The sequence below is a fragment of the Capricornis sumatraensis genome, chromosome 1, assembly GCF_032405125.1.
Source record: "Capricornis sumatraensis isolate serow.1 chromosome 1, serow.2, whole genome shotgun sequence".
Classification (NCBI taxonomy): domain Eukaryota; kingdom Metazoa; phylum Chordata; class Mammalia; order Artiodactyla; family Bovidae; genus Capricornis; species Capricornis sumatraensis.
Genome location: NC_091069.1, coordinates 21,584,406 through 21,728,584, shown reverse-complemented (window position 1 = coordinate 21,728,584; position 144,179 = coordinate 21,584,406).

Below are 144,179 nucleotides of genomic sequence, written 5' to 3'. Positions count from 1 at the left end.
GGTGGAGAGACCAGGAACTCACTATTCTGTAGTATCTTTTCTGTTTCCAGATTTTTTTTCTTTCTGGATTCTCTTCCTCTCCCACCCCTCCCCCCAAATTATGTTGCATCTGGGTGTCTAAATTCCTGCTCACAGCTGTGCCAATGTCTTCTCCACTCTTCCCATCTGCCTGTTTGTTTTTCTTGGTTTTAGTTTGCAGTCTGCTATTTTGTATAAGCAAAATTATCCTTTCATGTCTTACCCATTTCGGCGGTTTCTTCTGGTTATTGTAAACTACGGCATCTGTGGTGCTTGTCTCCTAATTATATATCCAGCCTCCTAATAGGAAGGGCAGCCAGGCATATGGAACACCGATACAGAGCTTTCTACATTCTGACCTCCTTGTAGGGCTCCTCACAGAAGCTCCAAAGCTTTAGTGGGGGTTTCGTTGAGCTCAACTTGCTAAAATAATATACAAACGTCTGCTGTACTGAGACGATTATCACACAGATTTAGACAAAACTCTTAGGCACGTTTTTCCCACTACTCTAAAAGTATGACTCTGTAAGTAAAGATACAGCTCCAGTTTTCTGATTCTAGTGATCATTCAAATTATTGCTTATTTTTAGACTACTTGGGACAGTTGTATTAAGTGAGAACAGAGATGACAGGAATGAGACTCAAGAGACTTGAATTTAAGACCCAATGTGAATATTAACTTGCTGGATGTTGTGGAGCCCTCAAACTCTCTTGATCATAATTTCCAAATCATTTAAATTAGCAGCTGGACTAAATGCTCCATGAGATAAATAAGCAGGATCGATTCAATCAAGTGTTCATTGTACAATAATGCATTAGGAGCTCGGGAAACTAAGATGAACTGAATATAGTCCTTGATCCAAGAGGAGCTCAAAGTCTAATAATGGAAAAATAAAACATGTATTCAGATGGTGTGGGTATAGTAAATATTATCATAAAAGCATGAATCCTTCTCTGCATTGTTTGTAAGTAATATGATTGATTCTGGAGGCCATATTCTATAAAGGACAAAATAGCAACTATTTTAGGCTTTGCCATCCATGCAGTTTCCATTGCATCTACCCCACTCTGCCTTTTACTCTGAAAGTAGCTGTAGATATGTGAATAAAGAGCAAGGCTAAGTTCTAATAAAACTTTATTTCTAAAAGCAGGTGGTGGTCTGAACTTGCCCCACAAGCTGCAACTTGTTCCCCACCAATCTAGTCACAAACCAATCTCATTGAAATTAATCTTCAGTGGCTTCCCCACTCTCTTATGAGAAAGATAAAACCTATAACACAGCCTCAAGTTCCTAGAAGAACTAGTCCCTGCTTTCCGCCCACACCAAGACCATTGTGAGTTTCTCTCCCCCTCATTCTCCATACCTGGAGTAGGAAATGGCAACCCACTCCAATATTCTTGCCTGGAGAATTCCATGGACAGAGGAGCCTGGCGGGCTACAATCCATGGGGTAACAAACAATTGGACGCAGCTGAATGCAACAATGTTCTGCATGTTCCAACACCATGGAGCGCTCACAGAATCTCCTTTCAACATGTCATACTCCTTCCTGTTTGTGCCGTTACAACTTGCTTGCCTTTGTGCTCCACATACCTTACCTTTTTCTCCACACCTCCATCCCTTCATCTTGTTAATGTCCATCATTCTTCATAGAGCAACTTATACATCACCTCCTCCTAGAAAACTTCCTGCTGCTGCTAAGTTGCTTCAGTGGTGTCCGACTCTGTGCGACCCCATAGACGGCAGCCCACCAGGCTCCCCCATCCCTGGGATTCTCCAGCCAAGAACACTGGAGTGGGTTGCCATTTCCTTCTCCAGAAACCTTCCTAGATTCCCCAAACTAGTTCCACTCTCTATGAAGCTATACACTCCCTGCTCCTTATATGTCTCTTTCATAATCTCTATGGCAATTGTAACTTCTTATTTAATTTTTGTCATCAAATGTTTAATTCTTTAAAATGTCCCTCCCTATAAAGTGTCAGTCCCATAAGAAGAGCACCTATACACATCTTGCTTTTTTTTTTGCAGCTGTATTTGAGCAACTACAGCAGAGCCTAGAACAGAATACACCACCAAGAACTGTTGTAAAATAGATGGATGAATGAAATAATGCCATAGAGGGGACATGAAGTTATTAACTATTGCAGCCTGGGAGCAAGGATGACAGGTGGCTGGGAATGTTTCATAGAGTGGGTGACAATCTGAGATGGTATTTGAAAGCACATAGAGGACAAAAAAGGATTGTGTCAGCTATTCCAATATAAAAAGTAATGATTTTGCTCATTTATGCTACTCTTTCAGCAAATCTCCAAATGTTTGATATTCCATCCTTCTTCTTAGTTACTTTTAACATTAAGTAGCATATATAAATATGTCTTTCTTATTCTACCAGTGTTGGTCAATACCTGATAGCTCTTACCAGAACATAAATTAAGGATGCTAGTGTCTTTACAGAGTTGTATATTCCACTGTGAATTCCTGCTTTATGTCAGCTGTAGTACTTTTACACAATCAATCACAGTATTATGTATATATTGTCAAATGTGCATATGTGCTTGCTCAGTCGCTTCAGTCATGTCTGACTCTTTGTGACTCCATGGACCATAGCCTGCCAGGCTCCTCTGCCCATGGGATTCTCCAGGCAAGAATACTGGGGTGGGTTGTCATGCCCTCCTCCAGGGGATCTTCCTGACTCAAGGATCAAACTCGTGTCTCCTGCATTGCAAGTAATTCTTTACCACTGAGCCACTGGGGAAACCCTACATTGTCAGACAGGCACAACCAAATCTTCTCTTCTTTGTCTAAAGGTTAATTTTACTTATGTACATTTACATAATTATATCTATTTATCTTTAAGCTATGAACAGTGTTGGTAGCTAAACCTAGGTGAATCTGATGCTAAAATTGATGGAATTCTCAAAGAAGAACATTCTTACTTAGTGATGATTACATGTTTTACTCTTTCCTTAATTTACCTCACTTATCAGCATGCCACAACATGGTTCATTTCATGTCCATTTCATGTCTTTCTTGTTTATTCCCTATCTTCCCTCCCCGATATGCACATACCCAGGATTCCTACTTTCCTGTTTTTTCTTTCTGTGTTTATGTCCCTTTATGATACAATCATATGTCTAGTGTAATGCAGATTCAAACATATCTTCTACCCCTCAGTCTCCATGTTTCTTTCTTCCCCCTAAGAACCTCCATCTCTCTCTCTCCCTCCCTGATCTGTTCTTCCAACCCTTTATCTTTTTTTCCAGCTTAGTTTGCTGTATTCAGACTGCACAATATCACGTCAGCACTTCCCTTCATGCTTGTTGGGGTGGATTCTGTTTCCTTTCCTGATTGCCTTCCTCAGTGCACTGAAATAAACCTTCAGGTACATCCCTGAAAAGAAGTTCATGAGATGTGAATGTCTGGCTACTCTGAAGTCTGAAAGTATCTTTACATCTTATGCCCAATAGATAATCAGGCACAAGGTATCATTTATGATGGCCTCCCCGGTGGCATCAAATCATTTATGAAGCCTTCTGCAGCAAGTGACAAACCTTATCCACAGCAGCTTAAGCAATAAAAATCCTTAATTATCTCAAATAACAGGAAATCTGGAGGTAGGTGGTACCAGGCTTGGTGCAGTGGCTAAACAATGTTATCAATGACCCAAGCTCTTTCCATTATATCACTTGGCCATCCGTAGTATGTTAGCTTATTACCTCATGGTCACAAGCTCCAAGCATAATATTCTCAAACAACTGAGTCTGACGCAGGAAGATGAACCACTGGAGCAAAGAGACCTTCCTGAATAGTTTTATCTTTTTATCAGGAAAGCAGTTTTTTTTAGAAGCAGTGTTGGTTAGAATCATATTATAATCCCACACTTGGAATAATCAATAGCAAAGAGGAACGATTTTAACCACAATTGATTGAGACTAATAATTCATCCTCCAATGGGTATGGGAGAGACTTCCTCCCTTGTATATTCCTGCTCAACAAATACCTTCACCAACTGCAGCTGTATCTACAGATAGGAAGAAATAACTAGTTATTGAGTAGGAAACCACAAGCTTTCACCAAAGCAAACTGTAGTGTTCTTTGTTGAAAATATTTTCCCTCAGAACTGTGAACACATTACTCCATCTTTGCAACCCCATTGTCTGTTCATGGGATTCTCCAGTTAAGAATACCAGAGTGGGTCGCCATTCCCTTCTCCAGGGGATCTTCCAGACCCAGGGATCGAACCCATGTCTCTTAGGTCTCCTGCACTGGCAGACGGGTTCTTTACCACTAGCACCACCTGGGAAGTCCATGTTACAGTTGCAGCAGGAAAATAATACACCTAGGTGAAACTGTTTTTCTTTTAAAGAAAAGTATTCAGAACGTGGATTGAACTTGGGTCTCCCTCACTGCAGGCAGATTCTTTACCATCTGAGCTACCAGAGAAGCCCCCACATCATGCTCTAGCATCTCGTGTTACTAAGGAGAAATTGCATCCCTTTTCTTTTTTATGCCCATGATGTTTCCAGAATCTTCTCTGTATTCTGGTGTTTGAAATTTCACAAGGGTATATCTGGCTATGACTTTTGGTCTTTCTTTTTATTTTTAACATGAGCCTTTTGTCTTTGAAATAGTATATTCAAAATGTGATGTATTCAAGGCTAGTTGCCAAGTCAAAACTCAAACCTCTCTCTAGTGAGTGTTGAAATTCTTGCTCATTTGACTCCCTTGGTCCTCTCTCCACGATTCATTGTCAGGTTTGTTGCAACCTGGACCCTGCTACTCTCCCTCCAAAATACTCTTCAAAATTTGAATTGAATATGTGTTAAGTTGCTGATTAATTTATGCTAATGAGGCCAAGGCCAGCTTATTGCTCTTTGCCAAGCGTTTCTCTTGTTTTAACTACACTCTAACTTTTCCTCCAACTCTCATTTGTGTGCCAGGTGAACCCACTGGTCATGAGAGATTCAATAATATTCTCTAATTACAAGTATGTTTCATTGATGGACAACCCCTGTGCCTTAGCTCATACGTTATTATTATTTTTAATCTTAGTGTTGCCAGTATAATAATTATCTGTCTTTACTTTTAAATATGTCAGTGAAAAGCATCTGTACAAGGCAAGACTGTCTCTACAATCCACCATTGCTGTTTCATCACCAAGTCTCTTGGTGCTATTTTTGTCACTAAGTTTCAGGGTTATTTGTTACATAGCAAAGGAAATTGAGATATTAACTGAAAGGCTGAAGAAAATATTTTAAAAGACGTTTTCCTGCACATAATAACCACTGTTACCTTAAAAAAGGAACATAAACAATAGACTTAGTTGCCTTTTCTTTTGTTTCCTTATGGCACCTTATTCTTCAGGATAATAGCTGCACGGTCCTCCTTATTTACAGTTGGGTTCTCCCTGAGCAAATTCTGTGTTGATCCACTTCCATGGCGGTCCAGGATTTAAGGTCCCATGCTTCCAATGCAGGCATCTCAGGTTCGATCACTGTTCAGGGCACTAACATCCCAGATGCCAAGCTGTATGACCAAAAAAAATAAATAAATAAATGAAAATCTATGGTGCATTAAAATTACCCTTCCCAACACCTAGCAAAACCCTGACACACAAGGACCACCTCACAAATGTTCAATGACTTTAGTAGATGTACATAATTTGAATCCAACATTCAATTGCCAGTGAATGCAGGCTCAGTGTCTCTTGCTCTTTTATTGGAAACATCCAGTGTGGGCCACAAAAAGAGAATTGTAGTAAACGGCCTCCCCCATTGCCCATGTCTTACAAGTCACACAACACTGAGTCAAGGTCTCAGGATGCTTTGGCAATCAATACCCATGTGTCTTTCTTTAACAACCAGAAATTATGGGGCCTGGACAGGATGCAAAGTGTTCTCAGGCAGCCTGGGAAACAACTAAGAGAACACCAGGCAAATGAAAATGATCTGTGTCATCCTTCCTCCCTTGGTCTTTGGGAAGCAATGTCAGCTTTGATAAATGTCAAAAATACAAGGTGCACAGATATCGAGTGGAGGACTTTCTCACTTGCTTATTACCATCACTGAGGATAGCCCACCAAAGCTGCTTTGTTCTGGGGGTCTTGAGCCTTCAAGAGCTCATAAGTCCCAGCGTGTCCTCAGGACAAGAGAGGCAAGACCCAGTTCCAGATGGAGATAGGAAACCCAACTGCACTGGCTCCAGACACAAGGTATGTGGCCAAGACTCCAGGCAGGAAGAAGAGGTTGATCTAAAAGACCTCCTGAGTTCTCCGTCCTGATCTGAACCTACATGGAAACATAGAAGTGCTTATTTTGTGCCAGAACATTGATAAATAGGGGAAAAAAAAAATTCAACTTGTGACACTCGGAAATGTACCTGCTAGAGCCGGGGTGAAGCACACGTATGGGCCATTTTCTTTCATTGTAAGGAAGCACAGAGGAGCTAGCTCCAATGTTAAAGACAGGGAGTGGTTAGAACTAGTTATATTACATTTGCTTAAGATATGAATCTTAAAGGATGGGTGGGAAATAAGGAGGTTTTAAAAGGGAAGGTCTTTTGACTATAAAGAGACTGACACACCGCCTGATGTGGAGGCAGCCTCAGGCCACAACCCACCTTCAAACAGTGTAAGCAGGCTCAGCTGATGGGTTATGGTGAGCCCAGGGGGACTGGAAGGAAAACAGGAGGAAGTGGCAGAGGTTGAGGACCTTGTGTCCTCAGGGGCAGTGGGTGGGTATATGGGCAGTTCTTAGGGATTATTTTAGTTCAGTTCAGTTGCTCAGTTGAGTCCGACTTTTGTGACCCCCATAGACTGCAGCACGCCAGGCTTTCCTGTCCATCACCAACTCCCTGAGCTTACTCAAACTCATGCCCATCTAGTTGGTGATGCCATCTAACCATCTTATCCTCTGTCATCCCCTTCTCCTCCTGCCTTCAATCTTTCCCAGCATCAGGGTCTTTTCCAGTGAGTCAGTTCTTCTCATCAGGTGGCCAAAGGATTGGAGCTTCAGCTTCAGCATCAGTCCGGAAATCAGCATTCAGGAGTGATTTCCTTTAGTATGGACTGATTGGATCTCCTTGTAGTCCAAGGAACTCCCAAGAGTCTTCTCCAACACCACAGTTCAAAAGCATCAATTCTTTGGTGCTCAGCTTTCTTCATGGTCCACCTGTCACATCCATACATGACTGCTGGAAAAACCATAGCTTTGATTATTTAGACCAGAAATTTTCAAATTTTGATGGGTAATAAATTACCTACGAATCTTTCAAATGCAGAATGTGATTCAGAGGGCCTAAGGTAGGGTCTGAAAATCCACAGGTTTTACAAGTTCCCAGGTTCTGGATCCTAGTCCAAGCATACCAGCAACAGCCAGCATCACCAGGCACTGGTGTCCAAAGCCCAAGCTTGGACTCCACCCCAGAACTGCTGAGTCAGAATCTGCATTTTTACAAGACCCTAGACTGTTGTCTTTATTTGAGAGGCACTGGCCAGAGTGTGAATCCAGCTTCACTTGGGAATCATCTAAAGAATTGTTTAAATAACACAGCTGGGCTACCCCAATTAGGTTTCTGAATTAACTGGTCTGAGGGGGACCCAGGCATAGGTGTTTATAAAATCTCCAGTGGTAGTTCTAACGAATATCCACACTGAGAACCACTGAATTCAGTTACAAAGAAAAAGCTCAGTGGGGAAGATGAATTGGTCAAAGTCATACAGCATCAGGACGAGAGGTGAGGCTGCAAACTGCTACTAAGGACCCCTTAAAATTCGTATGTCCCATCACACCACCCCTTTAGTATCTGAGTTCATGTCCAAGCAGTGACTATGGCTCCAAAAACTTCCTCAGGTGAATGGTAAGTAAATTGGATTTAGTCACCTGTCAGTGAAAACCAACCAAAAGTTTGTCTAACCTTCAGATCAGTTAAAAGAATCTCTTCTTTAGTAGGCATTACATTTAAAGATTCATTAAAGAAAATGGACTTCCTGCAATGTGTGAGATGCTGCAGGAGAACTTGGACCACAGAAACAGGGACGGTAAGGAATGTGAAACACCATTTATGTTAAGTGAGCCGCATGCCCGTGTGCATAAGTTTAAGGCACATTTGGAGGAAGTTAGAGGGACGGAGGATAAAATACGAAGGTGAAGGAATCCATTCCCCAATTTTCTTTTTGCAAAACAGCACACACACACACTTCACCTACAGAATAGCCTCTCACTTAAATCCTGAAAAGTTAAAAAGTATTATAATAATCTAAAGAAGGAAGGGGAACATTTATTTTTAAACCTCACGGTTTAAAAGTATTTTTAAGCTTTCATAAACTGTGAGGGGAAAAAAATCCATTTTATTAATTTCTTTTCAAATAAAAATCTTAAGAACCTTATACATTTTATGAAGACTGTGTTTTATGATTTCTTTTATTAATAAGTACTTAATGCTGTAATTGTTTCTTTGCGTAACAGAACGATTATATAAAATGAATATATTTAAGATAACTACATACTCATTTCTTTCCTTTTTTTTTTCCTATGAAGTGCATTTTCTTTAGAAGCCAAATTTGTACTTTTGGAAAAGGCAGCCGAATAGCCAAAGTTGTAATTTTATGAAACCACAAAAGGCTCTTCTAAAGGGATCTGACTTGAATACACACTGCAAGGAAATTAATAGTCTCAGTTCAAACACCCTCTTTAATCCATCTCCTTCTGCCTCTTACAACGAAGGGAAGAATGCAGTTGTCAAGCTGACTTAGGAGAAGGATGTGTGTTGAGCAACACGCGGTTGGCACGAGGCCACACAAGTTCTTTCTGGGGTGTCTCAGCAGCCTTGGGGGAGCTGCCAGGGCAGGGATGTGTTGTGTGTCATTATCAATTTGCACTCTGATTTCCTAACAGTTCAAGAGGCCTTTTGACAAAAGCCTCCATTTAGATCTAATAATAACTCTGGATTTTTGCTAAATGTCTCGCAACCTGGGAACAGGCCCAATTGCTAAACATACTTTCAGGGCATGAGTTTCTTTGACTGAGCCCAGAGGGGACAGCCAAGCAGACTAGAAAATGTGTATTAGAAAAATTTTCTCACTTTTATGAGTTACTTTCAAAAGAATGATTTCCATTCATTTATAAAGTCCACCTGAAAATGGCTGTAGTTGTGGGGCATAATGTCACTGTCCAGCCCAAGCCTGGGATAATGGCAGCTAAAATTCCATTGCCCCCAGTGTCCTCTGCATCATATAACTATAAAATCTAATGGATTAACTGACCTACTTCCTTCTACTTAGTCACACAACATCTAGTCCATTTCCAGTAAGTTTCCATGTTTGCTTACGTCTTGCTATCTCTTTTGGGGGCTTATTTCGTATCTGGCTAGCTCTTTGCATTAGAACACTCTCCAGTAATTCATATTAATATTTCTCCATGGAAATACACGGAAATATCTTGGCTCCCTCGTACTCAAAAAATTAATGAATTCATTAGTGCTTTGTAACTACCCCCTCTCTCCTGACAAAGTTTCCGTTTTTTCAAGGCAACTATCCAGTGTCCATCTGGGGATTTCTCATGTAGCATTAGAGTCTGGCAGGTTCTTGGGAGCAGGATAAGGAGGCAAGTCAACAAAAAAGGGGGACAGTGTGTTGGCTGGGGAAATGAGGGGGTTCAGCTCCAAGGTCAATCAGTAGCTTGGTTAGAATGGTCTTGGATACCTTGCCTTGTCTCAGGAACTTTCTTTAACGCCCACATTATTAGCTCTGTATCCTAACCTCTGACCCAGTGTGTCACTTCTGCAGATGTTTTCATCTGCACCTGTTGTCTCTTCCACGCTCACTATTCACATGTACAATCTGAGACATAAAGAAACCCAAGGAGGCAGCAGATTAAACTGAAGCTCTCAAAAAACAAACAAAAATGTCAAGCTCCTATGCTGCTACTGTCACTCATTCTCGAAAAGGGTACTAATCGAAGTTGCTGTTCACTTGCTAAGCTGTGTCCAACTCTTTGGGACCCCATGGACTGCAGCATGCGAGGCTTCCCTGTCCTTCACTATTTCCTGAAACTTGCTCAAGTTCATGTCCATTGATGCTATCAAACCATCTCATCCTCTGCTAATGGATGGAAGGAAGACATCCTTGCTAATGGAAGACAAGGTTGAAATAAATTGATTACAATTTACGTTATGGTCTCTTTGGAAATGTAATAGTTCCCAAATTATTTAATTGGTCACTTGTGCTTGATATAAGATTGTCGGTGTGGTATCAGTCTATTTGCAGAATCAGAAGTTTTGAGCCTGGGTTTACATTACATCTCATTGGCCTACCCACCTAACTAGAATACCTTTAAAACCCGTTCCAAGAATTGTTTATCCAAGCTCTCTCTGGACATTTCCAGAAATATAGCACTCCTTACCATGATTCCTTTTCAGCTAACTGCATTAGCAATGAGTCCAGAGTTGTTAGAGTGCTTTTTCACATCTAGTAGACCTGTCGTTCCAGGAATGGCCTCCCTTTGGGGCCAGTTCTATCTTCTGGAGGATAGGAAAGAAAAAATGACCCATATCCTCTCTATGTGACTGCTTCTAGGGAAAACGTGGTATGAAATTGTCGTGTCAATATTTTTCTAGAAAAGCACTTTTGAAATACCATGTAAATTCTAGGAATAGAGTAGTAACATAGAAAAGAAGTTTTCAGCAATTTATCACATCTGCTTCTATTATTAAGCATAAAAGACAAGATATTTCTTGGGGAGAAAGAGATGTTTCAGTATTTAGAAAATATCCAGTTTCTGTCTAGAGAGAGCTTGGAAATCATAAAACATACTTTTAATCACTCATAATTTAGACTGAAATCTTCCCTGTTGAGGATTAATCCTAAGAATGTAATCCAAAATATGGAAAAATCTTTGTATACATAAGTAATCAGCTCAATGGTGCTTTTAATAAGTAAAAGTTGGAAACATGGTAAATGGCCAATTTTGTGGATATAATGAGACAGCCTATGGGTTGTTATAATAATTGAAGTCTATGAAGCTATTTAAAAATACTTTTATTAAACAAACTGTAATAACACATGAAATGACATAGGAGGAAAGCAAATACAGTTAAACTGGTACATTTGAAAAGAAACATGAAGAATAAAATTTTAAATGCCATTAATAGTATTAGGTAGGTTTGAATAATCAAAAAATGGATAATTTACCTCTATTTTCAATGTTTTTTAATCCATGTTTCATATAAATGAGTCTGAAAAAGCTGAATCTTAAAAAATGAAACTAAAAGAATGGAGAATGCCTGAGCTTACTTCCTCCCAGGTTAAAACTAAAGCATTCTATGAAGGTTATTTTGCTTTCCTTTTCAATTTCTCTAGTGTCTTCAATCTATTTTTTAAAACCATATATTCACTTAAAGTGTTAGTTGCTCAGTAGTGTCTGACTTTTTTTGATCCCATGACCTGTAGCCCTCCAGGCTCCTCAGTCCATGGAACTCTCCAGGCAAGAATACTGGAGCAGGTAGTCATTCCCTCCTCCAGGAGATCTTCCTAACACAGACACTGAACCCAGGTCTTCTGCATTGCAGGCAGATTCTTTACCATCTGAGGCCCACTTAGGCCCAACCTTATTACACAGTTACATTAAACCAGGCAACAGTGGAATCTTACAAAAGACATGGGCCCCATTCCATCAAGCACTATTCGTTTAGTGATTGTCTGTGTTGACAGTTTTAATTCTAACTTAATTATCTGTTTGACAATTCTCATTAAAAGTCACTGACTGAATAAGGAAAGGGTGTCCTAAATTCTGAACAATTATCCCTGGGTACAATTTTCCCAATCAAAGTGATGTGCGGTTTTGTACTACAAAAATCCTGAGTGTCCCTGTGGCCTCAATGTCAATGCCATACCATTTCTGAAGCTAACAAGTTCATGCTTTGGCAGATGCAAATAAAATAGTATAGACCCATATTTATTTTGATTTAAAAAAACATAAAATTTTATTTGATCAAAAAATATTAAAATCATTTTTAAAATATTAAAAATATTAGGATTAAAAAATATTTTTTTCTAATTCAGCATTGTCTTTTATAAATTAAAGTCAGCTAAAATCTAATTCCTCTGAGAGACTGTAATCTGTTAGCCAAGATATACTATAGAAGTCATTTCTCTTTTACCAGTAGTTGGAAGCAGAACTGGGGAAAAAAAAAAAAAAAGAAACAGCATTTTTACAAGGGGCTATGTTTAATTTGTCAAAAGTCATAAAAAAAGGTCTGTAAAATATTATCAAACTTGTAAGTTTGTCACATATTGCAACTGTAAATTGTCTAGAATAATTAAATGTAAGCTGTTCTTAATCCCTTAGGCAAAAAAAAAAAAAAAAAAAGAAGAAGAAGAAGAAATCCCTTAGGCTGTTAGGAAAAAGCTTCCATCTCCAATAAAATCCTAGAGTCAAATGAGAGATGAGATGGGAGGAAATGACCTCTTTGATGTGGAAAGAAACTGCAGTAAGCTGTATTAGGTATGTCATCCGTTCATTTGTTCTCTTACTAAATAATGTATTCATTTATCCATTAATTGAATAATTATGCCATGATTTACCCCTCAATCATTTCCTCATTTCCTCAATCATTATTCAATCATTTACCAATTCATTAACTTGATCACTCATTCATTCCCTTGGCTTCTTCATCGAATAATGTGTTCTTTATATATGCATTCATTTTTTATAACCAACATGGACCAAGACATCATGTTGCTAGGTGCTAGCAATGAGGAAATGAGAAAGACAATGTCCTTACCATTGGGGAGTCCATGATAAAAGGGATGGACACTTGGTTTTGACACGTTCTTTTCTGGGCCTGGGGGAGGAAAGCACTAGGGGTGCAGAGAGAAAGAAGTCATTGCCTGCATAAGGAGGAGATGTGACAGTGTGACTCGAACTGGGTCTGCAACAGGAGCTCATCCCGTGGAGGACAGGGCAGAGAGAGGCACATGATGGAAATCAGAGGAAAGGGTTTGCAAGTAGGGAAACCAGTGGTGTGCAGAAGCACGCCAAGTTTAGAGGATTGTGACTAGCTTAAAGTTCCTGGAGGAACAGGATGAAATTGAGAAGACCCTTCAGTTCAGTTCAGTTCAGCGGCTCAGTCATGTCCAACTCTTTGCAACCCCATGGACTGCAGCACACTAGGCTTCCCTGTCCATCAGCGACTCCCAGAGTTTACTCAAACTCATGTCTATTGAGTCGGTGATGCCATCCAACCATCTCACCCTCTGTCATCCTCTTCTCCCCCACCTTCAATCTTTCCCAGCATCAGAGTCTTTTCCAATGAGTCAGTTCTTTGCATCTGGTGGCCAGAGTATTGGAGTTCCAGCTTCAGCATCAGTCCTTCAAATGAATATTCAGTACTAATTTCCTTTAGGATGGACTGGTTGGATCTCCTTGCAGTCCAAGAGTCTTTCCAACACCACAGTTCAAAAGCATCAATTCTTCGGCACTCAGCTTTCTTTGTAGTCCAACTCTCACATCCATATATGACTACTGGAAAAACCAAAGCTTTGACTAGACAGACCTTTGTTGGCAAAGTAATGTCTCTGCTTTTTAATATGCTGTCTAGGTTGGTCATAGCTTTTCTCCCAAGGAAAAAAAGACCCTACAGGGGGTAAATAGGTTAGGGTCTGATTGCAAACAGCCTTTCAAACCACCATTTAGAATTATAAAGGTGTTCATTATATTTGCACAGCAATGATGACTGTGTGCTAGAATTTATCATGGTTCATCCTTATGGATAACTGGATATGATATTCATAGTTTTAACAAAATTGAAACTTACTTAGTTACTTTTCCTTCTGTGTTCTTAACAAACTTGTCAAACTCTTGATAGTCATAGCTCTGTTAGAGCTTTTTCTTTAAACTTTTCCATCTCCCTTTTTGGAACATGGGGCTCTTGAAGACCATTCAGTTCAATTGTTCAGTCATGTCCAACTCTTTTCCACCCCATGGACTGCAGCATGCCAAGTTTTCCTGTCCTTTACCAACACTCGGAGCTTGCTCAAATTCATGTCCATCGAGTTGGTGATGCCATCCAACCATCTCATCCTCTGTCATCCTCTTCTCCTCCTGCCTTCAATCTTTCCCAGCATCAGGTTCTTTTCCAATGAGTCAGTTTCTTCACATCAGGTGGCCAAAGTATTGGACCTTCAGCTTCAGCATCAGTCCTTCCAATGAATATTCAGTACTGATTTCCTTTAGGATGGACTGATTGGATCTCCTTGCAGTCCAAGAGTCTTTCCAACACCACAGTTCAAAAGCATCAATTCTTTGGCACTCAGCTTTCTTTATAGTCCAACTCACACCCATACATGACTACTTGAAAAACCATAGCTTTGACTAGATGGACCTTCATTGGCAAAGTAATACCTCTGCTTTTTAATATGCTGTCTAGGTTGGTCATCTCTTTTCTTGTAAGGAGGAAGCATCCTTTAATTTCATGGCTGCAATCACCATCTGCAGTGATTTTGGAGCCCAAGAAAATAGCCTATCACTGTTTTCACTGTTTCCCCATCTATTTACCATGAAGTGATGGGACCAGATACCATGATCTTTGTTTTCTGAATGTTGAGTTTCAAGCCAACTTTTTCACTCTCCTCTTTCATTTTCATCAAGAAGCTCTTTAGTTCCTCTTCAGTTTCTGCCATAAGGGTGGTATCATCTGCATATCTGAGGTGATTGATATTCCTCCTGGCAATCTTGGTTTCAGCTTGTGCTTCATTCAGCCCAGGATTTCACATGATGTACTCTGCATATAAGTTAAATAAGCAGGGTGACAATATACAGCCTTGATGTACTCCTTTTCCTCTTTGGAACCAGTCTGTTGTTCCATGTCCAGTTCTAACTGTTGCTTCCTGATCTGCATACAGATTTCACAAGAGGCAGGTCAGGTGGTCTGGTATTCCCATCTCGTGAAGAATTTTCCGCAGTTCATTGTGATCCACACAGTCAAAGGCTTTGGCATAGTAAATGAAGCAAAAGTAGATGATTTCTGGAACTCTCTTGCTTTTTCTATGATCTGACAGATGTTGGCAGTTTGATCTCTTGCTCCTCTGCCTTTTCTAAAACCAGCTTGAGCATCTGGAAGTTCTCGGTTCACATACTGTTGAAGCCTAGCTTGGAGAATATTTTGCTAGCATGTTAGATGAGTGCAATTGTGCAGTAGTTTGAACATTCTTTGGCATTGCCTTTCTTTGAGATTGGAATGAAAAATGACATTTTCCAGTCCTGTGGCCACTGCTGAGTTTTCCAGATTTGCTGGCATATTGAATGCAGTACTTTCACAGCATTATCTTTTACGATGTGAAATAGCTCAACTGGAATTCCATCACCTCCACTAGCTTTGTTCATAGTGATACTTCCTAAGGTCCACTTGACTTTACATTCCAGGATGTCTGGCTGTAGGTCAGTGATCACACCAACATGGTTATCTGGGTCATTAAGATCTTTTTGGTATTCTTCTGTGTATTCTTGCCACCTCTTCTTAATATCTTTTGCTTCTGTTAGGTCCATACCATTTCTATCCTTTCTTGTTCCCATCTTTTCATGAAATGTTCCCTGGGTATCTCTAATTTTCCTGAAGAGATCTCTCATTTCTTGAGAGATGTCATAGTCTTTTCCATTCTATTGTTTTCCTCTATTTCTTTGTATTGATCACTTAGAAAGTCTTTCTTATCTCTCCTTGCTATACTTTGGAACTCTGAATTCATATGGATATATCTTTCCTTTTTTCCCTTGCCTTTCACATCTATTCTTTTTTCAGCTATTTGTAAGGCCTCCTCAACAACCATTTTGCCTTTCTGCATTTCTTTTTCTTGGGAATGGTTTTGATCACTGCCTCCTGTACAATGTCATGAGCCTATGTCCATAATTCTTTAGGCACTCTGTCTATCAGATCTAATCCCTTGAATCTATTTGTCTTTTCCAGTGTATAATCATAAGGAATTTGATTTAGATCATACCCGGATGGCCTGGTGGTTTTTCCTACTTTCTTCCAATTTAAGTCTGAATTTTTTTCCATAAGGAGTTTATGATCTGAGCCACAGTCAGTTCCTGGTCTTGTTTTTGCTGACTGTATAGAGCTACACCATCTTTGACTGCAAAGAATATAATCAATCTGATTTTGGTATTGACCATCTGGTGATGTCCATGTGCAGAGTCATCTCTTGTGTTATTGGAAGAGGGTGTTTGCTATGGCCAGTACATTCTCTTGGGAAAACTCTGTCAGCCTTTACCATGCTTCATTTTGTACTCCAAGGCCAAACATGCCTGTTACTCCAGGTATTTCTTGACTTCCTACTTTTTCATTGCAGTCCCCAGTGATTAAAATGACATCTTTCTTTGGTGCTAGTTCTAGAAGGTCTTGTAGGTCTTCATAGAACTGTTCAGCTTCAGCTTCTTTGGCATTAGCGCTTGGGGCATAGACCTGGATTACTCTGATACTGAATGATTTTCCTTGGAAACAAACAGAGATCATTTTGTCATTTTTGAGATTGCACCCAAGTACTGCATTTCAGACCTTTTTGTTGACCATGAGGGCTATTCCACTTCTTCTAAGGGATTCTTGCCCACAGTAGTAGATATAATGGTCATCTGAATTAAATTTGCCCATTCTGGTCCATCTGAGTTTACTTATTCCTAAAATGTTGATGTTCACTCTTGCCATCTCCTATTTGACCACTTCCAATTTACCTTGATTCATGGACCTAACATTCCAGGTTCCTATGCAATATTGTTCTTTACAGCACTGGACTTTACTTCCATCACCTGTCATATCCACAACTGGGTGTTGTTTTGGCTTTGGCTCCATCTCTTCATTCTTTCTGGGGCTATTTCTCCATTCTTCTCCAGTAGCATATTGGGCACCTACCGACCTGGGGAGTTCATCATTCAGTGTTATATCTTTTTGCATTTTCATACTGTTCATGAGGTTCTCAAGGCAAGAATACTAAAGTGGTTTGCCATTCCCTTCTCCAGCAGACCACGTTTTGTCAGAAGTCTTCACCATGACCCATCTGTCTTGGGTGGCCCTACATGGCATGGCTCATAGTTTCATTGAGTTAGACAAGGCTGTGATCCATGTGATCAGTTTGGTTAGTTTTCTGTGACAGTGGTTTTAATTCTGTCTGCCCTCTGATTGAGAAGGATAGGAAGCTTCTGAAATCTCTCTGATGGGAGCTTCCCTCCGATGGCTGTAGGGGATCTGAGTCTTGTTTTGATCAGTGGGGCCATACTCAGTAAATCTTTAAATCAATTTTCTGTTGATGAACTGAGCTATGTTCCCTCTATGTTGTTTGGTGTGAGTCCAAACTATGGTAGGGGTAATGGTGGTAATGGCAACCTCCTTCAAAAGAACTTATGCCAGCACTATTGAATTCAGTTCCCCTGACTCTATGATAGGCAGGTGTTGACCCACACCTCCACCAGAGACTCCTGAACACTCACAGGCAAGTCTAGCTCAGTCTCTATGGGGTCACTGCTCCTTTCTCCTGGGTCCTGGTGCACACAGGTTTTTTTATGACTTCCAAGAGTCTGTTTCCCCAGCCTGTCCTTTTTGGGGCTTCTCCTTTGCCCTTGGATGTGGGGTATCTCTTTTAGGTGGCATCCAACACTCTCCTGTCAATGGTTGTTCAGCAGCAAGTTGGAATTTTGGAGTTCTTGCAGGAGAAGATGAGTGCATGTCCTTCTACTCCATCAGGAACCAGATTATTTGTTCCTGTACCCAAAGACCCATATAGGCAAAGCTATGGTTTTTACAAGTCATGTATGGATGTGAGAGTTGGACCATAAACAAGGCTGAGCACTGAATAACTGATGCTTTCAAACTGCAGTGCTATAATAGACTTCTGAAAGTCCCTTGGACAGCAAGGAGATCAAACCAGTCAATGTCAAAGGAGATCAAGCCTAAATACTCATTGGAAGGACTGATGCTGAAGCTGAAGCTCCAATACTTTGGCCACATGATGCAAAGATCTGTCTCATTGGGAAAGACACTAGTGCTGGGAAAGACTGAGGGCAGGAGGAGAAGGGGGCAACAGAGGATGATGCTGATGTTCACTCTTGCCATCTCCTACTTGACCACTTCCAATTTACCTTGATTCATGGACTTAACATCCCAGGTTCCTATACAATATTGTTCTTTACAGCAATATTGGATGGTTGGATGGATGGATGGTTGGATGATGTCAGTGATTCAATGGACATGAATTTGAGCAAACTCCAGGAGATGGGGAAGGACAGGGAAGCCTGGAGTGCTGCAGTTCATGGGATTGCAAATAATTGGACACAGCTTAGCGACTTCAATGCCTAGCATTATGCTTTACACATGGGAGATCGATGCCATAACTTTTGAGGAATGGAAGAATTGTGAGTGAATAAATAATAGAAGAAAGAAAGGGATGGAGGGAAGGAGGAGGAAGGAAGTTACATGATGAAACTGGTAAATAACAGGGTAGAGGTGAGAAACAAGGTTTCCATCAGCAGCCCGGTTCTCATTCCCACACCCCACATGGTTTGTCGTACACATCGCACCAGTAAGAGCTTTATCATACCATGGTAGTAAGATGTCCATGTTACTCACAATATCAATTAAAATATGCATTGGATAACATAGATATAGACTTTCTTATGGTAGAGACTGGCTTTTTCTTGTTTTGTCTTGTTAATAGCTGACATTTAGTAAGTCCTAATTCATTAATACTGGCTGGATGAATGAATTCAGGACCTTGTATTCATTGAAAAGGCGGGATAATTAAGAAAAAGATTGGATGCTGCTTGTAAAAATGAAATATATATATGAACATAAAGAATTTATGAAAATAAGAGCACATGAGAATAACTACCTTTCAAACTATGGAGTGTTCAAATGCCCTCTTCATGTCTTATTTTTGTCAGTGAGGATTTTAATAACTCAGAATATATAGACACCAATCAATGTTTAGCTATTCAAGTATATAGTTAAATTTATACTTGAGTTGTGTGTACACAAGAAGTAGATCAGTCGTGTCCGACTCTTTGCAACCCTGTGGACTGTAGCCCACCAGGCTCCTCTCTCCGTGAGATTCTCCAGGCAAGAATCCTGGAGTGGATTGCCAAACCTTCCTCCAGGGGATCTTCTAACCCAGGGATTGAACCCACATCTCATGTCTCCTGCATTGGAAGCCGGGTTCTTTACCACTACCACCACCTGGGAAGCTCATGCTTGAGTTATGCTTTTATATGAAAAAAAATAACAAAAGCCATTAAAGAAAACTTTCAATAAATAAAACTTATAAACCCCAGCTGTGACCCATTTCTTTTTCCCAAATTTCTGCCTTTTCCTTCTTTGACTTATAATCAAAATGGAGATGTGTTTTTCTGCAGTCCATACTTAGCACTCTACGTTTGTAAAACAATTTTTAGGGTTTCATATAATCACCTTGTAACCTCAAATTGAAGAATAAATGTGCTCACTCTTCCCTATTTCAAATTTTGCCAATTGGCAAATATCATCAGAAGAAAAAAGTGGAAAACCATGTTTTCAGGAGGTCAAGTAAAAGAAACTAGACTCAAACTAATGCTCAATGTGATAAATATCTTCCTATTTTTCTTTGAATATTCTTTTAATATAGAGTTTTATATCTAAATACAGCAAGTAAAGCTTAATATGCATTTTTATTGTTCTCTCTGTCGTACTCCCCTGCTTTCCAACACAGTTGAGCAAATTTGCAGTGACCCAGCAATATAAGTTCTATGTTCTGCTACAATTTCCCTAGCATCCAGGTTATTATACTTTATTATTGTTAGTTTAGGGGGAAAATGTTTCCCCAATATTGTTGTTATTTGTGCTATGATTACAAAAGAGTTCAAGAAATACAATTATATCACATTAATGATGGTCTGTAATTCTGGCTTTTCACTGAATCAAAGGGTACTGCCCTCACTTAGCCCTATTTCTATGACAGTGATATAATTCTTTGCCAAAAAAATAGTGTCTTAAGCCCAGAAAATTTTCAGTTTTTCTTTTTTTATTTTATGTCTATTCCCACAATCTCAAAATAGGCATGCTCTTTGCTTTTCCATAAAAGACTTCATGTTATCCTAAATGTAGTTAATATTTCTAACATAATTTGTTTAATACTAGTCTACTTTTAACTTTAAAATATGCTTAGTCAAATGATACCTGTCTAGCCTAGACTTTGCCAAAGACTATTCAGTAAACCTGTTTTTCTAGAAGTTGTTAACATTTATTATGCATTGAAAACTGTCCCAAAATTGAGGAAGTGAAGGGTTATGCAAAGTAAGTTTTTAATGAGAATATTCTCACTTTATACAATGCACATTTCTGAGAGAGGATTATAGTTTATGAAAATCTAAAACAGGAGCATAGAAGGTATTGAGCATCCATGCATGAAGGCAGAGGCTTCAGTCATGAGCAGAGATTCTGAATCTAAATTCACTGAGCAAAGGAGACTCCAACAAAATGTTTTCCCTTGTGGCTGGTTTACAGTCCTTTGGCAAATGAATCCTTGTTCTGTGGTGGTTTTTTTTCTTTTTTTTTCCTATTTTAAAAATTATTTTCCTACAAGCCATATGCATCTGATGATTAATTATATGGTGTGATAGTTTAGTCGCTAAGTTGTATCCTACTCTTGTGACCCCATGGACTGGAGCCCGCCAGGCTCCTCTGTCCATGGGATTTCTCAGGCAAGAATACTGGAGTGGGTTGCCAGTTCCTTCTCCAGGGGATATCTCCAACCTTAGGAATCAAAACCACATCTCCTGCATCACAGGCAGGCTCCTGCCTTGCAGGTGAATTCTTTACCGACTGAGCTAGGAGGGAAGCCTAATTATGTGGTACCTTCAGATATTGTGTGCTCTAGTGGAAAAGGCTAATTTCAAAAGTGATTTCTTACAGAGCCCTGTTTGAGCTCCCTGAGTCACACAGCAATTTCCTGCCGGTTATCTGTTTTACCTATGGTAGTGTATGTCTCCACGCTACTCTTTCTATCTGCTTTCCTATGTGGCACTTGTTTTTCTCCTTCTGACTTCACTGTGTATAATAGGCTCTAGGTTCATCCACTGTGGCAGAAACCAACACAATATTGTAAAGCAATTATCTTTCAATTAAAAATAGAACTTTTAAAAAGTGATGTATTGTGATAATCCTCAGTGTCTTTTGGTGATTCCCACTGAATGGTGTATGGGTGAGATCAGAAAATTCCTTGGCCCTAACAAAACCAGCAAATTAGGGGGTGTGAAGCGAAAAAGCTTCATTATATGGGAGTTGAGAAACAGTCTGTAAAGTGCTTGCAAATTCAGTAGTCAAAAGAAACACAATCAGCAGATGTTTTTCAGTGTTCATTCTCATTGTATTTCCAGTACATTCCTTTTAAGAAGTGAAGATTGTTTGAATCCTCAGGCAGCAGGTGAGACAATATTGCTAGATTTTATGTCCCTGTTACCAAGACAGGATTTTTATATAATCTCTTAATTAGTAAAGATCGTTTTCCTCTGGAGGGGTCCTAAACACTTCTTAATGTTGAATTTCAACAATAATTTCCATTTGTTCAGTTCTTCCCGTGCAACAAACATGTTAGGCACAACATACATAGTCCCCATGTTGTTGTTGCTGGTCAGTCACTAAGTGGTGCCTGACTCTTTGAGACCTCAGGGACTGCTGCATGCCACGCTTCCCTGTCTTTCACTGTCTCTGAGAGTTTTCTCAAACTCATGTCCATTGAATTGGTGATGCCTTCCAATCTTCTCATCCTCTGTCATCTCTTTCACCTCCTGCCTTCAATCTTTCCCAGCATCTTTTCCCAGAGTCTTTTCCAATAAGCCCAGTTCTTCACATCAGGTGGCCAATCAGTACTTCCAATGACTCTTCAGGGTTGACTTCCTTTAGGATTTACAGTTTGATCTTCTTCCTGTCCAAGGCACTCTCTGGGGTCTTCTCCAGCACCACAATTTGAAAGCATCAATTTTTCAGCAGTCAGCCTTTTTTATAGTCCCCATGACAACTTCGAAAAATGAATTTGATTATTATCCCCTTTTTATTTATGTGGAGACTGAACATAGGAGAATTTTAATAGTTCAACCAAGAGAACACAGCTAGTGGTCAGCAGAATATACTGTGAGTCTCTCAAGCCCTTTTTCTTAGGCTGAATTCTTTTGGCCCAGGAGGGCCATGTGGGTGCCACTCTACTCATTAAAGAGGCTCCACTGGCCTGCCACTATGCAGAACCCTTCCTTTTCTCTTATTTTAGGACCAAAAAACACTTTGACATTTAAAATTCAAAAACAAAAATGCCTAGAAGGCAAACAGCCTTTTTGCAATCCTTTCTCCCAAGGGAAATTCATTCAACATGGGAAAGTAAGACTAAAATGTTGAAGGGGGGTTGAATGCCCAGGCAGATTAAGGAGATAGTCAGGAAACACGTGGTGATGCTTAGAGGACAGCAGGAATGAATTCCCTAAAGTTAGAGAAGAAAGTGCTCAAGTCTCTTTTTCCCTCTGAAGTTCTCCATCTGTAAAACCCAAGGGTTCCTCTGAATGCCCTCTATTCATCAGAACCTTCCATGTGCAAAGATCCCACTCAAATAAAATGTGAATGATAGAATATAGATAGACTGATGGATGAGAGGATGGATGAATAGATGATACGTAGATAGGTACTTAGAAATATAGGTACATACTTAAAGGGATGGATGGATAAATAGATACCCAGAAAGTACATAGATACATAGATATAAAGATGGATGCCACACAATTGCCACACGACTCAGCAGCTGAGCTCTTGTTCATCCATCCCAGAGAAATAAAAGTTTATGCACACACACACACACACACACACGCACGCACACAAAACCAAAGATGGATGGATAGATGGGTGGGAATGCTAGATGACAGGTAGATAGATAGAGCAGTTAGAACAGAGACAATACACAGATAAACAGATCTGTCTAACAATTCCATGGAAAATTAGGGTTGAAATTTGCTTCAGAGTCAACTGCATCCAGAAATTCAGTCTTCCTGTTGATTCTCTTACTTTCTCTCCTTTTTTCCCTCTCCAATATCTTCCATGGAATGACCCTATTTGATCGATAATAAGTCATTTTCCCTTTTCTTGAATGAGGCCTACTAATTCAAGGAATGTAGCTGTAAGTAGCAATGTGACTAGCCCACCATGTTTTCTTTCGCTTCTAGATTACAAGCTATTCTTCATTTTTATCTCCTTGCTTCTTACCTTCCTGGAGTGTGATATGTAGAAATTTCTATAAAATGTGTATTATTAGAATGTGATTGATTAAAGGAAGATTAACAGATCCCAGGTGAGCAGTTAGAAACTGAACTGAAAAATTGGATTAGGTGTCTCTTGATAAATTGGTAGTACAACTGATGCCACACTTTGTAGCATTTCCCCCCTCTAGATTGTGCCATTAAGGTAGGCAGAATAAGGATCCCCCCACATACCCATATCCTCAGTCCTGGAGCTTTTGAAGAGGATGCATCACATGACAAAAGGAATTTCTCAAATGGAATTAAGGTTACAGACTTTTAAACAGGGGAGTTTTCCTGCATTATCCACATGGGCCCAATCTAACCACACGGGCCCTTTAAGTGGAAGAGGGAAGCAGAAACATCAGCCAGAGAGGGGCCACACCAAGAGAAGGGATGGGAGATGTGAAGGGTGAGAGAGACCCGTGTTGACCTTAGTTCTGGCTTTGAAGATAGAGGAAGGAGGGCATGAGCCAAGGCCTGTGACTCTAGAAGTTGGGAGCCAGGAACCCCAAAGGACTGAAATCTGCCAGCAACATAGATAATCCAGAAAACAGCATCTCTTCTAGCACTTCCAGGAAGGACTGTGGCTTTGCAAACACCTTGATTTTAGGACCTGAGCACTTCTAATCTGCAAAATGGTAAGATAACAAATTTGTATTGTTTTAAGCTACTAAATTTGGATACATACATGCGTGCATGCTAAGTCATTTCAGTCGTGTCTGACTCTTTGCGACCACATGGACTGTAGCCCGCCAGGCTCCTCTGTCCATGGGATTCTCCAGGCAAGAATACCAGAGTGGGTTGCCATTTCCTTCTCCAAGGGATCTTCTCAACCCAGGGATCGAACGCATGTCTCTTACATTTCCTGCATTTGCAGGCAGGTTCTTTACCACTGGCACCACCTGGGAAGCCCGTGTTACAGCTGCAGCAGGAAAATAATATACCTAGGGGAAATTGTTTTTCTTTTAAAGGAAAGTATTCATAAAGTGGATTTCTTAACTAATTTGTTCATCCCCAAAAAGCAGAATCTTAAAGGTCTTGGCTGGTTAGAGTCTCATTGGCCTAGATACCCCTTTTAAGAATAATTATCCTTTTTCTCAGTTAAAATTTTATAAAAAGATCAAAAGTGTCTGTTAAGAATAGAGTTCATGTTCTGTACAAAATGGACTTTGGAGGTAAAATCCTGTAGACAGAGGAGCCTGGTGGACTTTAGTCCAAAGGGTCACAAAGAGTTGGACACAACTGAGATTACCTGTTCACACAGACTCCGAAACAGCAACGGTGGGTACAGGTGCTACCCATAAGCCACATGGCCAAGAGAAGGCCTTGGCCTGACCACACAGCTCTTTGGTCTGAATGCATCTTTCCTAAATTTCCTGTAATATTCAAGCCCCTTGCTTTTACTTCTACAGTATTCTGCTTTTCCCTCTGAGTTTTTACTAACCTCAAATGCTGCTAGTATTTGTCTATAATTCTGCTAAAGATAAAAATTCTACCAAATAAGTAATTTCTGTAGAGACTCTTCTTGCTCAAATTGTCCCTGCAAATTGTCTTGCTTGTTAGCATGGAAGACAGCAATGTAACGCTGTAGCTCTGACACTAACCTGAGTGTCACCTGTACACATTCTCTCTGACAGATGCATTTTTTTTCTAACTGCATTTTCTTAGTGTGCTCAGGCAATGCAGAGTTTAGAAATTTGTTAGAAGATTCCCACCTCCAATAATATGGCAGATAATGCAAAAATAAATAAAAAAGGAAAGAGTAAGGATCACTGTCTTCTCTAAATCTTAGGGGAGGAAAGAAAGCAGAAGGATAAAATATATCCTTGACTCCTTGAATTAATAAGGACTTGAAAACTAGAAGTTAGAGCAGGTGAACTCATGATGCAAATAACGTTGGTGGATTAACTAAACCCAGAAACATAGAATCTTGAGTGTCAACACTTGCACAAAACCTGGAGATGAGACCTTAGTCAACTCCAAATAAGCCAGGAGTTGGAAAGGAAACTCCTACTGGTCCCCCCAGATATTGCACCATAAGTGAAAGATGAAGCAGAAAACAAATCTCCCCTCTGCCCTATATGCTAACAGAAAAGCTTATCTGTCTCTACAAGCACTTCTAGTGAGTTTGGACTCTAAATTTATACCACCTGAGTCACCAGGCAGCAATAAATATGAAAGGCTGTGGAGGCACTTCAACAACACAGGCCACATAGGATTTGCCACAGGACATAGGAGTGGGGAAAGAGGCTCTTAATTCAAGTTCAAAATCAAAAATTATGAAGCACATGAGGAAACCATCTGTCCTAACCAGAATGAAGTAGATGCACCAAAAGGATCATTAAAACCTAAAGACATTAGTTAATAAAACAAGAATCTGAAAGACAAATGATTAAAGCCAAAATGAAGAAATCAAAATCAACACAGTAAGAAAAGGAAAGGGGAAAAAAAGATACTTGAAAACAAAAAACAGATTGGGCAGAGAGAAGACTAGAACTTCTGGAAATGAAAAGTATTATTCTCAAAATTAAAAATTCATGGGGCAGATGAAACAGATTAGACTCATCTGAATAAAGAATTAGTGCAATGAGAAATCTATTTGATTAACTTTTCCAGAATGAGCAAGGGATGATAGGACATGGTAAACATAAATTGTCTTTGGGATTTCCATGGTGGTCCAGCGGTTAAGACTCTGCGGTTCCAATACAGTGGGTGCCAGTTTGATCCCTGGTCAGGGAAATAAGACCCCACATGCCTCACTGTGCGGCCAAAAAAAAGTTATGGAGGATGGAATGATAAGATCCAATGTTCATCTACTACAAGAGGCAATGGAGAGAATGGTGGGGAGGCAATATTTGAAGACCTAGAGGCTGAGGATATTTCTAAAGCAATGAAATAACATGCAGTCTCAGATTATTCAGTAGACACTGAGTTAAGCACACACATACAGACATATACACACTTAGACATCAGACATAAAGAACAGACTTTTGGACTCTGTGGGAGAAGGTGAGGGTGGGATGATGTGAGAGAGTAGCATTGAATCATGTATGTTATCATCTGTGAAATAGATCACCAGTCCAGGTTTGATGCATGAGACAGGATGCTCAGGGCTGGTGCACTGGGATGACCCTGAGGGATGGGATGGGGAGGGAGGTAGGAGGGAGAGTCAGGACGGGGAACATATGTATACCCATGGCTGATTCATGTGAATGTATGACAAAAAACCACCACAATATTGTAAAGTAATCAGCCTCCAATTAAAATAAATTTTAAAAAAGAGATAGACTCTGGGATTCCCTGATAGCTCAGTTGGTAAAGAACCCACCTGCAATGCAGGAGACCTAGGTTCGATCCCTGGGTTGGAAGATCCCCTGGAGAAGGGATAGGCTTCCCACTCCAGTAATTCTGGCCTAGAGAATTCCATGGACTGTATAGTCCATGGGTTTGCAAAGAGTTGGGCATGACTGAGCGATTTTCACTTTCACTTCACTTTCATTTCTCCACCAAAAAGGCAGGATTCCATGCACAAATACGCACAAAGAGCTTGGAACTACACCAGCACATAGTAAAAAGTACATAACATCATTCTTATTCTTGCAGCTATAAAGACATGCTGCCATTAGTATTATTTACTTTGCTTCTCTGTATCTTAATGTATTTCATAACAGGTATTATCAGTGAAGAAAGTGGTGACAGGGTGGTTAAAAATTATATGGTGTGAGATTCTTTGTGCATTTTTAAGCACAGAGGCCAAGAGCCATGTTATGTGGTAGAAGTCAGGCACACCAAGTGTGAGCACAGTGGTTACCTGTGGGGACCAGGAGGGGAGGAGAGGAGAAATGGAATGGTCAGGATTAAGCCACAGTTCTCAGGTTTGGGCAACTAAAAACAAATTCTGAAGCAAACATGGCAACATGTTAACTTGTGTTTAATTTCAGCCGTGGTTACCTCCAGCCATGGCTATTGAGGGGGGCGCCTTCAAGGGGCCAAACCCAGGCACCATGTGCCAAACCCTGTCCCCTGCAGCAGCGTTGCCTCTGACTGAAAGAAAGCAAGTCTTTTTCCACTTCACACAAAGACATGTGTTCATGGTGGCCCTGTGGGTAAATGGGTGCCTGTTATATTATTTTCTGTACTTTTCTATGTTTGAAATATGTCATCATTTTAAAAAGGGACCATGACTTTCTTCATAGAGCTTCAGGTGAAAATGGAATTTCCTGTTGCTCAAAATTGTCACTATTCCTGTGTAACTTTATCCTATCACCTAACAGGCCTGTTTTTGGTTTTCAGTCAACATAATACAGGCCAAGCTGGGTCTCCACTTCCCTATCTGAGGAATGATTTAAAAATTGTAAGATGGTTACCCCAGAAATCAGTGGCAGGAAACAGTTTTCAATTTCCAAAATAGCATAGTTTCCAATTGTCTAAATGAAGCATTGGAAGGACTAGAAATCACCTTTTATGTCCTGCCTTTAACACATGAAGGAGGCTTGCTCACTACAGCTGGGTATGATGTATTCACGGAGAATTTGGAAGCAATAAAAAAAAAGTGTGAAATAATACTGAGGAGATCATTTATCTAGTTGGCAGAAATATAATTTTTACAGTTCTTTCAGCTATGTTAATTCTAAAAAAAAAAAAAAAGAAAAAGACCACAAAGATTATCTCAAACTGTTGGATAATCCTTGACTAGGTCACTTGTTTCAAAAGAGAAAGAAAGAAAAATGGCTTTATGCACTTCATTTTTTAAAAGTGGAATAGTAATAACTAATTTTGCTCCAAACCTACTGACTAATGTGTCAAAACCCATATACCAAGCATCCTTGTGTGCTATTTAATAGTGAAAACAAACAAACAAATATACTGCTTAACTCTCTGAGAAGAAATAATTATTTTCCTATTAATAATCAGATAGTTAAGTAAATAGATAAACACATACAGATGGAATTCGATTTGCTTATCTTTTCTTTCTTCAAAAACTGTAGATATTGGAAACAATATTTGATTAAGGATTTGTATCTAGGGTATAAAAAGAACTCTCAAAATTTAACAGTGAAAAATAAAATCCAATTAAAAAATGAGCAAAAGACTTAAACGTTCCACTAGAGAGGATATATGGATAGTGCATAGCACATAAAAAGATGTTCGATATCACTCATCATTATAAATATGCAAGTTAAAAATGCAGTAAGACATCACTACATCCTTATTAAAACAGTTACAATATCAAATGCTTGTGAGGATGCAGAGAAACTGGATACGTTGCTCTGTGTGTGTGTGCTTAGACATTGCTGGCAGAAGGTTAAATGATACAGCTGCTCTAGAAATCAGTTTGGCAGTTCCTTAAAGAACTAAATATATCTTTACTACATGACCCTGCAGTTGCACTTCTGGGCATTTATCCTAGAAAAATAAAAATTATTTCTACCTAAAAACCTGTGCATGAATATTCATAGTCGTTTATTTGTAATTGCCAAAAAAAAAAAAAAGCCCTGAAAATATTGCAAATGTTCTTCAAGGGGTAAATGGTTAAACACATTGTGATACCTTCATACCATGGGACACTAGTCAGCAATGAAAAGGGATAACTTGTGTGATGGTTTATTTTATGTGTCACTTGACTGGGCCAAAGGACACCCAGATAGCTGACAAAACATGATTTCAGAGTGTAGCTGTAAGAGTGCCTCTGGGGGAGATATGTGGACTTGGGGACTGGGAAAGTGGATCACTCTTACCAATGGGACTGGCCATCATGGATACAGCAATGAGGTACTCAGAGGACAAGTATGTTCTCTGCTTGTGCTGGGCCGTCCATCTTCTCCTGACCCTAGACATCTGTACTCCTGGTTCTCTGGCCCTTGGCTCAGACTGGTGCCAATACTGCTGACTCACTTGATTCTCAAGCCTTCAAGTTCGAACTGGAACTATACCACTGGCTTTCCAGTGCATCCAGCTTACAGTGGGCAGATGGTGGGACTTCTCAGCCTCCACAGTCATGTGAGCCAATTCCTCATCATAAACATCTTTCTATATCTTCTATATGTGTAAATCCTCTTGATTCTGTTTCTCTGGAGCACTCCAAGTAATATATCTCGCAGTCTTAGCCACTGGACCACCAGGGAATTCCCTACATCCTGATACAGGCAACAGTTTTGAAGGATCTCAAGAACATTGTGCTGAATGAAAAAAAAAAATTTCAATATCAACGGCTCTTCATTGATTATTCCATTTATAGAACATTCTTAAATGACAAAAGTACAACAAGAGTTAACAGATGATTGGTTGTCAGAAGTTAGAGATTGGTGGAAAGGATGGTTGGGTGTGAACATAAAGCGATAGGAAGACGAATATTTTTGTGCTGATAGAGGAATCTACATGTGTGGTAAAGTGGCTCAGAAAACACACATGCAAATCAGTTCATTTTAAACTGGTGAAATCTAAATAAGGTTGATGGCTTTGTATCCATGTCAACCTCCTGACTTTCTGACTTTGATAACGTTCTACAGTTACACGAGTTGCTGCCACTAGGAGGAACCAGGTAAAACATATATAAATGGCCATTCTATCACTTTTCCAACTCCCTGTAACTCTGATCACTTCAAAATGAAAAGTAAAAAATGAAGTCAAAAGGATGAGGGGAAGGAGCGAGGGGGAAACAAAGATAGTCCATGCTTTGTTTTGTTTCTGGCTTTAGGAGTTAGGTCCTTGGTTCTTGCTCAGTAGTTTTCATACAAAGTATTTGGGAGGATGGACAACCAAATAGTCAGTTAGTGGAAATATACATGATATATACACATGGTTGGGGCTTCCGTGGTAGCTCAGCTGGTAAAGAATCTGCCTGCAATTTCTGGGTTGGGAAGATACTCTGGAAAAGGAAGAGGCTACCCACTCCATGTCCTTGGGCTTCTCTGGTGGCTCAGGCAGTAAAGAATCTGCCTGCTATGTGGGAGACCTGGGTTCAATCCCTGGGTTGGGAAGAGCCCCTGGAGAAGGGCATGGCAACCCACTCCAGTATTCTTGCCTGGAGAGTCCCCATGGACAGAGGAGCCTGGCCAGCTACAGTCCATGGGGTCGCAAAGAGTGGAACATGACTGAGCAACTAAGCACAGCACAACATGCACAAGGTTACATGGCTAGGCTTTTTTCTCAGAGGGACCAGTAAATTCTCTGGTGGTAGAGGGGAATGAGAGGAGTGATGCATGAGGGTAGTTTATAGTCGCATGTGTTTTTTGGAAATGTCTCTCTGAACATTCAGGCCATCATTTCTTTCTAGCCTACTCCCTCTGCTAGCTGAAAATTGTGATATATACTTCATAGGTATATGGAAAATGTTGACTTTAACCTTACGTTGATTTTCAGTTGGGGAAAGAATTGGATATTTTCTCTACAATCAGAGGCGCATCAAAACATGGGATCCCCTTCAGGTTCACCGACCTAATGACTCCACAGCACATGGAACTGTTGTTAGGGGAAAAGCGCTAAGTTTTAAGTTAGTGTGTGCCTAACATTTCAGCAGAAGAATAAGATTGTTGCTTGGGTCTTTTTTATTATTATTATTTTTTTTTATTTTACTTTACAATACTATATTGGTTTTGCCATACATTGACATGAATCCACCACGGGTGTACATGAGTTCCCAATCCTTAACCCCCCTCCCACCTCTCTCCCCATATCATCTCTCTGGGTCATCCCAGTGCACCAGCCCCAAGCATCCTGTATCCTGTATCAAACCTAGACTGGCGATTCGTTTCTTACATGATAGTATACATGTTTCAATGCCATTCTCCCAAATCATCACACCCTCTCCCTCTCCCGCAGAGTCCAAAAGTCTGTTCTATACATCTGTGTCTTTTTGCTGTCTCGCATACAGGGTTATCATTACCATCTTTCTAAATTCCATATATATGTTTTAATATACTGTATTGGTGTTTTTCTTTCTGGCTTACTTCACTCTGTATAATCGGCTCCAGTTTCATCCACCTCATTAGAACTGATTCAAATGTATTCTTTTTAATGGCTGAGTAATACTCCATTGTGTATATGTACCACAGCTTTCTTATCCATTCATCTGCTGATGGACATCTAGGTTGCTTCCATGTCCTGGGTCTTATTATTGCTAGCAGGATAATACTCAGTGATGAAGAGAATGAATATCCCGCCCACCCCTGCTCAGAAAAATACCTAGTAGTATTCAAGTCTTTTAAGATAATAGGGTCAGGTAGTTATTTCGAAAGGGAGTTCATGCTCTCTAATCTCCATTATCTGCTCATAAGTGGTGAGATAAAAAGAAAAAGAAGGGTAAGAGGCAAGTGCATGATAAACGATCCGTGTTGTGTTTCATAGCGTTCTTTTTTTCATTTTTGAATTACTGCTCCAAACTGCTTAAGATAAACTCTCTATGGAATCCAGTGGGTTTCTATAGAAGTATGTTTCCACATCTAAACCAGAAAAATGGAGCCTACTAACTTTTGAACTATCTGGGCTGCTTATGCTTATTTTTAACCTGACCAAAAAAATACAATTAGGAATTCACTCCTTCTTAGTTTAGAGAAGCATCATTTAGCCCCAGATAATTTGTGTTTTTATTCTAAGCTTATTATATGCTTGCTCTGTGACCTTGGATAAGTTGATTTGTGTCTTAACTTCAGTCCCTTCACTTGCAAAATATAATTAATGTTCATACTTACTGCATAAATGTTAGGAGTATTAAAGTAAGCTAATGTATGCAAAGTCTTGAGCACTGTATCAGGGTCATAGGATAAACCTCAAGCTCAGTAAATGATAGCTAGCATATTCTTATTAGTGTTTCATCTGAAAGAGAAAAAGCACTAAGCACAAGTCTGTGGATTCAATTTCACTCTGACATTGTTACAGTATATAATTTCAAAGATTATTCATATGCACCAAGTCAATTCAGTAGCATCCGACTCTTTGTGACTCTATGGACTGTAGCCCGCCAGGCTCCTCTGTCCATGGGATTCTCCAGGAAAGAATACTGGAGTTGCCATGCCCTCCTGCAGGGGATCTTCCCAACCCAGAGATCAAATACCTGTCTCTTCTATCTACTGCATTGGCAGGCAGGTTCTTTACCACTAGTGTCACTTGGGAAGCCCACCGCAAACGTAAAACTTCAGAAATGTATTTTATCAAAGTTCAAGAGGCAAAGAGTCTGACATCAGAGTCTCAGCAGAGCTGGACTCCCTCCAGAGGATCCAGGGAAGTTTCCATTCCTTGCCCTGTCCGGGTTCTGGTGAATGTCAGCCTTCCTTGCCTTAGGGCTGGCACTAGTTAGGCTTTTCCAGAGAACCAGAATCATTAGGATGGAGATTGCTATACCTAAATCTGTATCATCTATGTATATCTCAGTGTAGCTATCTATTTATATCTATACAGAGAGAGAGAGAGAAGGAAATTTATTTTATGTATTAATAATTGGCTCATGTGATTATGAAGACTAACAACTCCAACATCTGCAGAAATAGACAGGCCAGCAGGCTGGAGACTCAGGGAAGAGTTACAGTTGAGTCTGAAGGCTACCATCTGCTGGCAGGATTCCCTCTTGCCTGGGGGGTTGGGAGGTCAATTTTTTGTTCTAGTTAGAATTCAAGTGATTGGATGAGAGCTACCCACATTATGGAGGGCAATCTGCTTTACTTAAAGTCCACCAGTTTAAATGTTAATCTCATTCAAAATGCCCTCAGTAAATACCCAAAATGATGTTTGATCAAATATCTGGGTCCTGTGGTCCAGCTGAATTGACACACACAGTTAACCACCATCTGGCCCCATTTCTCCAAATCTCTGCCTCTGTGGTCACATCACCTCCTCCTCTTCCCTGCATCTTTTCTTCCATATTTCCATCCTATAAAAAAATACATGTGATTGAATTCAGAGCACCCCCCCCCCCCGGTTAATCCACAATAAGCTCCTTTTTGTAAGACTCTTAATTATATCTGGAAAGATTCTGTTTCCAAATCAGGTAACATGTACACCCTTTTACCTTAGAAAGATAATATTCCGTGTACAGAGATTAGGTTGCCAATATATCATTTTGGGAGCCACCATTCAACCCACTATATTCCCCCAACCAAAATTAATATCTCATTCTTATAAAGTTTCACACCACTTTCCATGCCTTTAATGTCCATTGGTAACTATTTTTAGTTACATCACTTCACACTCATTCAAAAACAAATATTAATAACCCTGCTCCATGGCAGGCACTATGCCCACTGCTGGGGTTAGGAAAAAAGACTAAAGATGGTCCTGGCTCCCAACAAGCTCACTAAGGGAAATGTATGTGTGAAGAAATAATCCCAAGTCCCACACGAAGTGTGTAATACTCAGACTATGCCAGCTATTCCTCTTTGCTTTCAAATCACCTTGCATTTATCCCTATGACATCACTTAAACATCAGTTGAAATCAGCTGTTTATATGCCCAGGTATTATGGGGCTTCCTTGGTGTCTCAGACAATAAAGAATCTGCCTGCAATGCAGGAGACCCAGGTTTGATCCCTGGGTCCAGAAGATCCCCTGGAGAAGGGAATGGCGACCCACTCCAGTATTCTTGCCTGGAGAATTCCATGGAGAGAGAAGCGTGGTGGGCGACAGTCCATAGGGATCTCAAAGACTCAGACACAACTGAGTGATGAGCACTATACATTTCACCAGACCAGACTCTAAGGTCCTTTTATGTCTTTTTTAATGTCATATGTATGCCTGCTGCTAAGTCGCTTCAGTTGTGTCTGATTCTGTGCGACCCCATACATGGCAACCTAATACAGTGTAAATCTTGAGTGGGGTGTATTGAATTAATGAAATAATCTAAGAAAATTGTTAAACTACTACTAAGTGCCAGGTACTTTCTAGATGCAGTAAGGAGAGCAGTATACAGTCGTTCAAGAATTCCTAACCTGATGAATATCCATTAAACCCTAGTGGATGGATGAACACATGCATGAGTTAATTAACAACTAAAATGTTCTTTGGAAAGGCAGAAAAAAAGCAGCTCTTGATGGAGGACATTAAATAAGTGCTGAGTCTTGGATTCTTGAAAGGAGTTAAGAGGTGAGGTGAGAAGAGAGAGAACAGCAGATGTGCAGAGCTGCAAAATTGTATTTGATTGATCTGTCAGAGACTTCAAGATTTTCAAGGAAAGAGGATTTTTTTTCCATACTTCTATCACTCTTTTGTTGAACTCAGTGTCTTGAACAGAGAACATTCTCAAGTCTCAGCAACTGTTCAGACTATCATGCTATTTCTTCAAGGAGCCACTAACCCCATGTGGCTATTTATTGCAGCCATGAAATTAAAAGACACTTACTCCTTGGAAGAAAAGTTATGACCAACCTAGATAGTATATTCAAAAGCAGAGACATTACTTTGCTGACTAAGGTCCATCTAGTCAAGGCTATGGTTTTTCCTGTGGTCATGTATGGATGTGAGAGTTGGACTGTGAAGAAGGCTGAGCACCAAAGAATTGATGCTTTTGAACTGTGGTGTTGGAGAAGACTCTTGAGAGTCCCTTGGACTGCAAGGAGATCCAACCAGTCCATTCTGAAGGAGATAAGCCCTGGGATTTCTTTGGAAGGGATGATGCTAAAGCTGAAACTCCAGTACTTTGGCCACCTCATGTGAAGAGTTGACTCACTGGAAAAGACTCTGATGCTGGGAGGGATTGGAGGCAGGAGGAGAAGGGGATGACTGAGGATGAGATGGCTGGATGGCATCACGGACGCGATGGACGTGAGTCTGAGTGAACTCCGGGAGATGGTGATGAACAGGGAGGCCTGGCGTGCTGCATTTCATGGGGTTGCAAATAGTCGGACATGACTGAGCAACTGAACTGAACCGAACTGAATTGAAAATTAAACATTAAACTTTCACTTTCATTAGCTGCATTTCCATTGTTCAAGAGCTACACGTGGCTAGGAGCTACTGTACCAAAGAATTCAGGTATTAAATAGAGCCATTCCTGCAGAAAGATCTACTTGGAACTTCTCATCTAGAATGAAGGCTGCTGCTACTGCTGCTTCTAAGTCACTTCAGTCGTGTCCAACTCTATGCAACCCTATAGATGGCAGCCCACCATGCTCCTCCATCCCTGGGATTCTCCAGGCAAGGACACTGGAGTGGATTGCCATTTCCCTCTCCAATGCATGCATGCATGCTAAGCCACTTCAGTTATGTCTAACTCTATGAGACCCAATGGACAGCCCACCAGGCTCCTCTGTCCACAGGATTCTTTAGGCAAGAATACTGGAGTGGGTTGCCATTTCCTTCTCCACTAGAATGAAGGAATGAACTGATAACCTCGTCTCAAAATGTTAAACCAGCCCATGAATCCAACTTCCTCAAGACCCAGAGAGGCAAAACATCTGTCAAATTTCCATGCTGCGATGGTCCGAAACATGTGGATATTTCATGACGCAGAGTTTGTCCTTTGCATCTTATTTATACTGAGTCATACTACACCTGGCTTTCGCTCCAGTGATTTCCAAGGGGACACATTTTTACCGTGAAGTATTCTCTTGTGCCAAAGTTTACCAAGGTCTTTTTGTCGTCACTGGGCAGTGAGTGTGGGAAGTTTAAAAGACAGATCCGAATACTTGAGTCAAAGCCCATCCGGTTATCAGATCAATGGGGAAAGTTTATCAGATAAAGAAATGGGTTCAGCCCTGTCATTGGCTGCAAATCAACACCCAGGAGTTGCAGTTAAAGTCATCGGAGATGGACTCCAGGAAAGTGAGGAACCGGCAGTGAATTACAGTGGAAAGCCTTGAGCTCACTTTCTGTTTTTCCTCTATTGATGCTGCAGCCTGAGGTTGATTTCCTTTTTACACTAAGACTGTCTCCTCATCTACTTAGGAATAATGACACCAACATCATGAATTGCTTTTGCATATTAAATATTGACTATTGCCTTAGTCCATTTAGGCTGCAATGACAATTACCCTAGACTTGGCAGCTTATAAACAACAGAAATGTACTGCTTACAGTTGTGGAGGCTGGAAGTCCAAGATCAAGGTGCCAGCATGGTTGCTTTCTGGTGAGGGTGGACTTTCTGGTTCACAGTTGGCACCTTCTGGCTATGGCTTCACATGGTAGAAGATGCTAGGGATCTCTCTGGCACTTATTTCTTAAGATACTCCTTCCACTCATGTGGGCTTCACCCTCACCATTGGCACCTCCCAAAGCCCCAGCTTCTAATACCATCATATTTGGGGGTTAGGATTGAACATATGAGTTTTGGAGGGACAGAAGACTAAAAAGAATGGTAGCTTTATAACAATTATAATGTTATTTTTATACTGTCATTAGGAGGAGGGGAAGGAAGAGGAGGAAGGAAAATTATCAGAAAAGCAGATATAGATACAGCGATAATAAAAGCAAATACTTATAGAGAGGTCATTATGTACCAAGCATTGGTCTAAATGATAGGCAAGCATTGATCTAAACATCTATTTAATGTTTACAATAAGCTCATGAGAATGGGATTAATATGACTTCTGATTTATACATTTATTTATTGGAAGAACTGACCCTGAAGCTGAAGCTACAATTCTTTGGCCACCTGATGTGAAGAGCCGACTCATTGGAAAAGACCCTGATGCTGGGAAAGACTGAGGGCAGGAGGAGAAGGGGATGACAGAGGATGAGATGGTTGGATGGCATCATCAACTCGATGGACATGAGTTTGAGCAAGCTCCAGGAGCTGGTGATGGACAGGGAAGCCTGGCGTGCTCCATTCCATGGGGTCTCAAGGAGTTGGATACAACTGAGCAACTGAACTGAACTGATACATGTAAAAACTGAGGCACAGAGTAACTTATCTAAGATCATCACTAGTAGGTGAATCTGTGACTTGATGAGTCATGCAGCCGTGTCTGACTCTTTGTGACCCCATGGACTGTAGCCCACTAGGCTCCTCTGTCCATGGGATTTTTCCAGGCAAGAACACTGAGTGGATTGCCATTTCCTACTCCAGGGAATCTTTCTGACCCAGGGTTCAAACTCATTTCTCCTGCACTGTCAGGCAGATTCTTTACTACTAGCGCCACCAAGTCAAACCCAGACACTCAGTTCCCTGAAAGTATGCTGTTATTGCAAGTGAGAGAAGCCCTGCCTCTGTCCCACACAGAGCACTTCCACCATCTCTCCACCCAACAAAAACCTATGAATGACTCTTTGTTGAACCAATAGCCTGGAACTTAGAATGAAGCTTTGGAAGGTGGTTGTTGTTGTTTAGTCACTAAGTCGTGCCTGACTCTGTGACCCTGTGGACTGCAGCCCGCCATGCTCCTCTGTCCATGGCATTTCCCAGGCAAGAATACTGGAGTGGGTTGCCATTTCCTTCTGGGGATCTTCCTGATACAGGGATCGAACCTGCGTCTCCTGCACTGGCAGGTGGATTCATTACTGCTGAGCCACCTGGGAAGACTCCAGCCAAATGTGGTGGTTCAGGGCACTAGGCTTCCCGGGTTGTGTCTGGATCTTCCTCAGATGCTGGTCTGTGCCTTCTCTTTAGACAGGTCAGTGCAGCTCTGACGCTGTTGAGCTGAAATGCAAATAGCCACAGTTTTGGCATCTTTCCACCCTCCTGAGCTGGTTCCTGTTTTCAAAGCTTCACTGGTTGTTGAAACACAAACATCCTACCTAATAATTTTAGCTTTGCAAAAAGCACCTCCGGTGGAAAAGTGTCCGTATCCAGTTTGCATTTGTCCATTTATGTAATAAATATTTATGGCAGGTGACATGAGCTAAGAACCGTGCACAGAAAAACATTACAGAAGGAAATTCAGAGCCAGGGGAAGACACAGACATGCAAACAGAAAATCAAACCTTTAAAATGCTGGTCCTTTAAATTCAGTGAGCCAAGTCTGTATAGGGAATAGAAGAGACCTGAAGCAGTGAGGACCCCTTTCTAGTTGAAAGGCCAAAAAATATTTCATTGGCTTCCCAACTTTTCTGATAGTGTCCAGCCACTTTTCTGGGATTCCTGCATAAGGTAGCATTGAGGAGAGTTTTCCCCTGGCTTTCTGAGTTGTAAGAACTTGTTCTCATGCCTCTGTTTTGAGAAACATCAAGGAACATTTGCATTGGTTAAGGTCTGGCTGTTTGCCTTATTTGGCTTAACTGAAATTTTGAAGCAAATACGGAGGGACGGGTTATTTTTTTCCAGCTCCTTAATTAAACAGCTGGAAAGCTCCATGAGATTTATTCATCTTTGTATCTTTGCAAATGACTTTCTCTGAAAGGGCCACTCTGTTGAAGTCACCACTTTTCTTTAAATAATATTTCTACTGTGTACTCTGGTTGTTTATTTTTATAGTTCTGTGTATTTGACCTAAAGCTTTTAACCTTGTGTGTGTGCCCCGAAATGACTTTATTGCAAAAGGTCTTGGCTTATAAATCTAAATAATAAATAATATTCAGTTAAAACAGGAGGAAAAGAAACATCAGAACTGCCTATTCCCTCTAGAAATATAATGGCAAAAATATAACAAACAGTATGAGGGGCTCATGTAAGTGAGCAGCCACAGAGTGCAATTAAGGAGACACTGAAACCCTTGAATCAAATGAAGAGAAATAACACCCATGTAGGATGCAAGACATGCCAGGATATGGTTGGTGCTTTAGGATATAAAGCTTAGCAGAGCAAGCACTGTAAAAGAGGGAAAACTAATGCTCAAATGTGAAGGGTTCCTTATCAGTAGGTAACAGGGTCAGGGTTAGAGCTCCATTATCTTCATTATCTGACTAAAGTAAATTTTTCTTGTTCTATTATGCCTCATAGCTCCATTATTAAAAGTCATTTTTACCCCGAGTCTGGTCAAAAGATATGTCTCTAAGGAATTTGGATTAAGGAACACAGAGAATGGCAAACAATAAAGCAGAAAGACCATCTGAGTTCTCATGTTGTGCATTAATGCCCAGTCTGTTTACTCCCAGGAATTCCCTCCCAGGAATTTCTTTCCTTTTGTGAGCCCCATATTTAGAAATACATTGTCTCCTGACTTCTAGCGATACTAGAAGTGACAGACCAGCATTTCTACTGTGCAAAACTGGAAAAGCCAGGTCCTAAAACTTGTCAGAGAAGTGCTGAGGCAGCTGAGAGCTGAGGAGTTGAAATCAAGGAGTGAAGGCACTCTCTTGGGAGTACTGCAGTTAATTAGGCACCGCCAGTGCCCTGCCTATTTAATTGTGTTGTCCATCACAGGAATTTCAGTCCACTTGTCTTCTTGAGGTTTCACACCAGTCTCCTGGCTTCTGTTCTTTCTGCACCTTCAGTCTTGCACAGAAGTGTCCTGGCACCATTTCAGCATCTTCTGCTGACAAGCCTCACCTGGAGAGGATGTCACCAGAGAGCTTCTCGTGGATGCTGGTGCCTCCTGTCCCATGACTCTGCTCTGTGCCTCTTTGGGGCAGGGACATCCCCAGGTGTTGAGCCCTCTGGTTCTTAGAGCATCCCTGCTGTGGTAGCCATATCACATAAGAATATCATATCTCCAAAAGAATATCAGAGGCTAGATGGCTTAACCTTTTTTTTTTTTTTTTTTTTTACACTTCTGGATGCTGGATGTTCATGGTCAAGTCGCAAGCAAATTTGATTTCTGGTGAGACGTCTCTTCCTGGTTTGTACATGGTGACCTTCTCCCTGTGTTCTCACAAGATCATTCCTCTGTGTATACGTGGAACTCCAGTGTGCCATCTTCTTTTACGATCCACTTCTAATCCAGACCCACTAGATTAGGGTCTCATCCTAATGACCTCATTTAATGTTGCTGCTGCTAAGTCGCTTCAGTCGTGTCCGACTCTGTGTGACCCCACAGACTGCAGCCCACCAGGCTCCCCCATCCCTGGAATTCTCCAGGCAAGAACACTGGAGTGGGTTGCCATTTCCTTCTTCAATGCATGAAAGTGAAAAGTGAAGCGAAGTCGCTCAGTCATGTCTGACTCCTAGCAACCCCATGGACTGCAGCCTACCAGGCTCCTCCGTCCATGGGATTTGCCAGGCAAGAGTACTGGAGTGGGTTGCCATTGCATTTAATGTTAATTACCTCTATAAAGGCCTCTTTTCCGAATACAGTCACATTGAGAGTTCAGGCTCCAACATTCAGTCCATAACAGACACAATAAATTCATTCCCCTAGCTTCCTTACCTCTTCCTTGCTAATGCTCTCTAAGTTAGTTCTATTAAAAGCATTTATAATACTTCTAATTACTAGATGAACACATAACTTCAAGGTCACCAAACTCTACCCTACCTAAGAAATAAATACAAGGCTTATAGGAAAGCAAAATAAAAATGTTGTCTCAGATGTTTGGCATAAGATAGCTTGTTGTCACATTCAGCTGTTAAGTTTCAAAAGGAAAGTGGTAAAAATTGATAACAGTATTATTTACTGAGATCCTATTGGGTATTAGATACCTGAACTATGTGCTTTGTTTGTGTTACTTTTAATTACTAAAACAACGCTAAGATATTTACTTTCTTCTTTTATTGTGGATAAAGACCCTCAGGGTCAGTATAGAGTGGTGTGTCTGAATTCACATGGCAGACACAGAGCTGACTGCGATGATTTGAGCCCAAATCCATTTGATTCCAAAACTAATATAATTTCCACATAAGAGAAGCTCTAGGCCACGTCTAATTAACTGTTGGACCTTATAGGACAATAAAAATTGCTTGAGGATCTCTGTGAATATTTTACAAATGCTTGTGAGGCTTTTCATTGGAAAAGATCCTGATGCTGGGAAAGATTGAAGATGGGAGGAGTAGGGGACAACAGAGGATGAGATGGTTGGATGGCATCACTGATGCAATGGTCATGAGTTTGAGTAGGCTCTGGGAGTTGAGGAAGCCTGGCATGCTACAGTCCATGGGGTTGCAAAGAGTCAGACACGACTGAGCGACTGAAGTGACTGTGAGGCTTTGAGTTCTGTCATAGAAGTCTCTAAGTAGTATTCGGCCTCTTTTTGCAAGTAAAAAAACTAGAAGTGAAGAAGTGGAGTTGGTCAGTCTTGTCCACCTCTTTGCGATCCCATGGACTGTAGCCTACCAGTCTTCTCCATCCATGGAATTTTCCAGGCAAGAGTACTGGAGTGGGTTGCCATTTCCTTCTCCAGGGGATCTTCCTGACCCAGGGATCGAACTCAGGTCTCCCACTTTGCAGGCAGATACTTTACAATTTGAGGTACCAGGGAAGCCCAAGTAAGAAAACTAAGGACCAAGAAAGGGGCTGTGTTATGACTTTCTTGGATCTGAAGCACTTTGGCCTTCCTGGGCCTCTTGGTCTATGATAAAATACTAAATAAACTATTATTTTATACTGAATGGGTATAAAGACAAAAATGTTGATAATATGTATTAAACTATTTCCTTTGACCTAAAGTTTTGTTTTTTTCTTTCTGATTTTATGAAAAGAAATTAAAATATTCTTGTGGACCCCTGAAATCTCAGCACTGTGTTTGCTGTGCCCAGTGGATTAGTCAGCCCTGCCAGAGAGGCTAAATGACTTGGCACAGTCAAATGGCTCCAAGCAAACAAGTCCTAGTTAGAGCCCACATTTTCTGTCTCCCTGTCTTTATCTCTCCATGCAGCCCTGTGTGGTCTCCTGTTCCAGATCCAAGATAGACAAAACATTGGCTTGAAATGTACCAAAGAGCAGTCATCTGGGTTATATTTTTGAACCTGTACTGAGTTAAGGGTGCACACTTCCCTTCAAAAATGAAAGGATGCTCGAACAGGTCAGGTGATGTTAGCTCCATCACCCTGGGGTGAAATCCCTGAATCTGATGAAGAACAAAAGAAGATGTAGAAGCTCTCATGCTGTAACCTCCCGCAATGGGACATGAAGAGTTGTTCCCTATGACTGTGTTTATTTTTACTACAGGAGGGACTTTCCTGAAACACAAGATGACCTTCATTCCTGAGCTTGCTGCTGGATTTGGCTGAATCCTTCAGGAATGAACTCTCAGGGACATTTATCACAGTCTCACCTGTGCTCAGCCTGGAGACAGGTGGACAGTAGTTGGACAACACAACTGTTTCATCCATTTCCACGGCTGACCTAGATGAGAAAGTCACGTGGCCTCTGCTTTCCCACCCTTGTGTCTCTGCCTGACTTGGCCTCCTTCTTCCTTCACAGCTCTCTCTCTCACTGAAACTCACTCATTGTCTAAGTTCTCCAAACTTGAGACTACCTTGGACTGAAAGGAGATCCAACCAGTCTATCCTAAAGGAAATCATTCCTGAATGTTCATTGGAAAGACTGATGCTGAAGCTGAAACTCCAATACTTTGGCCACCTCATGAGAAAAGCTGACTCATGTGAAAAGACCCTGATGTTAGGAAAGATTGAGGGCAGGAGGAGAAGGGGATGACAGAGGATGAGATGCCTGGATGACATCACCAACTCAATGGACATGGGTTTGGATGGACTCCGGGAGCTGGTGATGGACAGGGAGGCCTGGCGTGCTGCAGTCCATGGGGGTCACGAAGAGTCGGACATGACTGAGCAACTGAACTGAACTGAACTGAGGCTCAAGTACCAACTCCTCTGTGGGGCCCTGATCTCCAGCCAGAACTGACCTTGTCTTCCTTTGAATTTCCACTTGTAAATCAAGTTTGTCAAGCTTATGGCTATATGAAATCCCAGGATCCACCCTGGTCCTTCATCTTTGGAGGAAAGCATCAGCTACCATATATATAAGAGGGGCTGGTGCTGCAAATGACATCCTAAGGAGTCTTTCCAGAATCTACTCTTTATGGCTCTCATCACTGTCCTTTGCTCCTCTCAGCCATGCATACTCTAGATGTTGTTGTTTTTTTCTTTTCCACAAGAATAGTAGATCTCTCTCTATCTCTGCTGCTGCTAAGTCACTTCAGTCGTGTCCGACTCCGTGCGACCCCATAGACGGCAGCCCACCAGGCTCCCCCGTCCCTCGGATTCTCCAGGCAAGAACACTGGAGTGGGTTGCCATTTCCATCTCCAATGCATGAAAGTGAAAAGTGAGAGTGAAGTGGCTCAGTCGTGTCCTACTCTCAGCGACCCCCTGGACTGCAGCCTACCAGGCTCCTCCGTCCATGGGATTTTCCAGGCAAGAGTACTGGAGTGGGGTGCCACTGCCTTCTCCACTCTCTCTCTCTAGACCACAACTTAAGGGCCTGTATTAGTTTCCTGTGGTGTTGTAACAAGTTACCACATGGTGCCTTAAAACAACAGAAATTTATTCTCTGATAGTTCTGGAAGATGGAAGTTCCAAGTCATTACCTCTGGGCTGAGATCACAGACTCAGTAGTGCCAAGGTCCCTCTGGCGGCTTTTGAAGTCCCCATCTATTGCCACCCTCTCCCAGCCCTGCATGCTGCCCGTGGTCCTTGACCTACAGCTGCTTCACTCTGATGTCTACAGTCTTCTTCATGGCTCTCCCATCTGTGAGTCTGATTTCTCTCTGGCTCTCTCTGTAAAAGGATATTTATTATAGATTTTAAGGTCCACCCAGATAACCCAAGATTTGTCCTCATCTGAAAATCTTTAATGACCTCTGTAGAATTTTACCATATAGGGGAACATTGACAAGTTCTATGGATTAAAACTTGTTCTTGTTAGGGGCCATACTTAGTGAAAGTTGCTCAGTCGTGTCCGACTCTTTGCAACCACATGGACTGTAGCCCACCAGGCTCTTCTGTCCATGGGATTCTCCAGGCAAGAACACTGGAGTGGGTAACCCTTCCCTTCTCCAAGGGGAATCTTAGCCCAGGTCTCCACCAACGCAGTTGAATTTCTTACCATCTGAGCCACCAGGGGGCCACACTGAGCCCACCATAAATCCTAATCTCTTTTTCATACAGCCACTCCTTCCCTCTGTGGGTGTATATTCAACTCTGGAGGACTGAGAACAAGGAATTCTCCATCCTAATCTGGCCTGTTGGAATCTGGACAGAGGTCCTGAGTGACTTCTGTTTCATGCAAAAAAATAAAAAAAAATAAAAAAAAGAAGGCCCTCCTAAGCACTCGCGGAAATGTGCTGACTATGCTACATTATATGTAAATTGTCTACCCAGTCTGACCCTCAGGTCTTCAGACAGAAAGTTCATGCCTGAGGTCAATTCCTACCGTATCTCAGTGCATGTATGCTCAGTCATGTCTGACTTCTTCACCACCCTGTGGACTGCCGGCTACCAGGCCCCTTCTGTCATGAAATCTAGGCAAGAATACTGGAGTGAGTTGCCCTTTCCTTCTCCAGGGTATCTTCCCAACCCAGGAATTGAACCTGCATCTCTTGAGTGTCTTCTGTGTTGGCAGGTAGATTCTTTAGCACTGTGCCACCTGGAAACCCCATATCTAGGTAGGCAGTGTAACAGTTATAAGCATGGTCTCTGGCCCAGAGTCCTGGATTTAAATTCTAGTCCTGGAATCTGTCGTTTATCAGCTGCATGACCATGGAAAGTGCTTCACTTCTCTGCATTTCAAGTTTCTCATGGTAAAAATAGGGATACTAGTAGGACCGTCTAGTCAAGGCTATGGTTTTCCAGTGGCCATGTACGGATGTGAGAGTTGGATTGTGAAGAAGGCTGAGCGCAGAACAATTGGTGCTTTTGAACTGTGGTGTTGGAGAAGACTCTTGAGAGTCCCTTGGATTGCAAGGAGATCCAACCAGTCCATTCTAAAGGACATCAGTCCTGGGTGTTCTTTGGAAGGACTGATGCTGAAGCTGAAACTCCAGTATTTTGGCCACTTCATGTGAAGAGTTGACTCATTGGAAAAGACCCTGATGCTAGGAGGGATTAGGGGCAGGAGGAGAAGGGGACGACAGAGGATGAGATGGCTGGATGGCATCACCAACTTGATGGACATGAGTTTGGGTAAACTCCAGAAGTTGGTGATAGACAGGGAGGCCTGGAGTGCTGTGATTCATGGGGTTGCAAAGAGTTGGACATGGCTGAGCGACTGAACTGAATTGAACTGAACTGAGTAGGATCTACTTTGTAAGATTGTTACTAAGCTCTCAGTAAGCAGGTTAACATGTTCAAAGTATTTAAATCAGTACTAGTTCTGTGAGAGTTGGCTCAGAAGATGACGATGATGGTGATGACATGTGCCTACTATCCAGCCCTCCCTTCAGGGCATATGAGATGAATTATCACTTGTCCAATCACTAAAGAGCTGCTGAGCCCTTTAAAAATTACCAAGCTTTTTAGTATGATTTCTTAATTATGCTTTCCAAGGCTTTTACAGTGATTTTTATTCCACAGTTTGGGGTATATGATGTGTAATAGTCACTGCAAGCACAATTATTGGTATTGTTTACACCTAACTCATCTGATGATTCTCAGCCTTGTTTATTCACCTGTAAAGTAAGCAGACTAATCCCTATCACATGGATTCCTGTGGAGGTTAAATAAGGTCAACCTGAAGGTATGGCAACAGCCTCCCAGGTGGCTCAGTGGTAAAGAACCCGCCTGCCAATACAGGAAGCACAAGTTCAATCCCTGGGTCAGGAAGATCCCCTGGAAAAGGAAATGGCAACCGACTCCACTATTCTTGCCTGGAGAACCCCATGGACAGAGGCGACTACAGTCCCTGGGGTCACAAAGAGTCAGACGCAGCTGAGCAGAGTGGCCACATTGTTGTTCATAAAAGTTTTAGATATAAGAACACTTCTGAATCACACAGGATATATTGTATGCATTTTGTTTTTATATTCTCTCTATATATGTCTATCTATATATGTTTATATTCTTTTACACATAGATATTCGGTGACAAAAATTATTAATGTTTCATTTTGTGACTCTAAATTGCTTCTTTGAAAGAAATAAATGAGAGAGTACTAAATGAAGAGGAAAAGGATGAAGACAGGCAGAAACAGGGAGCAGCAGGCCAGGCCCGCGCCATCGCTGTATGTGTAGTCTGCTCTGTGAAAACCATCTTCGTGTTATGCTAAATCCTTTCTCTTTAAGACACAGTTAATTAAAACCATCTGCTAGCTTCTCTTGGTTAGCTGAGGCTAATCCCTGTTTACTGTAAATGTCTGAATGTGTAAGGAAACCTAAGGGTGGAGGGTGGTGGGTGAAAAAAAAAAAACAAAAATACTTCAAAAACAACTAAGGCAGCTTTTATAATCACTAGTGTCCTTCTGGAAGTGAAAATCATCGTACTTAATCCCGCTAATGCCCGGAGTGTTGATTCATACAAATGGCTGCCACGTGTTCTGCTAGGTTGAGGTTGGATTTCTGTTGTAAATATGTTACCAATAAATCCAGACAGTTCTACCTGGAAGTCTGCCAACATCCTGGAAGGAACCAGCTCCTGGACCTCCCCTGACCCAGAGGAGGAAGACACACCTGGCCTCACAGCAAAGCCTTATCGAACTGGAGCGGCCAGCCTGGATTTGCAGGAGGGACACGATACCCCTTCTTGAGCCCTATAAATGCCAGGTGCAAATGTCACCTGCCTGTGCTATTCCATCCTGTCATTCCTTGGTGCACATGTGTGGGGTCCTTTTTCACCAGAGCTGACCTAGAACAAATGTCCAGTCAAACTGCGACATGAGACAGATTGTGAATCTCAAATGGCCTCAACTGCCTTTGCAGCTGTTTCAGGAAAATTCTTGCCCACTGACACCAACAGCTCCCTTCTGTCCCCCACCTTTTAAAGTTTTAAATCCTCCCTTCTCGCTCAAGTAACCCTGCAGCCTTTGACTTCCTCCATGTCCACCCTCTCATTAATTCTCCTTTCTTCTCTGGAAGAGCTCAGGAAGAAATGAGTTTTTCAAAGCTCTGCTGTGTCTCTTCAAACCTAATGCCCACCTCCTTTGTCAATAAAAACCTTCTAATGTGAGAAACAAAAGAATATCTGACCTGGTGGAAAAAAAAAAAAAGAAGAAGGGCTTTGCTTAGAGATCAAGATAGGTTTACATGCAGTCCCAGCCACTAGCTGTTTATGTGATGTTGGGCACAGAATTCCCTGGATTCGTGCAGTGATAACCCTGTACCTGCCTTGTGCTATCTCTGAGTCACGATCCTACATCCACAAAACAGAAAGGATGCCACTTACTTGTACAACAATGTGAAAAATACATCTAGTGTCAAAATGATCCAGTAATAGGAAAACCTAGGATGACATTAATATCATTTTCAATTTTGTTAGAAATGATCATGAAAATTGCAATGAAGTTTGAAAGTTTGTTTTGTTTTGAGTTTTGTAAAAAACATGGAAACGTCATATGGTGCAAAAATTCAAGCATATCATCCAGTCCAATATCCTAATTGATTACTTGTCTTGAACTAGATTGTTTAGGAAACGAAGTTAACAAGTTTCTGAGTACTGGGCTTCAATATTTATTTGTAATTGATCAACTGTGTAGGTATAATCACAGTATCTCTTGATACTTGGTTTAGACAGTAAGAGCTGGACTCTGAATGCTGGGATCCCTCACGATCTACCACTGGCTGAGGAGAGCGAAGGAAGCAGAGACATGCAGGAGGCATAGTTTTTCCATCTGAACAGACTCTGCAGATCTGGCTTCTCTGCAACAAATTTTAAAGGTCACAACTGCCATGAAGAAATCCAAGTCCACAGTGACAAGATGTTAGAGTAAGTAGTGTTCAACATGACACTGAAACATGGCTAGCTAGATTCTGAGCTGCAATAGAGACAGCCATCAAGCTGTAGCAACAACTTTGGGGGCTCTGTTCTCTCACCAACCACAGATTCAGGGTCGTTACATGAGAATAAGCTCTGCCACTGGGCTTCCCACCATTAGCGTTATCCATATTGGTTTTTATTGGAAGAAACTAATATTCTTCTCCAATCGTTCCTTGCCAGGCAGCTTCTCAATCTGCTTTGCAAACACAGAGAGTTTAGTTTTTCTAGTGGGTTCATCCTCCCACTTGTCCTGGCTTGTCTCTTCCCCTTGTAGACCCAGGATGGGTATGTTTCTGATTCTCCTTTCTCTGCCTGGATGCGACTTACACTGCACAGTGTACAAAGAGCTCTAAAAATGTTAGCTCTATAGTATTCAACAGTATCAAGAGGCCTGGGATGGCAAGGAGAAGCCACAGTGCCTTGAATGGCCTGGCTTCAAGAGTCACACACTCTCACTCCCACTGTACACACAGTGAGTAAGGAGAATACACAGGATATCGATTTGGATGCTGGATCACTGAGGGTAGCGTTGGGAGACACTGTTACATGTGTTATCACACTTTTTAAAATTGGTTTCTTCATAAGTTCAAATAATTGTGTTATCCTTTTTGTGTATTATATAGTATTCAAATGTAGAGTTCTATTAATATTTGCTGTTGTTGCTCAGTTGCTAAGTCGTGTCCAACTCTTTGTGACCCCATGGACTGCACCATGCCAGGCTCCTCTGTCCTCCACTATCTCCCAGAGTTTGCTCAAATTCAAGTCCACTGAGTTGGTGATGCTATCTAACCATCTCATCCTCTGTGGATCACTTCTTTTGCCTTCAATCTTCCCCAGCATCAGGGTTTTTTCCTATGAGGTGGCTCTTCACATCAAATGGCCATATTGGAGAAATACCAATACATTATAATGAAAATCTTAGAGCTGTGGGTTTAGCTCACTTAATACATGGGATACATTCGTGATAAAAATCAGTATTTGTAAAGTTCAAGTAAAATGTCCATATGCATTCTTGGCAAAACTTAATGCCCTTTCTGACAAAAAGAGAGAGATACAGGGAGGGAGAGAGACACAGACCAAGTCTTCTGTGAGTCTGTTACCAGATCCAGGAAGACTTTGTTTTGCTATTTTCTTATGGACAGTCTCTTTACTTTGCACAAGAAGCAAGGAAACAGCCAGTTTTTATAAGAAATATGATGAAGAGAGAAGGGGGAAGGCCAAACATATGTGTCCCTGGGCGGACTACTGTCTACTCATTGGTTTATCAGCTGGTGAAACTGGCCTTCTGTATTGAGCCTGGCTTCTTCTCTTTCCCATCTGGAGGGCAAATGAGACTATGTGGCCTGAAAGATACTAGAGATGGTGGAGGGGTGGTCTCAAAAATAATTCAGCAGAGCCACCTTGCTACCAATATTAATTGTCAATCTCTTTTGAGGATCTAAACCTGGCCTTGTTTAATACACTTGTTATTAAATTATAATCATTGACTTTCATTCTCTGTGTGCTGTATACATATATGGTATATGCTGCTGCTGTTGCTAAGTCGCTTCAGTCGTGTCCGACTCTGTGCGACCCCATAGACGACAGCCCACCAGGCTCCCCCATCCCTGGGATTCTCTAGGCAGGAACACTGGAGTGGGTTGCCATTTCCTTCTCCAATGCAGGAAAGTGAAAGTGAAGTCACTCAGTCGTGTCTGACTCTTCGAGACTCCATGGACTGCAGCCTACTAGGCTCCTCTGTCCATGGGATTTTCTAGGCAAGAGTACTGGAGTGAGGTGCCATCGCCTTCTCCATATATGGTACATAGCCAATAATTACTGTAATTCATCATTATTATATTATTACATTATATTGCCATTATATTATAATAATTATTATTATTAGGCAATCTTTGCATTGGGAACTTCAAAGGAAGAATATTTCTTGAGTTGGGCTATGCACACAATACATGCACACCCCAGGGTATGGGTGTACCGTGACCTGTGCGTCAGGTCATTCTTTAAGGACAGAAAAGGGTACCAGCCCTGAGCTTCAGTTTTCTCACCTGTAAAGCAAGAGATGTGCGATCATATCAGAGTTTCTGGCATCTTTTGTCTCCACCCCAACCTCTGTTTCTCTTATATTCTACATTACAGTGAAAATTCCAAATGTCACCTATCAGTAAGATTGTTATTGCTTTTCAGAAACTTTTGAGGACAGGAATCATGTCAGTATTACTCACAATTTGTCAGGAGCCCTCACTTAGCCTAGAATGCAGCACAGAGTAGGTGTGAAATAAATAGTTGTTCAGTAGATGAACACACCCCTGAGGATGATTAGGATAGCATTAGAACAGGACATGGTATTTGGGCAGGAACTAGCTTCCTTGGTGGCTCAGATGGTAAATAATCTGCCTGCAGTTCAGGAGACCCAAGTTCAATCTCTGGGTTGGGAAGATCCCCTCCAGAAAGGAAATGATACCCACTCCAGTATCCTTGCCTGGAGAATTCCATGCACAGAAGAGCCTGGTGGGCTACAGTCCATGGGGTCCCAAAGAGATGGACACAACTGAGCAACTAACATTTTGGACTTCCCAGGTGACTCAGTGGCAAAGAACCTGCCTGCTAATGCAGGTGATGCAGGGGACACAGGTTCCATGCCTGGGTCTGGAAGAGTCCCTGGAGAAGGAAATGGCAGCCCACTCCAGTATTCTTGCCTGGAGAATCCCATGGACAGAGGGCTACCATCCTTAGGGTTACAAAAGTTGGACACGGCTGAACAACTAACACTTTGGACTTCGCAGGTGGTGCTAGTGGTAGAGAACCCGCCTGCCAATGCAGGAGAAGTAAGAGATATGGGTTTGATCCCTGGCTCAGGAAGATCCCCTGGCAGAGGGCATGGCAACTCACTCCAGTATTCTTGCCTGGAGAATCCCGTGGACCGAGGGCTACAGTCCACAGGACTGCAAAGTGTTGAACATGATGGAAACAACTTAGCACAGTGAATTCCTGAGCTGACAGTGAATCGTGCAAAGAGTGCTTCTTGCCAGCACCATCTTAGTCATTAACAGAAAACTAATCCAAGCAGTGACATGACTCCTGTGACCCAGCCCTTCTGGAAATAGCCAGGCCACTTCCTCAAGTCACATGGGACAGGCCCTGGGACTGGGCTCCTCTCACACCCGGAGGAATGCAAGCTCTTGTCTTCCCAGGGACCCTCAAATACAAGCAACATTGCTAATGTCCTCTGGGAGAGACTATGGGAACAACCTCGGGCCTTACAGGAAGGAAGGAGGTTCAGAGAGGGCTGTGACCCACAGTTATTTTAAGCCCACGTTCTCTCAGTTCAAGCAGAGGCCACACTTCTTTCTTGAAGGCTGAAGAGCCTCAAACCTGGTGTGGGTTTAATAGAAAGAATACAGGCTTGGGATTTGGGAAAAGTGGTTCCATCTCACCTTAACTCCTTTCCTGTCCTGGGGCTGGTCCCTTCCAGTCGCCGAGCCTTGGTCTTTCATTCTTTAAAATTCATCTATTCCCAAACTACTGAGAACCTGCTACAAAGAGGAACAGTTCCAGGTGCTGAAGATTAGGTTATTAAAAAAAAAAAAAGCTTATTCACATGAGACTTTTAGTGCAGGAGAAGAACAATAAACAAATAGAAATAGAATAAGATAAATGATGGCATATAGGGGAAAATAATAAAGCAGAGTGGGAAAATATACAGGTTATTGGAAGATGTGCTGTTTTATGCAGTCTGGACAGGGAAGGTGACCCGAATCATGGTGTGAGGGATGTGATGGAGAAGCTGGGGGCATATCCAGAGGGAGGAAGCTAGGAGTGTCCAGGTGAAGTACGTTCTGGGAAGTGTAGACTCCCACAGTTGCATGTTACTTTAAGGAACAGAAAGCAAATCAGCAGGCCTGGGAGGTCTCCACCAGGAGAGGAGCCACTGTGACCAGGGAAACCCATGAGTCATGGTCAGGACTTGGTATTTCCTTCTGAGTGAGATGGAAAGAAAGCCATGAGAGGCTCTGGACAGTGGACTAAGAATAGACTTCAGGGTTGCAGCAGAGAGAACAATTATTGTGCCTGTTTGACAGAATGGCTTATTGATTTAATAGGGAGTTTGAGAGAAAGAACATAGTTAAGTTTAACTACAAGGTTCTGAGCAACTGGAAAAAAAAATCTGAGATTTACTGGAACACTTGAGATGGTAAAAAAAAAAAAAATAGGCATTTACACACATGGGGGATTCAGTTTTAGAGGATGACTTTTGAGATGCCTATTACAAATCCAAATGGGCATGTTGAATAGACTCAGTTGGCTATCTGAGTCTGAAGACCAGAAGTAAGTCCTTGGGAAATCATGCCATCTCTCAGAAGCAGGATGTCTCACCTGAACCACAGGGCACAGAAAATGATTTGAGTGTCTGTTTTCTCAGTTCTCCCAAGGATAGTCACAAATGTGGTAACTGATGCATAGGAAAGAAGTTATTTCATTACATACAACACACGCTTTACAGCAGTGGTCTTCCAAGTATGACCTGGTATACCCAGCAGCATCACCTGAAAACTTACTAAAAATGAACATTGTTGGAATACCACCCCAGGCTTACTGAATCAGGAACTGCGGGAGGGAAGGGAGCACATGATCAAGACTTACAATTGAATTGAACCCCAACTTAATGCCTTAGGATACTGGGGTTCAGATTCTTTTGGACCCTGTGTAAGAAAGCCATGAAACTATAAAATAGGGGGATTGGACTTCCTGATAACTCTGTAGAAATAAAGTCTTTCTTCTCCTGTACCTTCTAACAGGGCAAGAGACAAAGAAGACCTTCGCTTTCTCATATTTGTGTATTTCTAATCAGCTCATGGCAGAAAGTGAAGAGGAACTAAAAAGCCTCTTGATGAAAGTGAAAGAGGAGAGTGAAAAAGTTGGCTTAAAGCTCAACATTCAGAAAACGAAGATCATGGCATCTGGTCCCATCACTTCATGGCAAATAGATGGGGAAACAGTGAAAACAGTGTCAGACTTTATTTTGGGGGGCTCCAAAATCACTGCAGATGGTGGCTGCAGCCATGAAATTAAAAGACGCTTACTCCTTGGAAGAAAAGTTATGACCAACCTAGATAGCATATTCAAAAGCAGAGACATTACTTTGCCGACTAAGGTCCATCTAGTCAAGGCTATGGTTTTTCCAATAGTCATTTATGGATGTGAGAGTTGGACTGTGAAGAAAGCTGAGTGCTGAAGAATTGATGCTTTTGAACTGTGGTGTTGGAGAAGACTCTTGAGAGTCCCTTGGACTGCAAGGAGATCCAACCAGTCCATTCTTAAGGAGATCAGTCCTGGGTGTTCTTTGGAAGGAATGATGCTAAAGCTGAAACTGCAGTACTTTGGCCACCTTACGTGAAGAGTTGACTCATTGGAAAAGACTCTGATGCTGGGAGGCATTGGGGGCAGGAGGAGAAGGGGACAACAGAGGATGAGATGGCTGAATGGCATCACTGACTCAATGGACATGAGTGTGAGTGAACTCCAGGAGTTGGTGGTGGACAGGGAGGCCTGGCATGCTGCAATTCATGGGGTTGCAAAGAGTCGGACATGACTGAGCGACGGAACTGAACTGAATCAGCTCATGTTTCAGAATTTGCATTCAGCCATTGCCTTGCCCAGCTGAGTGTCATTGGAGAGGAGGTGCTTATTGTGTCTGAGTTTACTGCTGGAGACACAGTCATGAAGATGATACAAATAAATCATTTCCTTTCTTTCTGTTTCTGAAATTATTCCATTGTATAGATGGCTGCATTTTCAGGTCAAGCTGTTTATTTATTTTTCTCACAGATTTAGACTTTTATTTTGGTTTTATGTTTGTTTCTGTGTTTCCTGTGATGTGCCTAGATGTATTTCTTCTCATGTTATTGAAGATATCCTTGACTTCTAACTGTGGATTGATGTTTCCCATTGGTTCTGAAGAATGATCAGTCAATTCTCTTCAAATAGTGTCTTTTCTCCATCCTATCCTTTTTCTAGAATTCTATTCAAATGTATATGAAGTCCCTTGCTCTCTGTTTCTTTTCTCTCTTTCATATTTTTTGCATAGTTGTATCTTTATATGTTTCATTCAGTAAAATTTCTGGTCTTTCAATTCAGAAAGAATTTGACATTGACTGTATAAATCCCATGGACGGAGGAGCCTGGAAGGCTGCAGTCCATGGGGTCGCTGAGGGTTGGACACGACTGAGCGGCTTCACTTTCACTTTTCACTTTCCTGAATTGGAGAAGGAAATGGCAACCCACTCCAGTGTTCCTGCCTGGAGAATCCCAGGGACGGGGGAGCCTGGTGGGCTGCCGTCTATGGGGTCGTACAGAGTCAGACATGACTGAAGTGACTTAGCAACAGCACCAGTATATTTTTCTTGCTATGTCAAAACTGCATTTGATTTTTAAATTACTCTTACTGTGTTTTTCACTTTAGAGTATTCTAATGGGCTCTTTTACAAAGCTAGACTGATACTTTTTGTAATTTCCTCTTTCCTGGAGTTCCTTCAAAGTGTATCTGTTACCTTTATAAATAGAATGATGATGTCTGTAAGTCCATTATTCGATGTCTTTGCAGCTATTTTTTTATTGTGTACAAGATAAAACATGCTCATGAAGTTTTCCTTCCAAACAAGCATCTCTAATCGATCCCTAATTATCAGCACCAACAGGTAGGGGGAAAAAATGACTTCAACCAAATCTTCTGCCTACCTCTGATCCAGGGGATTTATCTAGCAAAGTAGCTCCTTTGAAGTGAGCCCAAAATTTATACTGGCTAAATATCAAAAAAGACAAAAGGAATGAATGGATGCATATATGCAAGATTTAGAGAGACAAAAATCTGTCTTCAGAGAAACCAGAGTAAATCAAAAACTCTTTTAATAGCAAGGAAGAATGCTTTTTAAAAGTAGATTAGCAATCACTGAACATCCAGCATGGGTTAGTCACTTTAGAAATCAGTTTGAATTATTCATCATCAGTAGGGAATCTGTCCAGTTTATGAATAAAAAAACAAAAATAAAAACTATGTTTCAACTAATTTAGATGATTTGCCCAGGGTTACAAAGTAAGTGGCAGGTCTGAGTTTAGAACTCAGATCTAAAAGCAAAGTCCCTGTTTACTATTTCAAAGAGAAACCTATTGGCCCAGAAGGCAAGGTAGGATAAGATGAAACCAAAATCATGAATCACTTTAACCAGAATGGAGAGATTGGAAGAGAAAAGTATGTTGCATAATTTAGGCAATTTCCCTGTTTGGGAAACTCTTCACTTTGTTTCCAAGGAAAATGCAGGTCCTTTTGCCTCTGGCTGACTACAGCAAGCCTTAGCAAGCTCCCGCAGCCTCCCAAGTCTCCCCTCATACTGGAACTGGAAGAAAACTGTAACACAAAGAAGCCTTAAGAATGAGAATCATAAAGCATTTTGACATATTACTCACTTGCTCCCTCCTAAGGATTAATATTTCAACATGAACCATATAGCTTTCTGACCCTTTGAGCCACTTCCTACTAAATTTTGTGAACATGCACTTTCAGAAGTATAAAATACTGGAAATGATGTTTTCTGTTTTATTAGAGAAGAAGCAGACTAGAGAAGGTTTAATCACTTGTGTAAGGTCACACAGATTGTCAGCAGTATATTGGGATTCTCTTCTTTTCTTCTCCATCTAACGTGTGTGTTTTTTTGTGGAGGATCAAGCATATTCATTGCAATGGATTCATTGCAATGGAACATTCCTTGCTTCTTTATATTGAATCCTCCACTTTATATTTGAATATTTCAGAAGCATCTTCAGTTGAACTTCTAGGCAAAGTTGAATTCCCACCTGGAGTCAGGTGATGCCTACTGTCTGTTTGCTCCACAGGTCACTAAAAGCACTAAAAGCAAACTGCATTACTGGCTTCATTTCTTCCACTAAATTGCTATGAAAACTTGGCTTCTGCTCCCGAGTTTGTAAAATGCATATTTGATTTCCAATATCGCCTACTCTCTATGATTACATGGGTTTGATTTTATTTCAAATAATATATTCATGTGAAACTTATTATTAACTGACTATATGTTTTGTACCAGGTTTTGTGATAAGCAAAGATAATACAGAAATGAATTTTGCTCATTTCCTGCCCTGGAGGAACTTGAATTCAAGGGAGGAAGGGAGATCTGAGAACATAATTTACATATAGTAAATGCAATGTCCTGAGGTTATAAAAACAGAAATAACTTGTCTAATTTTCCTCTTTGACTATTCTTATCTGTGATAAAAACTTAAGACTAAGCCCTTAGAAAGCACGTTGGAAGGTAGAACATCCTGTTTCAACATATGCCAGTCATTAAATGAAATCTTTTTCTAAATTCACTCCTTTCAATGGGCTGTGGCTTGCCAGCTGGGCGCAGGGCATGGCTTTCCAATGGTAACAGGATGTTGCAAGCACTTTGTACACAATGCCTCTAAGAGCCCAGTGACTGGTGGCTCCCCATTGAGAAACTTCTGACAACCTTGAAGCTTTTCAATGGTCAGCCCCTCCACCAGCAGCTCACAGTTAATGTGGAGTAAATGCTTACAGAAACTGCCAGTCTGGGAAGGGTGAACTCATGCCCCCAGAGCTGAAATGACTTCCAGGCAGTCCCCGGCCCCCACGAACAAGAGTGCTGCTCTGGAGGGAATTACAGAATACCTGTCCTCACACCTTGGGGGAACCGAAGGGTAGAGACCCGCATTAGTCTTGTGTGTTTATAATTCAGCTCCAACTGAGAGCCAGCATAGCAACACTCCATGGTTAGAATAAATCCACCATCTAGCCTGACCCATCCTCTTTCATTTACAGTGGGGAAGCTGAGGCCCTGAGTAGAGACGTGACTTCAAAAGTCACTCCACAAGGCAGGAGACAGACAAAGCTAGGACTCTCATTGTCTGGCTTCAATTTGAGTGCTATCAAATATTTCCAAAACTCCACACAGACATGGCTTCTAGAATGACCTCTACCCTTGGATTTCCCTGGAATTTACCATTTTCAAAGAAGGCAGCTATTATCTGTGATTTTTCTCAACACTTTCTTTTCCTGCTTCTCAACTTTCCTCAAACTCTGATATAGCTCTGCAAAGCACTGTGAGTAATCCTGACTTCTGTTCATTTTCAATTTTTACATTAATTTTTATAGTTTTAAAATACTGCACTCTGATTTTTTTTTTTATTTATCATGACCATTGGGGGTTTGTTTTGGTGACTGCTTGAGTGTTGTGTCCAAGATAAGTGCCTTATGGCCTCAACCTATCCCAGCCCTGTTTCTAGGTCCTGGAGACCTTCTTATAGAGCAGCAGAGAACAGCTGGCAAATTGCTCAATGGGGGACACCTCATGGGAAGAGCTGGTAAAGAAGCTTTTGAAAAAGAAACAAGAGATGCTGAGCGGGCTGCTCTCCTCCAGGATTATAGCTACAAAAAGGAGCACATGAAGCTGGGCTATCTTAGTTGCAAAGTCAGCTCTTGGAAAATCTCCCCAAACTACTTCCAAACCAGCTTCTGTAGAAGCCATGGTGGGGGCACCCCCCAAAATCTGCATTCAAATTCAGAAGTAGGGAGCTTCCATCTATAGGGAAGTGAGCATGGCCTTCAGTGGCCATACCTCCTACATATTGGCTATGGAACATGCCAGAGAGCTTTGAAAATCACAGGATTCTATCATGAAGACACATCATGTCTAGGGGAAGGTGTGCTGGAGACTAGCCAGGCAGAGGAAGGCATTCACCCATGGACAGGTGGGCAGGTGAGCTGCCATTGTGACCATCAGGGCAACCTCAAGTTTCCTGACCTGGGATTGTGGGTCCCACAGACTTGCTCCTGCCTTCCTCTCTTCCCAGCCTAAATGGGGTCCTTTAATGATCTGGCTACTTGTCTTTTTTTTTTCGCCAATGGAAGTAAAATTTTTGAGGGCTTTCTCAACTCACTGTTACTAGCCTCAGACAGGTGCTCAATATTCAGGACTGAAAAAAGGGAAGAAACGAATTTAACCAAGTCAGCATACTTCTTCTTTAAAGGATCAGAAAGTAAATACTCCAGCCCTGACGGCCACAGGATGTCTCTCACAATTTTGCCCCTGCAACAGCCATAGACAATGCATAGTACGTGAGTGGGTGTGGCTGTATCACAATAGTTTATTTATAGTCACAGAAATTTGAATTTCATAAAAATTTTTCATGCTTCATAACATGTTATTTTTTACATTCTTTTCAACACTTAAAAATATGAAAAAAATTCTTAGCTCTTGGGTCGCTTTGCCAATCCTTGGATTAAACCAACAAACTTTGTACACTCCACTCCCATGGAAAGCTGTTCTTATATTTCAGGCTGAATTCAAGCCAAATGCCACCTTTCCCAGAAATATTGCAATGTAATAAAATAAGAACCCAGAGAAAATGTAAATAATTATGAAGAGAAGGGGGTTTATCAACAAAAGGAATGATAAACACCAGGATACAAACACTGGAGAGAGAGACATTCATTAAGGTAGATTTGTCGGATGATTAGGTTATTTTGTCACAACGTTTTTTGGAGTACATAAATGGGGTTTTGTGTTTGTTTTCTTTATTGTTGCTGTTTGTGTGTTTGGATTTTTTTTTTTTTTTTTTTTTTGCTTTTTATCTTCTTTTGCAAGAAGGATTTACAGAGCTAAAGAATTCCATAATTCATGTGTTTCTGTATCAGCTAATACCCTAATTTATTACACAGGGCTTTGCAGTTTATTATGTAAATTATGTTTTCACTTAACCCCTTCAACAATTCTGTGGAGTAAACAGAACCAATGCTGTTAGCAGTACAGCTAAATTACAGATGACGATTGGAAAGGCTTAGGCACTTGATAGACCTTAGAGCTGGCACATAATTGAGTCCATATTGAACTCCCAGTCCTGTGGTCCAGTTTGATATCCCTGCCTCTTTACCACACTTCTTCCTGCTGGCAATACCCTAGAATAGGCACTATGGAAGACACAGAGGTGAGCAGGTTATGATGCAGGAGAGAGACCCACAACTGCAGAGCAAAGTGAAAGGTGTAGAAGCCAGCAACTCTGCCAACCCCGGGGTCTGTAAGCATGTTGGCCTGAGTGACACTGGAGTGGGGCTCTGCCTTGGAAGGAAAGCTGGTGGTCCCTGTCCCATAGGCATTTCAGGACTGAAGTGATCACCACCACTCTGGAGAAAACAGTAGACGCACAGTGCACTGGTGGACAGAGTTCTGAGAACTTCCTGAGTACCTCCTTATCCAGCCAACTGAGGCGGGCAACAAGGAAATAGGTAACACTTGTTCTATAATGAGCCTCATGTGGCACTGGGAACCATTCTCCCAAAGCAGCCACACTTGAAGCAGCCTGTCCTTCAGGTGCACGTGCCTGTGTCAACAAAGCAAGAGGATATTCAGTGTAGAGCTGCCTGGATAACAGCTGTCAATGTTCAAGTGTTCCTTTCCCAAGGTCTCTAAAGCCCATGCAGTGAGAAAGCTGAAGGCATGACTGTGTTGACTCACACTGGCACAGAGGAGGGTTCTTCACCCCCTCCTTGTATTTGACCCAGAGACTCCTAATTGGTGTAAGCTAACATCATGTCACATTAAATATTTACTGCACCAGTTCCTCTCCATTTCTGAAATGTAAGCCAGGGAACCCAAGGTTAGAATTCTCGTCGTCCCACTCAGAGCAATGATATTTCTCTGGCTTCAAAGCCCCATTCTGTCAGGGTCTAGAGTCTGAATTTAATGGTGAGAAATCAATCTGTAATTGGAAATTGTGTTGATTGGAGGACATGAGCTCTCTGAACTTGGCTAAGAATTCCACCATGCATCTGAATACCTCATGTCAGATAAACAGCATCTCAAATTTAACTAATAGTAAAACATATTAATAATAAAAAAAATGTACATATTTGAGGTCATACTTGGTGCTTTATATACTTTAGTTTGAACCCTCACAGCAAGCCTATAACATAACCAACTGTATACAACGGCAGAGGCCCTGAGAAAAGACTACCTGTTTGAATCTGGGCTGTATGATCCTGGAAAAAGAAGACTAACAATAATAATAGTTGACTCACTGTGACAGGTTGCATGCCCTCCCCACACCAACCCCCCAAAAACAGAAAATATGTCCATGTCAAATCTTGGAAGCTGTGAATGTGACCTTATTTAGAAAAAGTGTCTGTGCCAATGTAATTAGGTTAAGGATCTTGAGATGAAGTCATCTTGGATTGTCTGACTGGGTCCTAAATCCAATGACAAGTGTCCTTAAAAGAAAAAGACAGAGCCACTTCCGGCATTCTCAGCAGCTGTGAGCAGGCTCCTCCCTGCCTGGGGTTCAGAGACAGCCATTCCCTGCCACACAGGCTTCTCTGTGGAGCTGGTCACAAGGTGGGAGCTTGCTTCCCAGAGTGAGGGCAGGGAGAGAGAGTGAAGGAGAGACAACAACCTGCTGTCTGTCCCTGAAGCCACACCACCTAGTTAGGTATTTGCTAAGGTGCACCCGTGTCCAGGTCCCAGTATCTGCATTTGCTGTCTATTGCTGTATAAAAATTCACCCTGAGTTTAGAGACTCAAAGCCCTAGAAATTGTCTCACAGCTTCAGTGGGCCAGTGATCCAGTCATGGCTGGACTGGACACCTCTGATCCAGGGTCTCTTATGTGGTCACAATCCAGGGAGCCCTGTGACTATAGGTACCTCAGAGCTCTTCTGAGGGGGGACCTGCTTCCCTCAGGGACTGAAATGCGCCCCCTTCCCCAGATTCGTATGAAGAAGTCCTAACCCCTGTACCTTAAGATGGGACTGTATTTGGAGAAAGAGCTTTCAGGAGTTAATTAAAGTTACAGGAGGTCATAAAGATGGAGTCCTACCAGTCTACCCAAGAGTAGGTGCCCTTCTGAAAAGGGAGAGAGACACCAGGAACAAACACACACACACACACACACACACACACACACACACACACACACATACACGAAAGGCCACATGAGGACCCAGCAAGAAGGCAGCTGTCTGCCAGCCAAGGAGAGAGGCCTCAGGAGAATCCAAACTTGCTGACACCGTGATCTTCGATTGCCAGTCTCCAGAACTGTGAGAAGATAAATTTCTGTTGTTTAATTCACCAAGTCTGCAGTTTTGGTGAGGGCAGCTCCAGCAAGTGAATTCCGTGTCTAAGCTGACTGGCACGGCTGTGGGAGTCCTCACATCCAGGCCGGCTGCTGTTAGCTGGAGACAGCAGTTCTCTGCCAGGTGGGCTTTTGCATAGGGGAACTCACAGCATGGAACGTGGCTTCCTCAGAGTGTCCATGTGCATGTGTGCAAGAGAGCGAGAGGGAGAGACAGAGGGACAGAAATTAGAAGTCCTTTTATAACCTCATATCGGAAGCGGACTTCCCTTCTTTTGCAGTATTCAGTTCATCGGAAGTGGATGAGGAGGCTCAGCCCACACCCAGGAGAAGAGGGTCACACAAGGGTGAGGATCAGGAGGTTCTGTCATCATTCACTCCCCACAGAGGGGACAAAGGGAAATGTCAGTCCTCTCTGACTGAAAAGCTGAATCGTGACTTTCCATGTTTCCAAAGAAATCCAAACTCCTTTCTGTGGCTTTTGGGTATTTCACAACTTGTTGTTGTTCAGTCATTTAGTCATGTCCAACTCTTTGCAACCCTTGGACCGCAGCACGCCAGGATTCCTTGTCCTTCACCATCTCCCAGAGTTTGCTCAAACTCATGTCCACTGAGTTGGTGATGCCATCCAATCACCTCATCCTCTGTCGCCCCCCTCTCCTCTTGCCCTCAGTCTTTCTCAGCATCAGGGTCTTTTCCAGTGAGTGGGTTCCTGGCATCAGGTGACCCAAAGTATTGGAGGTTCAGCTTCAGCATCAGTCCTTTCAATGAATATTCAGGATTGATTTCCTTTAGGATTGGCTGGTTGGATCTCCTTGCAGTCCAAGGGACTCTCAAGAGTCTTCTCCAGCAAAACCTCCTTCTCTTACTGATAGACTCCATTTATTTTTACTCTTCAAACATGGTTCTTTCATAAGTCAGGGAATTTGCCTTTGCTTCTCCTTCTGTGTGGAGAGAAATGATCTCCAGGTGTTCCCAGAGATTGGATCCTTCCTGTTAGTCAGGCCTCAATATACCATCGTGGGAGTGACCTTCCCCCAATAACCCAAGGTTGTGGTCCCAGCCCCCCACCCGCCTAAGGCACTTCTCATCATATTACTTGATTCTATGTTCTTCATCACACTTACCAGGTTAGTGGTTGATCTACAGGCACTCTCACGGGACTATAAACTGGTCACGGTCACCTTGGTAACCTGGTACCAGTCCCCTCAAACATGTTTCAACATGCTATGGAGAAGTTGGAATGGTTGATAAAAGCCCAAATGCCAGGCTTGGGACTCAGGATATTACCGGAGTCATTTCTGAACAGGACAATATTTCTAAAAGGATCTGGAAGCAAGCAGTGATGGGTGGGTAGAGCCTGGAGGGAGTCAGAATGCAGACAGACCAGAAAGCGATGGGGAGGCAGTGGCCCTAGGACGGATGGGGCCTGGGCATTTTTTCATGGAAACTCTTTTATGGAAATATTTCTACATGTTTGTGCCTGAGTAAGTCTGGCAAGAATTCAAATAAATCTTCACTTTCCATTTTGAGTATCGCAGGGTTCATGTAGTTCCACTCCTAACCCATTCTGACTCTTAAAAGAGAAGGTCTACGTAGATATCATGATAAAAATAGAGGGGACTTCTGCTGCAGAGAGCAAATGACCTTTATCCCTTTGCTTTAAAACACTTTTATGTCCCTGTGAGCCTCACTTATTTGATCCACACTCTGCAGGTTTTGAATTCCCAAAAAAATGTATCACAGCTCTCCACTATGCAGTGACTCATCAATAGTGTCCTTATATAAACATATCAAAAAAAAAAAAAGGAAAAAATCTGAATCAGTGTTCCAATACCCTGGCCCCAACTCTGTCACTTCTCTTTGTTTCCTATTTTCCAAAGAGAAAGGGAAGTGGGAACAGAGAGAGAGAGAGAGACAAGGACAGATTGATTTTGATTCTCTGTCTGGAGTGGCCTTTGTCACTAGAGACAAGGACTTTGTCCTGGCCTGGAGTTTAGAACAGGAAGTTTAAGATAATAGCTGTGGTTTTCTTAGCCTAGAATTGGGCCAACCTTTCCTTCCTTTTGGTGGCTCAGATTATATATTGTTAGAGCTACAGAGAAACCCACTTCAGCCTCAGTTTCCTGATCTGAATAAGGAAGTGGTTGAATTAGATAAGCTTTAAAAAACCAAGATCCTGAAAGCCTGTGATTCTAAATACACACACACACACACACACACACACACACACACACATCAAGCAGGATTTTGCTTGGGGACCCCTGTGCCTGGTATACACTCAATAAACTTTTGTTAATTTGATGTTGTTTGATCTTATCTAAGCCAACATCATCTGCTTTCCATTTTCAAAAGGATGTGGGTAGTTCAGTTTCTTATCCTTGCTAATTAATTCAGTTCCAGCTCTTCGTGTACAAAATGCTCCGTGGGCACAGAGGAGCGAGGGACAAGTTTAGGAGAGGCAGTGAAAAGGGAAGCTTCACAGAAGAGGTAATATTCGGGTCCTGAGGCATAAGTAGAAGTTTGACAAATTAAAAGGGATGAGGAAAAGAATCTGGAGATAAAAGAGAAATGTGTGTGAAGGCTCAGAGATACAGGAGAGTATGGTGCACTAGAGAATCCCAGAATGTAAGAAAATCGAAGAGAAAACCACCAACTTAGACAGTAAAAAAATGGGGTCCTCTGTGGGGCTTTGCCTGCCCACTATCTGTTTTCATTCAGATAGCGTCACTTCAACTGTTCTTTGGGAGCTTCCTTGATCCTTCTCAGTGTCTGTGTGTTAGGAAAGGCTGACCCTGACCTCTGGTTCTCGAGGGAGATGTTTCCCTGGCCAGTTTGAACATCCCTTCCACCCTGATTTGGTTTTCAAATCAAAAGATGACCAAGTAACTCAAGTTGGGGCAATCCAACTCTAGGAGGGGCAATTCTGGGAGCAAGAGAGGCAGGTATTGATGGTGAAACTAGCCGAGCCTAATTTGAATTTGAGGACTGCTAGCTGACCCACTCCAGTACTCTTGCCTGGCAAATCCAATGGACAGAGGAGCCTGGTGGGCTATAGTCCATGGGGTCGCTGAGAGTTGGACACGACTCAGTGACTTCACTTTCACTTTTCACTTTCATGCATTGGAGAAGGAAATGGCAACCCACTCCAGTGTTCTTGCCTGCAGAATCCCAGGGATGGTGGAGCCTGGTGGGCTGCCATCTACGGGGTCGCACAGAGTCAGACACGACTGAAGCGACTTAGCAGCAGCAGCAGCAGCTGCCATTTCAGGGTCAAAACACGGAGGGTAAGGTCCACTGATTAGGACTCCAAGCTTTCACTGCCAATGGCCTAGGTACAATCCCTGGTCAGGGAACTAAGATCCCACAAGCTTCATGGCACTACCAAAATATAAAAACAAAGACCCCCTAAGGCCTAAAAGAGAGGTAGATATAAAGAAAATTAGAAAGGACCAAAGGCCAAGCAACTTAAGAAACTGCACCTTGACATAAAATAAGCTTGAAAAACTAGATACCCAGGAAGGCTGATTCTTGAAATATTTAACAATGTTGATATACGCAGGATGTAAACATTTAAAAATGAACCTGTGTGTGTTTTTCAGAAAAAGAGAACCAGTAGGAGAGACATATATGCTGTTGCTGTTGAGTTGCTAAGTCATGTCCGATTCATTGCAACCCCATGGACTATAGCCCAACCCGGCTCCTCTGGCCATGGGATTTCCCAGGCAAGAACACTAGAGTGAGTTGCCATTTCCTTCCCCAGGGGATTTTCCCGACCCAGGGATGTAACCTGCGTCTCCTGCATTGGCAAGTAGATTCTTTACCACTAGCACCACCTGGGAAGCTCTTTACAGTTTGGTGGTAACCACTACCACCACCACCACAGTTGGTAAAGAACCTGCCTGCAATGTGGGAGACCTGGGTTCAAACCAGGGTTGGGAAGGTCCCCTGGAGAAGGGAAGGCCTATCCACTCCAGTTTCTGGCCTGGAGAATAAAGAGTCGGACATGACTGAGCAACTTTCACTTCACTTCACTGTCAACTAAAAAGATACAGTCATAATCTGAAAGTAGAGAGTTATTTCATTTGATGGGAATGTTTAGGACTCCAAGCCCAGGAGACAGTATCTCATATCTCTGAGAAAACTGCTCTGAGGATGTGAGGGAAGGAGCCAGCTTTTATAAAAGTTTTGCAACAAAGAGCAAGGAGTCTTAACATCAAAAAATTATACTTCAATAAAGGAAGCCAGATGTCCCAAGTTAAGGAATTTAGTATTCTATGCATGGGAAGATGCAATCCTCTGGGCTCACTGAGTTTATTCCTATGAATATGTGCCTCAGCTGTCTGGGGGCCAAATCCTGTCTCCTTACTCACCGTGAGGATTGGCAGATGGCTGCTTCTTGTGTTCCCCCAGCTCCTCAGCAATCCCAGTAGAGATGGCAGCATCCGCTGGATCACAGTTTTGGGAGCCCTCATTCACATTTGGAAGCCAGAAATCACTGATGGCTGTGACATTTCTTGCTTCTTGATATGGCAGGAAATATTTTCATTTCACAGTACCAATGGCCTGGGGGCTTCCCAGGTGGCACTAGTGGTAAAGAACTTGCCTGCCGATGCAGGAGACATAAAGAGATGTGGGTTCGATCCCTGTGTTGGGAAGATCTCCTGGAGGAGGGCATGGCAACCCATTCCAGTATTCTTGCCTCGAAAATCCCATGGACAGAGGAGACTGGCAGGGGGCTACAATCCATAGGGTCGCAAAGAATCAGACTTAGCATGCATGCATGCACCAGCGGCATGGATCCCTGGCTCCAGGCCCGTGTGATGGTAAACATACTTTCATCTTTTCTCATTAACTTCGGATGAGGGTTTTTCTTTCTCTATGTAATCCACTAGCACAGATAACTTGATTAGTAAACTGGGAATGAGGAGAATACATTTGATAATGATTAAATAGGTGTATATAAATATAGTTTATAAGGTTTCTCTCTGGTTTTATTGTCTGTTTTCTCGTTCATGTTCCTTTATTCTTATAAAGAAAAACACCAAGACTTTTCTTTGCTTGGAAAGCACTAAACCCTGTAATCTCTTGCTTCCCTTCATTTAAAAATATGTCTTACTACTTTCTCAAATAGGAAAAAAAATAACTATGTTGCTGGTTTCCTCCAGTTAGTTGCTTTCCCCTAAAATAATCCGTTCAGGCAGAGGATCACATGAGCAGTATATACTTTACCGGAGGGTGCGGAGAGCCAGCAGAGGGTTTATGTAGGCCCAGCCAATAACATGTCGAATTCTCCCGTAGACATCTCTGTGGTGCCCAGAAGTTTCTATGGCGGAAGCTGAGTCGGGAGCCTGTTCATTCTTTCACCTTGCTCCCTGCCTCTTCAGCTCTTTCTATTCTGTCCTTAGCTTTCATATGACTGTCCAAACTCTTCTCTCCTGGGTGACAGAATGCAATTCTGCCTTGCTTTGTCTTCATCTTGAAACTCGCCCGTCTACACACCACCTTACCTGCCAAAACAAAAGGTCCCTCCACGTGCTAGGACCTATGCTATTTAGAAATGAGAGGCTTTCAGTAACAAAGTTTATCATCTTCATTATCTTCTCTCCTGCTGGATATTTCCGAATGTTTTATGCGTTGGTTCAACAATGTTCAAAATTATTACAATCATGTTCCACCAAACAGAGATGTTAAACTGATATTATACTATGCTTTGAAGCATAATCCTTTGTTGAAAGATAAGTGCAGTCATCGTCCGTGACCAAGCTTTACAATGTAATGTTTGTGACACGGTATCTTCTCTTTCTGGCCTATGTGCTGCTCACAATTTTATTCCAGTTTATAAGCCAATCTCTACTCCTCCTGATGACAGCCTCCCAGCAAAGTCAACTGCTTTTCTGCACGTGAAGAGAAATGAGGAATTCCATTTTAAAAGTAGAAATACAATGGGATTTCCTGTTTGTTTCCCACAGGCAGTGGCCTTTTGGGGACAGGAGGCATATGTCTCCTTTCCTGGTATTAAATCATAGGTTATATAATGAAACAAAATATTTTGGTTAAAGGAGAGTAACTGATTCCCTGATTTCCTTCTTAAATATATCGTCTTGCCCCATTCACTTCACAGAGAGCTCACATTATCATCTGTTCATTTTTCTCATTAATGTAAAAATATATGCTGAGTATCTGTGCTGTTCTAAACATTGTATTTGGTATCAGAGATACCTGACCTCTGCTCCAAGGGATGCTCAGTCTAGTCAGGATGAGAAAAGATGAGCAAAGATTATTTATTAAAATTATGGGTAATAATAATTAGATAATGATGATGGTGATGGCTTACATTCATGTTCCAGGTGCCATGCTAAACAACTGACCCATTCTTTATGTCATTTAATCCTTACAACAATTCCATGAGATAGGCACTATTAATATTCCTACTATACCAGTGTGCATGCTAAGTCACTTCAGAGGTGTCTGACTCTTTGCAACCCTATGGACTATACCCCACTAGGTTCCTCAGTTCATGGAATTCTCCAGGAAAGAATACTGGAGTGTGTTGTCGTGCCTTCCCCCAGGGATCTTCCCGACCCAGGGATTGAACCTGCATCTCTTCTGTCTCCCATATTAGCAGGTGGATTCTTCATCACTGAGACACCTAGCAAGTCCCATTATATCAGTGAGGCAACTGGAATTAAAGGGCTTCTCTGGTGGCTCAGTGGTAAGGAATCCGCCCGACACTGCAGGAGACCTGGGTTCCATCCCTGGGTCAGGAAGATCCCCTGGAGAAGGAAATGGCAATCCACTCCAGTGTTCTTGCCGGTGAAATCTCAGGGACAGTGGAGTCTGGTGGGCTACAGTCCATGGAGTCGCAAGGAGTTGGACATGACTCAACAACTAGACAACAACAAGAATTAAAGAGGATCCTGCAACGAGTCCTAAATTGGAGTTACTCTGAGGGAAAGCCAGGGTTGAATCCAGGTCTGTCCAAGACTATGTCAAGGCTACTAACTTTTCTACAGAAAACACAGAAGAACACAGTCTAAAGGCATGAGGGGCTGGTCAGAACAGACAGAGTAATACCCGCCTTTGCCTAGGAATGGTCAGAGAGGACTTCGCAGAGGAGGCAGGATTGTTGCTGGCTCTGCAGGCAGAGCATTTTGTGGCAGAGTTGTGCGGGCAGGGGGATCAGCATGGCCAAAGGCCACGCTACGGAAATGGGGAAAAGCAGATTTCATTTTGGTGACGAGAAATACGTGAATGTGGCAAGAGTTTGGGATCGTTACTAAGAGTTGTCTGGAGAACTAGCCTGAAGACTGTGTGGAATCAGGTCCCAGAAGAGCCCTGGCATAGCATATTCAACTGTACTCAACGTTATCTATGAATGTGTGTTCAGCACCACCACCTTGCAGGGCTAAGACCCAGAGAAAGCAATGAACAAACTGACCTATGAACTGTCCTGTCACTCTCCACTCACATTCATCACCAAGTCTTCGCATTGCCAGCTCCAAAATGCATCTCAAATACATCCACTTTCCCAACTCCATTGCGTTTTTCCCAGTCAAAGCCCCTCTCCCCTCATAATTAAGCCCATCATGACCGCCTCCTGAGTGGTGGCCAGCTCTCCACATTGCCCCCCTCCCTAGAACAAGGTCCACCCACACCCCAACCTGGGCAAACTTTCTTCAAACGCTAGAGTGATCATGCCATTCCCTTGTCTCCAAACAGCACTTCAGGTCCAAAAGTGTCAACAGAATCCAAAGCTCTGTGTCAGGGAGGCCCTCTTTCTGTAGCCCCCTCTGCAAGCATGGTCCTCAAACCTCCGTCACTCTGTTTAATCCCATCCTCCTCCAAACCCCTCCATCCTGGCACTTCCCCCACACTGCCCCCTCCACGCAGGGCTGCCCCCAGGTTCTTCCTTTGCCAGAGTCCTCTTCAGCCCCCTCGCATTCATCACCCCTTCATGAGAGCGGCCCTCTACTCTCTCATCTGGATTTGGGTCTCCTTCATAGCCTGCCTCCCCTTCCCAACACTGACCAGGGTTTGAGCTTCGAGGTTCATCTGAGTGATTATTTGTACGCCCTCCTCTAACATGATAAGCATAGAAAGCTGGTCGGGTTGATGTCCCTCTCTGTCCTCTGTGCTGCCTAGCACAGCTTGGCACAGAAAGGCACAGGACGTACACTGAGTGCATGGCTTCATATAATTGTATTTATGTGATTCTTTCTTTTGGGCTCTGCTGGGTCTTGGTTGCTGCACCGGCTTTTCTCTGCTTGTGGCTAGCGGGGGCTACTCTCCAGCTGTGGTGCTCGGGCTTCTCTTTGCAGTGGCTTCTCCTGTTGCAGAGCACAGGCTCTGGGGCACGTGGCTGCAGTGGCTGTGGCATGTGGGCTCAGTATTTGCAGTTCCTGGGCTCTAGAATGTGGACTCATTAGTTGTAGCGCATGGGCTTTGTTGCTCCGGGGCATGTGGGATCTTCCTGGATCAGGGATGGAACTCCTGTCTCCTGCATTGGCAGGCGGATTCTTCACCACTGAGCCACCAGGGCAGCCTTGAATGCATATTTAATGAACCAACAGGACAAAATTTGAGCACATTCCTGCTGTAATTCTTATTTGAAAGCTCCATTCTGAACCCTGAAACCATCTTGCTCCTCCCTATGAAGGAAATGAACAGTCATCCTCATCCCCAGAAGTGGATCTGGCTTTTGAAAAAAGCTCAGAGTCATCAGGAAGCAGAGCTGTCAAGAAAAGCACTGGCCAGACCAGAGGAGCCCCTTGGCACTGCCAGTCAGGCGTCCTGTGGAGGAAGGGAAAGGTTATCCTGTGGTCCTGGCAGCGTGCTGATGGGGGTCTGTGCAGAAGAGGCGTCCTGCAGGCATTTCAGCAGTGTCTTCCCTGGAAAATCATTTGAAAGGCAAAGCCTCCATCTGTGTGTGTGTGGTTTTTTTCTGGCACATTTCGCAAACATCAGGGTCAGAACCTTAATTATTAGATTGCCTTTTGCATGAACCACAGTCCTGTGACTTGCAATCCCATACTGTATCAATATAGGGTGCTCTGCCCTGTCTGTCCCTCCACCCAGATCAATGTGTTTTACAAAGTGTGCATTCACAAGAAAGGTCTACAAGCCTGCATTTGGCAGTGAAGGGAAGAGTGATAAAGTGCAATTTGCTGTGGTGTTTCTGCTGTTGTCTGTGCAGGGATCTGCTCATGGGAGACGCATCAGAAATTTTCCAACATGTTATTCCTGATGTTTTTGCCATCAGCAGCTGTCAGGATTGCCAACTGGAGGCTCACGGAAGCCTTGCTGTCACAGAACCAGCTCTGTCATACTCGGCCAGCTAAGGGCACACCATCTCCATGTGCTGTTTGATCACGGCAGCTGAGAAACAAAAGCCTCCTCTGTCAGAGGGCATGCCTGTAATGCAAAAACCTACTTCTCTCTTTGATTCCATCTGCTCTGGAAAGGCACCTCAAATTCCAAATATCTAAGTACTGTAAACAAGGAAAAGCAATGCCCATTTTAGGATGGAAATAGACATATTCCTCCACTTTTATAAGGGAGACCAGGAAGGAACTTTGGAATATACTGGATTTGCTCTTAGGAGCCCTGGGTCCCCAAATATATTTTGCTATCAATGACTTGTATTGTTTGGGGCCAGCCCCTTAATTCGGGGAGTGGTGAAAATTGCTGTTACTCCTCTCATTTGCAATATCCCACACAGCCCATGCAATGATAGCCCACTCGTTTAAACTCTAAGTTATATTCTATGGGAATCACAAGTTGCATCATTTGTTCATCTCTGGAACCCTTAATTTCCAAAACTGTGGGCTCAGCCTAACAACAACAACAACAACAACAACAACAACAAAAAAAAAAAAAACAGAAGAGAAATATAAATGGAAGCAACAGAGCAAATACGGAAATGAGTATCAATAGATTCATCCAACTCTCTGGCTGATAGAATTTCCACTCACAGCCTCGTATGGCTCCCATATCACCCCGGTGCCCATTCCTGCCCTCTGCTCTGTTCCTGGCCAGCCCTCAGTGCTCATTCCGTGGACTCTGGTCTTCCCATTGCTGGTCTTTCCAAATGGGATCGTGTGCTCTTTGTAACAGGTCTCGTGTGAGCTTTTTACTTCTTTGCTCATCTTGTTTCTGCCTCTTCTTGGAATGCCTCCCTCCCTGCTACCCAGCCAGCACAGTCCTCAAACCAAGTCACGTAGCTTCAGTTCCAAGTTGTCCTTGTCCCGTTCTCAACCCTGTCCTCCATTCAGCTGGATTTTGGTCATTTACTGAGCCTTAGAGCACTCTGTTAACACCTGAAGACCAGTCCTCAAACTGAGCCTGGTGCTTCCTGATGCTGTGATTCTGAATAAGTAACTTTGCCTCTTTGAACCTCACTTCCTCTCTGTACAGTAAGAATAGCAATATGCACCTTAATGAATGCTGTAAAGTTTAAATGGAACAACCTAGATAAAATGCCTGATATGTAAAGACACTTAATATACAATGGCTTCCTTTCCCCTCCATCGTATTTGGCATTCTCCATTCTTAGGACTATTTCTTTGTTTATTTAACCTACCTATTTTTGCATCATAACTCTTTGAGTCTTTCTCCTTTTCCTCCACTTCTAAATCATAAGCTCCTTGAGGATGGGAAAGATGCCCTACTCACCTTAATAACCCTACAATACTTTATAGCTAGAAAGAGATTAATAATGCTGGCTAGCTTAAATGGAACAAATAGAATGAATGCTGCCATTTCCAGAGAGGGACACTGAGATTAAAGGGAGACAAAAATCTGAAGTACTCGGCTGAACCAGCCTCCCCCAATGACAGTGATGGATTCCTAAGTTAAAGAAAAAAGGCCCACACTTCTTTCACCCACATGAAACACAAATATTCCACCCCTTTTAATCAGAGCCTTAGCTCATGCATTATATACATTTCTTTCATTCTTAGCCTCCTTCTAAAGCAGTCACAATAGCCCATGATAAATAAAGCACCATTCACATGGCCCACTCAGCCCTTCTCCTCACATGGTACAAATACATGAAACTAAAACTGCTCACCCCTGCAGGGTTTCCCAGGGGGCATTCACTCTTCAGTGGCAAGGCTTCTTCACACACTCTCGTCCAGTCTTTGCCCCTCATGCTGAGTCCTCCTCGGGCACGTAACTGTGGGATCCTCCAACACATCCAGTGTCCCTCCTCTGTCCCTTCAATATCTTGTCTATCTGCTTGAGAAGATGTACTTTACAAGGGTACGTTAGTTTAACGTCACCAGGGAAAGACGGAGGAGGGAGGCATATAATTGGAGTTGAGAATGTTCTTCTGTGGCCTTGGTTTTGCGTCTGTTTGTTTACACCTTTTAGGATGAACTACCCTTATGATGACTTTAGAAAACTTTAAAAAAACCAATTTCTGATTAGGTAAGAGCTACCAGAGTTATAAAAACAGAGCAGAATCTGATGGCAAATGAAATAGAGATTGTCTATCCAGTTTGCCACTTAAGAGCTGTTTGACCTTGGAGCAGTGACTTAATGTCTCTGAGTCACAGTTTTCTATATAATGGGTATTTTCAAGAGACTGTCCCTGGGTTGTTAAGATTAACAACCTGGTTGAGAATCTGAGATAATGAATACAAAGTAGCTGGTAGGGCACTTGGCAGAAGCCTTCGGGTAGTGGTGGCAGCTCCAATCGTTTTTAAATTGATTGCTTTTGAGCTGAATCTGCAGGAGATAAGATCAGCAGATACAAAAGGGGAGAAACCTTTTCAGTCTTTCTCGACATTACCTGCCAAGACTTCTTTGTGGACTGTCCAAAGGATTACCTGTGTACTTCAGAGGGCTGAAGTCTGCAAACACTGTCCCTGGGCTTCCACTCCAGCTGGTTTTCCTTTACTTTCTGCCAGTGGAGGGGGTTGGGGGTAAGGGAGGGTGGCGGGGGGCTCTGCTGACAGATTGAAAGGCAGAGGAGAAGCAGCCAGTTCTTTCTGAAATGAAATGAAACAAAGAAAAGAGTTGCATAGCTCATTTCTTTTTAGAGCTGAATCATATTCCATTGTCTGGATGTACCGTAGTTTATTTATCCACTTACTGACTGAAAGACATCTTTATTGCTTCCAAGTTTTGGCAATCATGAGAAAGCTGCTCTAAGGATTTGTGTGGATGTATTTTTCAAAGTCAATTTCTCAACACCAAGGAGTAGGATTGTTGGACCTTAAGATTAAAGTGTACTTAGTTTTGTAAGATACAGACAAACTGTCTTCCAGACTGATTACACCATTTCACATTCTCAGCAACATTGAGTTACTGTTCCTATTTTTCAACCTGCTCACCAGTATTGGCATTATCAGTGTCCCAGATTTAGGCCATTCTGATAGTTGTGCCATGGTATCTTGTTGCTTTAGTTTACACTTTCCTAATGATATAGGATCTTTAGCATCTTTTCGTATGCTGTTTTCCAGCCATGTATCTTCCACAGTGAGGGATCTGTTCATATCTTTCACCACTTTTTAGTTTTGTTTCATTTTTGTGTTTTTCTTTAATGTTTTCCAGATTTATTAAGATATAATTCACATACAACACTGTGTAAGTTTAAAGTGTACTTGTTGATTTGATATACTTGTATTTTCAAAATGGTTACCACCAAAGTATTGGCTAATACCTCCATTATGTCACATAATTACCATTTATTTTTGTGGCGAGAACATTCAAGATCTATTTTCCTAGCAACTTTCAAGTATATAATACAGTATTATTGACTATAATCATCAGGCTATACATTAAATCCCCAGTTTATGATACTACCAGTAGTGCACAAGTGTTCCTTTTTCTCCGCCTTCTTGCCAGCACTAGCTATTTGTTGTCTTTTATTATTATTTTGGCTGTTCTGGGTCTTAGTTGCTGTGTGGGCTTTTCTCTGGTTGCAGAGAATGGGGGCTACTCTCTAGTTGCAAGGCATGGGCTTCCTCATTGCGGTGGTCTCCTCCACTGCAGCACACGCGCTCTAGCGTGCATGGGCTTCAGTAGTTGCAGACATGTGCTCAGTAGATGCGGCTCAGTGGCTCTAGAGCACCAACTCAATAGTTGCAGCTCATGGGCTTAGTTGCTCCACAGCATGTGGGATCTTCCTGGACCAGGGACTGAACCCCTGTCGCCTGAATTGGCAGGTGGAGTCTTTACCACTGAGCCACCAGAGAAGCCCTATTTGTTGTCTTTTTGATGATAGCCATTCTAACAGGTGTGAGGTGATATTGCATCATGGTTTTCATTTGCATTTTCCTGATGGTTAGTGATGTTGAACATGGAGGGAGCTGGCAGGGACTCAGGCAGTTCCAGGGAATCTGAAGCTGATGGAATCTGCAGGGGACTGACCATTGGTATCTTCAATGGCAAAACCTGCTGGGCTTATTGCAGATTGAACCCTGATCACCCCCACTTCTTGGATGCTCCTGGAAGTGGGACCTTGGTGTGGTATCCCAAAAGCTGGGGAAGCTGCTCCTTTACCATACTGTTCCTGTCCTGATGAGGGCAACTCTCTCTACTTGGGAAGTTTCTCCTTGGTTCTGAGAAGCTCCAGCTTGAAGGATGGGAAGATGCAGGCAACATGAAACTTTCTTCCTTCCCTTTTTGTGCTCTTTTTCTTAGATCTTTCATTTTACTGTGTTGCTGCCGATTGCTAATTTGACCCCAGAACTCTCCCAGAGCTGTTTTTGTTCTTGGACAGCTGTCTAATTGTTGATTTTTCTGGGAGGCCGGAGGCTGGGGTCTCCTACGTTGCCATTTTGATGACATAACTTCTGCCCACTTTTTAGAAGTCTTTTTTTTTTTTCTTATTGTTTAGTTCTTAAAGTTTTGTCTATGTCCCTCCCAAATTTTGTTTCTGTAGTTCTTCTACTGCTTTGTAATGAATTCTCCATACTTAATTCCCTCTTTCAAAATAACTAGAAAATTTTAAAAATAACTACTTTTTTATGACTAGACAATCATTAAAACCTTTACCACAGGCCTCACTTTTTGTAATTTTTAAACAAACAATTATTTCAAGGAACTCTGAAATACAGAGAAGGAGAGCTATAAAATACTTGCCAACAGGACAAGTCCTATCACTATGGAATTTGAAATCATAATTTAAAAAAATAAAGAAAAAAATCATGTTTTGGGGGGGTTGCATGATTTTCATGAGTAATTAAGTTCCAATGACCATTAATTGAGTCACTCATTCATTCATTTGAATGAGTCACTCGTTCATTGGAATTCAGTCACTCATTCATTCATTAGAAATGGGATGGAGGCTGGTTTCCTCCTCCCCAGGTGGAGATGATAGTTCTATTTACATAAACATGTCATTTTCCCCTTGTTCAGTGACATTTAGAGATTGAACTAGGACCTTATGAGATGTACTAGCCAAACAGAATTTTCTGAGCACACAGGTCAGAGTCCTCAGTGCTCTTCTGTGTTCACTTATGTGTCATGCAGATCATTTGCTCTAAAACAGAAGAGTGCTAAGACGCTCAGTCCCTCCTGCCCACCTCCACTGAAGCCTACAGAGTCACTTTCACACACAGGGGTCTGACTGGACCTTCTGTGCCATAACCTTTCCTGTTTTTATCTCTCTGCTCCAGGACAATTTTCAAACAGCCCCTCTTCGTCTCCAACTTGGTTATTAAAAAAAAAAAAGTGAAGAGATCACATTCAGATATAATGAGTTTCTATCCAAACTAACATTTACTTAGATCTGCCTAATGTTGGCAGTACAAGAAAACCCTTTCAATGGAGAAAGTGAAGTTGCTTAGTTGTGTCCGACTCCTAGTGACCCCATGGACTGCAGCTTACCAGGCTCCTCCGTCCATGGGATTTTCCAGGCAAGAGTACTGGAGTGGGTTGCCATTGCCTTCTCCAGTTTTCAATGGAGAGATCCTAGCTAATTTCCGATCCATGTACATTTTTGTGGGTCCCTGAGAGCTTTCAGGCTTCCCTGGAGGCTCAGACAGTAAAGAATCTGCCTGCAATACAGGATCCACGGGTTCGATCCCTGAGTCAGGAAGATCCTTTGGAGAAGGGAATGGCCACTCACTCCAGTATTTTTTCCTGGAGTATTTCATGGACAGAGGAGACTGGCAGACTACAGTCTATGGGGTCGCAAAGAGTCTGACATGACTAAGCGACTAACACATCCAGCACATGACTGCTTTCAGTTAATGCATTTGCTTCTGTTGGCATTGAGAAGCTCAGATGAAACAGAAATGCCTTTTTGTTTGTTTTCGTAAGAGAGAGAGAGAACTGGCTTATGTCAGTCACGGAGCAGTTTCAATTAAGTTGAGCTGCTTTCAGCAAAGATAGCCACTGCTTTACCTGGCATCTTTATTGTGTGTCACCAAACAATACCCTTAATTATACTTTTCCATTCAAAATGTAGTTGTTGGCTGGTGATTTTCAATTATATGTCTACAGTCTCCATGCTACATCTCTTCTAAAGGCTATCAGTCCTTTTTAGCCTTAAAACCACCACCGTGCTTTCAGCTTCTATTCTACCCTTAGAATAAGACAGCAGCTGCCTGATGGCTGTCACACCCCACTCTGACTGCCCTTAAATCCTACCTGTAAAGCCAGTCAGTTGTGAGCATCTGAATGCTGACATGGATATGGATATGGACACAACTCTTATCACTCCCATATCATGGTCCTCAGTGTGAAGTCCCATGGCACACTGGTTATTCACAACGTCTTTTCTGCTTCTCTGACTTCATCTTCTGCTACCTCCCTGTGCCCACCCAAACTATTCAGAGGGCAAGGCCATTTTTCTTCCCCAGTTCCCATGTTTTCACCCTTCAGGACTGTTTCTGCTGCAAACCTATGACATCCCTCCTCCCCACAAATATACGCTTCTTTCCTCATTGTGCTTCTAACACTCTGTATATCCACAAGGTATATTTCTCGTCACATTGTGTCATAAACTCTTGCTTGTATACCTCTACCACTATTAACCTGTGAGTGTCTTAAGAGCAGAAAGCATATATCTGACTGGCTAACGCATCCCTGCTGCTGCTGATGCTGCTATAAGTCGCTGCTGTCGTGTCCGACTCTGTGCAACCCCATAGACGGCAGCCCACTAGGCTCCTCTGTCCCTGGGATTCTCCAGGCAAGAATACTGGAGTGGGTTGCCATTTCCTTCTCCAATGCATGAAAGTGAAAAGTGAAAGTGAAGTCACTCAGTTGTGCATGATTCTTAGCGACTTCATGGACTGCAGCCTACCAGGCTCCTCCGTCCATGGGATTTTCCAGGCAAGAGTACTGGAGTGGGTTGCCATTGCCTTCTAGCAAAGCTTCAGGCATATAGTAAGAGAACTAGATGGCTGAGCTTGCAAAGCCTTCAACATTTTGTACAGATTTTCTTGCATTAATTAAAAGGCCACATTCTAGACCCTTGCAAAAATATAAATATGTGAGAGGTACACTTTCTGCTACCAAGGAACATGGGATGTACACCGAAGGATAAACTACACGCTCAAGTACCTTCATGAGAAGACAGCACAGGAAAAGCCAAGGCAGAAAGTGAAGCAGCTCTAAAGTAGACAGAATCATTACTCAATGAGGTCAAGAGCATTTTTTCAGTCCAGTAATAGACAGTTATTTTTTCCATAAGGACAACATGTTTTGGGTTCCTTACATCACACTTCAGGTGAAGTAGCAATGAACTTTTCATTGAAAAATGATGGTGTAGTCATCACAGAACTGATCGTACCAGCTGTAGACCCCCAAACTGAAAACTGCTGTGAGCTGAAAGGTGCTAGAAAATGAAATTTCTCAGGAAATTCACAGGAGATTCTCCATGAAAATTAACATGTCCAGTTTTCTTCAGGTAGCATACATTAGGTATCTTATTATCCCTCTTCAGTAATTGCAGCCTTTGGGCTTTTTGAGCTAAAATTGCATAAAGGTAAAATGGAATCTTAGAATTGTATTACTGGGAGGAAATTAGAAAAGCCTCTTTGGATATTTCATTGGTGCATTTAAATGGAAAAAAGTCACTCAACTCAAATCACAAACTGTATGGATTAGTTTTCTGTTGCTGTCATAACAAATTAGTCAAATGTAGCAGCGTAGGACAATCTCCATCTATTAGCTTGCAGTTCTGTGAAAACTGTCAGAAGCCAGAGTACAGGATGGTTTCTCTACTTAGGGTTTCACAAGGCCAAAGTCAAGGTCATGTCCAGGCTGAGCTCCTTTTTTAAAGTTTTGGGGAAGGAACTGCTTCCAAGCTCATTTGGTTTGCTGACTACATTGGTTTCTTGCAATTGTGGAACAGAGGTTCTCATTCTCTTGCTTCTAGAAGTCACTTGCCTTTCTTCTCATGCTGTCTACATGGTCCATTTGCAACAATGATGGGTCATGTCCATCACAGGTTTGAATCTCTTCAGCTTCTTTGCTGTATCTCATTGATTCCAACATTAGAGAGTTCTCTGCTTTTAAGGCATTCTATGATTCGGTTAGATCCACCCAGATAATCCAGGATCATTTCTGTATTTTTAAATTCAAAATCCGTAATCCTATCTGCAAAGCCTCTTTTGCCATGGAATGCAACATAGTTACATGTTCTTAGACTGCAGACACTCTGGAAGTCATTATTCTGCCTAAGACACTATGTATATGTATAGTTTAAAAATGAAAGTGTTAGTCTCTCAGCCATGTCTGACTTTTGAAACCCCATGGACTGTTGCCTGCCAGACTCCTCTGTCCATGGAATTCTCTAGGTAGGAATACTGGATTGAGTAGCTATCCCATCCTCCAGGGGCTCTTTCTGACCTAGGGATTGAAACCAGTCTCTTGTATTGCAGGAAAAATCTTTATCATCTGAGCCACCAGGGATAGTTTCTATCCCTGGTGTCAGTCTCTAAGTTGTGTCCAGCTCTTTGCCACCACATGGACTGAAGTATGCCAGATTTCCCTGTCCTTCACTATCTCCCTGAGTTTACCCAAACTTACGTCCATTCAGTCAGTGATGCTATCTAACCGTCTCATTCTCTGTCATCCCCTTCTCCTCATGCCCTCAATCTTTCCTAGCTTCAGGGTCTTTTCCAATGAGTGGGCTCTGCATCAGGTGGCCAAAGTATTGGAGTTTCAGCTTCAGCATCAGTCCTTCCGATGAATATTCAGGACTGATTTCCTTTAGGATTGACTGGCTTGATCTCCTTGCAGCCCGAGAGACTCTCAAGCATCTTCTCCAGCACCACAATTGAAAAGCATCAATTCTTTGACACTGTGCCATCTTTATGGCCCAACTCTCACATCTGTATATGACTATTGGGAAAACCATAGCTTTGACTATATGGACCTTTGTAGTCAAATTAATCTCTCTGCTTTTTGATATGCTGTCAAAGTTTGTCATACTTTTTCTTCCAATGAGCAAGCGTCTTTAATTTCATGGCTACAGTCACTGTCCACAGTGATTTTAGAGCACAAGAAAACACAGTCTGTCACTGTTTTCACTTTCCCCCATCTATTTCCATGAAGTGATGGGACTAGATGTCATGACCTCAGTTTTTTGAATGTTGAGTTTTAAGCCAGCTTTTTCACTCTCCTTCTTTGCCCTCATTAACAGGCTTTTTTACTTCCTCTTTGCTTTCTGCCATTAGAGTGGTACCATCTGCATATATGAGGTGGTTGATATTTCTCTCAGGAATCTTGATTCCAGCTTGTGATTAATCCTGTCTGGCATTTTGCATGATGTACTTTGCATATAAGTAAATAAGCAGGGTGAGAATATACAGCCTTGATGTACTCCTTTCCCAATTTTGAACGAGTCCATGTTGTTCCATGTCCAGTTCTAGCTGTTGCTTCTTGACCTGCATACAGATTTCTCAGGAGGCAGGTAAGGTGGTTTGGTATTCGCATCTCTTTAAGAATTTTCCACAGTTTGTTGTGAGCCACAGAGTCAAAGGCTTTAGCTTTGTCAATGAAACAGAGATAAGACAGTTTTTTGGAATTCCTTTGCTTTTTCTATGATCCAGCAGGTGTTGGCAATTTGATTTCTGGTTCCTCTGCCTTTTCTAAATCCACCTTGTACATTTAGAAATTCTTTGTTCACATACTGTCAAAGCCTAGATTGAAGGATTTTGAGCATCACCTTGCTAGCGTATGAAATGAGCATAACTGTATGGTAGTTTGAACATTCTTTGGCATTGCTTTCTTTGGGATTGGAATGAAAACTGACCTTTTCCAGACCTGTGGCCACTGCTGAGTTTTTCATATTTGTTGGCATATTGAGTGTAGCACTTTAACAGCATCATCTTTTAGGATTTGAAGTAGTAGTGTAGCATTAGTCACTCAGTCGAGTCCAACTCTTTGTGACCCCATGGACCATAGCCCACCAGACTCCTCTGTCCGTGGGATTCTTCAGGCAAGAATACTGGAGTGGATTGCCATTCCCTTCTCCAGAAGATCTTCCTGACTCAGGGATCAAACCCAAGTCTCCTGCATTGCAGGCAGATTCTTTACCATTTGAGCTACAGGGAAGACCCTAGAATTTGAAGTAGCTCAGCTGGAATTAGTTTATCATGGCATAAATGTGTGACAATTAGCCAGTCGGTCAATTTGTTTTTCTTTTTTTGTTTGTGTATGGACATGAATCAGATAGGTGTTAAGCTAATAACTAGCTGAACATTCCCCAAGCATATAAAACCAGTTAAGCTATATAAGCAAAATTTAATCTAGCTTATTTCATGAACATAAGCACAATTTTACTTAGGTTGTGTCCTGTAAATGCCTCTAATAGTCATAAATGAAGCCTATCTTCCTAAAATTATATAAAATAATTTTTTTCCGACAATCCTCTGCCATCCGGAAATCCCCACAGTCATAACTGATCATGGTAAAAGTTAACTTCCTCATTCTTGCCTTATACACCCTCCTAAAACCATGTTGCTCAGCTCTGTGCCACTCTTGGTTTCTCATTTGGTAGAATATTTATATCAAGTCCACCTCTCTGAATTTTATTTTGATAAAAGTCTGTGAATGGATGTAATAGATCTGAGCACATAAAAGAAGTTTGAGAAGTGCAGTTCTTAAAGATATTGATGAGTTTGTTCAAATACCTCCACAGCTAGTCAATAAGCCTAGTTGAACACATGTTCTGACATCCAGACAGACATAACGATCGCCCCTGTACTCACCAGTCCTGCTCTTTCCCAAGGAATATTTTTGTAGTTTTCAGGTCAAAGGATGAGATTTCTGTTTTCTCAAGCCAAAAAAGAAGGCAAAGGAAGCAACGTCACAAGACAGAGATATTATTGTCTCTGCATCCTAGACCCTCAATACTTCCTGCATCTCTGGATGATTCAGTCACTTCCAATATCTATAAATAAAAAGCGTGCCTGGGAATATTGCAGGCCATTGATTTTCACCTTGTCTTTTTGTGGTGGCTATAAATTGCCCCCAGTGAACCCAACTGCTTGAACAGTAAGCAACATCATTACAAAATCACTTTAATGGTGGTAGGTAGAGAGCATCTCAGAGCACAACACATGGTGTATAATAAAATGAAAGCTGAGTAAGTCAAGTTCAAAGAGAACACATCAAACATCCAAATCAAACATGCAAACTCAGTTAGATTTTGACTATTCCTCCTTCAACTCCTCATAAGATTATCCAATCACAAGTCACTTACCAACATTTATTTTTTACTGTTTGAAAATGATTTGCAAATATTTATTATGAGATTTTTTTCTTTACCCTTGATGATATACATTATTTAGCACTCTAGTTTTTAAATTCATTGCTAAGATCCTGGTGAGCACACACTATGTGTGTTCTCAGTTGTGTCTGACTCTTCTTGCAGCCCTATAGACTGTAGCCCGCCAGGCTTCTCTGTCCATGGATTTCCCAGGCAAGAATACTGGAGTGGGTTGCCATTTCCTTCTTCAGACAATCTTCCTGACCCAAGGATGGAAGCCGCGGCTCCTGCAACTCCCTTGGTTCCTGCATTGCAGGCAGCTTCTTTATCACTGAGCCACTGCGGAAGCCTACACACACTACAGAGCAAGTAAAAACTGACGTGATAAATCATTGCCGCTGATAATGCTGGAGCTCCCTTTGGAAATCAAGCTTTTCACAAAACAATTTAAAAATGCCTTTTCCAGGCTTGGCACCGTGTAACAATAACCAAGTGTGATGAACTCTATTACATCTTAACAATTATTGACTTTGCTATATTTTCCTTGGATTATTAAAAATGCAAGATTTTCAAGTCCTACAACTTGTTAAAAAGCCTCTCTTATTTGCCTGTGCTTTCTCTCCCTGAACCAAGAACAGAGTTGCCACCCACATGGATGGTAGGGACGAGCGCACCCTTTTTTAGAGGCTGGGTAGGAGGAAGCATGGAAGGAAAGTGGGCCAGCCCCTCTCTGCTTTCACATATTAAACCAACTTTCTAAAGCTGCTTATTTAAAATAAGTGGGGAAAAATTGAAGGTTTACCCCCCATAGTTCAGAAAAATAGCATAAAATTATACACACACAGATTTGTTTTGTTTAATCAAAAACAACACAGAGTCATCACAAACCTCACATTTCTAGTCTCCCCATTTTGACTGGCTCAAGAATTTGGTGACTCACACTACATGGAAAACAAGCCCCCTCCATTCACACAAACATACTGTTTTTCTTTCTATTTTATCACTTGTATGAACCACAGACTTAGAAGACTTGGTTGATTGTTCAATTATCTTTGATTCGTTCTAATTTTTTAAACTGATTCCTTGATAGATTATTCTTTGTGGGATTTTTGAAAAAGTGGGTCGGAAGGATGGATTAAACCTATCCTTAACTATATATTTAGTGTTAAGCTCTGGGAGATCTCGATTCATTACAAGAGTTGGCAACCTAAGCAGAGTTTCTATTCTACATATCAATGTTAACTGAGATATTCATTTTGTAGCATTCATAAGAAGCACCTGGTCTTGCTATTGTGGGTACAGTTTTGGTTGTTCAGATGCTAAGTGGTGTCCAACTCCTTGTGACCCCATGGACTTCAGCATACCAGGCTTCCCTGTCCTTCACAATCTCCCTGAGTTTGCTCAAACTCATGTCCCTTGAGTCAGTGATGCCATCCAATCATCTCATCTTCTTTTTCCCTCTTCTCTTCCTGCCTTCAATCTTTCCCAGCATCAGGGTCTTTTCCAACGAGTCCGCTCTTCGCATCAAGCGGCCAAAGTATTGGAGCTTCAGCTTCAGCATCAATCCTTCCAAATCAGGGTTGATTTCCTTTAGGATAGACTAGTTTGATTTTCTTGCTGTCCAAGGGACTCTCAAGAGTCTTCTCCAGCACCACGATTCAGAAGCATCCATTCTTCAGTACTCAGCCTTCTTTATTGAAGGCATATTGAGAACTATTCACCTACAATGATATATAAGGCACTTTCATGTATGAATCACCACCATACAGGATGCAAAGTATATATCGCTGCACCAGTTTTACTGATGAGAAAAACCCAGAGGTTTTAAGTAACTTGGTTTCTGCCAGACAAGGTCCAAACTAAGCTTTGTCTGATATGTAGCTAGAGTGCTCAAGCACTGTGCCACAGGACCTTCCAAAAGGGGTTTTCTCTTGGTTCCCCTCTGCCCGCTCACTGGCTCTCATCCCTCCCATGTGTCTGAGAAGGAAAAGGACCGCCTTTCGTTTCCTTTCAGCTTCTCCAGGTTCATACTCCTCTGCCCTTTTCAGTCCTGTTCTTGCCTCTGCCACTTGCTCATTTTCCTGTGCTTGTAGCTTACAGTCATGAGAAGACCTTCAGGAATGAGTTAGATTTCTTTCTGCTAAAAAGAAGATATTCCTTAAATGATCTTTCCTCATTATTCTAAATACATTAATGTCCTAATGACTATGGTTGTGTAACAAATTATCCCAAAGTGCAATGGTCTCAAAAATAATGATAATAATAATAATAATAACATTTTGTGATGTTCCCAGATTCTGTAGGTCAGGAGTTCAGACAGGAGTTGGGAGGACATATCTGTTCTAAACAATTTGGGGCTTTAGCTAGAAAGATGTGAATGGCTGGCCCAAGGGAAAGGGGAAAAGTGTGTGACTGTGTGACTGGGGGATGGGAAACACCTGGGATATCTCCATCCAGATGTCTGCTGGTTGAGACTGATGGTTGGCTGGAACTTCAGCATGGATCTCAGCTGGAACTCTCCTTGTGGTCTCCCTGCATTTTCTCTCCATACGGACAAGCTTGGGCTTCATTTTGCATGATGGCTGGGTTCCAAGAGCAAATATCTCAGAAGAGCCCTGTGGAGGCTGAATGGCATTCCGTGATCCCGCTGCAGAAGTCACTGGGTGTCCTTCCTCTGGGATTAGAAGCCTGCCTTGATTCAACAGTAGGAAACACAGACCCCACCTCTCAAAGGGAAAGAGCACCATCATTACCCTGTAAGGAGGGCATGCAGAATGGGAGATCTGATGATGACCATCTTTGAAGAATATAATGTGTCACTTTTATTTATTTATTTATTTTAATTTTGACCGTGCCAAGTTGCATGTGGGATCTCAGTTCCCTGACTAGGGTTGGAACCTGCACCGCCTGTCTTGGAAGCTCAGAGTCTTAACCGTTGGACCACCAGGGACGTACAGCCAGATTTTTTGTTTTTGCTTTGAAAAGGTAACTTAGTTACATGCGTGGCCTCCCCAAAAAGTCATTCCCTTACCGCATGTAATCTGTCTTTCATTTCTACCATTCTCTTTTAATGAGAAGTAATTGACAGCATAGTTTGAACTCTTCTTTCAAGGGTGAAATGGACGCCCCGACGTTTCGCTCTCTGTTCTCACTCTCTCTGATATGCGGCCTGACACGTGTGCCATGTGCTCACCTCTTGCTCCTCTAGGTCTCCCCGCCCCTCCTGTCCATCATACCTGGTAACCCAGGAAGCTGGACTCTGCAAGCCGCAGCCTGGACTTCCTGTTCGATTTGGCCGAAGCAGGGAAACAATAGGTGACTAAAGAGCAGAAAGAAAGAGAGCTGGGTGCCCTTTCCTTCAGCTCCCTCCCTGCTGCATTTTTCTACCATGGTCGGGACACCTTTCACACAGCTCTTTCCTACAGCTAAATATTAATAATAGACAAAGCATTCCTTCCTGGGTAGCTCGAACCATAAAGAATCTGCCTGCAAGGTGGGAGACATGGGTTCAGTCCCTGATTTGGGAAGATCCCCTTAAGAAGGGCATGGCAATCCACTACAGTATTCTTGCCTGGAGAAGTCCATGGACAGAGGGGCCTTGTGAGCTACAGTCCATGGACATGACCGACTGACGAACACACACACAGACATTCCTCTTAAAGCTTATAGGAAAAGCCTTAATTGGCTTCCCAGGTGGCTAGTGGTAAAGAATTCATCTGCAATGCAGGAAACGTGGGTTGGATCCCTGGGTCTGGAAGATCCCCTGGAGGAGGAAATGGCAACCCACTTCAGTATTCTTGCCTGGAGAATCCCATGGACAGACGAGCCTGGTGGGCTACAATCCATGGAGTTACAGGGATCAGACACAGCTTAGCGACTACACCACCACCACCAACGCCTTAATTACAAGGATGTGGGCTATAGCTTGTGTCTACCTTTTTCAAGTCTACAAACACCACTTCCTTTAGCTCAGCTCATACTGAGATATTTGCATTTCTTCCTTAAACACTGTGCTCTCTGACACTGCCTTGCCTTGGAACATGCTTAGACTCTGGTCACAAAGTCAGAGCATATGGACTCAAAATCATCCTTAAGAAGAGGCTGATAGTCACTTTGGTTTGGTTTAATCACTCAGTCATATCTGCCTCTTTGCAACCCTATGGACTGTAGCCTGTCAGACTCCTCTGTCCATGGGATTCTCCAGGCAAGAAATACTGGAGTGGGTTGGCTTTTCCTTCTCCAGGGCATTTTCCCAACGGGAAGCCCTGATAGTAACTAGGCATGTGACAATTGCAAACTAAATTAATTAAAAACAATTAAGATTTCATTCCTCATTTCCACTAGCCACATTTCAAGTGCTTAATAGCCACAGGTAACCAGTGGCGACTATCATAGGTAGATAGTATGGAAGACATCCTTCTTCACATGAAGTTCTATTGAGCAGTGCTATCTAGAATCCATTTAGAAAAGTGATGAAATTGTGAGTGGGAGCCTCTTATATGGATCAGATATAAATGGAGCCCTTCTGGTTGAGCAGAGAGTGGGGAGGATTTGGAGACTCTGATACATGTCACCTCTTAGATACCCTTCGGAATATTTAGAGATCCTCAGAGAACAATGGAGAAAACGGAGAGAGACCCACCCAGCCCCTGTAGCTCAGAACTCAGCCATGCCCCCAACCATGCAGATCAGATGTAATCAGAAAAAGAATGACTCATATCAAAGGAAGATGCTGTTCATGTTTTACCTAGCTTATCTCTGACACATCTGCTTGTATGCACTCCAAACATAGCAGTATAGGAACATTATGTCAAAGCATTTGCCTCGAACAAAAATCACCTTTTAACTTGATCTCATTCACATTTAATTTGCAAATTCCATTGCAAACCTTTAGTTCCAGGACAACACAAGTGTTCTCATAAGTCCATCAGAACTTTTGTTTTCCCTTTGTTCTTTTTTATCCTGGGTGTAAATCAATTGATATTTATTTTCAAAGACTTCTGTCCCTTTCAGGTGACTGCAGAGGGTAAAGGAACACATTTTCCAGAGTCTTCTCAGGCTTAGCCCCAGCCCCAACAAGAACCACATTTCCTGTTGGTAAAATTCACGTCCCCAACAGAAAACTCATACCTAGTTCCTCCGAGGATGAATTGCTAAAATAGTCCCTCATCCTTAAAGTGATGAGGTTAAAAAGTTCTGCCATATATTAATACTTCTGTTTCAGGAGAGACTGAGTGTCAGGTCTCTGGGAGCTTGGGAAGAAAGTAGGCACAAATTACCAAGAAAAGTTCTGACCTTGTTGGTTACAACTGCTTGGAGAAGATATATAAAGTAACAGTTAAATTATAAGCACACTGAATAGTTACTTTTGACTACCACTCTCCCCTCCTTATCCTTTTTCTTCATCTGCCTTGCTTTGCTCCTTTGGCGTCCAATCCCTAATCATGGTACAGTTGCTTTGCCTTGCTGTGTGGATTTGCAGCTCACAGCCGTTGTCCTCAATAAGGCTCTAGGCATTCCAGGCTGACCTTTCAGAATCAGAACTCCAGCTCTGCTCTCCTCAGTGACAGTCTGGGCTAGCCTAGCTTCCAACCCCAGACACCCTAGGGAAGCTGAAGATGGAAGGTTATACAAAGTAGGGACACATAAGGATGATGACTGCCATATAAAAATCTCTAAAAACTTACTCTGCTTCTCAATGAGCCCCAACATTCCTTAAGCCATATTTTGTCAAGAATTTTACATATATTAACGTCACATCTTGCAAGATCGATATCTTGAATTACACAGATATATAAACTGGATCTCAGCAAAGCCTATGGACTTGTCCTAAGGTTACACAGCTAACAAGGGGTAACGTCAGAATAACAACACACATTTGATTACAAACCCCTTGTTTTCCCCAATATATCATGATCACCTTCATAAAGCAAGACACGTGTCTCAAGCTGAGTCCATGGATCAATCTTCATATCTTGCATGTGCTCAGCCGTCTTGGTAAACTTCTTACTGAACGAAGGAGGTGATTTCCAGAACTAGGGCATCATCTTTCTTTGAAAAATGCCTGTGTTGCTTCATGAGTCCCTTTAAAGACTGCCTTTGATGTGAGACGGTCTCCAGGTCTTGACTTTCAGGAAACTGGCTTATGATGAGGATTACAGCACCTCAGGGTAGGTGGTTGCAATGGGTGTCAACCAGCACTGGAACAGGGACAGCTTGTGCTCTGGGAGCACACTCCTCCCTTTTCACTCTTACGCTTTGAAACCAAAGGCACCTGGAGCCTGGGCATGTTTGCTTTGGCAACTGGATCCGCTCGTCAGGATGAGCTAAATAATGCCCTTACCTTGGGGCTGGAAGAGACCTTGAAAGTCATCCGATTCAACCTCCTCCCTTCACAGAGGGGGAGAGAGTAATTCAAGGGCTTTCCAAGGTCACCTCCACATGAGCAGCAGAGCTCGGTCTGCGAGCCCCACCTGTGACTCTTACGAGGAGGGTGTTCACCAACCACTTCAGCTCAACTCCACACAAAGCACGAAAGGGCACTTCTAAAGCGTGAAGTCTTTTCTTACGGTAACTGTGCGTCATAACAAAGAACATGGGCTTTTGAGTCAAACAGAAGCAACTGGAATCCAACACAATTGGAATCCTGAAGATGTTGCCTCTAGATGTGTGATTTGAAAGTTTGCTCTCTTCCTCTGTAACACCATGAAGTTAATGGAAGGATGGAGTGACACAATGTATTTTATCATAATGCTCAGTAAATAATAGCCCAACACATCCCCCTGCTGTCATTCCTAACCGGCTGTGAGCAACAGAGCCAGCCAGGTTCAGACTAATCGAAATACACTAATTCTAGATCAGACAGTGTATTTCTGAATTTCCTCTGAGAGTTAACATTAGACCATAAAATACATAACTAGTGCTGCTAATGGAGAAGGCAGTGGCACCCCACTCCAGTACTCCTGCCTGGAAAATCCCATGGATGGAGGAGCCTGGAAGGCTGCAAGTCCATAGGGTTGCTAGGAGTTGGACACGACTGAGTGACTTCACTTTCACTTTTCACTTTCATGCACTAGAGAAGGAAATGGCAACCCACTCCAGTGTTCTTGCCTGGAGAATCCCAGGGAGCCTGGTGGGCTGCCGTCTATGGGGTCGCACAGAGTCAGACACGACTGAAGTGACTTAGCAGCAGCAGCAGTGCTGCTAATATTTTCAAGTGGCAATGATAGAAATTAAACGACTAACTTTTTAGTTGTTTTTGAGTATCTACTTTGTGCGTAAGTAGTTTACTATGCATTTCTCCCCAAAACACTCTTGAAAGCAGAAGAAACCTAGGTTCAGATGATTAAATAAATGGTATAAGGATACACATTTCCTCTGTTCCATTTGTGAAACATACACCCACCAACACTGATTCTTGTTAACATGGCTTCAGCCCAGGCACATTTAGAGATGCTGCTAGACCCAGAGAGACTTCAAGTTGAATTTTAATACACAGTGAGAATAAGAGGAGGGGTGGGAGAAAAGAAACGTAACTATTTTTCAGAAAGTTGAAAAAAGAGTAGAAACTGCCTATGAATCACTATCAAGATTTTGTTTCCCCTTTTTTATAAGAAACTCAATTTGGCAGATAAGAAAAGGCAAAGAAGTATTTAGCTGTCTCCCTCCACGCAACCACGTCTGAGGAATTGCTTCTAGAACTGCAAATTTGGCTTAAAAGCCTATAGGCTGACACAAAAGCTATTTAGACTCCAGGAGAGAGTTCTGTTACCTATTGTGCTGGTGTGAAAGTAAAAGGAAAAGAAGATACTTGGGATTTATATATATATTGACTCTTCAACATTCTGAGCAATTAAAAGGCAATGAAAGACTCAAGAAGAGCTCTGGTTTTGTTCCCTGCTAGTAAAAGTTGAGATTCCAGAGTCCCCCTGGGAACCTGAGTGTGGTCATGTGTGGCATTTTCACAAAGACTTTTAAGGTCTCGAACATGACAGTGCTAGTTTATAATAGTTAAAGCTGAGTTCAACCTTATCTCTACCCATTAGCCCATGGAATGATCTGGTATACAACTCACTTCTCAGAGCCTAAGTTTTTGCATCTGTTAGATGAGGGCTATAAGGTTTTCCCAGTGATATTATTGTTGGAATTGGAAAGTGATATCCATAAGGCTCCTCACAGAAACAGAGTATGCAGTTGTTGTTGTTATTATATTACCATTTTTTAATCTTCCTTTTGCCTGAAATGCCCTTACCACTAGATAGCCTTTTAGGATGTTTTCCAAGATACCATCTGTTATGGACAAAATCCATATGTTAAAGCTCTTACCCTCAAAATCCATATATTAAAGCTCTTACCCTTCATGTGACTATATTTGGAAACAAGTTTTTTAATGTAGGTGATTAAGGTTCAATGAGGTTGTAAGGGTGGGGCCCTGATTCAATAGGATTAGTGTCCTTATAAAAAGAGATGCTTGAGACTGTTCACTCTTTTTACCATCTGAAAATACTGTAGAAATGTAGTCATTTGCAAGCTAGGAAGACAGTCCTCACCAGGAATCAAATCAACTGTGATCTTGGATTTCCAGCCTCCAGAATTGTTAAGAAAAAATGTCTGGTATAGAAGTCACCCAATCTACAACTTTTTTGTCCTGGCAGACAGTTGTGCCATCCCCTACAATCACAGCATAGATGTGCCCATAATGGCATCCCTCTGTTTCTGAATCCCATACCCTGTTTTAACCTCTATTCTATGATATTAACAGTTTCTAACCTATATTAACAGTTCCTGACTATGCTAAAGCCTTTGGCTATGTGGATCACAATAAACTGTGGAAATTTTGAAAGAGATGGGAATACCACACCATCTGACCGGCCTCTTGAGAAACCTGCATGCAGGTCAGGAAGCAACAGTTAGAACTGGACATGGAACAACAGACTGGTTCCAAATAGGAAAAGGAGTACGTCAAGGCTGTATATTGTCACCCTGCTTATTTAACTTATATGCAGAGTACATCATGAGATATGCCAGGCTGGATGAAGCACAAGCTGGAATCAAGATTGCCGGGAGAAATATCAATAACCTCAGATATGCAAATGACACAACCCTTATGGCAGAAACTGAAGAGGAACTAAAAAGCCTCTTGATGAAAGTGAAAGAGAGTGAAAAAGTTGGCTTAAAGCTCAACATTCAGAAAACGAAGATCATGGCATTTGCTCCCATCACTTCATGGGAAATAGACGGAGAAACGGTGGAAACAGTGTCAGACTTCATTTTTGGGGCTCCAAAATCACTGCAGATAGTGATTGCAGCCATGAAATTAAAAGATGCTTACTCCTTGGAAGGAAAGTTATGACCAACCTAGATAGCATATTCAAAAGCAGAGATATTACTTTGCCAACAAAGGTCCATCTAGTCAAGGCTATGGTTTTTCCAGTAGTCATGTACTGATGTGAGAGTTGGACTGTGAAGAAAGCTGAGTACCGAAGAACTGATGCTTTTGAACTGTGGTGCTGGAGAAGACTCTTGTGGATCCCTTGGACTGCAAGGAGATCCAACCAGTCCATCCTAAAGGAGACCAGTCCTGGGTCTTCATTGGAAGAACTGATGCTGAAGCTGAAACTCTAACACTTGGCCACCTCATGCAAAGAGCTGAATCATTGGAAAAGACCCTGATGCTGGGAGGGATTGGGGGCAGGAGGAGAAGGGGACAACAGAGGATGAGATGCCTGGATGGCATCACCAACTCAATGCACATGAGTTTGGGTGAACTCTTGGAGTTGGTGATGGACAGGGAGGCCTGGCGTGCTGTGATTCATGGGGTCACAAAGAGTCAGACATGACTGAGCAACTGAACTGAAATGAACTGAACTGAACCTGTATTAAAGAAATGTGGGTGCATATTCTCTCTCCTAACTGAAGGTGAATTCACCTCAGGGTGACCAGCCTACAGCACAGAAATCAACATCTTTAGCAAACGCTTAGTAAGTGAATATTGAATACATCAAGAGTTCATTAATACATGTTACTCTCAAAGGTTAATATTTGTTTGCTTTTCATAAATAGCACCTCATTTGCCCTAAACTCTCTAACTCTATGTAGAGTGACATGTCAGGTGTATATCATTTGTGCAAATATCTGTCTCCATCCATGGGGACTAAGTGTAGAGATGTATCAGCCATATTCTGAGAAGCAACTGGAACTTCATTTAGGTTAATATAAGACTGTGGAAAGAGCATCATAATGATTTGGTACACTTGCCTGGAGGCTGGAGAAATTTTATTTACTGGAATTTCTAGATTGGTTGGGGAGGAACAAGGGCTTGGCAAAGAAGTGAATACTTTCTGGGGAAACTAGTTTCAGCCAGAAAGTTGAATGCTGAGTCTATGGTTTTGAAAGTCTTTTCAGTGGTAGAGGTGATACCTATATGGATTTCAAAAGTCACACAGGTGAGGCAAGACTATCTGACTCTTCAGAAACATCTCCTGGATCCATAATAGACTTAGCTCAAGTGATTTTTATTTTTTGAATGAGGATTCATTTAGGGGCAGAATTTTGGGCTCAGTTTGGAGCATGTAAAAACCAAGAGAAGAGGTGAAATCACAGAGAAGAAACAGCAGAAAGCAGTAGGAATAAAGGCCAGAATTCTCAGATTTATCTGCCAGAGTCTGGACTCATCCAAGTCATGGGACTGAGTATTTGAGCCAAGTCTACCTGAACCCAGAGAAGTAAGATGATCCCGCATGACATCTGGTGTGAACATTCACAGAGCTTAGCAAAGAGGTCTGGGCCCCTGCTCTGAACCAGGCCCCTGGCTGAGTGCTGACAATTCAGAGATAAGACACAATCCCTACCCTGACTGTGGTGATGCTTTGCAGACAGATCGGGCAGATGGTGTTATTGCATAGAGACTCACGACCAAGCGTCTGAATGTGAAACAAGCATTTGCATTTGTAACCACAGCCTGGGATGGAAAGTGGGTCAGAGATCTAGAGGAAGAGCCCCAAGTAGGAGGACAGGACTGTCTCCACCGCCTTCACAAGCACCTGCATGTGTGCTGAGAACAGTGTCACTGGGTCTATTTTAAAGATATCAAACCAAGGCCCAGTGCAAAGAACTGATTTGCCCAAGGCCACACTCCCTGATGGTAGCAGTATGGGGATCAGAAGTCACATCTTTGATTGTCAGCACGTAGGATCTGGGGCGGGGGATGATGCAGAGAATGGACTGCTGTACCAGTGTCACTACTAGGTAACTCCTTTATCAATCCCGAGATCACATGAAAATGAGAGATGAAGGAAGTAGCTGCAGAATGTCTGTTAGATGTCTCAGGAGGTCCATTCATCACCTGCGTATTGAGTGACTCAGGCACAAACACATGGACACATAAATACAATCTTATCACCATCCTGTTGCCAATGCCGCCTGTTTCTCTCTCTTTTCTTTAACTTAGCCCCTCATGCCTTCCACCTCACATTATGCCTTCCATATTTCCTTCATCTTCATATGCATTCATTCACTCAGTTCAAATAGTTGCTCGATTGACATGCATTTACTAGGCACCAGTTGTGTGCCAAGCACTATGCTGGATTCTGAGGATGCAAGAACGAAGGAAAGAAGACACAGACCAACAACACAAACGCCCATGAAGATTCCACACTGCATACAGGTTATATATTCTAATGGGAGGAGACCCACAGTAAGCACAGAAGAAGGGAAACAGTAAGAGGAAAATACAGCAGAACGGGAGGGTAATAAGCAGGAGTGGCAGCGATTTTAATAGGGTGGCCTGTGGATAGACAGGCACAGGCACGGCTGCTGCTGCTGCTGCTGCTGCTGCTGCTAAGTCGCTTCAGTCGTGTCCGACTGTGCGACCCCAGAGACGGCAGCCCACCAGGCTCCGTCGTCCCTGGGATTCTCCAGGCAAGAATACTGGAGTGGGTTGCCATTTCCTTCTCCAATGCATGAAAGTGAAAAGTTAAAGTGAAGTCACTGAGTCGCATCCAACTCTCAGCGACCCCATGGACTGCAGCCCACCAGGCTCCTCCATCCATGGGATTTTCCAGGCAAGAGGGCTGGAGTGGGGTGCCATTGCCTTCTCCAACATGCACGGCACTGTTCTGCAAAAACTGGATAATGCAATACACAATTGATCTACTTCTTTCTTTTTTCAATCAATAATATATTATGGAAATCCCTGCCAAGTCCACCCCTTTAGTTCTTATTCCTTTCAATGGCTGTATAAGACGCTGAGGTGTGAGTATCAAACATCAGCCTCTCGGTGTTGATGGACATCCTTGCACAATCTCATTTAATTCTTACAAAAGTCCAGGTGATGAACGAGAAGCCAGTGGGACTTTAGTAGTGAATGTTAGCACTTTCTTATTAGTCAGTGCTTTTAAGGCAGCCATACTGTGGACAAGGCTCACAGTAGTAGGAAAAGGAGTCTCTTTGCCTTTTGCTTCCCTTAATGTGTTCCCACACACTTTCCACCATATAAGCTTGAGGCTTGCTTTGTTCTTTGCTTCTTAGTGGACCTCCTGAATCGACTAGAAACAGTAAGAATCTAAAATTGAGTAAGACAACGTCAGAAAAGATCTTAGAAGTTAGCTGGCCCAGTTCCCTCAATTCTTAAGTGGGCATACCAGGGACCTATAAATAAGAAAGGACTCCAGAAGGCCGCACAGGCAGTTTGTAACAAAACCCAAAGAATCCACTCTAGTCTCTTGAATTCGATCTTACTGCTCTGCCCTCTCTATGCTTGATACTCAGTGTGTGGTTCACAGACCATCCACACCCAAGTCAGCTGGGAGTTTCTAAGAAACTTAGAATCTCTACCCTTATTCCTGGGCTGGGAAGATCACCTGGAAAAGGAAACAGCAACCCACTCCTGTATTGTTGCCTGAAATACCCCATGGAAAGAGCAGCCTGGTGGGCTACAGTCCAAAGGGTCACAAAGAGTCGGACACGACTAAGTGACCAGGCATGCATGCGTATCCTTGTTAGCAATCTACTGATCAGACAAGATGTCCAGTTGATATATACATAAACACTACAGTAGGAGGAGGACTCTTCCCAGACTGAAGAGGAAAGCAGGGGGCACACGCTTAGCTGGGAGATGGACCAGGAGAGACAGAAAGAGAAGAGAGAGAGAGAGAGAGAGAGAGAGAGAGAGAGAGTGTGTGTGTGTGCGTGCGCGCGTGCAAGTGTGGAGCACGGATGCACAGATGGAGGAATCTCAATCTAGTATTATCTGAGAAGATGAAGGGATGCGATAACAATAACTAGCTTTGTCTATTCCCCTTGTTTCTCAAGCAAAATTTCTAATACCAAGAGGTAACAGACTCTCATCTCTGGGATGAGATTTAAATATTGGCATGAGATCAAGCACACCTGTGCATGCTCTTAACTAAATCACAGGTCCAAGGAAAGAAAGAAGAAAAAGGAGAGAGAGAGCGGCTGGGGGAGTAAGGAGGGAAAGAAGGAAGGGAAGGAGGCAGGCAGGAAGGAAGGGAGAGAGGAAGAAAGATGAATGAATGAAGAAAGAAACGATTTACATTTCTCTTTAACAGAGCTGTATTTCACACTTTTGCTCTCGGAGTATTAGCATGGGCAAGGAGTCCTAATAAAAGGCAGAGTGGGAAGCAAGAGCTCTATATTTCAGAATAAATGTAGCACATTTCCTGAAGAAAATGAGTTCCAAGTTTCCTCAGAAGGGAGACACTCCATTGTTGGGAAGCAAAAGTGAGCACATTCTTCTACTTGTTCAAATGGCCTGTCACTTCTCTCTCAGCATTAAACATTTCCAGGGAGATTTTTCACCCGAAGATAAAAATCTTTGTTCCCTCTACATGAAAAAGCTCACTTGTTCTTCATGATCTATGACCAGCAGCAAAGTACGACTCCTAATAACATCTCCATTAACCCTTAGCTTCTGAACTAAAAATATCTAGTCTTAAGGAAAATTATTTTTAGCAAGTGGTACTAAATTATAACTCTCATATTTTCAAGCATTCCTTTTGGGTTTCCATATAAATGTATGCTGAAAAACTGTTCGGAGGGAAAAAGAAAAAGAACAAAAAATAAAACTAAAAACAAAGGGGAAAACAAGCAACAAAATTTTAAATACATGTATATGTATATAACATATACATATATTTATGTACATATGTATAAATACATATATATAGGATTTACTTTGTGTCAGCTACTTTAGGTTTAATCTAAACAATCATTTTTCAAAGAAGATCTCATTCTGACTTTGGAGATGAAGAATTAACGCTAGAAGAGGTCATTTAACCTGTCATATGGGAATAAACCAGAAATAGAACAAAAAGTTATCTCTACACAGAGCTCACAATCTCCCCACCACTCGACGCTGCTGGTGAAAAGTGAAGCACGTTGGAAGCAGCCCGTTTTCAAGCTGGTCCTGGGCACCTGACTTCCAACAGCAACTGTGGAAAACAATAAAGGAAATGAAATCCCCTTGGGAGTGAGCAGATGATAAGGCCAGGGAACATGGGCGGTTTCCTGGATGGGCCCCTTGGGGTTTTGGGAAACCATGACCACAAGTCAGAGGGCCTGCCCAGCATTGTGTAACTTCAGTTCAGCAAAAGGAAGCTCCCCTCTCCCTAGCAGGGCTCCAGCGGGCCTCTCACAACACACCACTCCGCTGGACCTCATTTCTGGAGCTCAAGTTGCCTGGGAGAAGTGAACTTGGAGATTCAGGCTGGCTGGAGGGAGCCGTAGTTGGTCGGTTTTGAACAAAGCCATCCTATTTCCTCCCTTTAGCATCAGTTTTTACTAGACAAAATGCTCATTTTTCCAGAGATGACTCTCTCGTCTGAGCTGGCCATTTGGAAAAGCCCTCTCAGACAGCAGCTGTAAATCACACAGCAACCTCTCTCTACAAGCCCCTCGGCAGCCAAGGTGCAAAGAGTGATTTATCAGGCAGCTTCCAACACAGTGTAACCGTCTGAGGCAGGCCAAAGATGCCCAAAGGATTTAAAAGTGGAGACAGGATTCCCCAGAGAGAGAAAGGAGAGACACTTCTTTAAAAAGGGGACCCAACCAACTCCTGGAACAACTGGGTCCTCCAGGGAGCTGGGGGTTGGGGCCATCTTTCTGCGCCCCCTCTTGTCTCTGTATTCAGGAATGGAAATCATAAGAGAGCTCCAATCAGGAGACAAGCAGCCTTCCTACATCTCCCGTCCCTGACCTCCCCACCCCCTCCCCACATGCTTCCTTAGACAGGAAACTTTAAATTGCTGGGATGGGCCACCCTAATTGCTACTCTTTTAATAACTCGGTTCACCCCTTGAAGTCTCTGTAAACATCTTGGAAGTAGCTTAGCGTGGCAGGGAAGGGCGTATGACTCACACGGGGTCCTGCAGGGGAGTGGCTTCTGAGGAATCAGAGAAGGGTTAATCCACGCCCCCTTCCGCTCAGCCCTCTTCACAATCCCGCGAGAGTTCCTGGAAGTTAGGGTAGCAGGTGTCTGTCCACCTGGTTTCTGGTACAGCCTCCGCCTAGGACACTGACCATCAGGATGCACTAACAGAGAGCTGTGAAGGCAGCCAACCTTCCACTTTTTTTCCTTCATCACCATCCTGGAAAGGACCTATAGAATTTACTGGCTTAGTAAATAAGAACTGCTGAGCGAACCCAGAAAAGTAGAAAGACGTGGCCAGGATGACTCAGCAAGGGAGTGTCAAAGCAAAGACCCCGCACCCACCTCCTGTTCCAGACAACCCTGGGCTTTCACTTAACAGTCATCAGGTTTGAGATCTGGAACTTTTGGAGCCAGACTTTCTCTGCAACGTTACAGAGGATTTTTTTTTTTTTAAAAAACATCTTTCTTAATATCTCCATATGGAGTAAGCAAGTGGAAAGAATTATTTGAAAACCAATGAAAAAAAAGAGGTATTGGGAAATACACATAACTTCATCTGGAAACATCTATGTCTTTCAACTTCTGTACTTTTGGTCCAGTCGCTTTATTTTATGATGGTTTGGGAAGTCAGATCCCTGTGGTTTGCCAGATTCAAGGGTGAGTGAGAGTGTCTAAGAGGTATTTGCTGGTTGGTGGCAGAAATGAGAAATGGCCTATTTCCCCTGTCATCAGGAAACAAACTGAGTATCATTCTCCAAGAGGGGACTGGGCTGGGGCAAGGCAGGCCATCTCAGTGGCAGAATGAGCAGTTTGCAGGCACAGAGTTCTTTCTTGACACTGTGAGAGGCACAGGGCAAGAAGCAGAGACTCGTGGCCATTCCCAAGTACAGGAATGGAGTCCAATAACAGTTGTATATCAGATCACAGAGTCAGGTGGAATAGACATTGGAATGGAAGCACACCTGAAGCCAAAGAAGGGACTGCCTGTCAATTTGTCCTGGGCACCACTGGGTGCCCACAGTCTTCTTTGAAGACTGACTGCTTTCAAGTCAGTCTTATACTGGAGCTGTCTAATTTGTCAGTGGCAGAAGGGGATTAGCTCAAGAAGGTAGCTTTTCAGTGAAGCAGTGTGTTATGAGGCAAGAGATGTATTGCAAATAAGGCATGGTTAGCATTATTTTAATATAGAGGATGATTCCTGGAAATTTCTCAACTCCAAGATGTTTGGGCACCAGTCATTCTGTGACTTCAGCTACAACTGGATTCTAAGGAAAGAGAATGAAGGACAAGGAAACCTCAGTGGGGTAGGAAGAGGGGTGGAGGAAGCTGGGCTGGTCACACCCATCAGCCCCAGTGGAACTTCAGGGCAAGTCTGCTCAACCAAAGATGTGGCTTGCAGAGATGTCAGTACCAGGTGGGTAGAGGGGGTGATGGTGAGAGGTGCCAAATCTAGAACAAGGCCAGGGAAACGGTTAGTGGGGCCTGGAGGATAAAGACAACCCAGTGTTTAGGTAGGGATTCAGGCTTTGGATGCTGCAGGTAGATAAGCCTGGCTCTGAATTCTGCCCATATCCATTTATGACGCTGGTGATCTCCAGCCAGTTATTTAAACTCTCTAAGTCATGATTCTCTCAGCTGGGGAAGAAAAAAAAAAATCATCATTTCTGTCTCAGAACCTTGGTTTGAAGATTGGTCATGGGGATCTTAGGGATGGATATATTAGTGATAAATAGAAGGAGGAGGGAGAAGAGGAGGAAGGAGGATGGTGATGGTGATGTGTGTGTTTGAAGCTACATGACACTAAGGTGCATCCTTAGCATGGAAATGGCACATGGAAAATCAGCCAGTCTCATTTCAGCAGCTCCCACCCCACCCCACCCCACCCCCCCCCCCCAAGTAGGACTGCTCAGGAATCCAATACAATAAAGAATGAGTCCAGCTGGAAGAATCTGGAACAAGGTAGAGGTTGACCATGTTTATCGTGTAGATATTTTACTAATAAAAGAGAACAATCAAGTGTGATCAGCCATTATATACATTCAGGACCTCTATGCAACTATGTAGTGTTGTAAGAGCATACCGACACCATGCAAACCCTACTGCAAGCGTGCAGTGCTAACCATTTAGGGAGTATGGTCTCAAATATGTTATACTGATTTCCTCTCCTAAAATATTGTGTCTATGGTATAAACCTTTGTGTGACGGTTGTCAAGGGAGGTAGTGGAAGAATACACATTCTTTGGAAGGAAAATCCAAACTTTGAACAGAGTAGTTTTAATTCCTTAGTAGGAAATGTAGCATCTAGGTTAGTTATGCTGTGATGATGTAAAATCCACCCTGTATTTCTAAATGCTGTCATGGTTTTTATCGAGGGCATGGAGGGGCAAGAGCTACACTTACCAAAAGAGCTACTTTACCAAATTCATCTGTACCTGGGAGGGTTCCTGGCACACAGTGGAGAGAGAAGAGAAAGAAGGAAGAGGAGTTGGAGGCAGACAGCCTAGTGTTTCAGCACTGACCTACCAGCTTTCTAGCCGCATCAGTGTAAGTCAAGTGATTAACCTCTCTGAATCTTGTTTTTCATTTTAAAAATAAGACAACAAAACTTCATAAGAAAATTGTAAGATGTGAGTTAATTTCCTTTAAATGCCTACAGCACCTACAATTGAGCCTGGTAAATTACACATATTCAGCAAGTGGCTAATCACTCATTGTGAATTTTTTGAGTGAACTAGGTGTATTTTCTAGATAATTAAAGCTGACCCCTTTAAGCTCCCCAAAAAGGTGTTCATGAGAATTTTAATTCAATGTAAACAAGTCTCTAAGTGCTATTATATGTTTTTCTATCTTCTTAATGTAACTTCTCTTATGGTACAAAATCACTTTAGAAAATAATAAATATTCACTGAGGGACTCTCTATAAAATGTCAGGTTTTGTACACTTTTAATGTTTGGTAACCCCATAATTTCTTCAGCTGCCACATTCCATTTCTGTATCCACACAAAAGTGTCCTATCTAATAGAAAGAGAGGAGGCATAATGATTTAGTGGAAAATTGAACCAGGATTGGGACTTCTAGTGCCAATAGTTCTAGTGGACAGCTGTGTCACTGGGGGTTGGTCACTTTACCACCCTGGATTTCACTATTCTCACCTAAGAAAAAAAAATTTTAGCAAATTTTTTTTAAAAGAAACGTCTATAAGAGTCCTTTTTCTTCTTCTATTCTGCTTTGTTTAAGTGAGCCATTTTTCTCTCTGAAAGCATTTTACTGGCCACTCTGAGGAGTTCAGAGCCAGTAAATGAGCAGTTATAAGAAGTGCATTTGTAGAAATGTGCTGTGGGTCTTTCTAGAGAAAAATGAGGCACATAGTAGCTTGCTTGTATGGTTATCAAAGAGGTCTACCAGCTGGTTGCATATTAAATAACAGAGTCCTTTCCATATAATCTGTAGTCTGCAAGATCCCTTCCATGCAAAATCACCAGAGAGGCTTTTTATCAGTATCTTCTTCTATGGGAAATGAACCAAGGCACTTGCCTTAAACACTAAATCTCAGCATGAAGATTTGAACAGAAAGCAAGGAGGACACTTGGAATAAAAGCAAAACAAAAAAGGATAAGAGAAACAAGGAAATTCAGAGAGAAAGACGAAGTGGCAGAAAACTAGAGACAGAAAGACAGAAAAGAGAAAGATGAAAAAAGAAAAGAGAGCGAGAGAGAGGAAGGGAGGGAAGGAGAGACAGGAAGAGTCAAGAAAGAAAAAGGAAAAGGAGAGAAAGAGAATACGAAGAGATCCAAAGTACAAACTGAAAGAGACCTTGACTATTTTCACATTAAGTACGTCTTCTTTCCCATAATCACAGTTACTTCACATCCTCCCCAAATTGGCATGTTTCTCTTGGGAAGATAAACCTTCCTTGGCAAGCTCACCACATGCGAGCCGAAGCAGGAAGCCCGAGTCATCATCGTATTATGCAATCCTGCGTCCGGCCAATAATTGCCTCTCTGACATGCTAGCCTCCCGCATTCCTGAGATTCATCTAGAACAGCCAGAAGATTAGATTAGTGTATATTTTCAGCTAGCCGCCATCACTCTGAGCTGTTGTGTCCCCTTCTCTCAGCTGAGGCACTCCTGTTTGTCACTGCCCTGTCAGAGAAGTCCGTCCCTAGGGCAACAAAGTCTCTCTGTGGAAAGAAGGAAAGAGAGAGCTTCAGAGAAACTGTGTTTTATCCCAAGCCCTTATTACCAAAATATGTTGAGTGGTAAACTGCAGGACCACATAGCAACCAAGAACAATGAGAAAAATTCAGGTGAACAAGTCATTCTCCCACCTTAGAGATATCCATGCAGTATTATGTCATCCAAAGAACACAAGTGGGTGTCTAGGAAAATGGAGATCTAGCTTTGTGCCTGCCATCAATTAACTGTGTGATTAGACATGTTCATTCATGTTTCTAAATCTTGGTCTCCAGATTTTAAAATGAAGCACCCTAACAACCTCATTGGGTTATGGTAAGAATTTAATGCGATTCTGGGTATAAAAACGCTTGGACTATATTTGCCTGGCAGTATCCTAGGTCTTTGTCAAGCGTTGCTTCGCTGTATAGATGGGGACCCCTGTGTGCCCAGAGCAGCAACCACAGGGCTTAGCACAGTGTGCTGTCATTGTGTGTAATGGTGTCAGCTCCTCCAAGACAGGGCTTCACACCCAGGCAGTCAGTGCATTTGTGCTGAATGTTGAAGGAAGGAAAGAAAAAGGGAGGAAGGAAGAATGAAACCGGAAGAAAGAACAGAAGACAAGGAGGGAGAGAGCGGCGGGGGGTCGGGGGGAGGGAGGGAGAGGAGTTCATGATTTAACATCCAAGCTAGGGGTAGAGTACACGTCTTCATCTTCAGCAGTCAATTTTCCCCTGGTCCTGATGACCCATTACTCTAAACAGAGCTAACTCTGCCACTCTGTTTCTGCTTCTGTGCTTTTTTTATCCAAGTGGTCCTCACACCTGAACTATTCTCCATCCTCATTGTTAGCTCTTCAAAATCTCTTCATCATTCACCATTTTTGCTTCTTCCTTCTTTGGGGAAACACTTCTCGATTACCCTAGACCACACAGCAGCTAATGTAAGGATTCCACTACTCTACCTGTTTCATGGCCGAGTCACCTGTGCCAGGACGCTATTCTGTGAGTCCCATGGCTAGAATTCCTAGAAGAACTCTCTGGAACAACCTGTACTCTTCAGTCTTGTGAACAGTGGTCACGGTTTGCCAGGAATTCATAGAATGGGGGGCCTCCATTAGTATCAAGTGCTGCAGACATTTCAGTTCAGTTCAGTTGCTCAGTCGTATCTGAGTCTTTGTGACCCCATGGTCTGCAGCATGCCAGTATTCCCTGTCCTTCACAATCTCCCAGAGCTTGCTCAAACTCATGTCCATCGAGTCGGTGATGCCATCCAATCATCTCATCCTCTGTCATCCCCTTCTCCTCCCGCCTTCAATCTTTCCCAACATCAGGGTCTTTTCCAAGGAGTCAGTTCTTCACATCAGGTGGCCAAAAGGATTGGAGTTTCAGCTTCAGCGTCAGTTCTTCCAGTGAACATTCAGGACTCATTTCCTTTTGGGATGGACTGTTTGGATCTCCTTGCAGTCCAAGGGCCTCTCAAAAGTCTTCTACAACACCACAGATGTTTAGCTGTGAGAAACAGACTTTCCTACCAATACAATGAACTGTGAACACCTGCACCAAGACAGTGTTGCAGGAAGTGCTTCCATAAAGATGAGCAATTTTAAATGCTCCTTGACCTCAGACTTGGTTGCCAGCACAATCCCACCTCAGCACCAGCCTTAGGAAACAGCATTTCTACCACAGCCCTGTATGTCTCCAGCCAGGGCTGCTGCAACAAAACACTGCAAAACAAGTGGGGGTAAAACAACATAAATTCAGTTCTGGAGGCTAGAGTCTGAAATCAGGGTGTTGATGACGCCATGTTCTCTCTACGGGGAGAACCTAGTAGAAAAGTCTGCAGGGAAACCCTGCCTCTTCTTATATTACAGTGGTTTTCTGGAAATCTCTGGCATTTCTTGGCATGAGATTGCATGAGATTGGATGCATCACTCCAATCTTCTGTCTTTGTGAGGTGTCTGCCTGTGTCTCTATTATCTCTACATGAGTGTTTTCTGATAAGGGCACCAGCCCATCCTTAGACAGTATTAGACTAGGAGCCCATTCTATCCCAGTGTGACTTGATGTTAACAAATTACATACATCACAACCTGATTCCCAAATAAAGTCACATTCTGAGATATTAGGAATTGAGACTTCAGCATATCTATCTGGGGGACACAATTCAACAAGTTAGACACCGCATTCATTGTACAACAAAATCAAGAAGGCCCGCAGGTGGGGAAATAAACAAGGAGCAAGGAGAGAGGGAGAGGGGGCAGGCAAAGTCAGTGGGACCAAGAAATCATTGAGAGTGATTTTTAGGTTTCATTGTCATTGTTTTCCAGCTGAGTGGAGAGTCCTGGTTCAGAAGTGCAGAGTGAGGAAGGTACCCAGGGTGAAGTGCCTTTTCATAGCCATGTGTCTGTTGAGGGCCCTCTTTGATCAACCCTCTGATGATGGCAATAAAAGGTGGGTATGACCAACACCTTCAAGCCCCCCAGAGAGGGTGAGGGGAAAACAGTGGAAAGAGAGCTGTCAGTGAACTCTTTTGAGCCCTGAGGGTGGTGAAGTGAAGGTTACTCAGTCATGTCCAACTCTTTGTGACCCCATGGACTAAACAGATCATGGAATTCTCCAGACCAGAATATTGGAGTGGGTAGCCATTCCCTTCTCCAGCGGATCTTCCCAGTTCAGGGATCAAACCCAGGTCTCCTGCATTGCAGGCGGATTCTTTACCAGGTGAGCCACAAGGGAAGCCCAAGAATACTGGAGTGGGTAGCCTATCCCTTTTCCAACAGAATTCCCCGACCCAAGAATTGAACCAGGGTCTCCTGCATTGCAAGTGAATTCTTTACCAACAGAGCTGTGGGTGGAGAGATTTTAAAAGATTGCCTTCTATATAATTTGGAAAATTAAATAGATTCAACTTCTCTTTCAAAAATATACAGTACCTTGCCTATACAGTCTCATCTTACTGAGTCCTGAAATTTGTATCTGAATTGCTGTATTGGCCCAACTGACTCTATTATAAAGGGATAATGGGTATGAAAGAGAACCTGGTCTCTGAAGTTGGCTTATGAATCAGGGTAATTATGAATGACTCACGCCCTTTGCATCTTCAAAGGGCTTTCCCCTCTGTGCCAACAGAGGACTCAATCCCGAGCTTTCTCAAGTGGAGCTCTGTGGTGGAAGGGTCGAAGGGCTCCAGTGATACCACCAAGGGAGAGGGGCCTTGAGGAACACGGTTAGAAGGGGCACACAGTCCACAGCTTCAGCTCACTGCTTGCAACATTTATTAGCACAAGTTGATGAAGGGTGCCCTGGCCATGATCAGTGAGCATCAAAAAGAGACCCAGTGGGAAGTCTTTAGAGTGTGTGCTTATAACTGCCTCGCCTGAAGCCAAGGGGCTGTGCCAGAGTCTACCAGCACTTTGATAGCACTCATGTGTTCAAATCACTCAAGAACATCAAGTTACTTCCACGGACATTCCAGTGACTGACTAGGTTGTTGACAGTGAGCCACTGAGGCCCTAAGAACATCAGTAAGAGAAAACATTACCCCAAATGCTGTTTTCCTCCCTCTAATAAAGACAAAAGGAAGAAAGAGGAAAGGGGATCCCCTAAAAGAGGAGACTGTCCTAAAAAAATAGTGTAACTAGCTAATGTGATGCTAGTGTAACACTACTGATTTTCTGATTTCATGGGCATAATTTGGTAAGAAAATAACAAGGTACTATTTACTGAGCACCCGTGCTGGGCTGTTTCTTACTAGATGGTTTACAAATGTAACTCTGAAAGGCTGATAACATCACCTTCCGTTTTCACTTGTTTTAAACATGAAGATCACGGGGCTTACACCTATGATGTGAATTTCCCCAAGCCACACTTAGTGAGTACTGAACTGGGGTTTGGACACACCACCATATTACCCCTGAGCCTCATGGCATCATGGAAGGAGGAGGGCTTTGAGATCATGGATTGGAAGAAGGCTTCCTACACTGCAGGGTGTAGGCAGATGCTCCCTGGAAAATGAAGGATCCAACTTGCAAAGAGGCAGTGTTCCTGGGTCGTTTCCGGCAGGGTGGCCAAGGAGGACCCTGCCCACCTACTCCCTTGCCCCTTATGCCTCAGCGCCCCTGGCCAGAGCTGCCCTTCACACCTTTCCTAGACTTTTCAGATTCCCGGACACGGCCCTGCTGGGAATCAGCAACTGGGTTGCCCTGTCCAATTATGATTGCTGAATTTGGAGCTCAAATTTATATAATGATCTTCATTAATGGGCTTTGCACTCCCACAGCGTTTGCATCTTCAAAGTGCTCTGTGAACATTAACTAATTAATCTGGGCTACAAATTGTGCCAAGACCCAGAGGGCTCCAACTGCTCAGATCCTGGATGGTCTCTGTTGATTGTGGTGATTACAGAAGGCTCTGAGTTCCCTTTCCCTCAGTGCCGCCAGTGGAGCGTGTCACCACAGAGCCATCAGTTCCCCTGCACACAGAGTCCAGTTCTTCTTCCACGCTGGGCCCACATGTGGGGCCACAAAGAATAGGAAGCGGTGGTTTTACAGAAGCAAGTGGCACACTGAGAGCAGCAAACACCGTGCTTTACAGTGAAAAATACAGCTTTACATGAATTTGTTCAAATGAGTCATGTTCAGACTTCCAACTCACAAATGGAGAAACAGTTGCTTCAGGGGATAAAGTGACTGAGTTGCATTTATGGTATAGAGCAGAGCTGATTTCCTAAACGCACAAGCAATACTTTTTGCACATTGGAAGAACTGAAGCTCTGTTACATAATCCAGAACCTGACATTCAAGTGAGAAATGAAAAGTAGAAAGGGAAATTCAAAGGCAAGAGAGAAATCTGCTTTCTGTCAGTGAGGAAGACCTCCTTGGAAATCAAATTTGTATTGGGACTTACTTACCTTTTTTAAAAAAATTATTTTTTATTGGAGTATAGTTGCTATATAATGTTCTGTTAATTTCTACTTTACAGCACCATGAATCAGCCACACATATGAACATATTCCCTCTCTTTTGGACTTCTTTCCCATTCAGGTCGCCACAGTGCTTTTAGAGTTCCCTGTGATATACAGTTATTGCTGCTGCTGCTAAGTCGCATCAGTTGTGTCCGACTGTGCAATCCCATAGAGGGCAGCCCACCAGGCTCCACCATCTCTGGGATTCTCCAGGCAAGAACACAAGAGTGAGTTGCCATTTCCTTCTCCAATGCATGAAAGTGAAAAGTTAAAGTGAAGTCACTCAGTCATGTCCGACTCTTCGTGACCCCATGGACTGTAGCCCATCAGGCTCCTCTGTCCATGAGATTTTCCAGGCTACTGGAGTGGGGTGACATTGCCTTCTCTGATACAGTTATTACAGTTACCTAATTATCTATTTTATACACAGTATCAATATTGTGGGCTTTCCTGGTGGCTCAGAGGTAAAGAATCTGTCTGCCAGTGCATGAGACACAGGAGACGTGGGTTTAATCCCTGGCCAGGAAGATCCCCTGGAGAAAGAAATGGCAACCTGCTCCAGTATTCTTGCTGGAAAATCCCATGGACAGAGGATCCTAGTGGGTTACAATTCATAAGGTTGCAAAAAGCTGGACACAACTGAGCACACACACACATATCAATAGTGTATGTGCGTCAATCCTAACATTTTGTGCTTTTTTATTTTAATAGCTTTGTGGTTTTTTTAATCAGGAATGGAGGTTGGATTTTGTCAAATGCTTCTTCTGTACCTACTAAGATAAGAATTTTGTTAGTCTGTTAATAAGGTGAAGACTGTGGACTAAATGTGGACTAACCTAATTCATCTGGTGAAATCCTAGTTCTCAGGGTGATGGTGTTAGGAGGTAAGCCCTTCTGGAAGCCACAAGGGTGGTGCCCTCCTAAGTGGGATTAGCGGCCTTATAAAAGAGACCTCAGAGGCGTTGCTTCCTTCCTCTGCTGTCCACCGTGAAGATCCAACCAGGAAAGAGGACGATACACATTGAGGACACATCACTAAGGATACAACGGAAAGGTCTTCCAACCAGAAGAGGGCTGTCAACAGACACTGGATCTACTGGCACTTTGACCTTAGGTATTTCAGGGTCCAGAACCGTGAGAAATAAATTTCCATTGTTAAGGCGTCCAGTCAGTGGTGTTTTTAGCCCAAACTGCCTAAGACAGTGAGTTACATTGATTTTCAAGTGTTAAAGCACACTGGCATTTCTAATATATGCCAAATGTGCTGTGTTTAGTTAGCTAAAATTCTTGTTAAGAATTCTGCATCAGAGTTTATGAGAGATGCTGATCTGTCACAGTCTTCCCTTGTAATGTCTTTACCTGGTTGTGGCATCTGAGTAACACTAGCCTCTCAGAATTGAGAATTACTCTTTTCTTCAATTTTCTAGAATGTGTTTTGGTAGAGTTACTATCAATTTTTTTTTTTTTCTTAAAAGTTTGGTAGAATTCACCAAGGAAACTTTATGGAGCTGGAGCAAATTTTGTGGGACTGTTTTTCACTGTGAATTAATTCTTAAGGAATATAGGGCTATTCAAGCTATCCATCTCTTCTTGAATACTTCTGATAATTCGTTTTTTAGGAATTGGTCCATTTCATATAGTTAGTTGAATTTACTGAGATAAAGCTTTTCATAGTATTTGTTTTTTATCCTTAATATATGTGGGATGATAGGTTTTTGAAAGAAAAAAATAAAGATGGACTTCTTGGCTGGGGCAAATTCCCAGAACAACATTGTTGGTTGCTCTTGTTTAGTGACCCAGACATGTCTGACTCTTGAGATCCCCCTGGACTCTAGCCCACCAGAATCCTCTCTCCACGGGATTTCCCAGGCAAGAATACTGGAGTGAGTTGCCATTTCCTTCTCCAAGGGATCTTTCCAACCCAGGGATGGAACCCACATCTCCTGCATTGCAAGCAGGTTCTTTACCACTGGGCCACCTGGGAAGCCTGAACAATATATTGGAGACTGGGAATTTTTTATAAGGAGATGTCTCAATAATTTCAGCATTCCCTTAAGAAGGGGCTTTTAAGAAAATAATTAAATTTATAAGATCCATGCTGCACAAAGAGTCAGACATGACTGAGCAACTCACTTTCACATGTTGAATTAAATTCAATGAAATTTCTAATAGTTTTCATAGGCTTTTAAAATTTTAGCATCTTTTTATTTGTTTAATTACTAAGGCTAAAACTGTATTGGATTTAAAAATTGCATATTTATAGTAAAGTGTATAAAAGTGTAAAAACCTATCTTTAAACACAATTTTTAAATGTAGCAATAGGAAGAATTAAAAGAACAGGCAAACAAAAAACCTTATCCATACCTGAAACTCACTGATTCCAATAGAATGTCTTCCCAGAATGCAATTAACTGACACAGTCTGATGCAGCAGTCAGAAAATCATTAATTTGAATAAGGAGAACATGCATTCACTGTTTGCCTGAATGAATTGTTCAATATTCATGTTTACTTCCTTTATCTCACCTGCAAAGCCGATGAGAGTGTTTGGATTTGCATTTACATGTTTGGCAATTTTAAGTAACCTAGTATTTCTATCAAACTTGGGTGAGAAGTAGGGTACCCTTAATCTCTGTGACATAATCCTGTTTAGAAACGCTGGTTTTTGTTTAAACAAAAAACTGGGGTTACAGGAGCAAGCTTGAAATCAGTGCTTTGAAATACATTAGATTATCAATTATATTTTCTCCTCAACCACAAATTCATTGCTGAGCTGTTTAAAATGCTGCACAATTGTTAAATATTCAGAAATTTTGAAAGATGGTTGTTAACCATAGTAATTTTTAAATGTTAAATTATTTGAATCTACAGGAGACAGGGATCAAAACCATCTCCAAGAAAAAGAAATGCAAAATAGCAAAATGACTGTCTGAGGAGGCCCTACAAATAGCTGTGAAAAGAAGAGAAGCGAAAAGCAAAGGAGAAAAGGAAATATATACCCATTTGAATGCAGAGTTCCAAAGAATAGCAAAGAGAGATAAGAAAGACTTCCTCAGCAATCAGTGCAAAGAAATAGTGGAAAACAATAGAATGGGAAAGATTAGATATCTCTTCAAGAAAATTAGAGATACCAAGGGAACATTTCATGCAAAGATGGGCTCAATAAAGGACAGAAATGGTTTGGACCTAACAGAAGCAGAAGATAATAAGAAGAGGTGGCAAGAATACACAGAAGAACTGTACAAAAAAAGATTTTCATGATCCACATAATCACAATGGTGTGATCACTCACCTAGAGCCAGACATCCTGGAATGTGAAGTCAAGTGGGCCTTAGAAAGCATCACTACGAACAAAGCTAATGGAGGTGATGGAATTCCAGATGAGCTATTTCAAATACTAAAAGATGATGCTGTGAAAGTGCCACACTCAATATGCCAGTAAATCTGGAAAACTCAGCAGTGGCCACAGGACTGGAAAAGGTCACTTTTCATTCCAATCCTGAAGAAAGGCAATGCCAAAGAATGCTCAAACTACCACACAATTGCACTCATCTCACACAATAGCAAAGAATTGCTCAAAATTCTCCAAGCCAAGCTTCAACAATACATAAGCCATAAACTTCCAGATGTTCAAGCTTGTTTTAGAAAAGGCAGAGGAATCAGAGATCAAACTGCCAACATCCACTAGATCATCAAAAAAGCAAGAGAGCACCAGAAAAACATCTATTTCTGCTTTATTGACTATGCCAAAGCCTTTGACTGTGTGAATCACAATAAACTGTGGAAAATTCTGAAAGAGATGGGAATACCAGACCACCTGACCTGCCTCTTGAGAAATTTGTATGCAGGTCAGGAAGCAACAGTTAGAACTGGACATGGAACATCAGACTGGTTCCAAATAGGAAAAGGAGTACGTCAAGGCTCTATATTGTCCCCCTGCTTATTTAACTTATATGCAGAGTACATCATGAGAAATGCTGGGCTGGATGAAGCACAGGCTGGAATCAAGATTTCCAGAAGAAATATCAATAACCTCAGATATGCAGATGACACCACCCTTATGGCAGAAAGTGAAGAAAAACTAAAGAGCCTCTTGATGAAAGTGAAAGAGGAGAGTGAAAAAGTTCGCTTAAAGCTCAACATTCAGAAAACTAACATCATAGCATCTGGTCCCATCACTTCCTGGCAAATAGATGAGGAAACAGTGCCTGTTGGCGGGGGGGGGGGGGGGGGGGGGGGGGGGCGCTTCAAAATCACTGCAGATGGTGACTGCAGCCATGAAATTAAAAGACGCTTACTCCTTGGAAGGAAAGTTATGACCAACCTAGATAGCATATTAAAAAGCAGAGACATTACTTTACCAACAAATGTCCCTCTCATCAAGGCTATGGTTTTTCCAGTAGTCATGTATGGATGTGAGAGTGCTGAAGAACTGATGCTTTTAAATGGTGGAGTTGGAGAAAACTCTTGAGAGTCCCTTGCGCTGCATGGAGATCCAACCAGTCCATCCTAAAGGAGATCAGTCCTGGGTGTTCATTGAAAGGGCTGATGTTGAAGCTGAAACTCCAATACTTTGGCCACCTGATGCAAAGAGATGACTCGTTTGAAAAGACCCTGATGCTGAGAAAGATTGAAGGCAGGAGGAGAAAGGGATGACAGAGGATGGGATGGTTGGATGGCATCACCGACTCAATGGACATGGGTTTGGGTGGACTCCAGGAGTTGGTGATGGACAGGGAGCCCTGGTGTGCTTTGGTCCATGGAGTCAGACACAAAAAGTTGGACACAAAAAGTTGGACACAACTCAGTGACTGAACTGAACTGAACAATAAAATTATATTAAAAACAGGTAATGAATACACAGAGCTGATCACGTTCTAATTTTTTTTACTACATTTTAACAATAGCTTCTGTAGTTACTTATGTCTATTGTAACTGTATGTTGAGAATATCATATGATGTATGCTACTGAAAGTTTTCTTATAATTTAACATTCTGTGGTGTCACATTGGTAGATTGAAATCAGTTTTGGAATGTATAGGTACATCATGGAATCTGACAACTACTATAATACAAGTTTTGATTTATTGTTCTGCTGTTTATTGAGACAGAAAAGTTTTAGAGAAAACAGTACAGATTAAATTTAAATGAGTGTGAGTCTTACAGTGAAAACACTGTGAATAAATATTGTATCATGAGTAAATATTCTTCCAGCATTTGAAAACAATTATCCAATGCAGCAAAGAAGTTCCTCACATCATTGACAAATGAATAAAGTTCAGACATACTTCTTTGTTGTTTCACTTTGATTTCCTTGTTAAGATAAATTAAAATATGAACTAACATCCATATTGGAACTATACGTGGCTGTCAGTTAAAACCATATTTTAATTGGTTGGACAAACCCTGTTGTCTATGGATACAAGAGTTTGGCAAAAGTCAGCAAAGGTATTTTGTAAGAAGCAACTGCTTATACAGAATTTATAGGAAATAAGTATATATTTCATGAGTATTCATAAATTGTATACTCTATATCAACAAAATTAGATATATTTTTTTAAAAAACAGTTGTTAAGCATCACATTGTCCAAATTTCTAATTTTTATGGGCCAGTCAATGCAGATAAACCTTGTCTTTTCCATATTTCTGGTGATTTGGAGAAACTCTGATCTTTCAGGGAACAGAAGATTGCAAGACAAAGTGAGTTGCAGTTTAAATAAAAAGAGTTGAAGTTACTGTGGTTCTCTGGCTAGTATTAATGCAGAATAATATTGATAATATTAATGCAGAACTAATGCAGTTACACTGAGCTATTATCTGAGAATAATTAGTGACACTGACCAGGCCAGGATAATTCCAAGTAACTCTGAATCACAGAGTTCATTCAAGCACAAGGTAATTATTGACCCTGCAATTATCACTGTGCCCTGAGCATAAGTGGAGGAAAGTTCTGGGTCTTTGCATTTTGTTTACAATCAGAGAATAGTTGTTGCTTCAGAATCAGTGACTAACAGTGGTGAAACATTGCATAATTAAAGGATAGTGGTGATTCTTGATTTATGTTCATGTCGTGACATTGTACTTGCTACTGAGGCAGCAGGGTCTTTTTTTTTTTTTTTTCCTATTTCCAAAGGTGAAAAGACATGTGTTTCTATGGATTTCAACTGCCACTGAAAAATGTAAGCCCCGTGCCCATATATGAAGAGTGAAGAGGAGAGCTCTCAGTGGCTTCAGGAAGCAAACAGGCCATCCTGCTGTTGGAGGCAGAGACTCATTAAAACATCCAAAGAAAGGGAGAAACTACAGACAGCCTAGGGTTTGTCTACAATCAGAGCCTACTTAGGAAAGTACCTCTGCTGATCTCTGGACTTGCAATCAGTTCTGTAAGTAACCTTTAGCATCTGCCCTTATAAAATATAACAGAAGCTTTTTAAGTTGAAGCTTTTCAAGCTTCAACTGGAGTTGAAGTCTACATGCCAAAATGGGAGTGGGCTTAGCAACACAGGGTTTGGAGCTCTTTTGGTTTGGTTGGTGCGTGCGTGCATGCTCAGTCATGTCCGACTCTTTGCAACCTCATGGACTATAGCCTACCAGGCTCCTCTGTCCTTGGGGTTCTCCAGGCAAGAATACTGGAGTGGGTTGTCATTTCCTTCTCCAGGGGATGTTCCAGATCCAGGGGTCGAACTCTCTGGCATCTCTTGCATTGGCAGGTGTGTTCTTTATCACTGAGCCATTGTGATGTTATTAGTTTTCTCTTATATTTAGAACTCTGAGATCTGGTTTAACATTTTCCAATGGCTAAGCTACTCTTTATTACATGTATGATTTTGTGGGGAGGGGGAGTTATTTATTCTATTTGAGTTGTAGTCTTTCCAGTTTTAAAACAGAAATGAGAAAATGTCCCTCAGGGGTTTTCTCCAAGTACCTGGCCCAGGGCTCATCACAAAGCAGATTCTCTTTTTAAAAAAAATTTGGCATTGCCAGGTTTTAGTTGTGGCATGCAGGATCTAGTTCCTTGACCAGGGATTGAACCCAGTCCCCCTGCTTTGAGAGCCCGGAGTCTCAGCTATTGACCCACTGGAGAAGTTTCACAAAGTAGATTCTTAAAAGGATTTCCTCTTACTTTCTTCCTTCCTCTGCCTCCTAGCCTTCTTGTTCAGCCCCTTTCCTTCTATCCCAAGTTCTTTACTATATAAATTATTATGATTGTAGTAATAACAACAAGCTTTTTTCAGGTCAAGTTCCATTGTGTTCCCATAAGCGACACATGCTTGAATTGTTAACTGACCACTGGGAAGAAAATCTCCTAGTGGGACCCTGGCCAGCAGGGAAACATACAGAGCTGAGAGCTGGGGCTGCTCCCAAAACTGCACCCTTGGCTGAGATGAGGTACTGGGAGGACCAGAGGCAAATCCAGCTACAAAGCCATGGAGGAAGAGACAGCACCCAGGATAAACACGGTGTCCCAAAGAATGCAGCAAACAGAGCTGAGAACATCCAACATGCCTCACCTGTAGAACCAACAAGACAGAAATCAGACCTGCTCCCTGTCCTCAGAGAGCCCACTATTTAGAGAAGACAGACACATGAATGATTCTAACACACAAGGTGAAGAGCATTAGCTCAGAGCTGGGCGTTTGGGCTGGGCAGGTAAACCATAAAAATCTGGGACAACAAATCAGCCTGCAGGTGTGGGGACTGTGAGTTAGGACCGAGTGGCGCTCAAGAATCCAGACACGGCCCCACACCTGGCACACTTAATGAAAGAATATTTAACCAGGTAAGAGAAATCGTAATGGTAGTAGCACAGTAATAATTTTCGTGGCTAGCATTCAAATTGGACCTACTGTATAGCAGACGGGACTCTGCTCAATGTTACGTGGCAGCCTGGATGAGAGGGGAGTTTGGGGAAGAATGGATGCATGTATATGTATGGCTGAGTCCCTTTGCTGTCCACCTGAAAGTATCACAACATTGTTAACTGGCCATACTTCAATATAAAAGTGTTTAAAAAAAAAAAAAACAAATAAAAAACAAAAAAACCCAAAAAACAAATACGGTCTGTCTTGCAGCAAGCACTCTTCTCAGTGAATTAGGCTCAGCACTCCTAATCCTCAGAGCAAACTTACCAGTTATCCATACGAGTTATCCATGCTTTCTACTCTGCATGGGTGGACAAACAAAATCTGAAAGAGGAAAAGTGAAATGTAGCAGAGTTTACCAAACTCCTTGGTAGTGAAACTGAAAATCATCACCAAGCTTGCCTGGCTGGTTTCAGAGCCACTGTTCTCTCTCCCAGGCAGCTCTGAAGTATCTCTTTTCCTAAATCTATAGAGACCAGGGAATGGTGTAAGATATCTTAATATAGAAACAAAGGAAAAAGTGAGGCACGGAAATGAGTGTGATGTTGAAATGTGTTTATTTTTCCAGGTTAAATGTGGAAATTCAGTGTTTAAACCTGGAGCACAAGACTAGCAGATATCCCCGCCAGGCTGACTCTGTCTGCGTTGTAAAAGAGCTGAATTCATGAAGTCCGCACCCCCACCACTCCTGCTCACCCCGCCCCACCCCCAAGAGGTTTTCCGTGTGTGCTCAGTCATTTCAGTCGTGTCTGACCCTTTGCAACCCCATGCACTGTAACCCGCCAGGTTCTTCTGTCCGTGGGATTCTCCAGGCAAGAGTACTGGAGTGGGTTGTCATGCTGTCTTCCAGAGGATCTCTCCAACCCAGGGATCAAGCCCAAGTCTCATGTCTCCTGCATTGGCAGGCAGGTTCTTTACCTCTAGGGCCATCTGGGAAGCCCCTCTTCTCCAAGAGGCTAATATTGTCCATATCATTTCTGCCTTGTTGAAAGAGGGATGTGGGGCAGTGAGGGACGCAGAATCTTCTCCAAATGCCCACAGGAATCCCTGGGAAAGTCATAGCAGGGTCCTGTGTCCACCCGTCAATCATTAATATCCAAGGGCCTTCTCAAAGACAGACTGGCTTGGCTTGAGTAGCTGAGAGCACACCGTACACTTATTTTTAGCCTTCTTTAATGTTTTCAGATGAGCGCAGCTCTGAAATAGAAAGGCTGACCCATTTCGGTGACATTTTCCCAAGGATGTCACAACACTGTGCTCATCTCCCCTTCAGCCCAGATCCAGTCGCAGTGTCCCCAAATTAAAGTCAAATGCCCCTCGGGAAGATCAATGGAAAGACAGTGGGGGGACTTGGTTTCATAACACGTCATCCAAACAGTCATACTTTCCGCTCGATGAGCTTTCCTTGGCTTTAAAGTAACAAGAGTGACTAAAAATCACTAAATGTAGTTCTGTGCTTTGAATCTTCAGGGTCATACGTTCAGTCCAGGAGAGAAATTGAGCACAGGGTAACAGATAAAGCCACAGAGAAGCTAGAAGCATGCTAAGAGAAGGTCTCATGTAGCATTTGTATTTTGTTTTCGACAAATAAGAGAGCTCAGAGGTGTCACTTGCCCAAGTCCACTGAGCGGGTAAGTGACCACACGATTCTTTCTCAGTGGTTGTGGGATGGACGGGTATTTGGCAAGATCTGAAGGGCCAGACTTTCCTAATAAACAAACTGTGCAGTTTTATTTTACTTTCTTTCTTTCGCCCCACCCCGGCAATAGAAGCCTAGAGTCAGACATTCTCCACGGTTGCTGTTGTTTTGTCACAGTCATGTTCAACACTTTGCGACCCCGTGGACTGTTGCCCCCCAGGTTTCTCTGTCCATGGGATTTCCCAGGCAAGAACACTGGAGTGGGTTGCCATTTCCTTTGCCAATGTATGAAAACGAAAAGTGAAAGTGAAGTCGCTCAGTCATGTCCGACTCTTTGTGACCCCATGGACTGTAGCCCACCAGGCTCCTCCGTCCATGGGATTCTCCAGGCAAGAACACTGGAGTGGGTTGCCATTCCCTCCTCCAGGGGATCTTCCCGACCCAGGGATCAAACCGAAGTCTGCTGCTTTGCAGGTGGATTCTTTACCACTGAACCACCTGGGAAGATTATTCTTTGGTTTCTTCAACTCAATAGCTTGGTCATGTTTCCGAACTCATTAAGTGAAGTGAAAGTGAAGTGAAGTCACTCAGTCATGTCCGACTCTTTGTGACCTGGTGGACTGTAACCCACCAGGCTCCTCCGTCCATGGGATTCTCCAGGCAAGAATGCTGGAGTGGGTTGCCATTTCCTTCTTGAACTCATTAGATAGATATTAAAATGTCAAATTAGTTTACAAAACACTTCAAAGTCCTGACTCTTCCGTCTTGTAAGCATGTTTTATTTCATCTACTGGGCCAGTTATACATGGTTGCTGATTCCTAGAACATTCTTGGGCGAACGCTCACCTGCCCTTTTCATAGCCAGTTTACTGCCTTAGAGGGTAAGGCATTTCCCCATGTGGTGTCACAAAGTGGGGGAGGAGCTGAGACTGTGAAGTGGGTTTTGCCTTTCCCTTTCCCAGGGCACCCAGGTATTGTTCCAGCCCTGGAGTACAGCTAGTTCCTCCCCTGTATTCTGACTTCATTTCTGATGGCTTCATGGAATGAGGGCTGAGCTAGCTGACTGGAAACACCAGTCAGGGATCCCCGTGGGAGTGTTGTGTTTCTTCCTCTAAAACAAGGCACTAAGGGAGACAATAGATGTAGACTGTCCTGGTGAATGTTCCCAGGAAGTCATTTTCAGCCTCAAAATAAAGAAATAAACGGAAATTGATCTGTTAAAAAGTATGATGTCAGGATTTGTTGCTGTTTCCTCATTTGCTTTTGCCCCCTCTTTCTGTATGTTTCACATCACACCGGCGTTCGCTATTATATTCCTGTAGTGGCCACTGAGTAACTAAAAATCATGTGGGCTGGCATAGGAACCAGAAAGAATCTGTGAATAACAAATTTGCTGTACTAGTGACTTGGGAGATATAGTCACCCCATCCGCCCAAATGCAGAAGATGTTAACCACACCCTTAAAGGTGTGATCTGATCTGATCTGATCTCTGTATGTTTGGGGCCCATCAGCCCCTCCCAGCACTGGTAGCGATTGTGAGGGCATAAATACTCTTTGCTGTTGAAAATCATCTGAAAGGGCTTCAGTATTAGGATCACCTTGGACCTGGGTCCCAGTCTTCAGGCTATTCCCTTGCACTGTGTGCTTGGGCTGGGTGGGTGATCTCTCTACACCTCTACTGCCTGGATTAAACAAATGCAACTAGAGTGGGCTTTCAGTCGCATCTGATCCAAGTTTCTTAATTTTGATGAGAGGAAACTGAAGCTTAGAGAGAAGAGAGCTTCTTAAAGTTCCCCCGGCTGCCTGGCCAGTGTGAGAGTTGTTCCAGAGGCTAGACTTCTGCCTCTCACCTCCCCCCTTTCCTACTACCCACTACTGCTGGCACCAAGCTACTGATGTTCCTAGTGACTCAGATGGTAAAGAAACTGCCTGCAATGCAGGAGACCCAGGTTTGATCCCTGGGCCAGGAAGATCCCCTGAAGAAGGAAAAGGCTATCCACTCCAGTATTCATGCCTGGAGAATTCCATGAACAGATAGCCTGGTGGGCTGCAGTTGAGAAGTTCACAAAAGGGTCGGACACGGCTGAGCCACTAACACTTTCTTCTTTTTCCATTAATTCTGGGTCAACAGAGGAAAACTGATTCAATCTTTCCTAATGGCAACCTGAGCCATAATGATTTGAAATCTATTTTTGCACCTTCTTGAAATTAAAAGCCTGGTATGCCTAGTATTCGGAGAAGGCAATGGCAACCCACTCCAGTACTCTTGCCTGGAGAACCCTATGGATGGAGGAGCCTGGAGGGCTGCAGTCCATGGGGTCGCTAAGAGTCGGACACGACTGAGTGACTTCACTTCCACTTTTCACTTTCATGCATTGGAAAAGGAAATGGCAACCCACTCCAGTGCTCTTGCCTAGAGATCCCAGGGACAGAGGAGCCTGTTGGGCTTCTGTCTATGGGGTCGCACAGAGTCAGACATGACTGACGCAACTTAGCAGCAGCAGCAGCAGCAGCATGCCTAATATTTTCTTTTTTATACACAGCGCTCACCCAACATGTAAGTGATGGTTGTTTTGGGTAGAAGCACCAGAAGAGGACTCTCGAGATAAGAAAAAATAAAGGGCATTCTGGGATGATTATGGAGGTGAACAGTGATCCGAAGAAAGAGGTTAAAAATTGTATCTCCGTGGCGCAACTGCTGAGCCTGCGCACTCTGGAGCCCAAGCGCTACAAGTAGGGTCTGTGCACCTCAACAGAAGATCCAGAATGTCACAGCTAGAATCCTGCATGTCCCAGCTAAGACCTGAGGTAGCCAAATAAATCAATAAATAGCCTTAAAAAATTATATCTCATGAAGCAGTTTGACTTCAGAGAATGCAGAGAAAGGACTGTGACGGTCACCCTCCAATCAGCATCCCCAGGAGAAGGAACAGGAAAGGATTAACCGGAGTCAGTCCATACCTGGATCAATAAGGCATAGACACAGGACAGGGACGGTGCTCACATGAGGCTCCTGGAGACTGCACAGCACACCATCTGTCTCAGCTCCACACACTCTCAACAGTCATGGTGACCCCATGTCAGGAAGTCCTTCCAGGGTCATTCACTATCTGTATCCTTCATGTGTAAGGCTCAGTGAGATACTTGGATCCTCAGGTTCTAGGAGTCGAGGGAATCTGAAGAACAAGAATCTTGGGAGACCTGGGAGCTTTAATTTGTCTGCTACTCTGGAAAGTGAAGCAGAAATTTGGGAAAGGAATGATCCTGAGAAGACAGATACCAAGTCATGATTTCGAGCTGATTCAAAGAAATCTGAAAGGCCTTCTAAGCTAGTAACCCCTTCATGGTTTCATTCTCTTTAGAAATGGCCCTGCTAATAAGTCATTAGCAGGTAGATGTTTCAGAGATAGTAAGATCACTATGCCTGGTGCCGTTGCTGCTCAGATATTATCATCCAAAGTGGCTGTTGTAATCTAGACTAAACTTGTCTTCACTGAACTTTCACTCATTGATACTAATCCTCTCTCTTGAATCATATAGGCCATCTAATCCTTTTTTCCAGAAGACTGTCTTCCCATGGTACTACTTGTAAGCAGAGCGCTGTGTGTGGCTGGTGTCATCAATATGCAAATAGTCTATTAAGTACCCTTAGTTCTTATTTTTCCATCACTTAAAAGAGTAAATAGTCTTATGTAAAATGATTATGTATCATTCAACTGTTCACAAAAAAGTATCTCATCCTTCATTCCAGTCTATCAACTTTGAAGTTACCAAATATTATAAATTAAACAATTCCAAGGAAAATTGCACAATAGTATGTGAGATAAAAGAAAAAGAGGATTAAAGCTGTAAACAGTTATAAGCAGGATACCAACCACCCACCACTTCACTCCACAGTCCGGGTATCACCACGCTAATAAAAAAATTCTTACAACCAGCATCACAAGGATCTCTTTAACTCTGCATATTCCAGAGAGGGAGACAAGCAATGATTAAGCATTTTCTTTTAGATGCAGCTTAATGAGGACATGAAAACAGATTTCCTCCTGAACGAAATTGGATCTAATAGCACATGATTCCACTCTTATCTATACCTCCCCATCAAAAGATGTTTAAACCAGAAAAAAAAAATGCTAAAGACAAAGAACCAGATTTTCTTAAATCTACAAAGTTTCTATTTTTCCAAAGCCGTGATTTTTCCCAATTTTAAGTGAATATAATAGCCCTTAATACTGTAAATTATTCAATTTGCAGCTAATAAAAATTTTAATAAAACAAAAGATGCTTGAATAAAACTACCTTAAAATTGAAAGCACATTATCTTATTAGAGAAAAACAACTTTATTTAATTGTTTGTTCTATTCTTATGCTTCTTTAATTTCCTCTGAGTAATACTGAATGAACTAACCATTCGAAAATCATATCCTTGGAACAATGACAATTATATTCTTTTTAGATTTAATGCGAAGTGCATATTTCCATTTTCTTGCTTTGCTTTGTGCTTTGCCTCAGTCCTTTCTAAATTCTCTGAGGTACTGAGGCTTGTTGTTGTTTAGTTGCTAAGTCATGTCCAACTCTTAGCAACTCCATGGACTGCAGCATGCAAGCTCCTCTGTCCTCCACTCTCTCCCAGAGTTTGCTCAGGTTCATGTCCATTGAGTCAGTGATGCCATCCAACCATCCCATCCTCAGTCTCCCACTTTTCTTTTTGCCTTCAGTCTTTCCCATCATCAGGGTCTTTTCCAGTGAGTCAGTTCTTCTCATCAGGAAGCCAAAGTATTGGAGCTTCAGCTTCAGCATCAGTTCTTCTAATAATTATTCAGAGTTGATATCCTTTAGGATTGACTGGCTTGATCTCCTTGCAGTCCAAGGGACTCTCAAGAGTCTTCTCAAACACCACAGTTCCAGTTGCCCTCTTAAATTGGGTACTCAGTTGCCCTCTGCTTATTCCTAATCTGCCAATTTCAGGAGTAAGCATTCTTGCCAAAAGCATCTCAAAAGAGGGTGCTGAAATCACAGATATTCTCCATGACTGATAACCTCTTCCCAGGCATTTTTTCATTACCTAGAGTTCTTGGGGAGTATGGCTAAGACAAATATCCTTCAAAGCTTCCCACAGTGCCTGTCACAGAATATATAATCATGGTCATTTAACAGATTCAAGCAATAGACGGTGAAAGGCTGTGACATTGTCCCAGAGAACTGAGCATCCGTCAGGTATCACCCTTGCTCTTTTCAAGAGGACCTCTCACATCTATCACTTCTGTTTCTTGTGAACCCATCCAGGGAATAAAACTAAGTCTATTTCCATATCTTACTGAAGAATGTTCTTATATAGAGCAACAAGAGCTCTGGTTAAATGTTAGATGGGACCTCAGTTATGGAAGTTCCAAGAATCACAATGCAAAATAGCTTCTTGCTAGATTAATTTTGACACTTTTATTTACAATGTGAATTTCAATGTGAATTTTATGCAAGGCTGTATTATCCACTGTTTTCCAAAAATGGAATATTCCTTGGAATTTCTTGATTTAAAAAAATCTCTTTTAAAAAAAATAAGAAAGATTAAATTCTCCTCTGCTTATAGGCATTTTGATGAGATGTTTTATAGTTAAAACTAACGACCCTTCTGCATTTCTGCAGTAAAATAGTCACTGATTTTAAAAGGCAAGAATGATGTCTTTGATCTATAAATTAGTAACCGTCATTTAAGAAAGACATGGCCTGACAGATTTACACTTATGAAAAGTGTTCATTATCCCCAAAGTGACAGGACAAGAGATCTTCTGGTGATCTGTGGGTAATCAATTTCGAAAATAATACCACAAAGAATACATCATGATGAAATAATGCAGCAAGCCCATGAATGAAAACACATGTTATATACAGTGTTTGTTCAAATGCACAAGGAACATCTCCCACACTGGCCTCACTGAACTTTTTCCACTGCCGATGCTGGAGGGTTGATGGAAATAACTAGAGATTCTCTTGTTTTGGTTAGACAAATACAAATAAAGTAAACCACATCATTTTCTGCACTGAGATTATTCAGGTCACATTCATTGTTTTCAGGTTACCGTGCATGTTGTGACTATTTTAAATTATGCTCAGAGTACATTAAGAGGAAAAAGCAACAATGACATAAAATCAGTATGACTAAATAAAAATCCCTGGATTATATATATATATATATATATATATATATATATATATATCCCAAGGCTCAATTGTAAAGAATCTGTCTGCCAGTGCAGAAGTCACAGGAGACATGGGTTGATCCCTGGATCAAGAAGATCGCCTAAAGAAGGAAATAGCAATCCACTCCAGGATTCTTGCTGGAGACTCCCATGGACAGAGAAGCCTGGTGGGCTACAGTCTGTGGGACTGCAGAGTTGGACATGACTAAATGACTGAGCACATGTATACACACACATGTATGTGTTGAACCCAGCTTCAACATCTGCTCAGCACTTAATGTCAGAGTTCAGAAAGTGTGAGCTATTCTATAGCCTTAAAACCTCCAATCTCCAAATTCTATTTTCCTGGGACAGAAATGTCAGTTTGCAATTGTCTCCTTTTCCTTTGCTCCTTGTGAAAGGAAGCTATGAAAACCACCAGGTGGGGAAAATAGGAAGCGAGAGCCTGGGTTCTCATCAAGGTCTCCCAGGAGAGCAAAGGGTGGGAAACAGGGCCACAGGTGATTTCCCAGAGGAGAAACACCACGAGTACCCAACTTACCTGAAGGAGAGGATGTTCCCAAGGATGTCTTACACTTTCTCAGGAAAACTTACATCCCTTCACAGCCTGCCCTCTGTCTGCTTCTCAGTCTTATCTCCTGTCCGCCTCCTCCCCTAATCCACACTCTAGACACACTGAGTTACTTGGGGATTCCAAATTCCCTCATGTATGTTGTTCTGTCAGTTTCGGTTGCTCCCTCCCACCCTCCACCTCTGAGTTCATTTCTACTTATCCTCAGCTTTCTTTATGGTCCAGCTCTCACATCCATATGTGACTGCTGGAAAAACCAAAGCTTTGACTAGACAGACCTTTGTCGACAAAGTAACCGCTCTGCTTTTTAATATACTGTCTAGGTTGGTCGTAGCTTTTCTTCCAAGGAGAAAGCATCTTTTAATTTCATGGCTACAGTCACCATCTGCAGTGATTTTGGAGTCCAAGAAAATAAAGTCTGTCACTGTTCCCATTGTTTCCCTATCTATTTGCCATGAAGTGATGGGACTGGATGCCATGTTTTCTGAATGCTTGTTTTTCGTTTTTCAATTCTTTGTTTTCTGAATGTTGAGTTTTAAGACAACTTTTTCACTCTCCTCTTTCACTTTTATCAAGAGGCTCTTCAGTTCCTCTTTGCTTTCTGCAGTAAGGATGGTGCCATCTGCATATCTGAGGTTATTGATATTTCTCCTGGCAATCCTGATTCCAGCTTGTGCTTCTTCCAGCCCAGCGTTTCTCATGATGTTCTCTGCATACAAGTAAAATAAGCAGGGTGACAATATACAGCCTTGATGTACTCCTTTCCCAATTTATAACCAGTCCATTGTTTCATGTCCAGTTCTAACTGTTGCTTCTTAACCTGCATACAAATTTCTCAGGAGGCAGGTAAGGTGGTCTGGTATTCCCATCTCTTGAAGAATTACTCACAGTTTGTTGTGATTCACACAGTCAAAGGCTTTGACTTTGAACTACAAAGAGATCAAACCAGTTAATCCTAAAAGAAATCAGTCCTGAATATTCATTCGAAGGACTGATGCTGAAGCTGAATCTCCAAAACTTTGGCCACCTGATGTGAAGAATTGACTCATTGGAAAAGTCCCTGGTGTTGGGCAAGATTGAAGGCAGGAGGAGGAGATGACAGAGGATGAGATGGTTGGATGGTATCACCAACTCAGTGGGCATGAGTTTGGGCAAGCTCCAGGAGTTGATGAGGGACAGGGAGGCCTGGCATGCTGAGTTCATGGGGCTGCAAAGAGTTGGACATGACTGAGTGACTGAACTGGTTGACTGACTGACTATCCTTCAGAGCTTGGCATAGGTATTGCCTCTTGTTAATAGTTCTTCCTAACCCTTAAACAGAGTTCTATGACCCTCCTCTTTGCTTCTATGGCAAGAAATAAACAGGGGTGAAAAAAGTCAAAAGGGATTTCTAGGTCCAGTTTTTATTGACTGAGCAGCTAACATGGTGTAGTGTTAGCTGCTCAGTCATGTTTAACTCTTTGTGATTCCATGTACTGTAGCCTGCCAGGTTCCTCTGTCCATGAAATTCTCCAGGCACAAATACTGGAGTGAGTAACCATTCCCTTCTCCAGGGGATGTTCCTGGCCCAGGGATCAAACCTCAGTCTCCAGCATTGCCACCTGGGAAGCATAATGTAAGAACTGGTCTTTTCAGTTTAAATGTACTGGGCAGGACTAGAATACACCACTGTCTTGCTACCAGAAAGTACTTTTTCTGAAAGGCCAGAGTTTTATGCTTTCTTCCTCAGTTGTATCAAGTGAATAGTAAAAGCTACACTGCAGAAACATAAGAGCCAGTAGCAAGCATACCTAGCTGATCACGGGATCACTAGAAATGGCGGCATGACCTCAGAACTTCTCTGCTGCCTAATCAGAGTTAGACAGTTGTTGATGGCACTCGCTGTCCCAGTGGAGTTGTCCATTGATCCTCGTTTATCTGTCCAACCTGTGCCCAACCTTTTCTCCAAGACCTATTTCCACATTTGCAGCTACCTGCCTGAAGTGACAGATCATCAAGAACAAAGGTTACCACCCCATTGCAGTTCAGTTAAGTAAACCAATGTTTACTTAGTGCAGATGACACAGAGGTGAGTGAGATGCTGCCATATTGTGGTACCTTATTGCTTCAAAGTGTGGTCCCTGGGCCAGCACTACTGACATTGCTTGGTAGAAATGCAGATTCCCAGGCCTCGCCCCAGACCTACTGAACCAGAATCTACATTTTAACAGGACCCTCAGAAGATTCTTACCCAAAATGAAGGGAAAAGGATGTATTTAGTCATCAAATTCATGAACAGCTGTCTAGGGAGCCAGAGCAGTCTATGGTAGCTCAGGGCTATTCTTTTTGGACCTGCTTTGTGCCTTGTCAATACTAGTGATAAACGCTTCTCTTGCTTTCTCCATACCTAACTCACAGTTTATTCTGACTACTGATGCTGAATGTTTCTATGGCTTCCTTGGTCCCTCCACTGACTCATGACTGATCTGTAACAGGTAGATAGGTGACCCATATGAACAACTCTAGACTTCCCAGGTGGCTCTAGTGGTCAAGAACTTGCCTGCTAATGCAGGAGGCTTGAGACATGGGTTTTATCCCTGGGTCAAAAGATCCCCTGGAGGAGGGCATGGCAACCCACTCCAGTATTCTTACCTGAAATATCCCATGGATAGAGGAGCCTGGTGGGCTACAGTCCATAGAGCCGTAAAGAGTCGGACATGACTGAACTGACTTAGCACGCATGCAGAAGCAACTTGTTTTCACACCAATTAGCTTGGAAAAGGGTAGTAAGGTAAAGACAATGGTGGCAGCCCGTTCTTCAAGAGTGCTGGTACATTTAGTCTGTTGGGTGGATACACAGATGTTATTGTAACAGAACGGTTGGCAGATAACACTCTGCTAAGTTGCTTCAGTCGTGTCCGACTCTGTGTGACCCCATAGATGGCAGCCCACCAGCTTCTGCTGTCCCTGGGATTCTCCAAGCGAGAACACTGGAGTGGGTTGCCATTTCCTTCTCCAATGCATGAAAGTGAAAAGTGAAAGTGAAGTCGCTCAGTCGTGTCCAACTCTTAGCGACCCCATGGACTACAGCCTACCAGGCTCCTCCATCCATGGGATTTTCCAGGCAAGAGTACTGGAGTGGGGTGCCATTGCCTTCTCCAGATAACGTTCTAGCTGGCACTAAAAACAAATAATAGGCTTCCTTTTCTAAACTGCTCAGGAAACTGAGCTCCTTTGAGTTCTTCTGGACTGTTCTTCTGTTCTCTTTCTCTCCCTCCCTCCGTCTGCTTACCTGCTTCCCTCCCCACCTGTAACCTGATCATTACCTTAAAGCATATGGCACATGGGTGGACCTGACCCTGGCACTTCAGCCTCACAAAATGGCCCCATTTCTCTTTCTGGGTAGTTCAGGAAGTCTACTAATGTGCAAGCAAGCAATCTTTCTTTCACTCCATGACCTCAATCTCAGAGTCTCCAATTTAAAATGTGTTTCAAGTAAATAACAGTCTGTTTTCTTCAAGGTTCTTTCTGGTTTGGTGAGAAACTTTGGTGAGAGTTTGGTTAGTCTCAGTGTGACTCTTTGATTTAGGGAGGGGGCAAGCACCAGTGATTTTGTTTCATGAAATGCTTGCTGTTGAAAGGAGACACAATGGAATTAGGTAACTCTTTTTCCTGTGGTCACCACCAGGGCTTTTTGGAGGTATCATGGATCAAATAGAAGAATAGAAGTGATATAAAGCCTGGACACGCTCGCGAGGCAGTGACAAGGCCTCCAAAATTGCTGCGGCAGGCAGACAAAGAAAGTCCAGATGGCACCCAGGACAGTGTCATTCCTGTGGGCTGGTGGTTAGAAAAGACATCCCACAGGAAGCGATTGGGAATAATAATACTTTAATGACTTATGAGTTTATATATAAACCTGACTGTGCTGTGGTAAAAATAGCTTTCAGATAAATCAATTTTTTATGGAAAATGTAACTAAAACAGATGATTCCTTTCCTGGAGATTGAATTTTTCCCAATTAAGGTGGTTATTTCCATGTTGGGGTGTGGGGAGTCTTTCTTTCAAGATTAATGGGTAACGTAAAATATGCACAGGAAGAAGCCCCCCCTGGGAAAACATAGCTGGATGTGAGCACAGTTAATTTAACCTGAAAGTTATATCCAGAATTTCCTTCCAAAATTTCACCCCAGGATCTTTTACACTTAACTTGCCCACCCCTGCAGTCATTTCCACCCTCTCGTTCTTTCCAAGAGTGGAGCCTTGCCTCTTCCATCGCCTCCTTTCTCTCTCATGAATAATTTCCTCCTCGCGAGAAAACCATGCCAAAAAGCCTTCATTATTTCCATGACATTGCTTCCTCATGTTCTATTGTAGTTTTCATTTCACCCTGGGGACTGCAACGCCCAATTCCTGAACTGCTTTGTGTTTTTCAGTGTGTGAGTTAGCACATGCTCTTTTACAAGAACTGAAAGCTTTCCTCTTAAATCAACAAATTCTCATTGCCTAGCTCATAAAGCATCACCAACACCAGAGGCATTTTACCTGGGATCTGAGTATGCACAGGGATCCCGGACTTTTCTCATTGGTAAACAATGAAAACTTGTTAGCAAATAATAGGGAAATTTTGATGTCATGGTTCAGAATTTGAACTTTGATTTTTCACAGAACCTGGTTCAAATCCTGGATTCAGTTTCTAACTGTAGGGATTCAGTAAACTCTTTAACAGCTTTAAATCTCAGGACCACCATCTGAATACGTAAATAAGAATAGAATCTACTTAAAAGGTTGTGACAAAGATTAAACGGGATGATTTTTCCTACAAAATGATTATCATTGATTGAAACTTAGAAAATTTTCAATAAATGTGAGTGCTGATGTCAGAGGAAGATTGCTGGGTGACAGATGGTATAGAATAAGATCCTAGGCACCAGTTTTTAAACCAAGTAGATTTTACTCTCATCTTTGTGGCCTTTGTAAGTAGATTAGAACCCCAGTAACTTACAGAAAAGATACATAGTAATCCCTTGGTATCTACAGAGGATAGACTCCAGAACCTGCGTGGATAACAAAATCCATGAATGTTCAAGTTCTTTACATAAAATGGAGTGGTCATATGACCTTCACACATCCTTGTATACTTTAAATCATCTCTAGACTACTTATGATACCTAATACTATGCAAATGTTCTGAAAAGAGTGTGTAGCACATTCAAATTTTGCTTTTTTGAAGCTTTCTGGAATTTAAAAAATATATATTTATTTTTGGCTGCCCTAGATGTTTGTTACTTTTCACAGGTGTTTTATAGTTGCGGCAAGCAGGGCCTGCTCTTCGTTGCGGTGCCTGCATTTCTCATTGCAATGGCTTCCCTTGTTGGTGGAGCGTGAGTTCTAGGGTGCTCAGGCTCAGCAGTGGTGGCCTACTGGTTTAGTTGCTCTGATGCACGTGAAGCTTCCCGGACCAGGGATCAAATCCATGCTCCCTGCACTGGCAGACAGATTCTTATCCACTGCACCACCAGGGAAATCCTAGAATTTTCTAAAAAAATATTTTAGACCCTTGGTTTATTGAATCTGCAGATACAAAACCCATACATATGGAGGGCTGTCTATAATAGGAACTCTGTCATGTTTTTTAAGCTTGAGAGAAGCACCACATATTAGGTTTTTAAATCATGATTTCATTATGTTTTGTGGCATCTACTCGAGTCACAAAGCAGAGAATAGAAGATAATCTCAAAAATATATCCAAAATAAAAACATGAGGTTAATAATTGTGGTTCTTGTGCTGTATTTGGAGCAGAAAATAGTAAAGTTGTGGAAGTACTCTATACAGAAACGCACATGGTACTTTCCTGTACTATGATTAGATGATGATCAAAATTTGACATCAGATTTCCCAATGGCCAAACACACAAAAAAGGCGTAATCAAATACAGAATCTGAAATGTCCATAAGGTAAAAATAGAGGACGTATATAGAACAAAAATAGTTGTTTGTTAGCTCACTTTTCTTCCTGACATGAAAGGTAACTGACTTTTTGTCTCCATTTGTTTGCTTTATTTTGTTCTCCTTTTGAATCTCATGGCTGGGTCAGCACCACGTTACGTGATACTGTTGGAATTCTGTTGGTCCCTTAAGGTGAAGGGTATCACAGAGTCTCTCCAGCAGAAGTAAATTATCCTCAGAATGAAGAAGAACTTCATTTTCCAGCTGGCGGGCAGCTGGTGTGCATGCTGGACTTTTTGATGAATGGAGTCATTACATTATCTGTCTCCTGTATTCTAGACCACCCAGCACCTTCTTGGCGTTGTCTGTGGATGAGAATAATGGCCCCTTTGTTAGGCTCGCCAAGGCAGTGCTTCTGCAATGTGACCCACTGAAGAACTGTTTCTGGGCTGAACAATTTCCTCTCTGAGAGTGTGGCCTTTTGTGTGCAAGGGAGGCTGTCTGGAAACTGGAAAACACCCTGTTCACCAAAGGCATCCAGTGACCATTTAGAGCCTTACCTCTTTACTCTGCTCCCACCATCATACTCTTCATCACTGACATCCTCAACATCATTCACGTGGATACCATCTTGAGGACTTTCTGTAGGCCAAATCAACTACATAAATTATCTCAGCTAATTTGATCAAGTCTAAATGGTCTAATTTGTATTTTACATATGAGACAGCCAAGAACCATAGGTAAAATCAAGAACACAGCAAGAAAGTTGCAGAATAGGAGTTTCTATTCCAATTCTAAAGTCCACACTCTTACTAGTAAACAATAATCATCCCATAGGATAATATTGCAGCAAGGAGCTCAGAAATCAGGAATCTCAAATCTGCTTATTCATTTAGTCCACACATATTTATTGTCTGCCTACAATGGACCAAATACTAATCTGGGCAACGGAGTGAGCAAGACATAAAAATTACTGTCTTTTGGAACTTATATTCTTAAGGTAGAGACAGACTGTGAATAATTTACTTGGTTTGAGGTCAATTAACAAATTATGTTTTTTCACTTTGTTTCATAGTTCAAGGTTTTCTGCACAGATTTTCAGATTAGTTTTTTGAAATTATAGTAGAATAAATGTGCTAGGAAATTTATTCCATGCTAATGCTACATTATAAACATTATCCATGAATTTGCTAACTTTAAATGATTCTTTAACAAAGAATCAACTGTGCCAGGGCTACTTTTTCCCCAAAATATAACCAAAATCTTTTCCTAGAATTATTTCACTAAGCATTCTAGAACTACAGAGACTGAGAAAAACAAAGCCATCAATTCCTCTTTGTGAGCTGAGATAGGATATTTTTCAAGTAAGTTTAGTGTATAAATCCATGGGGGAAAAAAAGTGAAAGCCTTCACTAAGTAGTTTAGAATCTCAGCATGCTGATTTTTGTGAGCAGTAGCAAACTGGTGAAGATAAATTATCTATTTTTTTTTAAAGTAGTAGGATCCTTCAATTTGCTAAAAACAAAAAATGGCAATTTGTGAGGTTCATTGCATTGCTGCAGAAAATATATGCAAGTTTTTTCTTTGAAATTTTTGTTCCTTGATGTCTCTTGGTCTACTTTGTATGCCATTTCTTTTTTGGTAGATGATCATTTGTAATTTAGACCTGCTTCATCTAATCATTGTTGTTTATTTTCCTCCAAGATTTCATTATTGAAAAATGACTTGTATTATAAATGTTTAAATTGGTTAATTGGACTAAAATATGTTCTTAGTATGAGGTACATAGACACTGTGATGCTTCTTCCAACATTGATGGTTTCACAGATTTGCTGTTAAATTTGCACAAGCCTAATCATTGGATATAGCTCAAATACCTTTGTTTATTTTTGTCCAGTTACTATAGTTGGCGGTCCCTATTTTTCTTTCTGCCTAAAGGTTCGAGATTCCTTCTCTATCAAGTTCAATTTTGTTACAGAGTATAGAAAATTGAAACCACTTGTGAAGTAACCTTTATTCGGAACACTTCAGGATTTATAAGTTTTAATATTCTGCTCTAAACTTTTACTGTTGTCTGTTGCATGGCTCATTCGACATTTTACCTAATTCATTCACACTTTCAGAGACCTTCTAAAGACTTCAAACTCACAGCAACAGGATCTCTATTTTGCATTCTCTAATTTAAAAGGGGGTTTATTAAATTAAATAATTGATATGGCAAATAAATTGGTATAAAAAAGTATGGGAACAAACATAGTTAAATTGGTAAGCACTGATTTAACTTGTTAAGAGGATGTTGTCTTCATAGAATGTGCCATGTGAAAGTGAAAGTCACTCAGTTGTGTGTCTGACTCTTTATGACCCTGTGGACTATACAGTCCATGGAATTCTCCAGGCCAGAATACTGGAGGATATTTCCCTTCTCCAGAGTATCTTCCCAACCCAGGGATCAAACCCAGGTCTCCCACATTGCAGGCAGATTCTTTACCAGCTGAGCCACAAGGGAAGCCCAAGAATACTGAGCTGGGTAGCCTGGAGCAAGCATCAATCCTACAAATCAGTTAAGTGAGAGTAAAGAGAGTTTATATTGTATTATTAACAATTGAGGTATTGGCAAATGACACGCATTTTTAAAAAGTTATAACTTTGGGTAGATTTTCTGAAATATTAATAAGATTTTTTGTCATTAGTATCTTTAGTAGCCATTTGTATTTTCTTCTTCTATAGATTGTCTATTCAAATCTTTCATTTTCATTGTAATGCTAATTTCCTTTTTTCTCATCACATTATAAAAGCTTTTGCACACAATGTCATTTATGTTGCAACTCATTTTTCAAACTTCTTTTACTTTAACCTCAATTATAGTGTTTTTGTATTCAGTGGTTTGAAATGTTAATGTTTCAATATACCATATTTCTTTTTATACTTTTTGGGATTGAAATAGAGTTAAAAATGTCTTCCAAACCCTAAATATAAAATGTTCACCAATATTTTCTTCTAGCACATTTGTAGTATGATTATTGTAATGATCTTAACTAAAGGCTAAATGTATTATTATGTTGATTAAAAGTGAGTCAGGGACAATGTCTATCCCTCCTCCACCCCTTTCCATGGCCAGTTAGCTGTCTCTGGGATATTTACCGGTTAGCTGTTGGTAGTATTGCCTTCAAGGGATACTCTACTCCATCATCTACATGCATACATTTCCTGATTTCATTTTTTATTTCATTGAGTTGTTCATGAACTTCTGGGCCAACATGAAGGACTGTTCATTACAAAAGCATTATATTAAGTTTAAATATTTGATAAGGCTGGTCTTCCATTCACACTTTTCCAAAACTGTGCTAATGTTTTAATAAGCTTATTCTATCTAAGGAATTAAAAAGATATTTCTTTATTTCATTAAAATTCTTATTTCTATTAAGTCGAATACATAGATTTCTTTAGAGACAACTAGTGCCTTTATGATGTCGTGATTTTCTATTCAAGTACAGTGTATTCAAATCTTACTTACATCTGCCTGAAGAGTTTTATAATTTTGTTCATATAAGTTATAAATATTTGGAGTTAAGCCAGTATCTATCTATTTCATATTTTTAATGTCTTGAATGGGTAATTTTCATCATATTTACTATGTAATTATTATTACTATACCTGAAAGCTATTAATCTGTAAATATTTTGATACCAGAAAATTATAATTATGAAAACGTCATAAAATAGTTTCAGTTGAATTTCTTAGATTTCTAAATTGACAGTCTTCTATCTGAAAATAATGATTACTTTGTCTCCTGTTCGCCAGTATTTATAATTCTTAATTTTGTATATTTAATCACTTATTTTTAACTTATTTCAGTCTTGAAAATGGCAGGTAAAGAAAATATAAATAAATAAAACATAATCAAGGGTAAAAGGCAGGTGTGAAGATTAGCCACTAGAGATCCAACATCCTGTTACCCAAAATCGGAAATAAATGATAGAACAAAATGAAAACACATATTCTTAAGGTATTAAATAATGTTTCCTGAAATAAAAGATCTGAATCCCACCCACATCCACTTCCCCTACCCAGGCTGAGAATACTTCTCCATCCCATTAACTTTGAGGTTGACCACAGGACTTGCTTTGGCCAGTGGAATACAGATGCTATTCTAGGGCAAGGTCTAAGGACATATCACTAGTTTGATGATTCGGATCTCCATCATAAGAAGATGCTTCTGGTATCTAGACTCCTTTAGCCTGGGCTCCAGAATGAAGACACCTATAACACATGTCCCAGCAGAGGGCCGGGAGATGAACCTAAGCCATCAGAGCACAGTTCTATGTATGGAGTACACAGAGAAGCTGCAAACCTAGTTGCTGATCAGAGAGTGAGAAATGAATGTTTTTATTTTTGTGAGATATTGCTAGATTTTACTGTATCATCATAGTAAAAACTAACATAAACAGTAGTGCAGGAAAAAGAGAAAACAGATCAAGGAATATCTGATGAAGTTAGCAAAATACCAGAATTCAGAATTCAATTTCTAGGCTTACTAAAAAAAGGAAACTAAATTTTTGTGGTTCAGACATTGCCTCAGCAATATTAGAAACCAGTGGAAAAATTTTTGTAAATTCTACAGAGATTGGAAAGGGAGGTGGTATAACCCAAAATTTTGCTATAACCAGCAAAGTCACTGTGCATGAAGAGAAAAACAATGAAATGATTCTCATGATAAAAGATCTTAAAAACCAGAACATCTGTGATCTTGAAAAATGTACTTGAAATAAGAATCAAAATAAAGATGTCATAAGTGAGGAATTTATGGTTTATGAAGAGAGATAGTGAATATGGAATCAATTTAAACATGGTATCATGTCAGAATAGATATTTTCAAAAGAAAAAAACTACTTAATATAAAATTATAGTTATTGAACTACTACTGTTACTGTTCTCATTTATTCCTTAGTTTCGGCTTAACTTGCATAAAATTCTATTCTTTTTTCTCTTTCTTCCTTTCTTTCCCCTTCCTTTGTTTTTCTCTTCCTCCCTACCCCCTTCCTGCATCCCTTTCTTTCTTTGTTCCTTCTTTTCAAGATTTCCAAAGAGAAGTTAAGAAACATTTACTTAGTTTCCCAAATACATTGAATAATTGAAATGTTTTCCTAAATTGTATGTGGATATTCTTCACTATTGCCTTTACATATAACAAATATTTTTAAAGTGGCTTATTTCTTTTTAATTGAATAACTTGAAATTAGTATCCAATCTTTCGATTTCCACTTTGTCATCTAAATTTTACATAGATACACATTACAAGATGTGAGATTTCATTAAGAATTAAATGAGACAGTATGTGAAAGTGCTAGTGATGAAGGAGTTGGATAAACCGGCTGGTGAATCTGCTCACTTAAACAGAATCAATATAGGATCCCTCCCAGACATGCAAAAGCACCTACTAAGCATTTCATGACTCACCAGACCACATTTCCTTGAGAAGTGGGGTGCTGTCTCCTTTATTTTTGTATGTTTAAGCCTAGAATTGTGCCTAACTCATAACCACCACCCAGATCTGTGTTGAATACAAGTAGAAAGAGATTTAGAGAATCCTTTCCACAATCACAAACACTCAACAGGAGAGTTTGCTCAGAAAGTGTATTTCTGGTCGACATTTGTTTCAAATTAGCCTCTCAGCAAGGCTGTTCAGCTGTCTAATCAGTGAGGAAGCAGAAGGTCAAGTCTTCCTTGCTATCATGAACTAGTCTGTCCAACAGTTCCCAGCATGGGATGGTCTTTCTGGAAAATATTTAGGAAGGGGCTTTTCTTAGTGATCTCCATAAACATATTTGGAACATTTAATATGTGGCGGACACCATGCTAGACATTTTCATGGCAATTATCTCATTTAACCTCCTTTACAACTTATAAGTTGGATATTATCAACCGTATTTTGCAGATGAGAAAGGAACGTATTGAGTAGTTTGTCCATAGCTAATACGTGTCAGAGTACAGGATTTGAACCCCAGTCTTTCTCTCTCCACGTCTAGTTCTCGTCCCATTGCGTTCCAGCTGCCTCAAAGGACAACTGAGGAAAATGCAAGCTTTATGTTTCCTTTTCTTTCCCTGCCCTTTCAACATGGCTCATACAACGGAATTCAATTTCAGAAAAAGATAGAAATAAATTCTTTTCTTTTGGAATTCCTTGTCCTTTGGAGTAGTTCCCAGTTCTTGTGTGAACCGTGGTTCAACTTCTACATCCTCTCTCTGACCCTAACATCCTCTCAGATTCCTTTTCCAAGAATCCTCTCCCTCCCCATGTGATGAATCACCTGGTTTGCCTCGAGACACAGAACAATAGCCTCTAACCAACTCATCATCATCTGGAATAAAGCTCTCCAGCTATCCATATATCCAGCCTTGCATATCTTGTTGGCACAAGCACGCCTAAAAAAGTAGTGGAGTTCCAAGTTTTTTCCTTTAATAGAGCATCCAGCAGAAGTTTAAATAAAGTGGTTGTGCTTACCTTTATTCATTTAATCGTTCATTTATTTATTTACTGAGTGTTCACTCTGCACAAGGCATTCTATTTGACATAAAGACTTCAAAGCTGAATGTTGTGTTCTCTGCGTATATGGACCCTAGCAGCTTGTAGGGGAAGGAAATAAGCATTATGAAGTATTGTGGTAAATTATGTAAGAGATAGTGTATATTACTGTAGAGATTACAATCTTTGAGACAAATTGACTTACATCTGAAGCCTAACTTTCACATTTATTTGAGTATATATAGTCTTTTGCGGGCTTCCCAGCGGGTGCTAGTGGTAAAGAACTTGCCTGCCAATGCAGGAGACATAAGACACTCGGGTTCGATCCCTGGGTCAGGAAGATCCCCTGGAGGAAGGCATGGCAACCCACTCCAGTATTCTTGCCTGGAGAACCCCATGGACAGAGGAGCCTGGTGGGCTACAGTCCATGGGGTCGCACAGAGTTGGACACAAATGAAGTGACTTAGCATGCATGCTCTTTTGCATGACTCAGTTTTTTGTTTTGTTTTTCCTCTGTTTATACTTATTTATTTTAATTTATTTTTATTGAAGTATGCTTGACATAACATTATATGTTTCAGATGTATTACATAATAATTTGATATTTTTATAGATTATACTCTACATAAAATTATTATAAAACATTGGCTATATTCCCTGTGCTGTACATTGCATCTTTCTATCTTATTTATTTTATACTTACTGGTTTGTACCCCTTAATCCCCTTACCTATCTTGCCCCTTCTCCCTCCTCCCTCCATCATTACTGTTAACATCCTCATCCAGCCCAGGTGCCAATCTAAACCAATGTCTCTAAGCATCATTTCCTCCCTTTATCAATTCTAATGTCTAGCTTTGGCTGCTGTGTTTGACCTTCCATCACATTTCTGTCTTCCTCCTTATGTTTATTGTCCAGGATCATTGGTCCAGTGTCCAAATATGAACACAGTGCAGTTGGCCCTCAGGCATGCTGGACAATATTGCCCCTGTGTCCTAGCCAGCATTTTATGGCTGTTCCTGTGCTGTGAACTGTGACAGTGCGGTGAAGTCTATGAACTCTTTCTCAGAACAGTTACATGTGTAAAAAGGCAAAGATTTGAAAGAGAATCGATTGTGTAGGAATACAATCATTCATATTAAAATAAATGCATGATATGGTACTATTTGTGATTAAACATTAGATTTTTAAATCTAGCAGAATGAAATAATTTTGAAGAAGTGATGAGTGTAAACATTTTGAAATGTCTACAACAGCTTTAATGGGATGAGAAAATATCCAATGTCTATTGATTTTATAGATATTGCAACTAGGATTGTAGTTTGTAGTTAGCCTATATGCAAAAATAAGTTCAGTTCAGTCCAGTCCCTCAGTCGTGTCTGACTCTTTGCGACTCCATGAATTGCAGCAACCAGGCCTCCCTGTCCGTCACCAACTCCCAGAGTTCACTCAGACTCACATCCATCGAGTCAGTGATGCCATCCAGCCATCTCATCCTCTGTCGTACCCTTCTCTTCCTGCCCCAAATCGCTCCCAGCATCAGAGTCTTTTCCAAAAAGTCAACTCTTCACATGAGGTGGCCAAAGTATTGGAGTTTCAGCTTTAGCATCATTCCTTCCAAAAACACCCAGGGCTGATCTCCTTCAGAATGGACTGGTTGGATCTCCTTGCAGTCCAAGGGACTCTCAAGAGCCTTCTCTACCACCACAGTTTAAAAGCATCAATTCTTCGGCACTCAGCTGTATTCACAGTCCAACTAGCACATCCATACATAACCACAGGAAAAACCATAGCCTTGAGTAGACGGACCTTAGTCGGCAAAGTAATGTCTCTGCTCTTGAATATGCTATCTAGGTTGGTCATAACTTTTCTTCCAAGGAGTAAGCGTCTTTTAATTTCATGGCTGCAATCACCATCTGCAGTGATTTTGGAGCCCAAAAAAATTAAGTCTGACACTGTTTCTGCTGTTTCCCCATCTATTTCCCATGAACTGATGGGACTAGATGCCATGATCTTCGTTTTCTGAATGTTGAGCTTTAAGACAACTTTTTCACTCTCCTCTTTCACTTTCATCAAGAGGCTTTTTAGTTCCTCTTCACTTTCTGCCATAAGGGTGGTATCATTTGCATATCTGAGGTGATTGATATTTCTCCCGGCAATCTTGATTCCAGCTTGTGTTTCTTCCAGCCCAGCGTTTCTCATGACGTATGCTGCATATAAGTTAAATAACCAGGGTGACAATATACAGCCTTGACGTACTCCTTTTCCTATTTGAAACTAGTCTGTTGTTCCATGTCCAGTTCTAACTGTTGCTTTCTGACCTGCATACAGATTTCTCAAGAGGCAGGTCAGGTGGTCTTGTATTCCCATCTCTTTCAGAATTTTCCACAGTTTATTGTGATCCACACAGTCAAAGGCTTTGGCATAGTCAATGAAGCAGAAATAGATGTTTTTCTGGGACTCTCTTGCTTTTTCCATGATCCAGCAGATGTTGGAAATTTGATCTCTTGTTCCTCTACCTTTTCTAAAACCAGCTTGAACATCTGGAAGTTCATGGTTCACGTATTGCTGGAGCCTGGCTTGGAGAATTTTGAGCATTACTTTACTAGCGTGTGAGATGAGTGCAATTGTGAGATAGTTTGAGCATTCTTTGTCATTGCCTTTCTTTGAGATTGGAATGAAAAGTGACCTTTTCCAGTCCTGTGGCCACTGCTGAGTTTTCCAAATTTGCTGGCATATTGAGTGCAGCACTTTCACAGCATCATCTTTCAGGATTTGAAATAGCTCAACTGGAATTCCATCACCTCCACAAGGTTTGTTCATAGTGATGCTTTCTAAGGCCCACTTAACTTCACTTTCCAGGATGTCTGGCTCTAGGTGAGTGATCACACCATCATGAATATCTGGGTCGTGAAGATCTTTTTTGTACAGTTCTTCTGTGTATGCTTACCACCTCTTCTTAATATCTTCTGCTTCTGTTCAGTTCAGTTCAGTCAGTTCTGTCACTCAGTCATGTCCAACTCTTTGCGACCCCATGAATCGCAGCACGCCAGGCCTCCCTGTCCATCACCAACTCCTGAAGCTCACTCAGACCCACGTCCATCGAGTCAGTGATGCCATCCAGCCATCTCATCCTTGGTCGTCGCCTTCTCCTCCTGCCCCCAATCCCTCCCAGCATCAGAGTCTTTTCCAATGAGTCAACTCTTCGCATGAGGTGGCCAAAGTACTGGAGTTTCAGCTTTAGCATCATTCCTTCCAAAGAAATCCCAGGGTTGATCTCCTTCAGAATGGACTGCTTGGATCTCCTTGCAGTCCAAGGGACTCTCAAGAGTCTTTTCCAACACCACAGTTCAAAAGCATCAATTCTTCAGCACTCAGCTTTCTTCACAGTCCAACTCTCACATCCATACATGACTACTGGAAAAACCATAGCCTTGACTAGACGGACCTTAGTTGGCAAAGTAATATCTCTGCTTTTGAATATGCTATCTAGATTGGTCATAACTTTTCTTAGGTCCATACCATTTCTGTCCTTTATTGAGCCCATCTTTGCATGAAATGTTCCCTTGATATCTCTAATTTACTTGAAGAGATTTCTAGTCTTTCCCATTCTGTTCTTTTCCTCTATTTCTTTGTATAGGTGGCTGAGGAAGGCTTTCTTATCTCTTCTTGCTATTCTTTGGAACTCTGCATTCAGATGCTTATATCTTTCCTTTTCTCCTTTGTTTTTCGCTTCTCTTCTTTTCACAGCTATTTGTAAGGCCTCCCCAGACAGCCATTTTGCTGTTTTGCATTTTTTTTCCATGGGGATGGTCTTGATCCCTGTCTCCTGTACAATGTCACAAACCTCAGTCCATAGTTCATCAGGCACTCTATCTATCAGATCTAGGCCCTTAAATCTATTTCTCATTTCCACTGTATAATCATAAGGGATTTGATTTAGGTCATACCTGAATGGTCTAGTGGTTTTTCCCTACTTTCTTCAATTTAAGTCTGAATTTGACAATAAGGAGTTCATGATCTGAGCCACAGTCGGCTCCTGGTCTTGTTTTTGTTGACTGTATCGAGCTTCTCCATCTTTGGTTGCAAAGAATATAATCAATCTGATTTCGGTGTTGACCATCTGGTGATGTCCATGTGTAGAGTCTTCTCTTGTGTTGTTGGAAGAAGATGTTTGCTATGACCAGTGCATTTTCTTGGCAAAATTCTATTAGTCTTTGCCCTGCTTCATTCCATATTCCAAGGCCAAATCTGACAGAATGTTGTCCACTGGAGAAGGGAATGGCAAACCACTTCAGTATTCTTGCCTTGAGAACCCCATGAACAGTATGAAAAGGCAAAATAATAGGATACTGAAAGAGGAACTCCCCAGGTCAGTAGGTGCCCAATATGCTACTGGAGATCAGTGGAGAAATAACTCCAGAAAGAATGAAGGGATGGAGCCAAAGCAAAAACAATACCCAGCTGTGGATGTGACTGGTGATAGAAGCAAGGTCCAATGCTGTAAAGAGCAATATTGTATAGGAACCTGGAATGTCAGGTCCATGAATCAAGGCAAATTGGAATTGGTCAAACAAGAGATGGCGAGAGTGAACGTTGACATTCTAGGAATCAGTGAACTAAAATGGACTGGAATGGGTGAATTTAACTCATATGACCATTATATCTACTACTGCAGGTGAGAATCCCTCAGAAGAAATGGAGTAGCCATCATGGTCAGCCGAAGATTCTGAAATGCAGTACTTGGATGCAATCTCAAAAATGACAGAATGAATGAACTGTGTTCGTTTCCAAGGCAAACCATTCAATATCACAGTAATCCAAGTATGCTGAAAAAGCTGAAGTTGAACGGTTCTATGAGGACCTACAGGACCTTTTAGAAATAACACCCAAAGAAGATATCCTTTTCATTATAGGGGACTTGAATGCAAATGTAGGAAGTCAAGAAACACCTGGAGTAACAGGCAAATTTGGCCTTGGAATACGGAATGAACCAGGGCAAAGAAGAATATAGTTTTGCCAAGAAAATGCATAAATAAAGTACATGCTAAATTTCAGTTGAAAAGTAGTGAAAATGAAGATGTAATATTTTATCTGTGGTTAAAATCTTCGAAATTTTATCCACAGACCTCTTGGAGGGCTCATGGACCAAAAATTAAGAGCCTTGCTCTTGCCCAGCGTTTTCCAGAGATTCCTGAAGCCAGCATCTCTCATAAGCTTCCTCTGGATGTCTGCATGGAAACTAGATGTCCTGAGTGCCTTGGGACCCTCTTTTTGGAGATCATAGTAGCATCTCTTCACTATAAATGAAGGTCTCCATGTTTCAAGGTGCAGATTAACCCAGGCTTCCTTGGGAAAGACGTGCCTAACCATGGCATCCCATGAATGTGTTTTCTCAAACCATGGCTCTAATTCATCTGCCCAGAGTTTTTGTTATTACAGAAGGCTAGAGTCATCTGTTAACACTTGTTCTAGTCACTGCCCCAAAGTGTTTGCCTTGCCTTGCTACTATATTTTATCAGCTTAAATTGTGGATGTCAATTACCATTATCAACTCAACAAAATTACTTTGCATTTTATAAAGCTTAGAGGAGATCTCATTTGTTTCTTGTGACAGATCTCTGCGGGTAGGTACAACCCAGACATAATCTTTATATTACATATGCGAGAACTCTGGGAGATAGTGAAGGGCAGGGAAGCCTGGCATGCTGCAATCCATGGAGTAGCAAAGAGTTGGATATGACTTAGCAACTGAACAACAACATAAGAGGAAAACCCAGCAACCATATCAAAATGGAATCCCCTTTCTCCTGTCTGTCTTCACATCTGCCTCCCCTCCAACATCTCAGAGTGTGGCCGTCACAGGAGGTTAGTGCATGTCAGTGGCTGATTCTTTGAAGTCTTCTCCTGCAGTTGAAGAGATCATTCTCTAGTTCTAAACCTGTTGCGAGGCTGGCTGTTCAGTTAAGAATTGCCAAAAGGAAAAGCCAAAACATGTAATCACTAACAAAGAATCTGGATCATTTCGTACAACATCCTCAGGTTAAAGAGGAAGAAACAGAATCCAAGAGAAGGAAATGAACATCGTCAAGAAGCAGGAGAGGACCTAGGTCATAGGGGTCCCACTGAGATTGGAAGTTTATTTGTTCCAGTAACTAGCATTACTTTCCCAAATGTAATTCATTTGGAATGATATAATCAACAAGGATAGTCATGAGTGCCTACTCTGTGCAAAGTATTTTCACAGTCAGTCTTGCAAATAAAAAAATTATTAAACACAATCTTAAATTTCCTCCATAGTATGTTTCTTGTATAAAAATATCTCTATTATACATGTTAAATCTAGGACTTGATAAGGCTATGCGCAAGTTTATGTCTGTATATTTGCATATATAGGAAAACATTTGAGCATACTTACGTGAACAGAGATAGTACATACACAATTTTATACACACAATAACTATAATGTATAGCATTACACATTTACACATCCAGACATTTACATGTTTGCATATGAGTGAGCCCTACTATACTCTATATAGAAAATTAATCAGAAACATGTATGCAGATTGGGTGATATTATGAATATCAAATATACACATCAGTATGCATTAGTGCACATGTTCAGATTCATGTGCATATACAGAGATGTGCAAATATGCATGCCTGTACATATACAAGGGCTTCCCAGGTGGCTCAGGGGTAAAAGAATCACCTGCCAATGCAGGAGATATAAGAGACACAGGTTCAATTGCTGATTTGGGATCATCCCCTGGGGGAGGGCATGACAACCAACTCCAGTATTCTTGCCTGGGAAATCCCATGGACAGAGGAACCTGGCGGGCTGCAGTCCATAGCATCACAAAGAGTTGGAGTTGAACTGAGCGACAAAGCGCACACACACACATACACACACACACACAAAGCAGAGAGACAAATGCACAATTTAAATATATACTGACATGTTAAATACATAAAATATGTACATGCATACATTTATGCTACACTTAGACAATAATATGTGTGCATAAATCTACATATAAGTCGACATGAAATATTTGAAAAATCAGTACTTGTTCATTTGGTTGTCTTCCTTATATCCTTAACACCCTTCACTCCACCCAACTTCATCAGCAAACCCTCCAAGATGAGGAGGCTATTTATTAAAATTCTTGCACACACCCTCATTCTTCAAACCGCAGGCCTTGTTTGGGTGCTGGCTATGTTCCAGAGCGGAAGGCCAATAACCAAGTACTCAGATAGACCCAAGAACTGGGACAAACAGGATAAAGTCTGGGCTGGAAAGAATTCTAGAAACAGCTCATAAAAATGTCCCACTGAGCTCTGGCAAAGCTTGTACACTTGGAGCTCACACGGCCTGAGGCTCTGTTTCTTCAAATGAGGTATCTCCATTCAGCCTACAGGGCTTTTCAGCCAACCCAACATGTGTGACTTTAAAAAAAAAAAAAGGCCCCTTTGACCCATGGCATGAAGGAAAAGTTAAGGAAAATCTGAATTGCAAACATGGCATGAGGAGTTATGAAATTAAAAACTATTTCATTATAGAAGTCATTTCTTCCAAGGATAAATAACATTCAAAGCATGTGGATGGTTTATGTACAAATCTATTTACTTGACAAATCCTGTCCACCTGCTGGGACTGTGCTAGACACTGCAAGTAGAGAGATGAAAGCCACTTCCAAGGAACTCACGGTGTCTGTGCTAACCTGAGTGCCATACTCAGGAAGGGGGCCCCTTGAGAGGTGAAGGATGAGTAGGAGTGAGCCAAGAAAGAAGACAGGAAGGACACCTCAGACTATGGAATAGCATGCATGGAAACACAGAGACCAGAAGAGTCAGGCAATACTGTGGGAAGACAAATCCCTCAGGACTGAAGGAAGGAGGCTGGAGAGGACAGTGGACTTGTCAGAAGATGGGGTCGGAAAGAAAACAGGGCAAGATGGGGAGCATCCCAGAAGACCGAACAGCGGACTTTGCACGGATCTGAAACTCCACTAGATGCCACTGCAATGTTTCTGTGAGCTTCTAGGCCTCAGTCTGTAATCCTAAGACACAGTGACCACTAAAAAAGTCTGCACTCAGTTTGACAATCTCTAGGTCCATCCATGCTGATGCAAATGACATTTTTCCCTTCTTTCTTATAACTGAGTGATATTCCCTTGTAAATATGTGCCCCATCTTCTTTATCTGTTCCTCTGTTGACGGACATTTTAGGTTGCTTCCATGTCCTGGCTATTGTGAGTTGTGCTGCAAGAGGTGCGTGCATCTTTCCAATTATGATTTTTCGCATGCCCAGAAGAGGGATTGCTGGATCATATTGTGTCTCTATCTTTAGCTTTTTAAGGAACCTCCATACTGTTCTCGAGAGGGTTGTTCCAATTTACATTCCCACCAACAGTGTAGGAGGGTTCCCTTTCCTCCACACCCTCTCCAGTATTTATTGTTTGTAGATTTGTTTTATGATGGCCATCCTGACCAGTGTGAGGTGCTACCTTATATCGTATGATATCGCCTGTATGTGGAATCTACAAAAAGGGGTACAAATGAACTTTTACAAAACAAGAATCAAGCTACAGATGTAGAAAACAAACAGATGGCTACCAAGGGGGAGGGATACATTGGGAGACTACAATTGACATATACACAATACTATATATAGATAGCTAAGGGCCTACTATTTAGTGCAGGGAACTCTACTCAGTACTCTGTAATGGCCTATATGGGAAAAGAATCTAAAAAGGAAGAGATGTATATATACATATATATATATATATATATATGATTCACTTTGCTGTACACCTTACACAACTCTGTCAGTTAACTACACTCCAAAAACTTTCTTCCAAAAGTGCACACGTGAATGTCTTCCACTCCTCATTAGGTATCAATTAGAGTAGGAGCAGATTAGATGCAAATGTTGCTACGTGTCTTTCAACTGACATGTATGTCTTACTTAAACCGAAGCAAAGGCAGTATTAGAGCTCCAGTTTATTTACTAAAAATAGACAATATCTACACAAATCCCTCAAATTCTACATGAGTGGCATGCAAGTGTAGTGATATGATTGCATCTTTTGGTAAAATGATTGCATGAAAGGCCCAAAGGTCTCTCAATAGTCAAA